General features: G+C 51.5%; 1 protein-coding gene across 3 annotated transcripts; it reads right to left on the bottom strand.

The window, feature by feature from the left end:
• Positions 1-24,997: 24,997 nt before the first annotated feature.
• Positions 24,998-111,668, bottom strand: SMAD6 (SMAD family member 6). 3 transcript variants are annotated; one of them, XM_082383366.1, is made up of 5 exons: positions 110,701-111,668; positions 102,975-103,031; positions 99,147-99,224; positions 28,032-28,198; positions 24,998-25,874 (listed from the first exon to the last, which is right to left on the bottom strand). In XM_082383366.1, exons 1-5 carry the CDS (start codon positions 111,521-111,523, stop codon positions 25,776-25,778), a joined length of 1,224 nt encoding a protein of 407 aa, XP_082239492.1. In that variant the 5' UTR covers positions 111,524-111,668; the 3' UTR covers positions 24,998-25,775. The 3 variants fall into 3 exon arrangements, with proteins under 3 accessions (XP_082239492.1, XP_082239490.1, XP_082239491.1); XM_082383364.1 differs by lacking the exons at positions 24,998-25,874; positions 28,032-28,198 and adding an exon at positions 38,940-39,787; XM_082383365.1 differs by lacking the exons at positions 24,998-25,874; positions 28,032-28,198 and adding an exon at positions 38,940-39,787 and having other exon boundaries at positions 99,159-99,224.
• Between the last annotated feature and the right edge of the window lie 7,101 nt (positions 111,669-118,769).

Here is a 118,769-nt window from a genome sequence, read left to right as displayed (position 1 = left end):
TTCCTTACCTGTTTTAACCATTTTAACAAATGGCAGAATAACTTTCCTTTAACCATGCATCCTATTATATACACGTTCCAGTCCCTTCCCCGTGCAAAGGCGTCCCAGGAGGCATGAAATTCCCACTGCTTCCCGGTAGCGAAAGGGGAGTGTGGGCTTGGGGTGGGCAGTCCTTTGTCCCAACACACGAACAAGCAAAGGGCTTGGGCAGCAGGAAGCCTTGGGCCTGAGAAAGGCCAGCAGGGCCAAAATCTCTAGATGCCCTTCCCTCCTTTTCCTTCTCAGTTGGGCCCACTCAGCTCTGAGGACTTCGGAACAAACACTGAGGATGTCGGAGAGCAAGATGGCGAGAGGGAGGACTCTGACGGGGGCTTAGGGGAACACTGGGCCAGAGAAGGAATTGGGTGGGTGTAGGACTCCACACGTGAAAATGGAGGCAGGACATTTCCAGTGAAGTCATGGCATAAGATGCTGCAGGGCCCAGAGGATGGGACTCGAATAAGTGAGAGGTGCCTATGGCGCTGAGGATTCTGGGAGGCTGCTGCCCGCCTCTGCCACCTCGGTGCTCAAGGTCACGGTCCTCCAGCAAGAGCCACAGGCAAGCAGCCCAGACTCCTCCTCCACCGGGGGCAGTGCTCACCTGCTTCTCCCCTCTTTCCTCAGCACCCAACTTCTGGGGTTCCCTGAACCTCCCCCAAAGAGTGGGTGCTCTATTATAAATCTAAATCATGTAGATTTGTTAAATAGGTTCACATATGCAAGGCACAAACTCAAAAACTCTCACTCCCTCCCCGTCCCCCTAGCCCCCGCTGCCCCCCTCCTGAGGCAACCTTTGCTACTACAAGTATACATGCTTTTTTTCTTACACAAATAGTAAGTAGCTCACTGCATTCACTTATTATTATATCTTGGATTATTCCATACCAATCCAAGTCATTCTTTTGATACCAGCATAGTATTCTATTATATGAACATACCAATGTGTATTTAACTAGTCTCCAAAATGGCAGCAGATTCGTACTGGCACCTAACCCTTTGGCAGTAAACACATGGAGAGTGTCTCCTATGGATCAGGCCCTCGATATGTCCTAGAGACACAGGGGTGGTTGCATCCTGGTCCCTGCGAACTGGAGTTCCCAGGCTCATGGAAGTGACCGATCGACTTGGGCATCGCAGAGTGGGATAACAGCCCAAGGGGAGCCATTCCAGGAAAGCATGCTTCTTCCTTGGGTTGGGAAAGAGGTAGGCCTTTGAGCACATAAGTGGGCTTTCTTTGAAGGGTAAGTTGGATTTTACTGACAGGAAAGGGAAGGGTGGCTTTGTAGGCTAAGGGAACTGTGTGAGCAGATTGGAGGAGGGGGATGGCCCACGTGTGTCTGTAATGAATGAGGGCCCAGGGCGTGTGGGCAGAGGTGGAATGAGGCTGTTTGGAGCATGAGTCTGGGGAAGCCTTGAATATCAGGGAGACGGCTTGTGGCCTGAACCCTGCTGTTCTCCCAGAGCCTCCCCTGTGGTCACCTCCTCTGGGAAAGGGGGCTCAGGGGAGGGGGTGGAAGGAAAAGGAGACAGGGCTGAGGCAGCTCGAGGCCTGGTGGAGTAGTGGCTCGCCAGGATTGAGATCTGCCCTGTGCTGGGCATTCTGTTTGATTCAATTCTGCTACATTTACTTTATCTCTGAACCATTGGAGAGTTAGCTGCAGACATCATTGTATTCTTCCCTAAGTATTTCAGCAAATATCTCTTCAGAATGAGGACATTTCCCTACACTGTCCCTATACAGTGATGACACTTAGGAAATTTAACATTGTCATACTGTTATCTAATGTACTCTCCATATGCAAATTTGTCCAATTGTCTCAATAATGCCCTTCGTAGCCTCCCCATCCTACTCAGGATCCAATCAGGCATCACCTTTTGCATCTCCTTTAACCTAGAATAGTTCTCCAGACCTTTTCTTTCTTCCTTCCTTTCATGCCATTGGCGTTTTTGAAAAGTCCAGGCCAGATGCCTCGCATCATGTCACCCTATTTGATTTGTCTGACGTTTCCTCAAGACTAGATCCAGGGTCAGGGTTTCCAGCAGGAACCTGGGTGCTGTGTGCTTCTCGGGTGGGTTTGCCCCATTACTCGTGGTATTAAATTTCATCACCGGGTGGGGTCCAGCAGGTTTTTCCATTGTAATAAGTTAGGCTCAATGTTCACCTCCACTTCATCTTGTAGATGAACAGCCTGAAGCTCAGAGACATCAAGTGACCTGCACACAGACAGCTAGAACGAGGGAGGGCTCAGATGCGAACTCCATTCTGACTCTTAAACACTGCACTACGCTGCCTCTCCACAAGTAATACATAATAATGATAGAAAAATTAGAAAATACAGAAAAGCTAAAAGAAAAAGGAGAAACCACTGGGATTCCATTACCTGGAGATCACTTTTGTTAAAGTTTTGGGTGTATGTCTTTCTAGATTTCCCCCCGTGTGAATACACACATATCAATATATATTTATTTTCACAAAAATGGGATCATCTTATTGTCCAAGCTGCTGTTTTCATTTAATACAGTACAGCCTGAGTGGGGAAGGCACACGGCCATGTTTATTGTCTGTTCTCTGTTTCACCCCCACCTCAAGGCTGTCCCAGAAGTGACAGAAACTCAACATGGCTTGAAGGACCCACGGAGGGAGAGGACTCAGGGATTAGGCTTGTCTCGAGGGTGGCTCCCAGAACGCTTGGCTACAGGGACCCTAAGGGGATGGCGGGTGGAGGGTCAGCACAGGTGCCAGCCCCACAGCCAAATGCAATGGGCGGCCTGGGTATCTTCCCGCAGCTGGGTCTCTCTCTGGTTACCCAAGGTCAGAACTCAACCCTCTTTATGCTTCCAGCACCTCCTGGACGTCATGAGGGCAAAACCCAGGCCAAGCTGCCACCTGGTGAGGTGGGCGGGTCCCCGCACAGGGTGGGTAGAGAGCCGGGCTCTGGTCTCGGCTCTGCCACTGACAGCAGAGTGACCTTGGACAAGTCACGTTCCTCTGCTTTCCTCATTCATTCACTCCACAACCTGTCTACACACCTGGCCAGGACTGGGCTGGGTGCTGGGGACTCAAGGTGGCGCAGTGACTAAAATCCAGGGGGAAAGAGCTGAGCTGGAGTCAGAAGAGGGTCTAGGTGTGAGGGTCTGAGGCTTGAAACAGCTCAAGGGCTGTTTTAAGAACAAGAATACCAAACTATGAATATAGAATTGGTTACAGAGTCTTGGAAGGGCTGCTGCAAGTGAGGGGCCCTGAGGTTGAAACTGCTTTAGCTTCAGGGTAAATTCACCTCTGGCAAAAGGGACTCCAGAGAGAGGAAAGCCCAGAGGCCACTGGCACCAGCACCTCCACCACTGCCCTTGGTCCCCACTCACCTCCACTCTACCTGGGCCTCTAGTTGGGACAACATGGAATAACAATCATGGGCTGGACCCTGAGCCTTGTCTGCTCTGGGCTTAAACAAGGATGCCTTAAATACACCTGCCCCTCTGTTTGGTGTTAGGGTTTGGTAAATACTTCTGGCCATGTTTAGGATTCTTTCTCACTGCTTTATCAGGAAGGGCTGCCAATCAGCATGCAAACCTTTTCTACTGTCTACTGAGAGAATCACATGGTCTCCCTCCACTATCTGTCAGTGCCGTGAACACTGCTGGTGGAGTTCCCAAGAGCTATCACCTTGGCATCCCTGAAGTAAACTCCTATTGGGTCACGAGGTATTATTCTTTTGATTGACTACAGTGCTAGATTTCTTTTGCTAATATATTGCTTAGAATTCTTTTATCTACATTCACAATGAAACCAGTCCTGAGTTTTCTTTGAGCTGCCCGTCCTATAACGAGAATGACATAGATCTCTGTTCATTTGGAAGGATGTCCGTTATCTACTGATAGATAGATATAGATGGATGGATATAAAACATATCATATGATCCCATTTACTTTGAAAGCTATATATTCATAGAATTCAAATGAGCAAATTTTAAAGATTTTTAACGGGTGGGACAGCTGGTCTTTGTCTCTGTCTCCCCCTGTCTACACACGGCCAGGCCCCTGAGAGTCTCCCCTGAGCCTCCTGGAGCTGCCAGGTCGCCTGGTATTTCTTCCAGGACCCCGTGGCTTCCCACGGCCCAGCCAGTGCTGGGTCTTCTCTCTCTGCCTCCAAGGACAAACAGCTCCCCCGCCCCCCAAGGTTGGGGCAGGGGCCAAGCTTATCCCAGGTGTCAGCTTTGTCCAACACGACTCTTCAGCAGGAGAATCCAGCCAAAGGTTCCAGAATCCTGAGATGGGACCGTGGCAAAATGAGTGTCAGGGAGAACAGAGGAAAGGTCATAGCCACCTGGGCCCTGAAAGGCCTCCTGGAGGGGGTGACTTAGGTTTGGGGTCTGGGGGAGGACCACCTCTGTGGCCCAGAGGTGGGCCTCAAAGCTGTGGCAGGACATGATGTCAGCATCCACAGGCGGCCTGGTCCGGGGGCTCGGCCAGGCCCTGGCTGGGCTCCCCAAGGAGGCCACCTCCAGCCCAGTACTGAAAACTTAAAGCCCAACCAGGTTGGCTCTTTCTCAAGATGTTCAAACCTATTTAAGAAAACAGAGTCGAACAAGCCCAGAGAATCACAGGCTCTGCATGAGGCCCAACAGAATCCCCCAGGCCAGTGACTTTCAAATGCAACCCCCTCCAGCAGGGAGGGTAAGTGCACAGGAAGACTCCTACTCGGCCTCTAGAATCAGCCAGCCCAGACTCATTCCTGTCTGCTGTGTGACTCTGGACACGTTGCTTAGCCTCTCTGGGCCTCAATGTTCTCATCTGCCAAATGGAAATAAGAACAATACCTACCTCACAGAGTCATCATAAGGATTTAATGAAAAATGCAGGTGAAGCAGCTGGCTCAGTGAGTGGCAGCCATAGAAAAACAGGGCTTATTCTGCTTTTCTTCATATTGGTGGGATTATTTGAGTAGAAGCACAAACTCACCTAAACTAGCTACAGCAAGAGAAGGAAGATACTGGCAGGGGGTGAGGGGTGGGATGGGGGCATGGAAGTTGTTGAAAGGAGCCGGGGTGTACCTCCTGGAACCCCAGACCAGCAGACCAGGACCTAGTCGGCCTCAGGAAAGGGTGCAGCCAGGGCTAAGAGCCCTGCGGGTGCCCAGCGGGGCTCCCCCCCTTCTCTTACCTTGCTGCTCTCTGCTGTCTCTTCATCCTCCTCACAGCCTATGGCTCCGTCCACCTCTGCAGCCAGTAGTAGAAAGCACGGCTGTCAACAGCCCCCGGGCCTCTAGATGTGAAGACAGCCAGCCTTAGCTGAAGTCTTTTGGTTCTGATTCCAAATTCTCTGCAGAAGTCAGAGATTGGCTCAGTGTGGTCAGGTGATCCCCACCTGGGGAGAATCAATATGGCAAATCCCGCCGGAAACCTGTGGCCAATAATGATGGGGAGCAGCTCCCGCAAGGGGGCAACACTCAGCAAACAAAACAATAGGCGTCTCTTGCATGTTCCAGACTCTACCCCCCAGTCAGACCCAGGACCCCCATCCCATCTCCATCACAGAAGCAAAGCAAATGGGTACTGCTCTCTTCCAGGCTGGCTGATTTTTACTGGTTTGTTTTAAAAAAAAAAAAAGCCCTCCCTGCCCCCTAATACATACAGAGCAGACATTTGTGATTAGGAATCCAGATCACAAAGCTTCCAGTCTGCAGTTCTGCCTTTTAGTGCTGGTGCTTTGAGTACAGTGTATAAAGACACTTCCTTTGAGCTGGGTGGGCACACCCTCCCCCAGTCTGAAAGAGGCTGCCTGCCACCCACCTGAGCCTCTTTCCACATGGGTTGCCTGCCTAGTCGCTGTGGCGTGTGAGCAGGGAGTCCTCGCAGGGTGAGTGTTCACTTTAGTACTGGGGTTTTCTAGCCACCAGGCCACCACTGCCTGAGTCTCCAGGCTCTTGCAAGATGGCCTGTTAGCAGGGAATGGGCTGCAGGCTCGAGTCTGCATTTGGAGCTCCTGGAGCCAGAGGCTATGAAAGGTTAGGAGGTGAGGGCAGGGGTGCACAGGCGGTCAAGGGCGGCTGCCTGAGAAACCAAGGCCCCAGCTAGGCCCTGGAGGCCAGGCAACCCTGCTTCGTTGAAAGCCCAGGCCCGTGGGAGGCCCTTCTTTCAGAGGTTTCCGCAGTAACTGGCACGGTGCACAGCACCTGAGCTCTCGCACAGGCCTTTCCTATCCATCATTTGGACCCCTCATCATGCCCTTGAGAAGCAGGCGCCACTTTACAGATGAGAAAACCGAGGCTTCAAGTCACCCAGCATGTCCAAGGCAGAACTGGAGTTCCACACCAAGACCTGTGCCGGGTGGATCTCCCACTCTTTGCCTCCAGGCCCAGAAGGGGCTGGGAGTGAGGCCTGTTCCCTTTGCCCGCTTCAGTATCCTGTCCTTTGTGCCTCCCAATCTTCTCCAACAGCACTGACTCCATGGCCCCAGCCCGCCATGACTGACCGGCACATCCGTGTGATGTGACCTGTAGGCACGTGGGCTTTTGTTCCCCGAGAGCTCCCTTCAAGGGCCCCCTTAGTGCCTTAAGAGCCACCTCCTGGCCTTCATTTACATCATTCCCCTGGCCTGGGGGCCCTGGGAATGGGCCCGCCCCTGTCCAGGCCTAGGTCAGAAGGCCGAGGAGAGCTCTGGCCGTTCTCCCTGTGGCCCCTCCACTCACAGCTCTGTTTCCTCAGTGACCATAAGCTCCTCCGGGCATCTCAGTTTCTCCCGCGGACACACTGGGTAGGTGGGAGGTTCCAGAGTAACAGGAGAGCTGGGAGTGGGGCGTGTCTGCCTGACAAGAAGCTGATCTAAAGGCAAGTCCATGGAAGCAGCCACGTTGAAGCAGTGACTGCCTCAGGAGAGAAGGAGTGAAGATTCTCAAAGGCCCTGTGGAGACAGAACCAGCCATGTGCTTCATGTACACAGGCCTCTGCATATACTGTTCCTTCTAGTAGGAATCCTTTCCTATCATCTGTCCTCTGTGTGGCAAACTTGGCCAGTCATGACCTCCAATGTCTGTTCCCCAAGTCTTCCTTAGCAATGGAACCCCCAAGTTTTAGCTAGCTGGGCACATGGCCACCCAAAATAAAGAATATGTTTCTCAGTCTCCCTTGCAGTTAGATTGGCCATCAGACAGAGCCTAGACAATGGCTTCCAAGTGCAGTGTACAACTTTCAGGAGTGTCCTTAAAGAGACATGGTTGCTGGAGCTCCAGCAGCCACCTTGCACCAGGAGGAGAGCATGAGCTAGAGCCCAAGCACATGGAACAAGAAGATAGGAGGAACCTGGGTACCTGTCACCATGGAGCACCCTATGAGCCCTGGGCCTCCCAACACCAGATTTCTACTTGAGTCAGACATAAGCTTCTATCTTGTGTAAACCACTGTTATTTTGTGTTTATGTTTTTCTTCAGAGCCAAGTGTAAACCTAACTGATAAAGCCAGCAAACTCCTTGTCAGTCTTTAAAACCCAGCTCAATTGTCACCTCCCTCAGGAAGACTTCCTAATTCCCATGTAGAAGAAATCCCTCCCAGACTTGACCATGTTCCTATTTTTATTTTTATCCCTCTGTATTACAACTTTCCTGTTTAGGTGTCAGCTATACTTCTCCAGAATACTGAAATATCCAGCTCAGAATCCCTGGAGCCTAGTAATACTTGTAGTAGTGAAACAACAGGTAATATTTATTCAGGGTTTACAATGAGTCAGGCACTATTTTGAGTTTGTGTATATTATCGCATTTAATCCTCATAGGAACTCTATGAGATAGGCATGAGCATTAACCTCATTTTCCAGATGAGAAAACCAAGGCACAGAGAGGGTAAGTTAATTGCCCGAGGTCACACAGCTAGAAAGTGGCAGATCTGGGACTTAAATCTCAGGAGTCTGACCGCAGAGTTCAAGTTCTTAGCTTGTCATTTTTGTCATAGGAGCTCCATTAGCTTGTCATAGGCACGCCTTCAAATGGGATGTGGGGGAACCACACAACTCCCCTCACCTTCCTTAGAAAGAGTAAAACAGGAGGGCTTCCCTGGTGGTGCAGTGGTTGAGAGTCTGCCTGCCAATGCAGGGGACACGGGTTCGAGCCCTGGTCTGGGAGGATCCCACATGCCGTGGAGCAACTAGGCCCGTGAGCCACAGCTACTGAGCCTACGCGTCTGGAGCTTGTGCTCCGCCATAAGAGAGGCCGCAACAGTGAGAGGCCCGCGCACCGCGATGAAGAGTGGCCCCCGCTCGCTGAAACTAGAGGAAGCCCTCGCATAGAAAACGAAGACCCAACACAGCCAAAAAAAAATTAATTAATTAATTAAAATAAATTAAAAAAAAAAAAGAGTAAAACAGGAGTAAACACTCACCATCTGCCTGGGAACCATGGCAACCAGGGTTCAGGGCTCTGGAGGGGGTTAGAGGTCCCTGGGGACTTATAGAACCCAGGCATCCACCGGGCCACCTGTCTCAGTTATCTCTGCTGTGTAACAAACCACCCCATAGCTTCGTGGCTTGAAATAGTGGTGATTTACTATTTCTCACAGTCCGTGGGCCAGCTGGGTGGATCCCCTGCTCCACGAGGAGTCAGCATGGCTGGGTCCAGCTGGGAGCATGGCTGGGCTGAAACATCTACAAGGCCTCCCTCACATGCTTGTGCTGGGGTGCCTCAGCTCCCCTCCACGTGGCCTTTCTTTCCACATGGCTCCCATCACTCTAGTCTGCCCAGGCTGCTGTGCGTGGCAGCTGGCCTCCAAAAGAGAGAGAAAGCAGAAGGCCTAGGCCATTTAAGGCTAGGCCTGGAACTGGCAGAGTCACTTCTGCCATATTCTCTTTGTCAAAGAAAGTCACAGGGCCAGTCGAGATTCAAGGTAAGGGTGGGGTGGGGTGGGGGAGGGGTGGCGGGGGAGGGAGTTGGGGGAACAGGCCTTCCTCTTTCCGGGAGGGGCATCCTATGTGTTCAGGTAGGGAGAAATTCTCGGCAACTGCCTTTGGAGAAAATGTACCATCCTACCTCACAGGATTTCAGGAAAGAGTCCCAGGAGGACATGGCACCTGGACACAAAGACTAGGTCCCATCCTGCCTGGGCTGCATTCTAGCTATGTGACCCTGGGAAGATCACCCCACCTCTCTGAGCCTCTAAGTTTCAGGGATACTGGCCTTCCAGGGCATAGTGAGGATTCAAGGCAGTGAGGGCTAGGAGAGCTCTGAGAGGGGATGGGACTCCCCAGGGTCATGCCCTCAGTACATGGTGACATAGCCTTGGAACCCAGGTTGTCTCAGACTCCAAAGGTCACGGCCTTCCCAGCTGCAAAGGCCTGTCCTAGAGGAGCTTCAAAAATGAATTCCTTGACTTTAATGCTAGAAAAGGCTCTTGTGAGATGGAAGTTCTAATTAACCTTTTTCTAGGGAAGGACTGTTGGGGTTGGTCTGGGATTCCATGCAGAGGATGAGCAAGAGCCCCACTGAGAAGGTCAGAATCAGGCCAGAGAGGTGGGAGTGGGGCACCAGCATGGACCAAACGTGCAGGGCTCGGCACCTGAATAGAGGGGCAAAACAAAACAAGCGTCAACCTCCCTGTCTGAGTCAGAGTTGCTATAACAAAGGATCACAGGGCTTCCCTGGTGGCACAGTGGTTAAGAATCCGCCTGCCAATGCAGGGGACACGGGTTCAAGCCCTGGTCCGGGAAGATCCCACATGCCGCGGAGCAACTAAGCCCGTGCGCCACAACAACCGAGCCTGCGCTCTAAAGCTCGTAAGCCACAACTACTGAGCCCGCGTGCCACAAGTACTGAGCCCGCGTGTCTAGAGCCCGTGCTCCGCAACAAGAGAAGCCACCACAATGAGAAGCCCACGCACCGCAACGAAGAGTAGCCCCTGCTCACTGCAACTAAAGAAAGCCCGCGCGCAGCAACGAAGACCCAACGCAGCCAAAAAATAAAAATAAATAAATAAATGTATTTAAAAATAAAAAAGTATCATAGACGGGGTGACTTAAAAACAACAGAAGTTTACGTCTCACAGTTCTGGAGGGTGGAAGATCAGGGTTCTGGTGACAGCCTTCTTCAGGGTTGCAGGTGGCCTACTTCTCGTTGTGTCCCCACATGGCGAAAAAGAGAGCGAGAGTTCTCCAGGGCCTCTTTTATGAGGCACTAATCCCATACATGAGGGTTTATCCGTCATGACCTAATCACCCCCCCAAGGCTCCACCTCCTAATATGATCACATTGGGGGGTTAGGATTTCAACATATGGATTTTGAGGGGACACAAACATTCAGTCCATTGCACTCCCTCACAGCTTGTCAACCTTCCACAGTTCTCTGTTGCCCACTTAGCATTGCCACGTTGGCATTCAGGGTTTGCCACCATCGGGCTCCTTGACGGAGCAGCCCAGGCTTACTTCCCACGTTGCCCTACATGTACCAGCCACAAACAGCCCTTCCCCAAACACGCCTTGTAGTTGTACACCTCATGCCTGTGCCTGCTTTATTTGCCTGCGACACTTTCTTACTTCTTCAAGATTCAGCTTTGTGTTGCGCTTCTATGACTCATTTCTGACCTTTCAGCTCAGAATTTATTGTTCCTCCCCTGCTTTGTGCAGAGCCCTTAGCACCTGCACCTACAGTCGAACTGGTCGCATACACGTCTGCATCTGTCATTGATTGCCACAGTAATGCTGCATAACAAACAACCTGGAACCTCAGTGGCAAACATTCTCTCAGCTCATGAGTTGGTTCATTCATTTAGCTCAGCTGATCCTAGCTGGGGTCAGCTGCTGACCTACAATGGCCTCGGCTGGGATGATGGGGTGACTTGGCCCAGGGCCACATGTCTTAGTCACTCAGCAAGTTAGCTGTTATGTTCTCATGACCACAGCAGAAGAGAAAGAGCAAAAGAGGAAACTTGCGAGTGCCTTGTCAAGCCTCTGCACCAAGGGGGCTAACATCCTACCGGCCAAAGCAAGTCACAGAGCTGAGCCCAGCATAAAAGATTGGGCAGAACATTCTATCCTGGGTTGGAGGGCATTGTGGAGTTACTGGGTGAAGGATGTGGATACAGGGAGGGGTGAAGAATTATGGAACTATGAATACAATTGATCTTCCACAATTTCCGTCTTTCCTACTAGACTATGCGTTCATTCCTAGAGGGAGGATTTCTCTTCACTGGGCTAAAAATTCTGTCCTAGGTTGATTGGACTTTGGTAGGAGGAGAAGGACCAGGGAACTCAGCTATTCCTATCTGTGACCTTGAGAAAAATATTTGACTCCGGCCAAAGTCTCGGTTTCCTCATTTGTGGAAAAAGGAAGACGGAGGCCTGCCCTCCTAGGGCACAGAATTAGGGGGAACAATTGAGATCTGGGCTCTGCCCAGTTTCCGCTTCTGTAAATGGAGGTAATGATGGCTCCCACCCCACAGGGACGTGGCAAGGATTCAGTGAGTCAATGTCAAGGGATTAGGGCCCTGCCAGGCAGGTAGCAAGTACTAGCCTTCAGGAGGAGTTGGTCTTTGCTACGCACTTGCAATATCCCCTCTCTTCCTTCCTAGCTCCTGTTAAGTGTTGTAACTTTGTACTGATGTGTGCAGCTATTTGTTTAGGGTCTTTCTCCCCCGTGTGGAGTGGGAGCTCCATGAGGGCAGGGACCATGCTCAGTGCTGTATCCCAGTGCAGGACACAGAGCCAGTGCCTTGGAAGTATTTGTGGAATGAGTAGCTGCATGAATGAAGAGCTGGATGAGGAAAGGCACGGTTTGGCAGGGGTAGAAAAGCCTGCATTATCAGGCCTGGGTGGCCTGTTTCAAAGTCCATTACCAAGTCCAATCTCTTTCCTTCCACAAATCTTAGATTTACTGAGAACCTGCCCCACCCACTCCCGCACCCTGTGCCAGGAGTATAGCTTCTCCTAGGAGGTGATCCCTGAGGCGAGCCACCCACTCTGCATTCTGGTTCCTTGGTGCCCTGAAGCATGAGGTCTTCCCTGCACGGTGGAAAGGATCACACAACCAAACCCACTGACCGCTCTCCCTACCCCTCACAATACCCTGCCAGGGAGCTGTCATGACTGCTGTTCCCATTTCACAGAGGAGGAAACTGAGGTTGCTAAGTGACCTAGCAAGTCGGTTCTGTACCACACAGAAAAAGCCAAGTAACCAGCCCGGAGCACCCCAGGTGAGTGGACGCTGAGCAGAACCAAAGCCCGGGGACCCAGTACCCTGCCTGAGCTTCCACCCCTGGAGAGAAAGAACCTCAGGCTGGAAGGGCCGGCAGAGACGGTCTCAGCCCTGGTTTCTGCCCTTAAGAGTCATGACGGCCAAGCATCAGCAGTGTTCAAAGTGCCCATCCCCGACCATCACTCCAGCCAGGAGGTGCTACTCTCAGGCCACCGACTGGCCGCCTCAGCCTGGACCACCACCACCGTCAAGGGGTGTCTCAGTTATTTTTGCCAACCACAGTGCTCATGAGCAGTTATGATGGTCTCGGATTATTTAGAAATGGGAAGTGAGGGTTAATCGATGTCATTTGGGAGTAACACCCACCTGTCTCGATGAGTCTCTGCTTGGACCCTTCGTGCACATCTTAGAGCCCCCCCTGAGGTGAGGCTCAGTATTTCTACTGGGCAGATGAGAATCTCAGGTTGGAGATATTAAATTATTGGCCCAGGGACTTCCCTGGCGATCCAGTGGTTTAAGACTTCACGTTTCCACTGCAGGGGGCCCCGGTTTGACCCCTGGCTGGGGAATTAAGATCCCTGAGTGCGGCGCAGCCAAAAAGAAAAGAAAAAAAATTATTGGCCCAAAGTTACCCAACCAGGCAGTGGTAGAAGCTGGGGTATCTTAACTGGCAGTGACTTTGGAATCATTTCCCACTCATTTGTGTAAACTTAGTTGCTTGGTCTGCCCTGGACGAGGGGGAGGGGGAGGGGGAGGTCATTCCCTTTCAAAGGAATTTTTCTTCCTCAACAATTTGTCTGGCAAACATAAAGCTTTCAAAATATGCAATCACATTGGGGTGGGGGAGATAGAATGATTCCTTGGTGCACGTCCAGCTCTCATTCAGGGTTCAAGTCTCCCCTCTAAGGGGCCCTGGCCTTTGCTCCATCCTCTGGTATCAGGGAGCCCACCACCTCCAAGGTGGCCTGGCCTGGCCAAGCGCGCTGGACTTGCCCTCCCCGGGGCTCCCAGACACCGTCCTAAATGTCCTCCGGAGCCAGCGACCTCCAGCTCGTCTCTCATTTTCTGAGGCCGGTTGCCTCTCTTCTCCCAGGGAGATCATATGTGCTCACGTAATGGAGCTGTGGTTTCCACTCCAGGCTCTGAAGCCAAACTCCACGGAGTTTCAAATATCCCCAAGGCCTTGGAGGAGGAAGGCCGCCGAGCACGGCCCAGGAAGGGGCTGCATCTGATCTGCGTTACCCAGTAGCTGCCACTGCCTCGAGCTCTGTCGGGGACCAGGGCCGGATGGAGAGGGGGGCCCGCAAGAAACGGCTCAGCTCCCTGCCAGCCTCCCCTCCAGCCATCCCAGACTTTCCCTTAGGACCACAGAGCTGAGAAGGCCCTTCCCAACACTGAGGCCAGACGTCCCATTTCGGAGGGTGGGAGCTGAGGTCTGAGGTGGCACAGGCAGCTTCATGGCAGGACCGAGAGGGATTCGGAGCTTCTGATTAAATCAAGAGTTCTTTCCACTGCCCCACGCTAGCTGCTTAACACCTGGCAAGTCCAGGGCAAGGCCTTCTCCCGGGACGGGGACATTGCCCCGCAGCCTCCTCGTCTGACCCTCACGCGGCCTCAAGACGGCACAGACAGGCAGCTACTGGCGGCCAGCCCAGGGGGAAGCAGAAAGGGGCGCTAAGGATTCATGTGACTTTGATGGGAGGTGAGGAAAACACCAGTGCCGCAAGAAGAAGTGATTCACAGGGGCATGAGATCCCCAAGCGGAGAACAGAACAAGGGGTTCTCAAAACACATGCTTTTTGACTTGCAAAAGCTCCCTCCACCCAGGCCATCTTCACAGACTGGGTTCCGCCCACACCGCCTGAGCTCCTGGTCCAGCCTGGTCCTCCCTCCCACCGGGCGCCTGTGTCATCCCACTGGGTTCTCACAACAGTCGCATCTCATAGAGGCGGGAACTGGGGCCTCCCTTCTCTGAGCACGGACCCTCTGCTGGGATGGGGGGGCCTCGCTGCTCATTCCAACTGCTTATCTCCACTTCTGAGGCTGCGCAGGGCACGCGGGGCCTCCCTCCTGGGGTGCACTGGCTCTGCTTCCTGGTGCCCCCCAGAACTTTGTCCTGGGGCTCCACCCAGGGTCCAGCTGGGCGAGGGGCAGAGAGCAGAATGGTGATGACCTGATTTTGTTTGTGTGCTTGTTCTTTGGCCCCTGAGAAGCCTTCAGAACAAAGTTTCACATAAATAAGAAAGAAAAGAGGTGTATTTTTGGAGATGAGTTTTCTCCTACCTCCCCATCCACATGCCAACAACCTAATGATTTAACCTTTTCTAAGTGCAAAAAATTTAAGTTGTGCTAGAAAAATGTCAACAATGCTTATTCTTTTTTTTTTAATATAAACTTATTTATTTTATTTATTTTTGGCTGTGTCGGGTCTTCGTTGCTGTGCGCAGGCTTTCTCTAGTTGTGGCGCACGGGCTTAGTTGCTCCGCGGCATGTGGGACCTTCCAGGGCCAGGGCTCGAACCCGTGTCCCCTGCATTGGCAGGCGGATTCTTAACCACTGTGCCACCAGGGAAGCCCAGTGTTTATTCTTTATCCTCACTTTCTAGCCAAAAAAAAGGAAAGGAAAGAAAGAGGTCCTAGGAAGGAAGGAAGAAAGAGAAAGGAAGAAGGAAGGAGGGAAGGAAGGGAGGGAAGAAAAAACAAATGATAACGTCCCCAGATTCATGAGTGCACAGATTAGAGAATAGGGGATCAGGAAATCTTGACATTACATGGTTCAGATAGCATCTGGGGAACACAGAATGATGTGGGTTTCCTGTTCCACCACAGAATCTTTAAGAAAATGAAGTCCTCAGGGCACACAGCCCAACCTAACGTTAATTCTCTAAACCTTTGGCTGTATATTTAAAATTTGTCCCCATTACACTTCTGAAACAAAATTAGAAATATTGAGAAAATTGGAAAAGTCAATTGCCAATATTCCTACTATCATAAGGCAATTAAACACACATTATACACACACACACACACTCCCATACACAATCATATATGTACAATTCAATATATATCTTTTTTCACTTTGCTGAAGACCAACAGACTCGCATTTAAATCCCAGCTCTGGGCACGTCACTTTAGCCCTCTGTGCCTCGGTTTCCTCATCTATAAAACAAGAAGACTGGTGATCTCGTGGAGAGCATAGGAGACTCACTGGCTCATTGATGATGGCTGTTACTATTGCTGGTGTCCTGGGCTCTGCCTCCCCAGTCTCCCTCGGGAGCTCCAGTGGACCCAGAGAGCTCCCACACCTTTATTTATTCCGTAGCCCCTTAGAGGGTGTGTGTGCTGTACTGGGTGGCAAGGGCACAGAAATGAATGTGACCAGGGTCTGCCCTTGGTCCAGAGCTCAGTCCAGGAAAGGGGGCAGAGATATAAACTGACAGGGGAGAACTTGGGTGACGAGAGTGACGGTGGCCACACAGACCGGTGCTGTGGGGCTGCACAGAAGGTGACAGAGCCGCCGGTTCAGCAGAGGAGAGGGGGTGTGTGCCCGACACATGGTGGGGAACCTCCAGCAGAGGAAACAGCAAAGGCAAAGACCTGGAGGCCCCGGAGAACATGGCCCATCCTGGGATTAGCCAGTCTTCGAGTCTGGCTAGAACAGCAGATGCTGATGAGAAACAAAGCTGCCGGGAGTCTGAGTCTTGAATGACATTTGAAGAGGTTTGGGGTTCATCCTTGCACCAACAAAAATGCTTTCAGCTGCAAGGAGCAGAAAACACTGATGCAACCAGCTTAGCAAATAAGAGATGTAAGCGCTCACGTGTCAAGGAGATGAGAGGAAGGGCATCCTGGGTTAGTTAATTCAGCAGCTCATCCACATCTTCAAGAACCCCATTAATACCTGCCTCTACTCTGCCATCTTCAGTGTGTCAGACTATTCTCAGACTTGTCCCCTTATGGACCTAATGTGGCTGCCATAGTTCCAACATCACATGTAGACACCACAATGTCCAGAGATGGAAGAGGGGCCATTATATGTTCCATGGGTCTCTCTCTCTCTCTTTTACAATCAAGAATCTCCTTCCAGAATTCCCCTAACTTCCCTCCACTTCTAACAGGACAGAAAGCATCCCATGCCTGTCCCTGAATCAATCTCTCGCAGGAGGAGTGGACCATCATAAGTGGCTGAGGCCAGTGAAGAGCCTCCCCTGGAGCAAGCCTCTCCTGAAGCTGCAGTTGTGGGATATGGGGACAGAGGAACAGTGTGGTTGCTCTGCCAGCAAGGGAGAAATGCCGGGGTGGATGTGGACGAGGCAGTGAGTGGTGTCTGCTAAAATCCTAAAAGTGCTGAGGAGGCATTAGTAACCTCTCTGTGCCTCAGTTTCCTCAACTATAAAATGGAAATAATAGTTCCTACCTCATAGGGTTACTTGTGAGGATAAAATCACATGTCCCCTATAAGGCCCTTACAGCAGTGCCTGACACATATTCACCAGTCAATAAATACCAGTCCCTCATCATCGCTAAATTACCATTCTTTCAAATCAAAATTTGCATTCTCCAAGTTCAGTGAGGTCCCAGGATGGAAGAAAATCTAGTAGTGTGACAAGTGGGAGGACTCTTCTTCCCTCTCTGGGCCTCAGTTTCCTCATCTCCAAGGCAAGATGACTGGGCCAAGTGACCTCTGCACCCTGACCATCTCTGGGGTCCATGATCCACTCCAGCCTGTTCATCAGGCCTGGAACGCACTGTGCTTTAGCCACCCTCCAAGCCTCGCTCAGGCTGTGTCCTCAGTTTGGAATGGACTCCCATCTTTGAGACCTTCCTCAAATGCTCCATCTCAGGAACACTTCCCACCCTGTGCCCCTGAATTCAGTTGAGCTAAGCCCGCCTCACATTGTACTCCCACCTGCCAGGAGCTGGTGGCACCTGCTCGCTGAGGGTGGTAAGGTGACGTACCTCCAGGACTAAAGGGGAGCCCAAGTTTGAGGTCTGAGTCTCCCGTGACCAGCAGAGGGTGGTGCACAGATTGTGCACAGGGGTTCAGACTGTGGTCCTTCTCCCTTACTAACACCATGAATGAGCAGGGTAAGTTTATTGAGGTCTTACCTGGAGCCAGGGAGGGTTTAAATCACTTATCATGGGGTGTCTTATTTCATGCTTGTAACATCTACCCATGAAGTAGTTACTAGTATTGTCTTCACTCTACAGATGAAGAGATTAAATGACTGGCCCAAGGTCACATAGCAGGTAAGTGATGGACCTAGGATTGTTCCCCACGTCTGTCAGGCTTCAGAGGCCCTGTTTCCTAAACAAACTTGGTCTCTTGGGAAACAGAACCAAATGCCCATCCCCCAGATATCATTCTTTTCAATTTGTTAAGGTGGGTTATATGGCCCAGTATGTGGTCTATCTTGGTGATGTTCCATGTGAACTTGAGAAGATTGTGTAGTCTGCTGTTGTCAGATGATGTATTCTATAAATTAGATCCGGTTGGTGCTGTTTAGTTCAACTACATCCTTACTGATTTCCTGCCTACTGGATCTGTCCATGAATGACAGAGGGGTGCGGAAGTCTCCAAATATAATAATGGTTTTGGGGCTTCCCTGGTGGTGCAGTGGTTGAGAATCTGCCTGCCAATGCAGGGGACACAGGTTCGAGCCCTGGTCTGGGAAGATCCCACATGCCACGGAGCAACTAGGCCCGTGAGCCACAACTACTGAGCCTGCGCGTCTGGAGCCTGTGCTCCGCAACAAGAGAGGCCGTGATAGTGAGAGGCCCGCGCACCGCGATGAAGACTGGCCCCGCTTGCCGCAACTAGAGAAAGCCCTTGCACAGAAACGAAGACCCAACACAGCCAAAAATAAATAAATAAATTAATTAATTTAAAAAAATTAATAATAATGGTTTTGTCTGTTTCTCCTTGCAGTTCTATCGTTTTTGGCTTCATGTACTTTGATGTTCTCTTGTTAGGTGCATATACATTAAGGATTGTTATACCTTCTTGGAGAATTCATCCTTTTATCATTATGTGATGCTCCACTTTATCCCTGATCATTTTTCTTGTTTTGAAGTCTGCTTTGTCTGAAATTATAGCTTTCTCTGATTAGTGTTAGCATGGTCTATCTTTCCCTATCCCTTTACTTTTAATCTGTTTATTTTTAAAGTGGGCTTCTTGTAGACAAAAGATAATTGAGTCCTGTTTTGTTTTGCCCCTGATAGTCTCTGTTTTTTAACTGGTATATTTATACCATTCATATTTAAGGTAATTACTAATATAGTTGGATTGGATTAATATTTACCATGTTTATAATTGTTTTCTACTTGTTGCATTTGTTTCATTTTTTTAATCTTCCCTTCTTCTCCTACCTTATCTGGTTTTATATATGATTCCATTTTCTCCCTGCTTTTAGCACATCAATTAAATTTCTTTAAAAATTTTTTTAGTTGTTGTCCTAGAGTTTACAATAAACATTTACAACTAATCTAAGTCCACTTTCAATAACTATATTGCTTCATGGTACCTTATAGCAGAGTATTCCCAATTTTTCTCCCCATCCCTTATAACATAGCTGGTATTCATTTCACCTATCCATATACTATAATCACCCAATACTTCTGTTGCTGGTTTTTTGCTATTATTTTTGCTATTTTTAGTTTGAACAGTTGTCTATTAGATCAGTTAAGAATAAGAAAAATAAAAGATTTTATTTTATCTTCATTACTCCTTCTCTGATATTCTTCCTTTGCTTATGTAGATCTCAGTTTCTGACCTACATAATTCTCCTTCTCTTTGAAGAACTTCTTTTAATATACCTTGGAGGGCAGGCCTACTGGTGACAAATTCCCTCAGTTTTTGTTTGAGAAATTTTTACTTCTCTTTCACTTTTGAAGTATAATTTTCCTGGATACAGAATTCTAGGTTGATGGGGTTTTATTTTCTTTCAATACTTTAAAATCTTCACTTCATTCTCTTCTTGTTTGCATGGCTTCTGAAGAGAAGCCCGATGTATCCCTCTGTGGGTAAAGTGTATTTTTCCTCTGGCTTCTTTCAGGATTTTCTCTTTGTCTTTGGTTTTCTGCAGTTTGAACAGGATATGCTTAGGTGTAGATATTTTTATATTTTTGCCTACTTGGTATTCCCTAAGCTTCCTAGATCTATGGTTTGGTGTCTGTCATTAATTTTGGAAAACTACCAACCATTATTACTTCAAATATTTCTTCTGCTTCTTCTTCTCTTTCTTCTCCTTCTGGTATTCCCATTATGCATATGTTACACCTTTTGTAATTGTCCCACAGTTCTTTTTTTTTTTTTTTCCATTCTTTTTTCTCTTTGCATTTCAGTTTTGGAAGTTTCTAATGACATATCTTCATGTTCAGTGATTCTTGCCTTGGCCATGTCCAGTCTACTGATGAGCCCATTAAAGACATTCTTCATTTTAGTACAATGTTTTTTATTTCTCACATTTCCTTTTGATCTTTTCTTAGAGTTTCCATCACTTTATTTACATTCCCCATGTATTCTTGCATGTTATTTACTTTTTCCATTGGAATACTAACCAAAGTTATTTTAAATCCTCTATCTGTTTAATTCCATAAATCTTTGTGATATCTGAGTGTGGTTCTAACACTTGCTTTATCTCTTCAGACAGTTTTTTCTTGTCTTTTAGCATGCCATTTAATGTTTTGTTGAAAGCCAGACATGATATATCAGGTTATGGGTACTGAGGTAAAGAGACTTTTAGTGTGAGGCTTTATGTTAATCTGGCTAGGAGTTGATCTGTGTTTAAGGTTTGCTGTAGCTGTAGGTACCAGAGGCTTCAGTTCCCTAGAATTTCCTTGTTTGTTTGTTTTTTCCTCCCCTGTTATCTTTGGGTTTCCCTAAGAACTCTTTCTTAGAAAGAGCCTGTGTCCTGCAGCTCTTTCAGCTGTAATCCACTGTTATTATACTGAAGACCTGCTGTATTAGCAGTAAGATGTTGGGGAGGGAAAACATTCTATATTCTTATTATTAAATCTCAGATTTTTTAGTGGGTCTGAGTCCCTGGGCTGTGACCTTTAGAAGCATATCTTAGCCCTTATTTTTTCTCCCCTTAAATGAGACAGTATGGTTAAAGAGGGCTGCAGTTGTTTAACTGCCCTTCCTCCAGGTCAGACAAGGCTCTGGTAAAGCAGTTTCTCCGGAGGGATAGGCCTTTGTTATGGAAAAAGCTCTGGGCATATTTCAAAGGTCTATTTTCTCCTGCCCAAAAGAGAGTGGATTTTTCTCTGATCTTTACCATGTGAACCTGGTAGGGTTCCTGGGGGTAGAACTCCTGAATGTATGGTAGGCCTAGGACTGGGCCCCTATTTGATTTTTTGTTTGTTTGTTTTTGTTTTGTCTTTAATATTTATTTATTTTTATTTTTGGCTGCATCGGGTCTTAGTTGTGGCACACGGGTCCTTCATTGCGGTGCACGGGCTTCTCTCTAGTTGTGGTGCACAGGCTAAGTAGTTGCAGCGTATGGGGTCCAGAGCACGTGGGCTCTGTAGTTGTGGCCTGTGGGCTCCAGAGCAAGTGGGCTCTGTAGTTGTGGCTCGCATCCTCAGTAGTTGTTGTGTGCAGGCTTAGTTGCCCCGCAGCATGTGGGATCTTAGTTCCCTGACCAGGGATCGAACCCACGTCCCCTGCATTGGAAGACGGATTCTTAACCACTGGTCCACCAGGGAGGTCCCCCCTATTAGTTTTTAACTTTCAAGCTAGTCCACACTCAGCTTCCAGCAGTTCATCAAAATTACTGTTTAATAATAATGATAATAATAATTTAAAAATAAATAAAAATAAAAAAATAAAGATAATAATAATAAAATAAAAATAATAATAATAAAAAAATAAAGAGGGAGGGAGGAAACTTTGGGAGGTGATGGATATGTTTACAGCATAGATTGTGGTGATGTTTTCATGGATGTATACGTATATGCAAACTCATCAAGTTGTATACATTAAATATGGACAGCTTTTTGTATGTCAATCATACCTCAAAAGAGCAGTTTTAAAAATTACCATTTAATGTAACCGACAAGGACTTAATCTCCAAAACACACAAACAGCTGATACAACTCAACAACAAAAAACCAAACAACCCAATCAAAAAATTGGCAGAAGATCTGAATAGACATTTCTCCAGAGAAGACATACAGATGGCCAACAAACACATGAAAAGATGCTTGACATCACTAATTATTAGAGAAATGCAAATCAAAACTACAAAGAGGTATCACCTCACACCGGTCAGAATGGCCATCATCAAAAAATCTACAAACAATAAATGCTGGGGCTTCCCTGGTGGCGCAGTGGTTGAGAATCTGCCTGCCAATGCAGGGGACGCGGGTTCGAGCCCTCATCTGGGAAGATCCCACATGCCGCGGAGCAACTGGGCCTGTGAGCCACAGCTACTGAGCCTGCGTGTCTGGAGCCTGTGCTCCGCAACAAGAGAGGCCACGATAGTGAGAGGCCCGCGCACCACGATGAAGAGTGGCCCCCACTTGCCGCAACTAGAGAAAGCCCTCGCACAGAAACGAAGACCCAACACAGCCAAAAATAAATAAATTAATTAAGAAAAATAAATAAATAAATAAATATATAAATGCTGGAGAGGGTGTGGAGAAAAGGGAACCCTCCTACACTGTTGGTGGGAATGTAAGTTGGTACAGACACTGTGGAGAATAGTATGGAGGTTCCTTAAAAAACTAAAAATAGAACTACCATATGACTCAGCAATCCCAGTCCTAGGGATATATCTGGAGAAAACCATAATTTGAAAGGGGGCATGCATGCTGATGTTCACTGCAGCACTATTTACAATAGCCAGGACATGGAAGCAACCTAAATGTCCATTGACAGAGGAAGGGATAAAGAAGATGTGGTACATATGTACAATGGAATATTACTTAGCCATAAAAAAGGATGAAATAGGGACTTCCCTTGTGGAGCAGTGGTTAAGAATCCGCCTGCCAGTGCAGGGGACACGGGTTCGAGCCCTGGTTCGGGAAGATCCCACATGCCACGGAGCAATTGGGCCTGTGCGCCACAACTACTGAGCCTGCGCTCTAGAGCCCATGAGCCACAACTACTGAGCCCGTGTGCCACAACTACTGAAGCCCGTGCGCCTAGAGCCCGCGCTCCACAACAAGAGAAGCCACCGCAGTGAGAAGCCCGAGCACCGCAACAAAGAGTAGCCCCCACTCGCCACAACTAGAGAAAAGCCCGTGCGCAGCAACGAAGACCCAAGGCATCCAAAAATAAATAAATAAATAAATAAATAAATAAATGTATTAAAAAAAAATGAAATAATGCCATCTTCAGCAACATGGATGGACCTAGAGATTACCACACTAAGTGAAGTAAGTCAGAGAAAAACAAATACCATATAATATCACTTAATGCGGAATCTAAAATATAACACAAATGAACTTATCTACAAAACAGAAACAGACTCACAGACATAGGGAACAGACTTGTGGTTGCCAAGGGGGAGGGGTTGGGAGAGGGGTGGAGCAGGAGGTTGGGGCCGGCAGATGCACACTATCCATATAGGATGGATAAACAACAAGGTCCCGCTGTGTAGCACAGGGAACTACAATATATTCAATATCCTGTGATAAACCATAAAGGAAAAGAATATTGAAAAAAGCATATGTATATATATGTATAACTGAATCACTTTGCTGTACAGCAGAACTTAACATTGTAAATCAACTGTATTTCAATAAAATTTTAAAAATTAAAAAAAACTAAAAAAAAGAATATGAAAAAGAATATATATACATATATATGTATGGATATAACTGAATCACTTTGCTATATACCAGCAACTAACACAACACTGTAGATCAACTATACTTCAATTAAAAATTTTTTTTTAATTAAAATAATTACAATTTAAGTGTTCCTAACAGTTACTAGCTTTGGTAGCTTTTGCTTTCAGTAAGCTGATCTTAGCTGTGATTCTCTGTATTCACCTGCCTCTCCAGATTTCAGAGTGGCAGTCTGCCCTGGGACCTTAATTCTCTGATGGATCTAAAAGTTGTTGACTTCTGACCTTCTGGATCCCCCTATCTCCTTGAGGGACCAGCTTGAGCTGTAGTGGAGGTGGAAGCATGGGGTCACGTGAAGTGGGTATGGGACTGAGGTCAGGCTGGCCAGGCAGACCCATCAAGCACTAGCTCTGTCCTTCACTAACTGTGACCTTGGGTTGGTCACTGCACTTCTGGGGCCTCAATCCTTTCTGTAAGCTAATAACCGTACTTCCCTGGTACAACTGTGGAGAGGAGGGAAATGCCTGGCACTGAGCCTGGCATATCACGGGTATCATACAAACACATTTCCTTCTTCCCCACCACCGGAGCCCCTGTCACCTTCAGAAGCCAATCCAGTAGCCCTGCCTTGGCACTGACACCTCACAGGTCAGCCCCACCTTTCCTCCATCCCACTCCAGCCCAAGGGCCAGCCAGAGGAGGGAAAGAAGGCAGGCTGAAAGCAAGTAGCTACTGTTCATGGAGTTATGTACCAGGCACTGTTCCTAGTACTTTATGTGTATTCACAGATTTAATCTGCACACACAAAATTGTATGATCTGGGAAAGATTGTTACCCTATTTTACAGAAAAGGAAAATCAAGGCACTGAGAAGTTTACAACAATAATCACAGTAAGTGGCGGAGCCTGGGTTTGAAGCCAGAGTGCACATTCTAGGAAGACAGGGGAAAGGAGTGAAGATCCTCCAACTTGAGAAGAGGGCTCATCAGAGGGAGAGTCCCTCCCACTGTATTATTGATACTTTGGCTGTGGGTTTTAAGGGCTGGAGGCTCCCTCCAGGGTCCTCAGGGGATGCTTGTGCTAACACGGGAGCCGGAGCCCCACAGGAGCTGGGCTGAGGCTGGTGCAGATCCCAGATCCTGTTATCCTGTCCCTCTATGTGGCAGGAAGAGGCTGGGGCACATGCCTGTGTGCCCCACCCCGTGCTTCTTCAACCTGAATGTGCACACAGACCCAGAGGGATCTTATTAAAATGCAGATTTGGATTCAGCAGGTCTGGGGCAGGATCCTAGATGCTGAATTTCTAACAGTCTCCTGGGGAAGTTTGATGCTGCTGTTCCAGGGGCCACATCTGAAGAAACGAGATTCTACAGGACCCTGCATCTCAGGCCCATCTTCTTTCATCATTCTTATTTCTCACACTCCACCTGCCTGATTCCCCCTGTACTCCCAGTTCTGGAGCGAGAGTTCTTCCCACCGCCACCTCTTACGAGGCAGCGCGGCCTCTGAAGGGCATTTATGAAAAAGCTACCCAGGGAAAGGTCAGCCCCGTAAACTAGTTAATCAACTTGGGCCAAATGTGAGTTGGGCCCAGCATCTCCCATCACCTCTGAGGTCCCAGAACACTGGCTTCTGGCTGAAAAGCAGCACTTATGTCACCTGTAAGATGGAGAAATGATGACAACCTGACCTCACAGGGCTGATGTGGGGATTAAATGAGTTAGCACGTGGAAAGCGGTTAGCCTGGAATCTGGCACACAAGAGGCACTCCTTAAGCATTACCTCTTAATTTTGTCAATAAATAACCAGCAAATGTGGGTTTGAAGTTGACTTACCGATAATGAAGTGCAGCGGTCCTCAAACTTGAGTGTGCATCAGAATCACCTGGAGGGCTTGTTAAACCACAGATCTCCGGACTCCACCCCCAAGAGTTTCTGATTTAGTAGGGCTGGGGGGCCTGAGAACCTGCATTTCTTTCTCTTTTTTAAAAAAAAAAAAATTTTTATCTGTTTATTTATTTTTGGCTGTGTTGGGTCTTCATTGCTGCATGCGGGCTTTCTCCAGTTGCTGCGAGCCGGGGCTACTCTTCGTGGTGGTGTGCGGAATTCTCATTGCGGTGGCTTCTCTTGTTGCAGAGCACAGGCTCTAGGTGCGTGGGCTTCAGTAGCTGTGGCTCATGGGCTCTAGAGCGCAGGCTCAGTAGTGGCGCACGGGCTTAGTTGCTCCGCGGCATGCGGGATCTTCCCGGACCAGGGCTCGAACCCGTGTCCCCTGCATAGGCAGGCGTACTCTTAACCACTGCGCCACCAGGGAAGTCCCGAACCTTCATTTCTGACCAGTCCCCAGGTGATGCTGATCCAGGAGCCAATTTTGAGACCCTCTGATCTAGGGGAACTCCTGCCCCTGCCCCATGACGGGAAGCCTAGAGGCCAGGCCAGAGCTGGCAGTGCCAGGGCAGGTCACGCCGAGAGGTAGGAGCTCTCCCGGCAGCCTGGGCTCCAAGGACACCAGAGAGGGGCTCATCTGAGGCCCAAGGCCCCTCCGCAGGCCTCTCCTCCAGGCCCATTCCCTCCTGCCTGGCCCAGCGCCCCGGCCCTCAGAAGGCCCCTCCACCCGGCTTTGTTTGCATTCCTGGAGCCTGCGTCAGCCAGGGCAGCGGGCATGTCTATGCGGGCAGGCCTGGCACAGTCCTGATGGCTGGCCCTACGCTCCAGGCCTCCTGGGCAGGCGCTGCAGTGGCCACGCAGGGCTCACTTAGCGGTCCCAGTGACTCACGCTTCCTCCCAGATTCCGGGAAATGCTTTCCTCCTGTTGCTGCTGCTGCTTTTTTCTTGCTTAATGAGAAGTTCTCTGCAGACTTCCATGGCAACCTCAGGATGGGGAGGCAGGGGGAGAAGGTGGATAAATCCATTCCCAAGAGGGGCCCCAAGAATTCCCATCTCTCTCTCACACTCACACACACACACACACACACACACGCACACACACACACACTCTTGCCAGCCCTGGCCTGAGCCCCCAACCCACCATGGAGCTTTGGTCCAGGAGGGCCAGCCCCAGAAATGCTTGCTTTTATTAAAAAGGAATGGCCTCACAAAGGCACGACTGTAGGAAAGGTTGTAATTTGCCCAAATAAAACTTAATTTGATCCATGAAATAGCTGTGGTTTATTGTGTAATAGATGTGCTATGTGTTTCAATTTAATAGAAGCCAATATAATAAGGGGCCAGCTGGGGCCTCCAGAGGCCAGCCTCTTTCCCACCACGCACAGTAGGGCCACACAGCCCGCCCTGATGGCGGGACCTTCCGCCGGGAGAGGATGGAGAAGGGCTGGCCACAGACTCCTGGCCCAGACCACAGAGGCCTGTGGGAGAGACAGCCCAGGGACAGACGAGTAAGAGTGCTTGAAGACAAAAAAAAAAAAAAAAAAAGGGAAAGAAATAAAAACCACCCTTCCCAAAGCAAGGCTGCGAGTGTGTGAGTCTGAGGAGGGGTTATGAAGGCTGAGTTATTTTCCTGCCCCCTGCTGGAGTGGCAGGGCCCCACCAGGAGCTGTGGGAGAAAGAAGGATGGGTCTGTCACCTGGCATGTGTAGGTGACATGTCTGTCACCTGGCACGTGCATCACCCTCTGGAGATGCCTTCAGGGATGGTCCCTGGGGAGTGGGTAGCTGGCTCGGCCCCCAGAGCCTTCGTGTGCAGGGTCGGGGTGAAGGGGAGAGAGAGCCAGGGGGTAATGGGCTTACTTGGGTATGGTGGAGCCCCCAGAGATGATCCAGTCAGCACGCCCTGCCCCCAGCCCACCCTTGCAGCCCAGAGAGGGTAAATGAGCTGCATAAGCTCAAACAGCCAGGGAGCAGCTCAGCTGGCTCTCGTTCCATAAACCCTTATGACACACTGGTGCTGGGTCTGGGATGGGGACAGGTAGGGTGGGATGCCGGGCCGGTCTTACAGATGCCAGGAATGTTGACCAACTGACAGAAACCGGTAGAGAAGGGAAAGTGGGTAGAAGTAGCGGGATCTCACATTTGTCAGCCGTTCCCTGTGAGCTCGGCATTGCTCTGAGCATGTCATGTGCATTATCTCACTTAATCCTCTTGACAACCCTGTACAGTAAGGTATTGGTGGCCCCATTTTTCAAATGAGGAAATTGAGGCTGGGGTGGCTTGACCAAAATCACAGTTACCCCTGGACCCTCTGCTGCCTTCTGTGGGTGGAGACAGCATCCAATTAGCAGCACCCTCCCACCCCAATTCCCTACTCCTTTCTGGCTCCTGGGCTCTGATCCTGGGTCCAGGTTGCTCCTGATTCATTCTCCCTGGGACTGCTTCCCTAAAAAGACCTTTATTTGGCTCAGTGTGACCTTGGACAAACATCTGAGCCTCAGTTTTCTCATTTGTAAAATAGGAATAATTACACATACCCCACAAACGCCGTTCTGGAGATTAAATGAGATACCATATAAAAAGCACCTAAGCCAGGGCTTGGCGTTCAGCAGATACTCCTTAAATCCATCTATTTCAAACAATTCCCACTGAGAATACCATATGCCAGGTAAGTTTTGGAAATTAGTTTAGGAGGGAGAACCACCTAGCTTTGAATTCCAACTCTGCCATTTACTTGCTGAGTATCTGGACAGGTTATTTCACCTCCCTGAGTCTCAGTTTCACCATCTGTAAATTGGACACAACACTACCTATTTCACAGGATGATGGGATAATTAAATGAGATAATAGATGGTACATAATAGATGGTGCTCAATAAATGATAGTTATTTCGTCATCATCATCATTATTCTCTTCCTAAACTCTCTTCTATGGCATGGCCTCCAGCGTGTAGGAACAACAAGTCTAGTGCAATGCTGCCCCATAATCTGGCTTGAGCTGTGTCCCCTCTCCCCCAAGGACTTCTTAGTCTATCTGTGAACTAAGGTTTCTGCACTGAGGCTCTGAGAACCCTCTGTATCCTGAGCACACCAGAAACAAATCACACATGAATCCAATGACTGAAAGAACGGAAAGCAGTTACCCTGGAAGCAACTGCAGGACATGGTCTTCTGTTCTTCCAAGGAAATGTCCTCTCTTTGCCAAACCCACTGTTGGGCTGAGAAGGGCGGGTCTGTGGGGCATCCGGAGGGATAGGAGCCTTGTTCGTCAGTGTGGGGTTTCCCAGGAACAGTAGCCAGGAGGTCTTCTCTGAAAGTCAAATGAAAGGGGAGATGCACCCCATCACCTCTCTGGGAACTGTGGGCATGCTCCTCTCCTCCCCTCCTGCCCTGGCAGCTCCCACCTGTGCCTGACAGATGGCAGCGAGGCCAGGAAGCCCAGTTAGAAAGCCATGCTGTGGCCTGGTCATCTAAAGCCACAGCGTGAGGCTTATACGAGATTGGAGCCCTTGAGACTGTGACTTACCCAAGGTCACACCAGATTGTGTGTGTGTGTGTGTGTGTGTATGTGTGTCCACATTTCCCATTATGTCTTGTCGAGTTCCCTTAATCTCAGGACCTTGCAGAGGTGCTATAGGGGTCAAGGGAGCCAGTTGAGCCAGTGGAAGTACACTATACAGATGTAAGGGTCATTTACTGTCATTTAATACAGTCAAACTTCAACTAAGCAGAACACTAACAGATAGAAATGTTTAATTAAGACTTAACACCAAATCCCTTTGGTTCAACATTTATAGTGGACAGTCTTTTTTATAATTATAATTTATAATAAAGTTTAATATAATAAAGATAATGCATGCTTATTGTAGAAAATTTGAAAAATGTGAGAAAGTACTAAAAAAAAAAAAAGAATGCAGAAACCACCCCTAAGTCCACAACCCAGAAATATTCACTGGTTATATTTTATATACATGTATATGCATTAATATCACAATATTGATATGTATGTACATAGTCAGTACTTTATATGTGCCAGGGACTGAATTGAGTGCTTACTGCATTATTTATGTGTATATATATGTAAATGAAGTATTTTACATATATGTAGATGTATCACCTGCTTTTTTCCATTTGGCATTTTATCGTAACTTTTCCAAATAATTGAAAATATTCTAAAACATGATAATTTTTCTTTATAAAAATAACACATGCTTATGGTAGGGTAAATAATTCAGAAAAATAGAAAGTGGAAAGAAAAAACTCTCCAAGTGCACCTTGATCTCCCCTCCCATTTTCTCAGGCACAAGTGCCATCAACAATTAAACCTGATTTTTAAAGGCTGCATAACATTTTGTCACATAGATGTGCCATCGTTTCTGTCATTCCTTATTTTTGGACAGTTAGGCTGTTTTAGAAATTTTGCTGCCGTAAAAAATGAGTATTTCTCAGGAAAGATCCCCAGAGGCAGAACTGCTGGAACAGAGGGCATAAACATTTTTAAGCCTTTTGATCCATATTGAGAAACTGATTTCCTGAAAACTGCCCCTGTTTGCAGGCCCTTCAGCATAGAAAGAGAACATTCATCTTATTCATCTCACTTCATCTCAGCCCCATTGAGCACTATTTGTTTTTTATAGTCCTGCCAAGGTGATAAGTGAAAAATAACATCTCGCAGTTTTAATTGAGGTTTTGTTTTCTAATGAGTTTAAACATATTCTTAGTCACTTACTTTTAAACATAAACATAAACTTAGTCACTGTTTATCCTTTTGTTAATTTTCTTTTTGTGTCTGCTGCCCTTTTTTTTTTTTTCTATTGAGGTTCTTAAATTTTTTTCTTTTTGATTTGCAAGTGCTCTTTGCATATGTGTTGTTATTTTAATTATATTTCTGGGATGTTTTGATGTACAGAAATTTCCAATTTTAAGCACACAAATATATATGTCTTTTTCTTTATTATTTCTTCCATTACTGCTGTGCTTAAAGAGACCCTTCCCATCCAGAGATCAAAATCATGAACATTTTATTCTAGCTATTTCATGGTTTCATTGTTTTCACATTTTGCAGTCTCATCCATCTGGAATTTATTCTGCTCTATAGGGTGAGGTGAAAATGGAGCTATTCACTCTCCTCCCCTCCCCCCCTCCTCTATCTCCTTGTTTTCCCCAGCACCACTCTCTAAGCAAATCTTCCTTTCTAGGGGACTCTGTGAAGTGTAGCAGCCCCAGGCACTGGGCCGTCACCACCTGAAGACACACCCAGTCCTCCAGCAATACCTTTAACGTATATACACCAGGCACCAGGGCTCTCTGTCCCCCACTGGGGATACAGAAACCACCATAGCACCGTTACCACCCTCTAGCAGCTCACAAGCTAGAGAGAAAACAGGCCAATCAACAGACAAGGACGGACATCTGGGTGCTGTGTGTCTCAGCAGGCAGGGTTTACCTGGGCCAGGTGAAGGGATGGCTGTTAAGGGATGGGTCCCAGAGGAACCAACAGTGAGCTGGAGCATTGAGAAGTGAACATATTAAAGGACAAAAAAGCACCCAACAAACAGGTGACCCAAGGGGGCCTGGGTGGGAGAAGATGATTCCCACCATGCCATTTGTAACACATGTGTGTATCTCCTAATACATACATTAAACACTCATAAGGTTACTACTCTAAATGATAGGAAAGGAGTTTGACAATTAAGCACTGGAGCCGGTGAAGGGTATCTAGGAAGAGGGAACAGCATAAGCAAAGGCTTGGAGTCACAAATCAGTTTGGCCTATTTAGGGACCATTGTTGGTTCAGCCTCGGGAGGGTGAGGGGACCAAGAAGGGCCTGATACATCCCATAAGGGGCTTGGACTTTGATGGGCAGCCAACAGATGGCTTTAGGCAGAGGAATGACTTGCCAAACTGCATTTTAGGAAGATACATCTGGCCGCAGTGTAGAGAGGGGAACAAAAGGAGCTCCTGGAGGCCTGTGGAGGGACCCATTATGAGGCAGCTGTGGCAATGTCACAGAAAGATTATGATGTGCCAGAGCCATGGTGGTCTGGGGCTGCCCCTTCCAGCCTGGAGTCTGTCCTTGAACAAGTTCAGCCTGTGCCCACCTGGTCTTCAGTCACCATGAGATCCCACCCATGAAGGAGGATTCTGGGACTCCACAGCCCAGGCCCCAGACTCAGCGTGCTTGGCTTCTCTGGGGGTGAAGGTCAAGGATATAAAAACCACGGAGCCCAAAGGCAACCAGAGTCTGAAGCAAGAGCAATCTCAGTCGAACCCTAGCTCTATCCCTTACCTCCCGTGGGACCTTAGGCAAATTATTGAGCTCTTCCTAGCCTCATTCTTCCATATATGTAAAATGGGACAGCCATACCTATAAACAGTGGTAGTGTGAGAGTCCAGTGTGAGTATTCCATTAGACCGTGTATGTAAGGTCCTTACCTGTGGGAGAGGCTCAGTTTATGTCAGTACAACACCACTGCCCTAAAGAAGACAAGTGTTCTAAAACGAGAGCTTAGAAAAGGGCCTGCTTAACCCAAAGGAATGTCCAGGATTTCAGGCACAGGAAAGCAGGTGGCATCACAGCCGACAAACTACAGTTTATAAAAGAACACTGGCCCAGTTTCTGTGTCTGACGAGCCCTTTCCACTCTGCTTTCTTTCCATCCCAGCCCTCTATCAAGCCTTTATTCTCTCCTAAGTCACGTCTCAGACCACGTCAATACTCCCATCAGTACCTCTAGTTTTCCAAACCACTTTCCTGCTCCTGAGTTCATTGGTTCCTTGCAACCACTCTGTCAAAGCAGGCCTTAGACCCATTTCACAGATGAAGAAACTGAGACCATCCCCATATGGGGAGGAGGTGTTAGTGAGCCCCTTGGCTACTCCATGCTCCCCTAGTCTTCTTAGCCTCCCAAGCATGGTGTCCAGAGCCAGGGCACGGGCTGAGAGGCATGAAATGCTATGAGCCAGGGTCTGTGAGGCACATGAAAGAATCCCAGTGCCTTGGATGCGGGAAAGCTAGTGGGCACTGGAACAAGAATCAGATAGATCCAGTAACAACCCAGCACCACCAGTTGGCTGTGTGACCTTTAGGTGATCGCTTGACCTCTCAGAGCTTTTGCTTCTCATCTATAAAACAGGCATCATCCCACAGGCTTGATGGAGAAGGTGGCAAAAATCTCTTGTTCAAAGATGATTTTCAGTGGCTCTGTGTCCCCTCTCTCCCCAGCCATGGCACATTCCAGAAGAGGCTCACCTCAAAGGCCTTTGGCTTCTCCTGGTCACTTGAGAGCCCACCCCTGAAGCCTAGAAACTGTCACAGAAGGTGTTGGATGAAATTGCCTGCTCCCTAGAGGGGCACCCCTGGCATCTCCAGGCTCAGAATCAGACAGAATGGGATCCCAAATATACAAACTGACAATTCCTCAATTTAAAACCTTGCGTGGCTCAAGCTGGTTCTTCTTCCCTGTGAGTCGTGGCAGGGACACCCCTCAGCACACACAGCCAGGGCCTGGCAGAGATCCTGGCTGTGGGCCCGGATGGGGCCAAGTGGTCCCAAGTGTCAGACCTCAACCCCCTGGAGCCCCAGAGTGAGGAGAGCCTAGGAGCCAGCCAAGGCCTGTCACCAAGGCGCCACTCGGCTTTCTGGGGATCTGATGTGGGTTTTGACATGTATTGACATTCTATGTTGGGCAACACAAAGCAGGGGATTCTTAAAGAGTCAGAATAGTTGTCGTCAGGTCCAGACACAGCAACCATCCTCCCTCCATGGGTGGACGAGGAAAGGGAAGAGGGAGCAGGGGTGGGAGTGGGGGTCACCATTGCCAAAGGGTCTGCTTCCAATACACACACTTAGAAAGCACCGATATGCTGCCCATTTTAGACAATTTAAGGAACTTGGCCAACATTCTATGGCCTATGGAGAAGATTTTTTTCCCCTTCTCTACAAAAACTTACGAATAGATGCGTTTCTGTTGAAATGTTAAGGAAAGCACATCTTAGACTGCATGCATGTACGCAGTGTTGTTTATGTGTGCGTTTTTCTAGGCATTCCTAGAGCTCCATTTTGTTCACTGCTCAAAGATGAGAAATAGAAAGTGAAACTGTTACAAATAAACATTTCCAATTAATTTGCTGGTTCAAACAAAACTGACCTCAAAAAGCTGGCAATAAACACAGTATTTTAAAAATTCAACAAATGCTAAATGTGAATACAAGCAGGCCCTATTCTAACTGCTTTACAAATATAAACCCATTTAATTTCATCTTCTTAACTATCCTAGGAGGTGTCCATTCTAACAAATAAGGAAACTGAGGCTCAGAGACCTTAGGTAACTTACCCAAGGTCACTTAGCTGGAGGCAGAGCTGGGCCTAGAGCCCTGGGAGTTGCCTCCAAAGCTTGTGTGCTCAGCAGCCATGGAAAGTCAAGTTCAGAACTGCTGCCATTCATTAGCAGGATTGGGGGTGGGAGTGGGTAGGAACACCAGCTCTGGAACCAGAGAGATCTGGGTGGGAATCCTCCATCTGATACTTCCTAGCTGTGTGACCTTGGGCAACTTACTTAACTCCCCTGAGCCTCATCTATAAAACAGAAATAAGGATTAAATGAGATGATACAAAGTACGTAGTACATAACAAGTCCCTCAGTAAATGATAACTGTTATGATTATTGCTAAACAAAGTAAGGGTTCTGTTACTAGCAATTGTCTCAGCTCCTCTCAGCAGATCTAATAGCAAAGTCCACCCTAAATTTTGGAGTGAGCATCAGGGGCTCGCTAGAGCCCCTGGGCTCCCCCCAAAAAGCACCATCAAGCCATCTGGTTTAGACCTTTCATTTCTGAAGGGAAGTTAAAGCCCAGTAATTGGGGTCTCTCCCAGCATCACTCAGCCAGGTCTCCCACGGTGCCCCTAGGGAGTCCAAGGAGGTCGCATTCAAAACCATCTGTGTCCTCTACTCATCACATGAGCTCCCAGTCTCACAGTCAGAAATTCTAGGCATTTCATCTATACTCCACTAGCCTCGCTGTGACCTGCGTTGAAAACAGCAAGGCTGAGAGGCTGTTCCAGCCTTTATCCCGGCTGACAGTCAGCCTAGACTGGACACCCCCTTCCCCAGCATTCTCCACCAAACCCCCGACCAGGCCAAGGTGACACACAACTTCCCCTGGGTTATCCAGGTTGCCAGAAGTCAGCAAAGGCCTCACGATCCCAGGGTGAAGAATTGTAAAACTTTGCCTCCATATGCCTTTTATTAAAAAGCATAGGGAACACAACAATGAGAATGCACTTAATGCCACAGATCTGCACACTGAAAAATGGTTACAATGACAAATTTTATGTTATGTGTATTTTACCACAATAACACCACCGACAACGAAAGCATAGGGAAGATGAAAAAGTTCTAGGGATGGATGGTGGTGACAGTTGTACAACAATACAAATGTACTTAATGCCACTGAGTTGTACCCTTAAAAATGATTAGACTGGTCAATTTTATGCTATATATATATATATATATATATATATATATATATATATTTTTTTTTTTTTTTTTTTTTTTACCACAGTTAAAAACAAACAAAACCAAAAAATGATCTGTGCCCCTACCCTTCTTGCCTCTCGACTGCTTTGCTCAGGCTGATCCTGTCTTCACAGAAGCCTTTGCAGCATCTCTGAGAGATCAGCTCTGAAAGGAGCCCCAAGTCAAGGGTTTGGCCCCCATTGGCTACTGCCTTGCTGTGTGACCCTGGTCACCACCCTGACCTCTCTGAGCCTCAGTTCTATGACAGTGACGGAACTAGATGTCCTCTAAGGGCCCTCCCAGCTTAGCTGTTCTCTGAGTCTGTGTTCTAAATCATCAAAGGAACACGCCCCCTCCCAAATCAGGAATTCTTGCTACCACATCCCCAGGAGGGTAGAATAAGACTATAGGACCTGGGGCCTGAGGCTAGGGGAAGAGATGAGGGTTCTTAGGGGCCTGTAAGGAGAAGCCAGCTGGGGTTGTCATGGAGACATGTGATACTAATAAACACACCCCCCTCTGGATGACTGCTTGTTCCTTTAGAGTTTATAAAACACACCCACATCTTTTACCTCCATGACCCTTTCATTCCACAAACATCCAGGGAGCCTATCCTCTGTGCCCGGCACTGGGCTGGACCAGGGCCAGTGGGGCCAAAGGGACATAAGACATCTCTGGCTTCTAGGAGACTCCCAGGGAGGAGAGAGGGGACAGCGGCGTGGGCAGATCTTGGATTGGGCAGGAGGGAGCATGGGCAGGCTCTCTGTATCCTGAGAGCACAGGCAGTCACCAGAGAGGTCACTGTCACTCGGAGGACTGACAGATTTGACAGTGACACCCACACTGTCCGATTTGGGTGCAGACCATGACTCTGGGTGAACAGTGGGTTGGAGCGGGTGGGAGAGGGATGGAAGCCCAGCAAGAGGCCACAGCAGCTGTCAGGGGGAGGCCCTGGCGTCCCCAACGAGGGATGTCCCAGTGGGTCACTGACTCTATTCCTGCTGGGGAAACTGAGGTTCACACAGGTCAGCTGATGGCCCAAGGCAACAGCGACTTAGGAGATCTGGATTTGAGTCCTCATACCTGCTGAGAACCCAACCCAAGCTTTCTTCACCAACCTGAGCTACGTTCCAGGCCCCAAGATACTAGGGAGCACTTGCTGACAGCTTAATACTTGGCAGTTGTGAGTGCTTAACAGGCATTAATTCAGTTAATCCTCCTGACAACCCTTGGATGTAAACACTCTTATTGTGTTTTGGGTTTTTTTTTAAGATCTTTTTTTTTTTTGATGTGGACCATTTTTAAAGTCTTTATCGACTTTGTTACAATATTGCTTCTGTTTTTTTATGTTTTGGTTTTTTGGCCGCAAGGCATGTGGGATCTTAGCTCCCTGACCAGGGATCGAACCGCACTCCCTGCTTTGGAAGGCGAAGTCTCAACCACTGGACCGCCAGGGAAGTCCCAAATACTCTTACTGTTATTCCAATGAGGCAACTCAGGCACAGAGAGGTTAAGTATATAACTTGCCTCAGATCACCTATCTGGTAAATAGCAGAGTCTAGATTAGAACGGGCAGCTGCAGCCAGAGGCAGCCGGAACAACGAAGTCCCCTGAAATGTGTGTGTGGGATGGGAGCTTCCAGGACAGGTGGCGGGGGTATGGGGGGCGTTCACAGAGGTGAACAGAGGTGTGTGCATGCCCTTCAGAGCACTGGGGGAATCTATGCCCAGACACACAGGAAGCAGCCAGACCAGGAGTCTTGAGACACCGGTGTTAGGCTCAGCTCCGCCCTGTACTTGCTGTGTGACCTTGGGCTCCTCATAGTCCTCTCTGAGCCTTGGGTTTTCTCACCTGAAGCATGAACACAAGATCTCCAGGCACCCCCTCTCTCCCAGTTGTGCTTCCCTCACTCATAGATCCATATCTCCACAGCCCCTACCCCCAGACATTCCCAGAGACTACGCAGGGAAGGGACTGACATGGGGGTGGGCTGTGAAGCTGAGAGGAAGGAGCTATGGAGGGACTAAGGCCTCTCAAAGAATCTAGTCAATAGAAGGAAATCTATTCCCTCTCCGCCCTCACCCCAGGCCTGGGCTTGGGTTTGGGGGCAGTAAGCCCCACCCCCCTCGCTTCCCAGGGCCTGCAGGGACCAGGCTCCCACGACGCTCTCCAGAGACGGGGCCTTGTTTAGAAAGTGTCTTCTTTGGAGCCTGAGTCACTGGATCCCTGGGTGGTCTGGGGGAAACCACAGAGTTTCTGCCAGCACCACAACCGGGAAAGGGGGAGGACAGCAGGTCCTAGCGCCACTTGTGCCCTCAGCAACGAAGCCTGTTCTGTCTGGGACTTGGTTTCCCTATGTGAACTGAGGGGCTAGAACTGGCGTCTCAGACCCCCACAAAGAAAGGCAGCCACCAGGCCTTCTCCATAACACTCGAGGCCACCCAAGGACCTTAGGGAGGTCCCCAGCCTCAGGACAGGGCAGGCCTTGGAGCAAATTGCTGCAAGGTTGAGGCCCCTGGGCCCCCAGAGTTCAGCCCTTTAGGATCACAGACCGTTCCCAAGGGGCAGGCCCACTCCAGCAAAGCCAATCATAACCAGCACATGAGAGGACACCCAGCCAACATCTGAGACAGAGGTTTGTTCCTTTCCCCCCAGGGAGCTTGGGCAAATGACAGCATTTGTGTAAGCATCCATTCCTCCAACTGGAAAAGGAGAATGGCAGAGAACACCCCCACAGAGGTTCTTGTGAAGACAGGATGCATCAAAGTCACCTCACGAGTAGGAAGGACTCACAAACAGTGAGTTAGTGTCAGTTGTCACTGACTTGAAAAGAAGACAGATACAGTGACTCCTAGCCCATCCTCACACAGCACAGCACAGCTCTGCTCACCGCGCCCCAGGAGGACCAAGGCCTGCATAGTGGGGACAGCAGAAGGAGTAAGGCCTCCCGGGAAGCTTGGGTCTGAGGTTGGCAGAGTGGAGTGAAAGGGTCTGGGCTGGCTGGCCTGGGTATGGGGACAGAATTAGCAGGGGTGGGGAAGGAGTCCACTGGCATTTAACTTTGGGAAACCAAGTGAAATAGCGTAGTTCTTGGAGGATGTGGTGGCCATGATTGCCACCTCCTGGCAGTCACACTCCTGTGTGGTCCCCCCACCCCTACCCCCCAACACACTGTAGCAAGAATGGTTTGTGTGATCAACAGAATATGGCAGAAGTGATGGCAGGATGCTTTTGAGATAAGGTTAGGAAAGACAGCAGCTTCACACTTGGTCTCCCTCTTTTGGATCAGTTGCCACGTCATGAGTAGTCCAATGGAGAGGCCTACGTGGCCAGGAACTGAGGCCTCCAGCCAACAGCCACGTGAGCGAGCTTGGAAGTGGGTCCTCCAGCCCCAGTTAAGCCTCAGATGACTACAGCCCTGGCAGACAGCTTGATTGCAGCCTCACGAGACCCTGAACCAGATCCACCCAGCTAAACTGCTCCTGCATTCCTGAACACAGAAACTGTGTGATAATAAATGTGAGTTGTTTCAAGCTGCCAAGTTTTAGGATCATTTATTACGCAGCAACAGATAACACACAGGACTTCTCAGAGCGTTTAATAGGCTAATGTAAATCTCCAAGAAAGAAGATATACAATGTAACATTCCCCTAAGTTATTTGGCCAAGAAGGCCTTCTTTTTTTGAGTTTTCTCAAGAGAGGAAACTGATTTAATTGATATGGCTCTGGTTAACTTCTAACCTTGATCTGTCTCATGCGCTAGTCATTTACCCTTCCAGAACCTTAACTTTTCCCTTTTATAGAGTAGAAAGAAACCACCTGCCTTTGCATCAATCATGACTACAGTTCCAGATGGCCAGGTTCTGAGCTACTTGGTGGGGGGATGGGAGGGTAGCTTATCTAGGTCTTAAAAGGAGTTTCACCCTGGGGCTCAGGTGGCTTCTGTGAGGTGGTAGGTGGGTTCAAGACCCACCATCTCAGTCTTTCTTCCACAGGCCATTTCCCCAAAGTGGTGAGAATTAATGTTTTCTAGCTTGCAGACAGCTCAGAGATGAGAGGCATGGACCCAAGTCTTCCCCATCAGGCTGAGAATTCCTCTAGGCCAGAGCATGAGCCTCCCCCACAGACGGGAAGAGCTTACCTAGGATGGATGGCCCATGTACTCTCCCTCCTCCCCCTGAATCCTGTGGACACACTACAGCCATGGGTGGGAAGCAACAACAGAACCTTCTCTGGCCTTAAGAATAAACATACGTCCTTCCTCCCTTTTCAATGTAATTCCCTCTACTCTAACCGGTAAAAGATGGAAATCAAGTTTCGGGATGCCTGATGGGTCAGAAACCCACAGAAGCCCTGCATGTTCCTCTTTGTTAAAAAGAAGACAGTTTAAAAAAAAAAAAAAAAACTATAATGCGAATACTTTATTATCAACGAGTGACTGCTATTAGCTTTTTGTCTGGGCATTAATATTTCAAAAACCATACACCAAACCCAGGCTCTTCCACCTAGCTCTGCTGTATCATTTTCTTTAAAAAAAAAACAAACAACAACAACAACAACAAAAAACCATAAAGAAGAGGAAGGAGGAGAAGAAAGAAAATATATCTGTATTATAAGCCAAAGTGCGTCTTTCTTGTTTTGTCCATATACACACATTGCACCATACATAAATAATTACATTGTAAAAATGACTCCATAATTACAAGTATAATATATATTTCCATATAATATATAAAACTTTATATTAAATCTAGGTAGATGATATCTGGGGGGAGGGGTCGTCCGTGGGGGCTGTGTCTCTGGGCACGGGGCCCCCGTTGGCGGGGCGGGTGGCGGGCCGCTATCTGTGGTTGTTGAGGAGGATCTCAAGCCAGCAGGGGCAGGAGGTGATGAACTGCCGGGAGTAGCAGGGACCCCAGCCCTTGGCGAAGCTGATGCGGACGCTGTTGGGGTCGTAGGGGCCGTCGGCGGCGTCGGGCTCGGGCCCGTGCTGGAGCAGGCCGGAGCGCTCGAAGTCAAACACCTTGATGGAGTAGCCGGGGGGCACCTTGCGGACCACCAGGGCGCGGCCGCCGGGCGCGTCCAGCGTGGGGGAGTTGACGAAGATGGGGTGCTCGCCGCGGTTGTAGGCCCACACGCCGTCCGGCTCCTTGCTGAGCAGGATGCCGAAGCCGATCTTGCTGCGCGTGCGCCGCACCGACTCGCTGCGCTGCTCCAGGTTGAGCTGGCCCAGGCAGAAGCCGCTGCCCTGAGGTAGGTCGTAGAAGATGCTGACGGCCTGGTCATACACCGCGTAGAGGCGGCCCACCCGTGTCCGGTGCTCCCAGTAGGCCACGCTGCACCAGTGGCTCGGCTTGGTGGCATCCGGAGACATGCTGGCGTCTGCGGGGCAAGCACAGGGCACGCGGGTGTTATTCCAGGGCAGCGGAAGTGGCACTGCCGCCTGGCCGGTGGGGTTTGAGGGGGGTCTCTGGCGCCCAACAGACATGGGGAGCACTACTGCGGGCCAGGCCGTCCTCAGATTTAACCCACAGCAGGACCTCACCGTCCACCCCACCCCCAGACACACACGAAGGCAAGGCACCTACTGTGCCAGGTGCCCGTGGCTACCCAAACACGAACCACACCCGGCTCCTGCCTATAGAGTTTTACAAGCCAGCAGGAGAGGGACACACACCCACACACCCAAGGGAGGGACTGAATGGCGAGCACCTACGTTGTTCCGGGTGCCGTGCTCTGCACTCCTCGCTCTGCACGTGACTCACGGGGTCCTCCCTTAACCGTGAGGAGCCACCTTCTCATTTTACAGATGAGCATCCGAGCCTTGGCAGCCGCCAGCAGCCTGCCCGAGGCCACTCAGCTGGCGAGGGGCACCACCGGGATTTGAACCCGGTCAGTCCAGGCCTCAACCTGAACAGAGCGGGGTGAAGCTATCAGAGGGCATAAACCGCCCCTCAGAGGGGACTCAGGCATAGGAAGGCGTGGTGCGGTGGGCATTGTGGCCCCCAGGATCTCTTCCGGCCCAGAATCGGAATCGCGGCTGCCCGACGGCGCACAGCCTCAGCCTGGAGCGTCACGCAGGGTCTCCCAGTAACCCCCACCCCCGGCCCCTCAAGTTGGCTCTCTGGGCAGGAAGTGCAGCTTTTCACCAGAACTGTAGCCGCCTCTGGTGAGACGGAGAAGCAGAGGGTCTCTAAGTGCAAAAGGGAATCGCTCCTCAAGGGCTCGTTTGCCAGCGGCTCCTCTCCGGGCCTCAGTTTCCCCATAGGCGGCAAAGGGGTGGCCTGGATGATGGCTGGGATCCCTCCTCACTCCAGCTTGGGGCATCTCTACGTGTCCGCGTGAATTTAACAGTTTTCTGAGACCAGGCCTAATACCAGGTATAGGCAAGGGACCCATCTTGAAGGGCAGCCCCCTCCTCACTGCGCTCGGGTGTGGCCGGCTTCTCAGATGCTGAAGCGTTTTGACATCTGGTCTCTCCTTCGAGCTCAGGGCTCTGACAAGCAGGTGGGCACCCGTGACTGCCCGGTGGGGTTATGTGTTTCCACACAGGCCCCTGGCTGCGGTTTTTGCAGAGGGAGAAGGTCTGCTGGAGGCCTGATGAGGACACACTGAGGCCCTTTATGGCTCGGCTTCTCCAAAAGAAACAGATCAAAGTCCAATCAAACCTGAGGGAGAAAGCACTGCCAACAACTTCACTCAGGAGCCTGGGTGAGGTCACTTCTGTCTGCCTTCAGCCCAGCCCCGCCTAGAAGCCCCAGAGCAGCTGGGTGACGGGGCTCCTGACATTCTCTTATGTGCTGGGAGGCCCACCTAGCAGGAAAATGTCCACCTGAGGGGCCGCCTGTGGGCTGCCTGCTCTGCTGTGGCCTGGGGCTGGGCACAGTCCCAAAGGGCATGCCCCTTGCCCTCATCGATCCATCCGTCCAGCACGGGTCTGAGAGTTTCCAAGAGCCAGGAGAGCAGCACCATCCCAGCCTGGCCGTGAAACTCCAACACCGACCTTCTCACCGAGCAACAAGAACTCCATTAGTGCACTAGGCACAGAGAGGCGGGGAAGCAAAGAAGCTATGCCTGGAGAATGTCGGGTGACAAGACAGACAACAGGCATCCCTGAGTGCCTTCCACGAGCCAGGCGCCTTCTTCGCAACGGCCTTGGTTGCACCTGTTATCACCCCAGTTCACAGGTGTGGTAACTGAGGCCCAGGGAGGTGCCATAACCGGTCAAGGGCACACACCAGTGAGTGCTGGAGCCAGCATCAGTGCCAGGCCACACTCCCGAGGGGAGCTCTTCTCCATACTCCGGGCAGACACCCTCCAAAACCCATGCACCAAGCAAATGCCCCCCTTCTCGAAACCTCACCCCGTCTGTAACCATGACTGCTCTCGTGGTCTGTGAGTCCTAGAGGTGCTCACCCACAAGCCGGTGAGTCACTGCCCGACCCAGAAACGAAAGGTCTTCATTCCCTGAAGACTCACCCAGTCCCACTGAGTGAGGGAGTACTGCCATCCCCTCTACAGATAAGCTCAGAGAGGGCCACCCTAGTCATAAAGTGGCAGCTCTGCCCCAGGAGGGAGCCACTCTGTTGCAAAAGACAAAGAAACAGTTTAACAGTCAGGGAGTGGGGGTAATGGGATTGAGGGGGAGTGGGGTAATTGCTCCTAAAAGGCTTTCCATTCAAGGCCAAGTGGGCCTTCCTGTCCCCCTCCTCTCAGTACCTCCCACCCCAGCCGAGCCAAATGCGCCCTCACCTTCCACCCCCATCTCATCAACACCTGTGTCCCTGGCCTTGCCCCAGTCAGCGCTCCTCGCAGGGGGATGGGACCCTGTGAGTGGGGATGAACCCCACCCCCTCACCGCCCCGCCCCAGAGCTGCCCTAGGGTCCAGCCTGCCCCATCCGTGGCGCTCAGGGACACTGCCTGGGCCAGGCCTCACTTTCCGCAGCCTCTTTGCTTGAGCAGACTGGGTAACAACTCATCAGGCCTGGGCTCCAGGTCTTCCAAATTCCAGGGGATGGACTGCCGCCTCTGAGAAGCCCTCTCTGACCTCTCCCTCCTGTGCGCCTAGAGCCTTAAATGCAGTCCCTCCCTTGGCCTGAGCAGATGTCTGTGCCCCTGGCTGGCCTCAACTCTCAAGGAGGAAGGGGTGGGTCTTAGTCCTTTCTGCATCTGTCCCAAGTCTGCATGTATCCCCAGGGTGCTCTTGGAACACCTGCAAGGGAAGAAGGAAGGAAATAAAACAGATCCCAAGTGTTGGCACACTGCCCTCACCCCTACCCCCGCCCCCCGGAATCCTGCCCAGCAGGTGGGGCCAATGCCCTCAGGCCCAAGGGGGTGCTGGGCAAGGACTAGGGTCTCAGGTCTGATCCTGAGACAGCAGGCCGGCAGGTGAGCCCATCACCATGCTTGGGGCCTCCCCATCCCCACCTAGCTCTTAGGGTCTCTGGGCTCCAGAGCTGGAGGGTTCCCCCCCACATCATCTCATCCAGGGAGCCCCGATGCTTTGGGCTTTCATAAACCAATACACTGTTTAATGGAGGAGTTGGGAATGTCATAAGGTTACCACGGTTTTACTTTGTCACATACAGACTTATTAAAAACCCCAAGACCATCTACTATCACTAGCACAAAAGAAAGTAATTTGATACTCACAAAATAGGTAGGACCTAAATCAGAAAATTTTAAATTAACACATTTAGATTATAAGAAATTTTCTTATTTCTTTCACCATGGGCCAATGAAAACTTAGTCCTGAGGCTGGCCTGCGGGAACCATCAATTGAGTCCAATGTCCTTGTGCCTACAAGATGGCACCTCCGGGGGTATCGGGTGACTTGCCTAAGGACACACAGCAGTGGGTGGCAGAAGTGGGACCAGAACTAGAGACCCCAGATTCTAACCTAATGCTTGTCACATGATCCAAAAGGTTTCCTAGTGAGACAGACCTAAGCTCTCACCACTGACTGGATATGTGGCCATGAACAAGCCACTGAATGTCCCCAAGGCTCAGTCTCCCCATTTGTAAAACGGACTTATTCATAACTGAGCGCCTCATTTACACAGTCCATCTTTGGATTTTCTGGCAACTCTGGCAGCAGATCAATTGGGAGCAGAAAGAAGCAGCTGTCTGTCTATCCGTCCCAGCGCTGGCCTAACCCTTCCAAGGCCAGGGCTCCTTAGGGGTGTCGCGGGTCACGACCCAGAGTCACCAGCATGGGAAGTTACAATAGGACAATGGACGGCAATGCCCTTTGCAAGCGGTAAAGCACTTAACAAATGTTAAGGTTTAGCTCCCAGCCCGGTACCTGAGATGCAAGGAGATGCTCAGTAAGCGAAGGAACGAAGGGTGAAGCAACGAATAACTGAACGCGGGGGACACAGATGAGTGCTCCTGGAGTCCTATTTACACACACACACACACGTGTATTCCGATCTCACGCTGTGTGTTCAGAACAAGCTGACCTGCCCTCTGCGAGAAGGCAGGCACCCCCAAACCCAGGGTCACCTCCCCACTCCTCACAGACACAGAGCCCCACCTGACCCACCACACCTCTCGTCTGCGGCCTGGGCTGCCACTCAGGCCGCGAGGGGACAGTCTCTTGCAGAAGATCCTTTGCTTCTCGTGGCTCCAGGGCTGTGGTCCCGCCATCAGCCTAATTAGGAACCAGCTCCTTAATTGCAAATAAATACCGCGGAGTCAGACCCGAGTGAACAACATCAAAGATGACCGCGCTCTGACCGAAACTCCTGCTCGCTACCCCCTGCTCAAGGCCTGGCCTAGTTCCCAGCCAGACTCTGGGTCCCAGCTGGAAGGGTTCCAGGGGGAGGGGGAGAGGCGAGGCGCGGTCTGGCGCGATGTCTGGGGCAGATCTGGCGGAGCGGCACCAGGCCGGGGGTCAGGCGGCCTGCAGCCCGGTGTCCAGCCTCCTGGCCCTGATCAGGCAGGCCATCTCCCTTCTCCTGGCCTCAGTCTTCCCTTCTGAACAATGAGCTCTACATTTCTGTGATTTCATGCATGTTCACAGCAGCTCTACTCGTAATCACCCAAACTAGGAAAGCAGCTCAGATGTCCATCAACAGGAGCATGGATGTTATGGACTAGATGTTTGCGTGTGCCCCCCCGCCCCAAATTCACGTTGGAAATCTTAACCCCCAATGTGACAGCATTAGAAGGTAGGGTCTTTGGGAAGTGATTAGGTCATGAACGGGATTAGTGCCCTTTAAAAGAGACCCCGGAGAGCTCCCTCATTCCACCCTGTGAGGACATAGCAAGAATACAGCCATTTAGGAACCAGGAAATGGCTCTCACTAGACACCAGATCTACCAGCCCCTTGATCTTGGACTTCCCAGACTCCAGAACTGTGAGAAATAAATATGCATTATTTAAGCCACCAATTTATGGTACCGTTATTATAGCAGCCCAAACAGACTATGATAATGGACAGGCAAAAATAAGGCTCATCCATACAGTGGAATACGACACACCAATAAAAACGAACAAACTACTGAAACACACCACAATGTGGGTGAATCTCAGATGCATCCGGCTGAGTGAAAGAAGCCAGACACAGAAGACGTGTTGTTTGTTTCCATTGATATGAAATTCTTGAGTAGATAAAACTAACCTACAATGACAGAAATCAGAACAGGGATTACTTCTGGGGAGTGGGGATGAGGGAACTTTCTTGGGTGCTGGAAATGTTTGATATCTTGATTGGTACAGTGGGAACCTGGGTGTACACATTGTCAAAAATCATAACCTATGCACTAGAGAGCTGTGCATTTCATTGTACGTATGGTGCCTTGAAAGAATTACAACGAAGATAGTGGAAATGTGCTGCTAGGCCAGCCCTCTGTGGCCATCCTGGAGTGGTCCCAGCAGGGCTCCCAGGTGGCCCAAGGGACAAGCCCTGTGTTTCCAGGCTGGACAGGGGCGGCCTGGCCGCCCAGTGGCACCCACATTCCTGCCACCAGAGGGTGGTGATGCCTGCGGCGGGCAGGAGGAGACTGGCCTGACAGTAGGTCCTCTCCCCTGCACTGAAGCCGGCCCCTCCGATGGCTGGCGTTCCTTCCTCTTGGCCCCTCTGCCCAGCAAGGGTGCTTCGAGCCCAACGTGTAATTCTGTCGGGGTGCTGGGGCACCAAGGGGGCCAACTGCGTCTGGGGGAGGCAGGGAGAGCTGAAATCCCAAGAAAGCCTTTAACTTCTTCGAATCAGCAGTTTTTTGTCAAAACAAAGGGCAGGAACGTTCCCGTGTGCTCCCCCGTGGGCCGCACGCTCCAAAAGCCTGAGCACACGCAATGCAGCTTGTTTTCCTTGTGATTCCCCCCTTTCCACTGGGCCAGACCGCCTTGGACTCACCCATCCTGGGAGGCAAACCAGAGACATGCCCAGATTAAAGTCTACGATCCCTTAGACTAAGGAAGCTGGATGTGGAGGCTCAGAGCATTCGCAGGAAGCTGGACCCTGAGTCCCCCGGTCTCCAGGGCCTGGCTGGGCCGCTCATGCTCCTCCGTGTTCAAAGCTTTTGCTGCTGCTGCACACCTCCTTGGGCCTTAGCAGCCTCCCTGCCTCTCCTGGGGCTGGCCCAGCCACACCTCAATGAGCGATGAAACATGGGAAGACCCCATCGAGAGCTGGGAAGGGAGACTCAGAGACTCAGAGAAGTTAAGTGACTTGCCCAGGGTCACCCAGCAAGTTGGTGGCAGAGCCAGAGAGGAGCCTAGGGCTGGCTTTTCCAATCCCCTTTGCACAGGGCCCCACTGGGGCCTCCTACCCTTCTGGAAAACTCCTTTCTTCTGTCCCATGTCATGCCTGTGGCTTTAAGTTCCCATCCAACCAGCAGCTTTTTCATCTGAGGCTCCCAGGCCTGGGAGTAATTACGTGGCCCTGCATCTGGTTAACCTAACACCCCTTTAAAAGCCTTGTTTGCCCATTAGATAAGTAGTTTTTGTTATCAAACTAAAGAGGGAAAAAGAAGTTTCCACTTAACCTTCCTTTGTCATTTTAAGCTACAGAAATGGCTTCAGGTTTTGCAACAAGTCCAGAGATACAGCATTAATTAGAAGCTCTTTTTTTTTTTTTCTTTGTTAAGGGAGGGGGAGACCAGTCCTTTATCCACTGGGATCCGGCAGTAAAAGCAGAGAAGGAATGTGCACAGGGCCATGTTAATGGTCAACAGCTTAGAACAAGCCTCTCCGCTGAACGCTTTCCAAAAGCAGGGCCCAGCTGACAGGAGTTTCCTCTTATTCGCTCCCACCCGCCCCTCCCCACCCCCACCTCAGCTCCAGCACCTTTGGCCCCTGGAGGAAGCCAGGCTTCCAAGAGGAAGTTCCTAATCGGTCATTACATCACGGGCGGTCTAGCCACCGCCACTGCCTGCACGGGGTCCACCTTGGGGGCTCTTTCAGCCGCTGGTCTCTGGGGCCAAGGACTGTGCTTTGCCACCACTTTCCAGAGAGTCGACCAGCCGCTCTGCTCTGTGTGTGTGTGCGCGTGTTGTGTGTGGTGCAAAAGAATGACAGCAAGGGGAGGAGGGAGGCCAGGAAATGCGTGATCCATGTGGCCAAAATTCATGATTCTGCAGATGCAAAACCTGAGGCCCAAAGAGGGAAGGGAACTTGCCAAGGTTACAGGGAAAATTCGCAATACAGTGGCTAGGACCAGTTGGGTGTCTCCTGCACAGGGCCCAGAAGCCAAGCTGCCTGCATGTGAATCTCAGCTCTGCCACTCAATAGTGGTGAAATCTTGGGTAAGTGACTTCACCCCCTGGGCCTCAGTTTCCTAATCTGTAAAATGGGGATGCAATCAGAAGTTACTGCCTCGGGCTGCTGGGATTAATTTCAAGTGCATTGAATAATGCCTGGTTCAAAATAAGCACTCCATAAGTAACAGCTATTATTTTTCACTAGTATTATTACCACCATCTTATCTCTATATGTTATTTGTATAAATTATTTAATAGATTGATTCAGCCTGTATAGTTCATAAGGATATTCATATTAGGTGATAATAATACCTGCAATGTGCCAATGGAATTGAGAATCAAGGGGAAATAAGAGGAGGAGTACTAGTAGTAGTAGTAATAATAACAATAAAATAAGCCAGCCAGTAGTAGTAGTAGTAATAATAGTAATGATGATGATTTACCAGCCAACATTTAATGAACCTTTACCAAATGCCAAGCGGAGTATGAAGCAGTATCTCAACATACTGTTAATCCTCTCAGTAATTCCCATTTTAAGATGCAGCTGAGGCCTGAATGTCAGGTAGTGTGTCCACAGTCCTCAGCTAGGAAGTTGCAAAGCTGGGATTCAAGCTCACATCTATCTAGAGACAGGGGACTTTGCATTACTCTCTCATGGTTGCAACCCATGGGCTGCAAACCTCCAGAGGCCTGCCGGGTAATGGCACAGGGGCTGTGCTGTAATAACCCACCCGTGTCCACTCCAAGCTGGCACGTGGAGACTCTATAAAGACTGGATGTTAAAAGTGGCCCTTGGATGTGGCAATGTGGGCACCCCACCACACGCTGCCCACCTTCTGCGAAGACTGGAGGTTTTCAGAAACCATGCCATATAACAGCTATCTATGGTCCCCTATGCAGCCCTGCAAACACATACACTTTTTTGGTTTTTAAGTACAGTTTCTCCCATGCACTCCCACCACCCCTCCTCAACACAACGAGCATTTTCTAAATGCACTGCAATGACGAAGGGTGACCTTGGGAAAGGGCTGCTGACCTTGGCTGAGAAACTGGAGTGTGGGAGCTGCCGGGTGCTCTGTGCTCTGCACCAGGAAGCAGAATCACCTCCATTCTCAGAGGACAGACCCCAGGGACAGAGGCCACGCAGCAATGCAGCACAGGAACCCTGACTGACGGCCTCTGAGCCCAGCTCCACCCTGCTGTGCCCTTCGTGCTGCCTCATCTGCTCTTTTGGGGAGTCCATGGAACCCCCGCCCTGAGGGGTTTAGAGGGATGTGAGTATAAGGATAGTGTAGTCAGTGGCCGCCCAGCTGAGTCGTAACTGGCCTTCTCTAGAGAGAGGCCTGCTGGGCCCAGCAGGAAGGCCTTTCTTCTGCCCTTGGCGCCCTGACCCCAGCCTGCTCGGCCCCAGGTCTCTGGTTGAACAAAGTGGCGGCCTGGGCTGAGGTGGGTAAGGTTTCCATTCATCTATCTTGTGCAGTAGTCAAACAGATCCTGAAAAGACGAACTCCTCTTGCAACCCTGACATAAAACAAGCTTTCACCTGGGCCCTAATACACACAGGCCTGCTCAGAGTCTCCTCCACAGGTAGTTTCCCTGGCACCTACCAGGACCTATGACTTCTATCAGCATCCTTCTCGCCCTGCCTCCCTGGCAAGATTGTTCCAGGTTCCCCGGGCCCAGTGGGCAGTGGCTTTTCTCCCCAGACCTCGGTGCTCTGTGGTCCAAGCTCCCTTCTTAAAAACACTCTGCAGGCAGCTCCAGCTTCTGAGAGCCACACTGAGGCGGCCATCAGATCACTCTCCATCAGAGCTGAGCATTCAGACTCTACCCCAGAAACACTGGTGTGCCGGCCTTGCCTGGCCCTATGCTCCTAAAGGAAAGCCCAACACCCTAAGCCAGAAAAGACAAGGTCCAAGGAGGCAGGGCAGGGGAACCACTCAGACTTCTAACAGGGAACCAAGTCTGGGTGGGAGAATTCTGGTTCCCTGTGCCCTGGAGGGAAGGACGGTGAAAAGCATCTGTCTGCGAGGGGAGGGGAGAGCCGGCGATAAGCGGCTTATAAAATCAGCCCCACATTTTCCAGAAGGAACCAGTTTCTGCGGCAAAAGCCTCTGAACTTTGCTCCCATTCCAGGTCTTCTTTTGTTTTATCACAAAGTCAGACTCTGAGTGTGTTTGTTTGTTTTCTTAGCCAGAGACCCCCTGGGATGGGAAAGCCTGGCTTTTCATATTGCCCCTGGAAAGATTCTAAAAACACACTGTGCACGATAATGAAGCTGGGTACCTCAGTCCCCAGGAAAGAGAATGCGGTTGTGAGAAGGGAAGGGGCCCCCCAGTCCTCCCTGGCTGCGGGTCTGCCCTGCCGATGGCCGAACTCCTGAATTCACACAAGAACCAGGCCCCTGGTTGCTCTTCCGGGTTCCTGTCTTGGCGGAGTGTGGGTTTTCCCACCTTAGGCTTCAAGTGCCAAAGTTCACTGACTCAGCCCAACCTTGACTTCCCTGTTGAAGAAAATCGGCCCTTTGGGGGTTCAGATGGGGACAGCCTGGGCGTGTGTCAGAGGTGCGTTGGGGGCCGCAATCTGTGGCAGTTGGCGGTGTGCTTCAAGGAAGCCCATTTGGGGGTACTTTCCTGCCCTGCAGGCTACCAGAGCTGGGGGAATTCAGGACACCTCCATTTCTCTTCTATTTCCCAAATACAATTTGAGTTTTATTGGCAAACCTCCTGCCTTAAACTTCTACTTGGACCCAATGTAAAGCCATAAAAGCAAAGTACCTTAAAACTGCCCTCAATCAGCCTGTCTCAGCAGCTCTGCGGGGCAGGAACCTGCCCTGGTGCAGAAACATCCCAGGGGGTAATCAGGGGAGGCACCCCTGCTACTGGGATCCCTTAGTTCCCGGTGCTTTGAACACCCCACTCTGTGTGTACTTTGTCCATCCCACTCTCTCTTGATCTGGAAGACTCCCTGAGACCACAGGCAGCAGAGAGGTGAACTAGTGCAGATCTTAACAGCTGGGTTACTGTGGGCAGGTGACCACGTCTCTGAGGGCCGGGACCAGCTACAGAATTTGGGGGGCCCAGTGCAAAGTGAAAATGCAGGGCTCCTTGTTCAAAAAGTATTCAGAATTTCAGTGGCGAAAGCATAGCCTTAAACTGAGCTGAGGCCCCTTCTGAGCACAGGCCCTGAGTGGGGCACACACTGGACACCCATGAAGCCAGCATAACAACTCACTCAAAGGGGTCAAGGGCGGGGGGCAGGTTCATGACGGGCCTAACAACGGTAACTGGCACTTGATGAACATGAGTTTCCTCCTCCCTTCCCCAAAGTTTGTCAGACTCTTACTCAACCATCAAGACCCCGATGTCACCTCCTTTGAAAAGTCTTACTCAGTCCCTGGGTCTGAACTGCACGGCCCCCCTCCTCCATGACACTCTTTGATGCCATCATCAGGAGGGCGTGTGTCTCCACCGCACCCACCTGCAAGCTGGCTGGCCTGGCATGAGGCGTCACTCATCTCTGCCCCTCCTCCCCTGAGACCTGGCACCCTGCCACCGGACCAGGGCACTGTCAACAATGGGCGCTGAATGGAATTTCACATCCAAGAGCTGGGAGGGCACTTGGGAAATCATCGGGTTTTCCCCAGGTCTGAAAAAAATGCAGCAGCTGTACCGTTCCCATTGAACAGATGACACCACTGAGGCTCAGAAGCCAGGACACTGAGCGGGGGAGGGAGAAGCAGCATCCCTACTTGCTGATCCTCATGATGCAGCCCCACCAATGGAATGCCAGATGAGCTCGCTATGTGCCACACTTGTTTCAGTGGCTCAAAAAAAAAAAATCGCCTAAAGCCTACAGTTGTCTGGCAATGGGGGTGGATTTAATTTCTCAGACTTGCTAAGTCTATGAGGGTGAATGGAACAGGGAGCATAGCTGTCAATGGAACAGCCAAAGAATAGGATGGGGAGCTGGTTTTCGTATTTGCAAAGCTCTCAAAAATAAGCCTCATCTAACACCAGCCTGGTGTCGTTTACCAACGAGCCAGTATCGTGTGACCTTTGCAAGTCGAATACACCTCCCTTATTTACATTAAAGATGCACTTTGGGATAAACACCCCCAAATTAAAGTCCCCGGGTGGGGGCATTCAAATTAAATCCTTGCATTAAATCCTTCCCTTAAAAATATCCTTTCGTAACACAAAGGTATATGATCCACACCTCTTCAGTGAACACAGGGTCCTACATACTGGATTTTCTTAAAGTGAGGGTTCCCTGGATCACACACATTTCTGGAACAAACAAGAGTGCTTTATAATAAGCAAAAAGCTAATATTGACTGGAGAGACCATTAAGCCCCCATTAAATACTAATACCTGCTGTAAAGAGCACAGTAACATGAGTTTTAAAGGTTCCCTGCAAAAATGCTGCAAGATGACCTAGGGCTTGGCAGAAGCTCGCCCCTGCAAGCCGGCCTCCTGTCTGTGGTTGTGCCACTGAGTGAAACTGAAGCAGCTGAAGCTGCTCGGCACCATCTGTGCCCAAGCTCCAAGCTGCCTGCAAAGGGACGGCTTGTTTGATGCGGGGCTAGAGGTGCAGAGAAGGGAGCACGCCAGCCGGTCCGTCCATCACATCAAGCCAGCGGGTGGACACAGCCCCACAGCCTTGCGCCCCATGCCTCAGCCCCAAGTCCAGGACCCGTTTCCAAAGCAGAAGGAGGCCAAGCTTGGTTCTCACAGCCCCACAGCCTTGCGCCCCATGCCTCAGCCCCAAGTCCAGGACCCGTTTCCAAAGCAGAAGGAGGCCAAGCTTGGTTCTCACAGCCCCTGTAGCCCAAGCCGAGAAGGTGGCTCTACCCCCATTGATAGTGATGGTGGAATACTGTTTCTAACTGTGGAGGGTTTTCCAATTCTCCAAGCCCATTCAAGCCCATTTTAGGTTATGGAATATAAAGCTCAGACAGAATGGGTGACTGCCCACAGGGGGTTAACGAGGAAGGAGGACCAGGGCTCATCCACGTCTTCGGAGGCCAAAGGTGCTCCTTCCACTGTCCGCGCAGTGCCCCACCCCCGCTCACCCCCGGCCAGGCATCTTGGGAAAATGAGTCACCAGCTCAGTAACAGTTTCTCAGAGTAATTCTTTAGTCTGTGTCCAGGTACACATGGGCACACGCTGCACGACTCAAGTCAATGCAGCAATAATGTGAGCGCAACTGTCACAACTGTCAACCGTGCTTCTGTTTGGTCTGCTATTCCCAAGGCTAACTTTTCAGCCAAGAGGGGCAACAAGGCTTGTTTGCCATGATCCAATTCATAATCCTTAATTGTCTTCTAGGAAAGACAAGGGGACCAGGGAGACCTATGGACAGAACCCAACCGATGGCAATGTCCAAGTGCCTTCTAGAACTGCCTGCTCCTCCTGAGGGCTGTTTGCAGCCACAGGGACCTGTGTGATAAGGGGAGGAAGGAGTGCCTTTCCTGAATCATGGGGAAGCCTGAAGGGGCTCTTGGGGAAGGGAACTGAATAATCGTGTCTACCTTAGCAAGCAGCACACACCTGGCACACATGGGGTCAGCAAACATTAGCAGAGCTTTACTAAGTAATGATCCTGCCATCGCTGGGTCGCTACTGAGGCGTCTCCCGTCAGCCTATGGGAATCTGGCTGCTATTGGCCACTGTCCATCCACATACCCCGTCTCATTTAACCCTGAGAACAATCCTAGGAGGTGGGTAGAATCTTACAGAGAAGGAAATGGAGGTTAAGTCCCCTGCCCAAGGTCACAAAGCCAATTAGCTAGAATTTGAACCCAGGGGAGCCAGACTCCACACCCACTCTTCCTTCCATCCCTCTTTGCAGAGTGTGACCCAAGGGGCACTCAATTTCTAGCCTATACTAGTTCCACCAGATAGTGCAGTCTCTCTCCCGGCCATCTCCTCCACTTGAGACCTGTACCTCCTCCGCCGCAGCTGGTGCCTGCCCCACTGCGCCCCGCCCCCGGCCCCCCGCACCTCTACTGCCTCCCTTCCCCGTGGGCACAAATGGCCCTGCAGGCCACCAATGTCTGCTTTCCTGGAGCACATGCCCAAGTTGGGCCCACTAAGGAGGACCTGAAGTAATTCAGCCCATAAATCATGGCCATTGTGAATTTCCCTTTTCGCCACAGGCCAAGTCAAACTCTTCCTTCCCCCACTGTAGTTAACCACTCTTGGTTCACTGTATCTCTCGCGGCTGGCTCTGCCTGGCCGGGGGCCAGCACTCAATTATTAATTAATCTGGGAGGCGCAGGTTGCATTCTTGGCCACCTAACCACTTCCTCCTCGGTCAGGAACTCACAGGCCAGGCCCTTTTAGTTACATCAAGCGTCTCACAACATCCCAGCCCTATCTTGTGGCCATAGCTGCCAAGAAAGGACGCTTAAAACCAGAGTTAAAAATAACAGCAGAAAACCCAAACACCCAGAAGTCCCCTTTCCCAACTCCATCCCACAGCGCCAGCCCTACCTGTGTGCAAAAGCAAAGCGTGCCTCAGTTGCTCAGGTGTGAAATGGGACCACATCCCCTCCCATAACACGCAAGCCGCTGCGTGTGTGTGTGTGGGGGGGGGGGGGGGGAAGGGGGTAGCTGGGGAGTCCTCCCCTCTGAGAATTCTCACTAGCCAGAAAGAGAGACACCAAGACTTAAAACGAAGCTAAGAGGCAATTCAGAGGCTGGGCAGGGGAAGGTGCTGCCGCTGACTTCACCTGCTCGCTTTATCCTCACTGGATGAAGAAAACTGATAGGCAGCTGGGTGAGCAGAGGGCAGGAGAGGCTACAGCCGAGTTCAGGTTTATTCAAGTGGTTCAGGCGACTTTGGGCGTGAGGAAGAGGATGGAAGTGTGAGCCTCTCTTTGTCTGGGTCAAGTCTTTGGGAGGTCTTTGCATGGACAAACACCCCATGAAATGTGGGGATCAAACAGAGCAAGGTGACCAACCCTGGTGTGAAAGGTAGCCCCCTGTGACAGTGAGGCCCAATTATGAAATCAGACCACGGCTCTCCTGAGATCAGTGCCGAAGCCTTGGGCCAAGTGGGACCGTGAATTCCTGATTAGAAGTAATGCTGAAGGGTTGACGCCAATGCTACTGGGATGAACGTCAAAGGTAAGCTGTAAGACCGGTGAAAGACAAACACGATAGAGGGACACAACATATCAGGTCATAAAAAGGGATAAACATCTGTTGTTGCTGGAAATTGCTGTCAAGTATCCTTTGGTCACCTCCTCTTCTCCATCCCCCACTGGCCCCATACACACCCCACAGTATGTCAACCTCACCCGCAGTGTCCCAGTCAAGCTCTGGGGACTCAATCCCTTAGGGTGTAGTCTAGGAAAGCTCTTTGAAATCTCATGCTTTCTACTCCATGACATGTCTGCTTCCGATCAGATAAGACAAACGATTTGTCCCCCAAGCCTTCCTATAACATTGACATTCTGGGGAGGAAGGGACACTTTTGGCTTCCCTTACCCTGAGCACTGAGGCTCTTGGTTAAAGCATGCAAGATAAATTATCATGCACATACATAAAGTACCATTCATTAGGACCCATAAATCCAGAGTTTGTAATAATTCCGAAAGCAGCTGGGTTGAAGTTGAAAAAAAAAAGTTTTGATAAACAAATGCAAAATATAAATAAGGTTCAGGAGAACTGTTTATCCTACTAGCACTGTATAAACAACTGGCATACCAATTACAAATCACTCTTATCTGTGCGCTAAAGCAGATCTCCGAATGACCTCTAACGGGAAACATTATCCGGTCAGCATCACCGTCTATGGTATTCGAACATCACAAAATTTGCTTTCTAGACAGTAACCTTTCCAATCAGCCACCGTCCAATCGCCTGAATTGGCGAGTCCCTGAGTGGTCAGTGTTCCCTTTCTGTGCAACTGGAAAGGAGGCCACTTGGGCAACTGTACCTCCAGCACCCCCAGGTCCCTCAGCAGCCGTCCAGGAAGGAGAGGTAGCCCTTGGCTCCCGTAGGCCAACATGCCACCCAGTTATTTCCGTGCCCATCTGAAAGAAGCAGCGTTTCCTAGGGCATATGGCCAGGGGACCCAGCCAACTGGGGCGTTTCCACGTGAGAGAGGGTGGGGAGGGGCCCCACCCGGGAGGGGCCCCACCCCATGTGGAAACCCCTCAGGCGTCAACTGCAGTAGGGGAACTTGGGATGTTTACAGCCTCCTTGGTGATGTCTAATGAGCCAGGCCCCATGTTTTCTCCCTGGGAGGAAGCACATTTCACCTCCGGGGGCGGGCTGGGGTGTCACTGATGTTTTCTGAGAAGCAGGCAAGGTGAGGGGACCGCAGATTCAGCGCAGGGAGTCTGGGATGGCAGGAAGAGGCACGGGCAAGGCCGGGAAGCCGTCAAGCTGAGAGGGTGTGTTGGCCCTGGCCCGGGAGGACAGACTGTGAGGCCCCAGAGAGGCGGGCAGAGGGCCAAGCTGGAAATACCGGGGGCTGCTCCAGCTCGAGGAGATGGCCCTGCCAAGTCGGGGAGGCGGCACTGTCAGGCGAAAGGCAGATTCCGGCCAGGCGGGTCCGCAAGGCCACTGAGTCAGGAGCAGCCGCCTGTGTCTCTGGGCACGTGGGGGCTGGAGCTGTGCCAAGGAGACCCAGAGCCGCCAGCCTCCCCGGGTACCCCTGTCCCGGCGCTACCCCGGAGCCCGCCCGCCTGCGGAGCCCAGAGGAAGGCAGAGCCCCTCCGAGTGGCACTGACCTCAGGCTCAGCCTCGAGGTCGGAAGATGGTCCTTCTCCCTGCACCTTCCACCTCCTAGTTCCAGAGCTGCCCAGCAGAGCCCCACTCCCACCCCGAGACCACCGCTCTGCGGCTCCTGCCCTCTGCGCATTCCAGACATCCTCTGGATCACCAAGACCCTGTGGTACCCACTGGGTGATGGAGCCCGCCTCAGAGGTGCTCCCTAGGCTAGCAGGGGCCTCTGCTATGCCCTGTGGGGAAGACTCATCTTGTGTCTTGTGGGGCAGGAAAGCCAGGTGTGCTGGCGGACGCTTTTTCTCCCTCTCCCTACCAATTCCTTTGCACCCCCCTCCTTGGGCTTCACATACTGCTATCAGGTAAGACCAACAAAAATACGAAGGCTGGGACCTGCCATACGCATGCCTCTGCCCCCAGATGGACGTCCCGACACAGACACCATGGGTTCTGTAGTTGACCCGCAGGTTGACCAGAAGGATCTTCACCCATATGTTTGGAATCTGGGCATCCACTTGGTTTAACCCTCTCCTTCCTCATGGCCTTCACCGTAAAACAGGCAGACCGACTCACTTACTTATAAAGACCCACTAAAGAACCACATCCTAGTAGGTCACTCACGCCAGTCTGACCATCTCTACCTTCCCAAGGTGCCCCTCCTGACCGCTCCCACCCAGCCACGAGAGCTGCCATGCCCAGGCCTGGAACATGTAGGGCCCCACCCTGAAACCCTGAAAGCAAATTCCCTGAGGGGAAAGAGTGGGAAGGATGTTTTCAAGAACCACTCATTGTGGGTTTGGGGTCCAGCCAACAGAAGTGCCACGGAGAGGCAAGAGCAGCATTTGCTTACGAGGTAGGGCTCCTCTCTCACGCTCACTGAATGCCTACTGTGTGTGAGGGTGCACCAATCCGGACTCCCTGGAAGAAGGAATAATCAATTCTGCGGCAAGGGGCGTGCTGGAGGCTGGAGGGAGGAGAGAGTAACGGCGATGTCAAAGGAAATCAGAGAGAGGCTCTTGTTTCTGTAAACATCGCTCCTTCTGGTCAATTCCAAGCTATTTAGTGGGCTACACACACATGTTTTTTCCCTCAAACCAAAAGAGCCCTCCCTAAGACTCCAGTCTGAGGGCAATAAAAGAAACAGCATAAACATTCTTTGCAGCTGGCCCCCAGGAGGTGAGCACTAGCCCGGGCGTGTAAACTAACTGCAAGCCTGCAGAAAAAGTCCCACTCCCTGTGAGTTCTGAGGGGCATTTCCCTGCTCCCAATTCAAAATGGAACCTGTCACTTGGGAAATCCACCCACCGCCCTGGTGGGTCATGTGAATGTCTGAGAGTTGAGGGTGGGGGAGGCCATACCAGTCTTGGATTGGTGGAAACTCGGAAAATTATAGGGTGCTCTGGAACATACTGTCTAACAGCAAAAGCATGCTCATTTCAAAGAGACACTTGGAGGAAGTAGGGGAATCTAAAGGATTCTTGGGGAGCTGCTCATTGTCAGCGTTAGAACTTATTCAGCCCAACCTCCTCCCTTTACAGAAGAGGAAACTGAGGCTCAGAGAGCAGCAATCACTTGCTGGAGGTTAGGCAGCAGCAGAGCCGGGCCTCACAGCTAGCGCTCTTGTCTTTGAGAAATGACTTGGTTCTATCAATACCACTGGGCACAAGGAACAAATACTCCTGATGAGTCTGGCCAACATGAATTATTTTTGCAAAAGGGTCTGTTTGTTTGTTCTTGTGAGTTGCAGGGAGAGAGTCCTTCCTCGCATGGCTGTCAGAACAACTCCCCGCCTCTGCCTGAGAAGTGACCCGCCCCGGCTGGCCGGCACCACCACAGACTCTCAGGCAAAGGATGTGCGTTGCAAAAATGGGGCAAAGTTTCCTATTCTGAAGATAACATTGTAAGACACAGGAAGTCTCCGAGCAGAGCCTGAGTTTCCAGAAGGTCTCTGCACACCCATTCGCAACCACTTCCATTGTACAGGGTTCCTAGAGATTCGAGGCTGGGGGATGGGGCGGGGGGGACAGTGCTGGGAAGGGGCAGCAGCTGTGACTCAGGTAAGAGCCCAGAGAGGGCTCTGCAGGCTCACTGGGCCTCCCTGCAACGCAGACCCCTCTCCGAAGGCCGGCTTCTTCAACCGAAAAACAAAAGGGTTAAAAGAGCCAGTGTTTCCCCTGCTTTGGGCCCTTCTGTCCAGATTCCCAGGCCCCGCCCCTGGAGATTCTGATTCATGGGTCCTGGGTGGAGCCCAGGAATCTATGTTTTTCACAAGATTTAAGAGGCCTCTTTTCTGGCTGATATGTCACTATCCCACGAGCAGAGGGTTCAGAAGCCTGGCACAGTAGGGAGAGAGCTGGCTTCCCCGAGGGAGGGATGACAGGGGAAGGAAGGAGACCAAACCAAATTGACTTCCTAGCATTACACGGACGTGGCGGTCCCAGCGCCAGGCCGGGAGACCAGCAGGGAAGGCGACACTCTGGAGCCACCGCGGATGGCCCTGACTCAGTGCACCTGGGCGTGTCTGAGGACAGGCCCTTGGGACAGCGTGCACCTCCTCCTGGGATCCAGCATCAAGGGCCTCGGCTCAAATCCCAGCTCTGCCACTTCCTAGCTGTGTATCAGGGACGAATGGCCTTAGTCTCTCTGGGCCTTGGGTTCCCCATATGTGAAATGGGATCAAGAGCAGCCAGGACAAAGAATCGTGGGACAGGGAATGACGGTGCTAGGAACTGACATGTTCTGCCAGCTCACCATGTGCCAGGCACCTATTTCTCACAACAACCCTGGCGTGTAAATATTATTAAGTGCCCGTTTGATGGACAAGGAGGAAACTGAGGCCTCCTGACCCCTCCAAGGTCACCCACTGGTAAGGGGTGGTGCTGGGATTCACAAACAGGCAGTCCAACCTCTGCTCCCGGGGGGCGTGCAGCAGGCAAGGAGGCGCTCTCTCCACAGATGCCCCCTTCCACGCACAAGCACTGCCCAGAGCCCTCATAGGGCACAACGCTGGTCTCCTGGGGGGCCAGGGGACCAGGCACACCTCTGCCCTCGGAGCTCCAAGCCAGGGGAAGAGAGGACACGACCACCAGGAACATCGTAAATGAGGGGCAGTGAGGCAAAGAAGGTCGGGCCACCAAATCCTCCTAGGGAAGGAGGATGCTGAGTGGTACCCCGGAGGGGTGGAAGGGGTGGGGAGGACGGCCAGGCGCTCCAGGGCTGAGGGATGGCCTGGGCGAAGGCACACGGGCAGAAGTCAAGGCGAAAGCAGTCTCCTAAGGCCAGATCACAGAACACGGAAGGGCTCGTGGAGAAAAGAGAGTCTATAGGGGTTGGCTAGGGCTGAGCACCTGGGGTGTGTTGTGGGCATGGATAGCCACGGGAAGGTGGTGGGCAAGGAGGGTCACGGCCTGACTGGTTCTCCACTGTTTCATGGGCACACATCCCTACACCCCACAGACCACTAGCTCATTCAGGGTGGGGACCCCGCCTACAACTGGGTGTGATTAATACTGAGAGACAGGTGGACTTTATAAGTGGGAACTCTAGGACTACAAGAAGCACCCAATGCTGAAGATGCAGAGCTTTTTTTCACCTCATCTTGATCTGTCCAGCCCGTTTAGAGACAAGACAGACCACTCTAGTTTAAAAAATCCAAGGGGTGAACAGGGACCTGGCATGGTACAATGGGACAAGCACCTGTAAATACACAAATACACATATTGCAACATATTTGCAGTGTTGTCCATAAAATTCTGTCTACTGGATCTGTCAGCTTCTGAAAGCACTGTGTTTTTAAGTCCCATTCTCCTGGGGGTTTGTCAAGTTCCCTTTTTATTTCTATCTGTCTTTTCATTTAGAGATTTCAAAGCTATGTTGTTAGGTATATAAAGATCCTTGATTATTATATCTCCCTGAGATATAATAATTTATCTTTGATCTATGTCAGGCGTCAGCAAACGCCAAATGTGGCCCGCCACTTGTTCTGGGCACTACAGTTTTACTGCAACACAATCACAGGCATTGTGTTATATGTTGTCTGTGTATGCCACAATGGCAGAGTTGAGCAGTGGGACAAAGACCGAACAGCCTGCAAAGCCGAAAATATTTATCTGGCCCTTTACGGAAAAGTCTGCCAACCCTTGATCTTTGTAAAATTTGCCTCTTTGTTCCTTCTAATGCCCTTTTGTCTGGAATTATATTACCTCATATTAATACTGCTGCACTTACTTTCTCTCTGTTTAGCACTGACTTAGTGTATCTTTCCCCACCAGTTCTCTTCAGTTTCAACCTTCCTATATGATTTTGTTTAGATGTGTCTCTTCTGAAAATCCAGCATGTAGCCGGGTTTATAAAGACAGTCTGAGAGCTTTTGTGAAGTTTACTGTCACCAGCGTTCGGACTTGCCGTCATTAAAAAATAACCTACTCTGTTTCGTTGCTGTTTTCATATTGCTTGGCTTAAGAGTAGTTAACTGGACTTCCCTGGTGGTCCAGTGGTTAAGAATCCACCTGCCAATGCAGGGGACATGGGTTTGATCCCTGGTCCGGGAAGATCCCACATGCCGCGGAGCAACTCAGCCCGTGCACCACAACTACTGAGCCCGTGCTCTAGAGCCCACGAGCCACAACTACTGAGCCCACGCACAGCAACTACTGAAGCTCGCGCACTCTGGGGCCCGCATGCTACAACTACTGAGCCTGAGTGCTGTAACTACTGAAGCCCACGTGCCTAGAGCCCGTGCTCCGCAACAAGAGAAGCCACCGCAGTGAGAAGCCCGCACACCGCAACGAAGAGTAGCCCCCGCTTGCCGCAACTAGAGAAAGCCCGTGCGCAGCAACGAGGACCCAGCACGGCAAAAAAAAAAAAAAAAAAAAAGAGTAGTTAACTCTCAGGAGGAAAGTGCGATGGGGAAGAAAGGGAGACTTCTGCTTTACCAGTATATTTCGAATGTTATATAAAGAGACTATAACTATATTGACTGTGTGATGACATGCTACTTTGTATTTAGTAATAAAACGGAGAGTGCTAAGGAACCAAGGGTCATGACTATAGAAGGATCCATGTAATGAATTCTTCAGGCAACAAAAGTTCCAGTCACACTTCCCTCCCACCACCTCCACCCGCAGACATACACAAAGACAACAACTTTATGTAAACGGGGTTTGTATAATGTGGAGTAGGCTTCAAGGAGGGTCCCTGGCCCTCTCCGTCAGTTTAACCAGAAACCAGTCCCTCAGAGCCATGGGAAACTGCTCCTTGAGGTCACCCGGCCTGCCAAGGTGGCCGTCCCTCCCTCCCTGGCTCCAGCCCGGTCATCTCCACGTCTGCAGAGGGCCCGATCCCCAGTGCCCGGGCCCATCGCGTTCCGCCCGCCCTCGGCTCTGTTGTCCTGCCAGCACTTCCTTCGCAGCTCAGTGGACATTCCAGCATCCAGGGCGTGTGTGCGGAATGCAGTGATCGGGGAAGGCCCAGCCCAGCGCCCTCCAGCACTGGGGGCACGGGGTCGCCCCCACCCGACCCCGTGCTCCCAGCTGGCCCTACCTCCAGAATTTCCTTTAGCCCCCTCCAGCAAGCTCCAGAACACTAGAGCCAGGCGAACCCTCCAAGAGACTGGGGGCGAGGCCCTGAAAGGGGCGGGGATCAAGATGCACCAGCCCCCAACCTGGGGACTCGGGCAAAGACCCATCCTCAGGGGGCTGGACCCTACATCGGGAGCCACCAGGAGTGATGCCCCGGATTCAGACTCTGCCCCTGGCAAGTCCCGTGCCAGTCTGGGCCTCTGCCTGCTCTCTCCTGACTCCATGGGAGTCCCTGTCATTAAAGAAAGGGTGGCTGGAGGAGGTCCCCCATCGAAGGGAAGGAGTGTGTCCTGCTATGTCTGACCCGGATCCTGGTACCCACAGACACCAGGTTCACTCGCATGTCACACCTCTCCTCCCGTGTCCTCCCATAGGGACCAGAGTTGGCAGTGTGTGAGGATGTTATAAAAGCATTCCCTGAACACCTGCTGGGCTTCAGGCCAGAACTTCTCACACCAACCTCCTCCATTAAATTCTGACAACAGTAGAGGAGATGAGGACTCTCACCTACACCGTACAGACGGGGAAACTGAGGCTCGGGGAGAGGAAGCAATTTACCCAGGTCACGGCAGACAGTCAAGCAGCAGAAGCCCTTCCCCACAACTCCAAGTCTCAGAACTCTTGGTGGGGTTTTTCTCCACTAGCCACAGTGCCTCAGGGAGACATGAAGCAGAACTTCCCTCCCAGCACATGAAGGTCAAGCCCAAAGCTCCTGGGGCTGGGGTGGTGGTGGTGGGTCTCTTCCTAGGGAGAAGAATCAGCCAAAATAGCCACAAGGCAAGAACCCCCTGCTCCCCACTCTCACCTCTGTCCAGAGAACCCAGCTGATGCCTCAAGTCACTATGCTCCTAATTTGCTGTGTGACTTTAGGCAAGTCACTTCCCCACTCTGAGCCTCCATTCCCTCAAAACAAGGGGGTTGGACTATAAGAAACTCTGATGTCCCTTCAGTCCAATTCCATCCATTACTAAACCTGATTGAGCCTCCTCTGGAAGAATCTGTTGTGTGTGGGACCCCTCCCCTTTGTGGGTATGTGGGATGGAGGGGAGGGCAAACAAAGCAATGGAAAACAAGTATTTTCAAGGATGGGATGCTGGCATGGCAGCGCCGGTGGAGTTGCTGAACTAGAATCCTGAAACCGTTAAAAATAGGAAAAGAAACGGTACAGTTCACATATTTTGCAAAGCTAAGTTAAATCAACATCTGCAAAAAATATCCCCGTTAAACGGAATAGCAGGATTTCATTAAGTAAATTGCAAGTTGGCAAAAATTCTGAAAGAAAGGGGAAAAGCCACGGGCTGGCCTGTAATTTAAACCTTATTTTAACTGTGACAGCATGACTGCAAAGGGCTCCATTTCCAAACGAAAGGAAAAAAATAAAATAAAGCCTAAAAAAAAAAATTTTTTTTTTTTTTTTTTGGAAAAAAGGGCCTCCTGCACACCCAGGCATGCCCCTCCCCCTAGCTTCCAAGGACCCACAATATTTTCAGTAATTATAACATTACCTAGTTTTCCCATGGATATAACAAACGAGGGACAGAGAGAAGGGGGAGGTGTGGGGAAGAGGGAGGAAAAAGTGAGCACACAGACAAAGTCACCATTGTCACCTCTAATTAGGTTTTTTTTACCAAAATGGCTTGAAGCACAGAACTCTGGGAATCTTTTCCTTCCTCCAGGAGGCCTTTCTGTTTAACCCCACTGTGGGTTCCCCTGGCTGGGAGCCCCACGCAGAGGTGGAGGCCAAGCCCAGCCCTGCCCAGGGAGGGGGAGATTACCACCCGGACCCCACTGCGATGGCCCTGCCACTCACCCGGCCCCTCCTCACCTTGGGCAGACTCCGCCTGCCCCGAGCCTCAGTTTCTCATCCCTAAAATGGGGTGGTAACAGCAGCTGCCCTGCCCAGGCTAGTGCTGGGAGATCAGTGGTGAGCACCTTGTAAGCCACAGAGTACCCACAAAGCCCAGGGACATGCTATGGGCTCTTCCACCTGGAGCCCAGATAGGGCCATTTCTACAGGTAAGCAGAAGGCTGCAATGGCAATTTCATGGCCCTGGGGCATCATCCAAGGATGACCTTAGCACAATAATATTCTCATCACAAGAGACTTGAGCCAGAAGAAATCATCTACTTGGTTCTTAACATTTGTTTTCTTATTTAGCAATGGAATACCCACTGCCCTTTCCCCCCCCATATAGAATCTTACTGTTAATCCCAGGATCTAAAATAGTAAAGGTACAGCTACTCCATTCCTCATGCTTTGGAGCAGTACCTGAAAAAGTTTGAAAAGCACAGATCCAAGCTGTCTCCTCTCCTCTCCTGGTACAAAAAGGGGAGCTGAGGCTCAGCAACAGTCAGTGACCATGGTTTGTTATTTCACGGAGGGTGGGGCCTCTGGGAAGTGTGGCCCTGCAGGCATGCTGACGAGGCCTATGAATCCGTGAGGGCGTGCTTGGGACCTTCCTGTGAGCAAACAAATTCCTGACAGCTTCCCAGCCTGGTGGTGACTCCTCAACATGAAGGTCACCCTCAGAGCTGGGCCATGACCTCCACAGTCCTAAGGAGTTTTTGAAGAGTAAGGACAGTGCTGGAACCAACAGAGACAGCCCCTTTCTGAACACATTTGATTGGCTGCCGGAGCTTCCAGAAAATCCAAAGACTACGCACTGAATGAATGTGCAGTCCTTATAGGCCCAGAGAGGGAAAGGGACTTGCCTAAGGTCACACAGCAGGCAAACAGCAGAGGGGGGACTCGGGACAAGAACAAAGCAGCTTCCCTGGTGGCGCAGTGGTTGAGAATCTGCCTGCCAATGCAGGGGACACGGGTTCGAGCCCTGGTCTGGGAAGATCCCACATGCTGCAGAGCAACTAGGCCCGTGAGCCACAACTACTGAGCCTGCACGACTGGAGCCTGTGCTCCTCAACAAGAGAGGCCCACGCGCCGCGATGAAGAGTGGCCCCCGCTCGCCGCAACTAGAGAAAGCCCTCACACAGAAACAAAGACCCAACACAGCCAAATATAAATAAATTTAAAAAAAAAAAACAAAAAAAAAACAAAGCAGCTTATCCCTAGCTCCAAGTGAAGTCTTACCTCTTTGATGAGGTGAGACACACTGCACCCCCAAACCACAGAGCTCCCCCTTCCCTCCCCTAGCTCCTCACTGCTGCTCAGAAGGCAGCCATTAGGCTCATCTTGTCCTTTGCGCCCTCTTGTCTTAAATGGACTTTTTTTTTTTTTTTTAATGAGATCATTTTTTTTTAACATGAGTTTTTTTTAATTGAAGTATAGTTGATTTACAATGTTTCAGGTGTACAGCAAAGTGACTCATATATATACACATACTCTTTTTCAGATTCTTTTCCATTATAGGTTATTACAAGGTATTGAATATACTTCCCTGTGCTATACATTAGGTCATGGTTGTTTATCTGTTTTACATATAGTAGTGTGTATCTGTTAATCCCAAATTCCCAATTTATCCCTCTCCACCCCTTCACCTTTGGTAACCATAAATTGAGTCTACTGTTGTTTTATAAATAAGTGCATTTGTATCATTAAATGGACTTTTAACCCCTGTGCTGTTACCTTAAGTTCACATGTGCCTTTTCTCTAAGCCTCAGTGAACCCACCTATAAAATGGGGATTATAATGAACTATATTCCTCCTACCCCCGATGGTTATAAGGATTATGGGAGACACTCAATTAAAATGCCCAACTCTGTGCTGAACAGCCAGTAGGCACTTACTCTGCGCAACCCTATAATGCCTAGCACAAAAGGTACCTACCTGGTAACACCATCACTGACGGACAGAAAATAAAACGGGCACATGCATTTACTGAGCTCATACCAAGTACCACCGGTTGTACTTCACACGAGGGTTTGGGTGAACTGTGTGTGTGTCTGTGCACCAGTGGAAGATAGGAAAGAAGTGAGTATGAACCCCTGCATATTGCAAACTGCAGCCAAGTCTTCCAGCAGTGCAATGAGCCAACTCCCCAGGCAGTGTCACCTGGAGCCGGGCAAACTCTGACCTTTTTGCAAGTGTGAGTTTGAGTGCGACCCCTGCCTTGATTTAAAGAGAGCACAAGCAAGAGGCCACTCTGTAAGAGTGACTGAGCGAGTCCGGAGAACACAAGAGTCAGATGGAGAGAGAGGAGGGATGAGAAATGCCCCCTTGTCTCCCAGGACCAGATAACAGTATCGCCCATTCATGGAGCACTTCCTACATGCCTGTTATTAACTCAGGCCCCTGAGGTAGGGCTCCCATTATCCCCACTCTTACAGAGGAGGACAAATGAGCCCGTGACCACCCACGGTGAGCATGGTGGGGCTGACATCTGACCCCAGAGCTTCAGTCCCCAAGCGCCCCACACGCTGCCTTTCAGGCCCTCTGATGGTGAAGGCAGGCAGCGCCAGGAAGCTGGGTGAGGAAATGGAGCCTCAGCGTCACCTGGCTGGGACTCTTCCCCTCAGCAAGACGCGTCCCCACAAATCTCCAAAAGACTAACGAAACCCTTGCAGCAAGAGGAGAAAAAAATTCTAAGTTTCCTTCTCAAGTTCATGAGGCTCTTTGGGGCGGGGGGCCTGAGTTGTGTCAGGCGAGAAGCACATACTGGATCCCATGAGCCATCCTATCACGGCGGAGGGCTGCAGGGTCCACCACAGTCACTCCCCACCAGGGATCACCAGGAGGTCTGGCCCAGCCCCTAATGCAGTGTGACTTTGAGCAAGTCACTTCCCTTCTCGGAGCCTCGGCTACCCCATCTGCGCAATGAAATCTTGAGCTGAGTGACCCCTGATGTTTCACACCCACGAGGAAGGATCCTTAAAAAAGGCCACCCAGAGAGCTGGGAGGGGGGCAGGCATGCGGAGGCCACTGTGGCCATATTTGCTTGCCCCTGATGGAGGTCGGAGGCCTCCTGAGCGAGCTGAGGCAGGAGGAGGACAGAAGTGGAGAGATGGTGCCCGAGGGGCAGTGCTGAGGCATCTGGGAGCAGGGAGGAACCCTGGGGGCTCCTTGGAGACGCCTGACTCACAGAAGGCCCAACTGTGCCCAGATCCCGCAGCTGGGATGATACATGGGCAGGCTGGGGGATGAAACTGCTGGCACTGAGGTGGGCAGTGGCAACGCCACTCCCAGCCTGGGCACATTGTCTTACAGGACCACTCAGCCTCAGCACCTTTTGCAGATCTCAGATCCTGAAGTGATAGGAAAGTCTGATTGGGCCTCGGGGCCTTTGTGGCAGTGACATGGGAGACATGGGAGGCTTCGGAGAGGTGGAAGGAAGACGAGGGGCTTTAAAACCTGCTTCATGTGGCCCCAAATAAGCTACCCCCCCTCTCTGGCACCCAATGACTTCATCTGCCAAATGAAAATAATTAAACAACCTTTCCAGGGCGGCCTGTTGTGAGAATTCAACAAGACAATACATGTAAAGCTCAGTGCATGTGGTGCATGTTTGGCAAATGCTACTGTCATCCCCCTGCACCTTCTCCCTGGAGTGTCCCTCACTGTCCCCTGCCAGGGCTAAAGGTCACCTCCTCCATGAAGCCTTCCCACACTTGCCTAGGCAACCCCCACTGGGATCCCAGAGCGATCTGTTCACATCTTTATAAAAAAGATTTCTGTATGTAATTTTTAAATTAGGTGTCTGCTTCCATCAAACTGTGAGCATTGAGGGAAGAGGCTAGAGCTGACAGGGTGATGTGACCATCTAGCTTTGGGAAAGAACTCAAAGCGCAGAGGTGATGTGACTCCCTGTAGTGACACAGCAAGCCAAGCCAGAAGTGGCCTTGAAGCCCAGCCTTCCAGGCACCAGCCCGGGGCTCTCTCCCAGAAGCCCTCCGCCCCAAAATGTCTATGGTCTGTCAGAAGGCAGGGAGGGCACCTCACAGTCAAGACTTCCGACACTGCCCCTGGCCGTCCTGACCCACTAAAATCTGTGTATGGCTGAAAGATCACTGCCCTGGGGATCTCAAGACCCCAGTAAGCTTCCCAAGCCTCAGTTACTGCAGCTTGAAAATGGGCAATGCCTGTTTGCCCCTCAATGGGTTGCCTAAGGAGCAAGTGAAAAGCTGGGTTGTAAGTTGCTTTTTTTAAAAAAGGCACTATTAAATGTAAGGGATATTTATTATGTTTATAAGCAACTATAATAAAACATACTTTACATAGCAGCTTCCTACGGAAGGAGTAGGAAGAAAGCATGCCAGCCATCTGAGACCTGGCTGCAGTATGGTCGTCAAGAAGTCACTGTGACTCGGGGAAGTCACTGGTGTCTCTGGGACCGTTTCCTCTTCCCAACAAAACAAAGGTTTGGGCTGGCTGACCGCCAAAGCCCCTCTGGCACTAATAACCTGCTCCATGCCCAGCACGATCAAGGTGCTGAGGATGCAGCATGCACAAATCAGGGGCTCGAGTCCCAGGGAGCCTTGAATATCTTGATGCCAAGACTTGCTCGAGACAGGTGAGTGCAGCCAGAGCACGTGGCCGGCCTATCTCCTCCCCGCTCCCAGGCTGGCGTTGTGATTTGCTTTGACCTCGACACACACCTGTCATGTCAGGAAAACGGTGTGGCCCAGGGGGCTCAGGAGTCCCGGGTTTGGTCTTAGTTCTTAGGAGCCTCAGTTTCCTATTGTGAGAGAGGCAGTGACAGAACCCTTTCCGCCGGCCACCACACAGTGTGTTGGAAGGGCTGCAGAAAGGCACGTGCTAACAGCCTGTGAGGGATGCAAGTAGGAGTGACCTTTTCTTGAGTATCTTTGTGCCAGGCAGCAGGCTGAACACTGTACTTGGGTACCATTTAAGGCTCACGGTAAGTGGGCAAGGTGGGTTCAGTGGCTTCCCCAAGGCCATAGGGTTCCGACTGGCCCTGTCTTCTGATTCTGGAGTAAGATGGTCTGAGCCCTCTATGCAGAGCTACAATCACCACTGTCACCCGATCACCACCATCATCCTCCGACCCCCCGCAGAACAGAACTCAACAAGGTGTAGAGCACTTTCACCCAGAGAACCTCAAGCACAGGGCCTGTCTCAACACTTCCTCTCCAAAGGGCAGGGGGCTTGTCGGGCTCTCCCTTGCTGAGAACAAACTTCGGCCGAGGGCGGGATCTTGGGGCCCCCGGTGGTCTGACACATGGAGGGTGTCCAACAAACACTGCTGGTGTTCTGCCCACGTCCCCTCAGCCTGCACCAGCTCAGGGCATGACCCAGCTTCTAAATGCCAGCACCTGCTCTTGTCCCAGGACGTGCCTGAGAGGTTGCTGGGGCCTTACTCTGCTTGAGAGCTGGAAGCACCAGGAATGAACACCCCAGGAGTGGCGGATTGGTGCCCCGGCTCCCTCGCCCTCGGCTGGGATAACTGTGAGGTGAGCTTCACATTGTTTCCCAAAGTCCCTGGCAGGATTCTGCTCCTACCCACAGAGGTAACTGGCTTCATATAACACTCCCTGCCCTGGCCTCCCCACCCCCCGTCCCTTCTCCACACTCCACTGCTGTTTCCTGGGTCAACCCCCTGCCCCAATAAACCATGCAATTGAATTTCTTCTGTCTCAGGGTCTGCTCTGGGAACCCCCAAACTAAGAAAACCTTGCCTTGGCCCCAAACAAATCGTAGCTACAGTAGCTGTTCCCAGGCCCAAGTTCCTAGAGAGAAGGGAAGTTCTGTGGGAACCAGAGCTGGGTCTCCTCTGCTTTGTGCCCCTACAGGAGGCCCCAGGCCGAGCTGCGGGGAGGTGCCCATAAATAGAGCGAAATGAACATGAGATGGCTCATTCACTGGGGTCATCACATGGAACACTCGTCCTTGTCCAGAGAAGGCCCCAGTCTAGCTGGGAAATAAGACATAAAACAGTTTGTGAAGCTGTTCACACAAAAAGAAGAATGTGGTACCAGGGGGTTTTCCTAGGTGTCTAGATAAAGGTCATGAGTCTTACTGAGAGCTGACTTACCCAAGGTCACGTGGCTCTTCTGTCTTAGTGTGAAAACAGATTACAAGCTCCTCAAGGGCAGGGTTGAGAGAAGCCCTCTGTGTCCCGGCCACGGCAGCTCAGAGCGTGCCCTGGACGAGGCAGGGAATCAGTAAAGGGCCACTGGTTAATCTTTACGGAAAGAACAGGCGCCCCGGCCGCAGTGAACATTTGAGGAAGTACCCGTATGTGTGTCCCATGTGTACACATTAACCTTGAATGACAGCACCCAGCCAAGTCCGGAAGATGTGCTGCAGACCCATGGCCTCCCCTCACTCTCTTGGATGCCAAACCCAATCTGTCAGCAGGCCCTGGCCGGTTCTGCTGTCCCGGCATCTCAGAACCACTGTCCACACACACAGACTGGACTCCAGGACTCGGCCTGGGGCCAGGCCTCCTCGGGCAGGTATCAGCCCAGCCCACCTCCCACAATTAAAATCGTGGTCTCTAGACCCAAGAGGATTGAGTGAGGCAGCGTTCAGCAGGCATGGTCCCAAGAGGTGCCCAGTGGTCACTGCGTCCCTGTCCTCTGGTTTCCTAGACCCGGAAGGGCCCTCAGGAGCTTCTATTCCAGGAATTTTTAACCAGGAAGGCACGAAGTGAGCAGCTGGGGAGCCCGCTGAATCAGACTGGCCATCAGGCACGTGTACTGTGACAAAGACCTCCAATCAGAGGCTCTAATCCAAGCCCCTCATTAAACAGAGGGGAAACTGAGTCTCCAGGAGGGGCAGTGACTGACCCAGGGCTCCAAAGCTAAGACCAAGTCCCGGCAAGTAAAGCTTTTGGAAAAGCACATCCCACACAGGCCTCTCCCTATAGCTTTGCAAGGAAACTCCTGTCCTGTCTCCTTTTCCCGATGATCTTGGGCAAGAGTGAGTTAGGGTGCAGCAGAGAAGCGGAAAAACCTGGGGAGGGGGTGGGAGCGTGACCCCCTCCCCCAAGGAGCCTTGCCATCTAATGAAGCAAAGAGAAAGATTCAGGTGGCAGTTCAAACGCTTGCGTTTTAAAGATGAAAGTATGCGATTCAATTAAATGTTTAAGTAGTGTTTTCTCATACTAAATCACTGAATCGTTGGTGCATTCCTTGAATTTCTCAGGGCACTGTTCATTTTTATTTATTGTTGTAACCCAATGCCCTTAGCTGCGTGAATGGTGCTATTCGAAGGAAACTTGTTTTGCAACGGGGAAAGTTGTCCCAGGTCTCTTAAAAGGTTCATTATGTGCCTGGTAACTCCGTTCTATTAATAATCCCGGACTGTATAGGCAGGGCTTACTTTCCATTTAGCATTATATTTTCCATAATTCTGTAAACAGCTCCTCCACACAAACCCTTTTGATATTCAATTCCTCCCTGTTTTTTTCCCTAACCACTCTTCTCTCTGGGCCTACTCCTTATGAAAAGAAAAGAAAAAAAAAGATGGAAAGAAAGAAATCACCAAGCACACATATTTTTTCAATTAGGCCATGCTTGGTGCCAAAATATATGGATCCCACTAATAGCCATAAGTAATCTTAAGGTCTTTTCCCCAAATATTTTGATTATTTTACAAATCCCCCAAGGAATGTGCTCTTAGGGTGATTTATGGAGCCCAGGCAGGATTCATGATTCGGGCAGGGGGCGGCTGGCTGCAGCGGGGCAAGTTAGGATATGGGGGCGGCTGTGTGTGCCCCCCCTAAACACCGCCTTGTGGGAGGGGAGAGGTGGGGGGGGGGGACCAAGGGGCTCTCAGGGGGAAACTTCAGGCCATCTCTGCAGGGGTGAGAAGGGTGAGTTGGTGGCTCCTACCCGGGACAGGTGGCTGCGATCTGCCCCCTGGGGAAATGGTGGCTGGAGCAGAAGTGGCCTCCACAGACGTCCCCCATGTCTGGTGATCCCCAGGTCACCTGTGTTTGCCGTGCATTCCCAGGTGGGGTGTTTTGTTCAACCTCTATCAAATTTACGCTGCTCACTTTTCAACTTTCACTAAGTATACATGACTACGGGGGAAAACCATGGTGGCAAGGGAAAGCTAATCTGGAATTAAGTACTACGGTATCTGAATAATCTTCAGGTGAAGAAGCCATGCTGGCGGACAGATGAGGAGGTACCATTGGCCCAGTGGGCTCTGTCAACAGCATCTCCAGCCCCCGACCATGAAACCTCTCTACTCAAGGGACAGCCAAGAAGATGGGGCCAGGGACCCTCAAAGACCAGCTGGGATGGGCAGGCTGGGTTCCCCACGGGGGCGCTGAGGAGTCTGGCCAGAACTTCCCACTGACCAAAGGGGCCCAAATCAAGGACGAGCTTGTTAGCAGGGACAGATGAGGCTCTCAAGTGAAGGGCAGGTATGGTGGCAAGGGTCAGGCCTTGGCAGCCAGAAGCGCAGGGCCCATCCACACCCTGACAGCAAACTGTGCAACTCCTGCCAAGCCTCAGTCTCCCCACCTGCCACGTGGAGCTAAGAAGTTCTATCTTCCTGGCTGGATCCTCTCGTGCAAGATCTACTGGATCAATTGGGTTGTTCTTTGTAAGTGGAAAATCTGGCCAGAAGGAATTTTGTATTAGGCCTGTTATACAAATGACATAATAAACATCCAACTGCACAGCATTCCCCGAAAGTAGCTTAAATACCCCTTTCCCTTCCTTACGCATTAAAACGAAATTAACCCTACAAAGCCAATGTCTTTGCATTCTGAGATCATCCTCCCAACTCTGGAGAATTCAGTTCTTCACACTGAAGTCTGACTCCAAAGTCCCATGAAGCCACACTGGGGGGACTTGCTGGATTCACTAGCGGGTCATCGTAACTGTTCACATCTGGAAGTGAGCCCTCTCTGCACCGCCTCCGTCAGCTACCGTCAAACTGAACCTCGTCCTTGGCTGGCCACCTGAGCAGTTTAATTATCACGCCCACCAAGGGCATGAAATCAGCCACAGCCAGAAGTGGCCGAGCCTCAGTTTGACAAAACTCAAGACATAAAAGCCTGGCAGTCGCTGTCTCAGCCTCCCACACAGCCAGAGGGTGTCCCCAAATGACGTTTTCCCTGAACGAGCGGATGACTTTTCATAAGCAGGTACGCGCAGATCCCAACCCCCAGCCACCCACCGCCAACACCAGGAACCCCCCACCCCAGCACAAGTCCAGAGAGGAACTTGGAGCCTCTGTGTCAGCAGCAGGAACAATAGGCTGAAGTCAGGGTCCTTGAGGATGTGGAACAAAGAGCTGGCTCGCCGGGAAGGGAGACCTTTAACTTCCAGAAATCACACACGTCCCATCCCACACGTTGTCCCACGACCAGGAGAGAGCCCCAGGGTCATGTGGCCTTTGGAAGATCCCAGGTTTGTTGGGGCCAGAAAACCCCCAGGCTTGCAAACACGTAATAGGACAAGAGTCATTACAGTTGCACAGCTGCTGAGGTCCCTGTCTCTCTGCATGTGCCCTGAAACCTTCACCTGTCTGAGGCCCCAGAGGGTGTGGGCAGAGGCTGGCGAGACCGGTGCCAGCCTGCCCTATCTCCCCCCACCTCCAGCACCTCCAGCTGATTCACCGGGAGCCTCGGCCTCTTATCAGGGCCCGCCAGCCAGGCACCAGCACACATCCCCACTGGCTGCACCTTCCGCCTGGAGCACGCCTTTGTCTCTGGCTCCAAACTGGCTGCAGGAAGTGGGGCGCAAGGGAGGGGCAGGGGTGCCACAAGGCCCCGGAGGCACTGCAAGGGGCCTCCCCACCTGATGTCACATGATCCTCACCTAGAGAAGCAGAGGTGGAAAAGAACTCAAGAGACCGCCCACTCACGCTGTATATGAGCAAGCTGAGGTCAGAGAGGGAATGAGACTTGTCCAACGTCACACAGCAAGCTGGAGGCAGAGGCTGGGCTGGAGTCCCAGCTTTGCCAGCCTGACTCTCTGTCCTGTGCTAGGCCGCTGACAGGCCATGTGCCCTGAGCAAGGGGCTTCGCTTTTCTTAGTGTCCTCACCAACAAAATGGATTCAGCACTCAGACCTTGAAGATTCAAGTCCAAGATGGGAAAGTGTTTTGCCAAAATAAAAGTGCCCTCCTGGAGTAGGAAGCCCTTCTCTTAGCCTGAGTAAAGGGGAAGTTTAGGGAAAGGAGTGGAGGGGAACAGAACAGGAGGGAAAAGGGAGTCACCAAAAGCTATTTTATCACGGGGGCCCAGGAAGGGAGATGAGAGGTGGGGAGGGGATGGGGGAGTCAAGTTGAGGGGCAGAGGGCATGCCAGCCTGGGTGCTGCAAGAGGGGCCTCCTGGGTCAGTGGTGGGGCTGGACGGCCTGGGGCTGAAGCTCCGGACTTGAAAAGCAGGATGTTTGGCTGGGGCCTCTCCTCTCCAAATAAACAATCCACAACCTTATTCAAAACAGAGGGGCACACTGGGGAAGGGCCTGGTCACCTTATTTCCATATCCCCTCCCCAGGGGCGTGCCACCAGCTACCTAGAGGGCCCTGCGGACCGGTGGGGTGGGAGGCAGCAGCACGGACCAGGGTTGGGCAGCAGCTGCCATCCATCCAGAGGTTACCTGGGGACCCCCCATCTTGCTGGACGTGTGAGGCAAGAGTCTTGCCAACTGACACCCTCCTCGCCCCCATCCTGACCACGGGCACCCAGATTCCTGGCCTGAGAGCCAGAAGGGGGCCCGGAGAACAGTCTAGTCCCTTAAGAAACTGAGGCTCAGTCAGTGAGGCAACTGCCCCCAGTCACACAGGATCGGGGGCATGAAACTGGCACCCAGACTCCCTGTCCGGCACTTTCCAGCACCTACGAGAGAGGTGGGGGATGGACGGCTCATCCGTTTTCTTGTGGAGATCTGGACCAATCCTCCACCATATTCTTGGATTCGCTTGTCCCCTGGAGCCTTGGTTCACCCCGCCGGTGTTTATAGAGAAGGGGCATGGTTCTAGGCTCGGGGTGTAGCCAGCTGTGAACAAGACTCAAACCCTACTTCAAAGAGCTCATATCAGCTTCCGCTGGTAACAAGCTGCTTTTTGTTATTCAACAAACATTCACCGTAGGTCTAGTCCACGTGAGCCCCGAACCAGACGCCAAGGGCGGCCAAGGCACTGCAGCCCCACCCTTAGCCTGAACTTGTCACACGCCCTGCGCTCACGCTCCTGTGGCCTTTCAGGTGGTCATCATCTTCTCCATCCAGGTGGATGGGAAGCCACCTGAGACACGGACCAGGTCTCGGCTCTCTTCTCTGCTCCCAAATGGCCCGGCCAGAGGCAGGCCACAGAGCATCCACTCAAAAACTGGGAGTGGACTATTTACCAAATGCCTCCCTTCCTCTGGCAGGAAGTCGCTCCCAGCACGGTGGTTTTTTTTTTTTTTTTTCCAACTCTTTCTGGGCTCGTGGTTTGGAAATAGCAAAGGGTTGTGAGTTACAAGATCCGGGCCCTCTCCTCCACCGCTGCTGGGAGAGAAAACGGATACAGCCTTTCCGAAGAGCTCTCTGACCTTAAATGTGCATGGCCTTTGACCTAGCAGTCCCACTTCTAGGAATTTATCCTAAGGAAATACCCAGTGATGCGCACAAAGACGTATGTACAAGGACGCTTACCAGGAGGCAATGTTCCTGAAATTAAAAAAAAAAAAATCACTGCAACAACCTAAATGTCCAGGCCCCGGGAGATTGGTAAGTAAATATGGCACATCCATGAAATGGAATGCTAAGCAGACATTAAAAAGCACTCTGAATATATGCTAATTAAGCAACTGTTCTCAATATTGCTAAGAGCAAAACAGAGCACTACAAACAGCTATATATACTTTTAATAACTCCCTTCTTTTCATTTGGCAGTATGTATATATCTATATATTCAGCAGATTTCTACTTCCCATTTTTTGCTAAGACAGAGGATGACATGAAAAATAATATTCCAAGCTAGTTAAATAATAATAATAATTTCCTTTCAGGGTGGTAGAGTTAAGGGTAATTTGTTTTTCCTTAGTGCTTTTCTTGTTTTCTAAACGTTCTGCGTTAATCATGTATTACTTTAAAAAAGGAAGAAAGAGGAAATGCTATTGGGGTGGGGCTTGGGCCATCTAATGTCTGTAGGAGCCTCCTCTGCCCATCTAACAAGGACATCAGTGACATTGATAGCTAGAAAGACAATACCTGCACAGGTGTCGTACATCCTCCCCATTCCACACTCACAAAAGCCCTTTCAGGTAGATACCCACTTTACAGATGCAGAAACTGACTCCATGCCAGCCCAGAGGCCTCTGCTCACCAAGCCCCACCGCCAGCCACCCCAAGAGAACGCAGCCCACGTCAACCTTGTGGGATTGGCTGGGAGTGGGGGGTTGGGTGGGAAGCTGGGAAAAACCTGCGCCACCACAGAGCCACCAACGCTTCTAAGAAAGCAAACTCTCAGCTGCTACATTCTCACTGCACACTGCAGAGGACTCTCAGAATCCCACAGGAATAGGCCCTGCAGGGTCTCTATAGCTGGTGGGTGCATCCATCCATTCGCTCAGCCTTCTCTGGGCAGCTGCCACAGCCAAGGCAGGAGTGACTCATGGAAGGGCAGGGCATGGTTATGTCCCGATGTGGAAACTGAGGCCCACAGAAGGAAAAGTCACACAGTCAGGGTGTGGCCTACCACATGCTGACCGTGGAGGGGCAGCCGCCCTGGAATGCAGGACTTCCAAGTGTGGGGGCTCCAGGGAAAAGAATTTCAGCGCTGAGGACTCAGGCAAGAACTCAGTAAACGCACCCACCCAAGGCCAGAAGCAGAGCCAGGTCTCAGGCCAGAGCCGAGTGGGCAGCCCAGAGGAAAGGCCATGTCCACCGACCCACTGGGCTTCCTTAAGTAAGGCTGGGGCTCCGGAAGGGGCACCAACGGTGGACAGGGTCAGAAATGCCTGGCACGACCTGAGAACCACCAGCTGCATCAAGGAGGGGGCACAGAGCCCACCAGTCACTCCTTCCCCCGGGGGAAGGGTCAACCAGCAAGAGCATCATGGCCAAGTCCCATTCTTGGGACTAACAATTACTGCCCAAAGGGCTGGCTGGACACCCCGTGGGGCGCTGAGACCGCAGACATTGGAGCTGCAGAGGACCCTGTGCAGGATCCTTTCCTGTCTGACTGTCCCACACAGAGTTCACAGGGCAAAGGCATCCACCATCTCCCCACCTGGACCCAAAGGAACCAGAAGGCCAGAGGAGATGGAGATTTTTTTTTTTATTATTGTTATTTTTTAAATACGAATTATTTCCAGCCGGAAGGCAGAGGGGTGAGGGCCATTGGAGGCCTCCGGCCGCCGGCACCCAGCCAGCCTTGTAAATGTCTGGCAGCTGGAGGGAGACTCAGCTCATTGCTATCAAAATGAGCTCGTTACTGCTAATTTCCCTGGCTCACCAACGGATGTATCCAGTGTGTTCCTGAATCTCCAAAGACGTTTCCTAAGCCACCCTCAGGGGATCTGCCAAGAGTCATGGAGTGTAGGCGGAATTTCAGGGTGGCCTCAGTTTCCCCAACCAAAGTGTGGGCAGAAGAAAAGGGAACAAAGGTAGTTCATTCAACTGTAGCCGAGTCAACCACAGTCGAGGTCAACCACTCCCCGCTGGGCTGCTCACTCCTGCGGGTTCGTGGGGAGACAGCAGGACAGTACAACCTCAAGGTGTCACTCAAAACAACCCCACCACTTATCAAGCCCCCAGCAGGCCCCCGGACAATACCAGGTACCTGGCGTATGTGATCTCTTTCCATTTACACAACAACAAGGCAAACAGGACCTTATTACCACTCGTGTTTACAGATGAAGAAACCAGGACTCAGAGAGGTTAAGGAACTTGCCCCAAAGTACACAGCTAGTGAATACTAAGGCCTCCTCTAAAGCCAGTACTTTGTGAAGCAAGCAAGAAAAGAGACCAAGGGACTTCCCTGGTGGTCCAGTGGTTAAAACTCTGCGCTTCCACTGCAGGGGGCACAGGTTCGATCCCTGGTCAGGGAACTAAGATCCCACGTGCTGCGCGGTGCATCCAAAAAAAAAAAAAGAGGGCAGACGTGGCAGGGGCGATGGCCACCCTGTAAGCACACACAATCTAGGCAGGATGTGCAAAGTATCCTCCTTCCTGGGAGTTGACAGGGGAGGGCAAACACCCATTGGCCACCCCAAGCTGGGGTGGCCTGAGAAGGCTTCCATTAAGGTGACCTGGGAGAGCCACGCTATTTGTGCTCAGGGCTGCCGAAGCTCAAAGGAGGGGGTGGTCAGCACCACCCACTCAGAGTGTCCACCTCCCCGGGCCAGGCTCAGGCAGGAAGCAACACAGCCCAGAGGAGCGGTGGGCTAAGGAGCAAGAGCCCTCCACATGCGTGGGGCTCATCTTCCCACCTGGGAGGCCAGGTGTCCAGCTTACGATCGAGTGAATCAGCCCTGGGAGATCCATAGGCTGGAATAGAAAGCAGCCATCAAAAACAATGTTTACGAAAAGTATTAACCACCGCAGGGAAATATTTACTAATGCTGAAGAGGGAAAGGCAGGATACAAAGTTGTATTTTTTTAACAGAAAAACAATTTAAACAGAATAAGCCAAAATGTTCCCAGTGGTTATCTCTGGCGGGGGAGGATTACCTCTTTGCGCTTTCCACATTTTCCATTAATGAGCCATATGCTTCTTTGAAAAACAAAAGCAAATGGGTGTGTTTTAAGTGAACCCAAACAACATCACTGCTGACCCCCAACCTCCTGTCCCCCATCCCTCTGTGCAGAGGATGAGGGAGCTGCTCTGGTAGACAGACAGGCCTGGCTGAGGCTCTCTCCTCCTGGAGGCCCTGGGAGTGAGAATCCGAGCCCTGGGAAGATGGACACATCATGCCGCATGTTCCCCGGCCACCTCTAGTGTCCGGAAGGCTGCCGGGTTGAGCAATCCACACCGGGGTTCTGTGTGCAGCTAGGCGAGGGCCTCAGCTCCCCCCACAGGTGATACAGGACCAAGAGAGAGATGCCTGCGAGTGCAATGCATAGACTCAAAGATGCTGCATGAATAGTCCCGGCGTGCACTGTCCACGAGCTTCCTCAAACAAGTGCGTGCCCCACAAGCTGCTCAAGTGCCTGGGCTACTCCTTCTACATCTCAGCCCCTCCACCTGAACCTGTTCTCTGGTCCCAGACGGAGCCAGCACCCTCAACCCACCCTACCCCTTGGAGGGGAAAATGGCAGAACTGCTCCCTGGAGAAAGCAGGGTTGTTCACAAACATTTGGAAGCCTTGCGTGGGGGGAGTGTGCAACACTGGAAAAGTGGTTCTAAGATGACATTAGGTAAGAAGGGCAGAAAGGAAAATGTTCTCTTTGCCACTGCACCGAGACGGCGTGAAAATATACCCGGGAGACAAGACACTGAAGGACAGAGGGGAAACGGAGCATGGCAATTGTGTGAGGGTGATTTTTTTTTCTATTTCTGAACTTCCTGGATTATCGTGAGGCTCGTTTTCATGCACCGCCACCCCCAATTTTCATGGGGATGACATGAACAGATATATTTATGAGTGGTTCGTATGCACCATCACCCAGTGTCCCATTCGGAGCCTGAGACCAGCAATGTCCGCCCTGCCACACACGTTCATCTGTGCCCTCACCACTCTCTTTTGCCCACCTCCCTTGGATCCTTGGTCCTATCTGTCCCACAAGAAAGAGAGCGCCCTAAGGGCCAGTGGCTGTTTTATTTATATGTGTCCCCAGCCAGTAATGTGAAAATAGCCTCTCAGTGTGTATTTTCAACAGAATTTAACACATGGCTTTAAAAAACCATTCTCCTTTTGCGAGACAAAGGGATGGGGATGGTAGCATAACAATGTGAATGTATTTGATGCCACTGAATGGGACACTTAAAAATGGTTAAAATGGGGGCTTCCCTGGTGGCGCAGTGGTTGAGAATCTGCCTGCCAATGCAGGGGACACGGGTTCGAGCCCTGGTCTGGGAAGATCCCACATGCCGCGGAGCAACTGGGCCCGTGAGCCACAACTACTGAGCCTGAGCGTCTGGAGCCTGTGCTCCGCAACAAGAGAGGCCGCGATAGTGAGAGGCCCGCGCACCGCGATGAAGAATGGCCCCCACTTGCCGCAACTGGAGAAAGCCCTCACACAGAAACGAAGACCCAACACAGCCAAAAATAAAAATAATAAATAAATAATAAAAAAATTAAAAAAAAAAAAGGTTAAAATGGTAAATTTTCTATTCCATGTATTTTGCAACAATTTCTTTTTTTAAGCCATTCTTTTAATGCCAGAAGAGCAAGTGCCTTAGGGCTCCCTCTCCTAAGTGGGGTCCTGGCTTCCCCCTCCACCTCCCCAGCTCCTCAGGCCCCTTCGGGGCCACAGCCCATCTCAAAAGTGGGGAGGCTGCGCTCCTCACTTCCGTGTTTATCCAGAGTGGAGTTCTGGGAAGCGAAGGCTCAGCCCAGGCTGGCTGGGGCCTGGCTCCAAGGCTCCAGGTTTGCCATAGGGGCCTTTTTCCACCTACCCAGGTCCAGGGCTGGCACTGAGCAACTTCCTGGCTCGCTTGCATTTTTTTTTTTCCCCCCTCCTTCAGGTCATTTAAACCTGTTTACCTTTGGGCTACGTGGGGCCCAGGCTCCAGGCAAACAAACTTAGGTACCAGCCAAGAAGAGGAGGGGCAGGAAAGGGGGACCCTCCAAAGGGACAACAGGGTAAGGAAGAAAGATGGAACCCTACTCCCTCTACAAAATCCTTCCTTCTCCCTTCAATTCAATACCCATTTACCAAGTTCTTCCCCATGCCAGGCACTACCCTCGGACATGGAGAAGTACCGAGCTAGCAGTGAAAGGGACCAGAAGACCCCTCATTCATCCCTGCTAAGACGTGAACTGCTATCACTGAGTCTGTGCCATGAGTCGATGAAGGATGGGATGACCAGTTCTGCCATGGTGGCCAGGGCAGGCTCCAGAGAGGAAGTGACATGAGTTGGACCTTTGCAAGGAATCGGAGGAGCTGGCCAGGTGGACAAAAACAGCCTGGCAGTGCATTCCAAGTGGAGGGAGCAGCAAAGGCTTGGAGGCTGTGAAAGCGCCTAGCGTGCTGGTAGTTTGGGGTAGGGCCTGTGTGCCAGGATGAACTTCCGCCTGCAAGTGGCAGGGAGCCGTGGGAGGATGCTGAATTGGGGAGGTGATGAATGGGGGCCCAGACTCCCTGCCTCACCCCAGTACATTCCTGGGCCCCAGCCAGGGCAGGGACCCTGGGTACTTTCCAGGTACCAGACCAAGGTTCCCTCTTGGTCTCGTGTATTCCTTTTCCGCATTCGTGAATGATGAAAGCGGTGCGGCCCAGGCGTCAATATTTTTCAAAGCTGCCCTGATTGATTCTAACCAGGCTCTGCTGTCAGGCAAGACCTTTCTGAGGCCCTAGCAAGATACTGCCTCCAAAAACCTTTTGTTAGTGCTGTACCCATCCGGGATGAAAAATGTAAGCTTTGGCGTCTGCCCCACTTGAGTATGAATCTTAGCTCCACCACTTACAAGATATGTGCCTAGGTAGGATTGTCAGGTAAAATAACAATACAAGGTACCCACTTAAAATCTGAATTTCAGATAAACCACGAATAACTTTTAGTATAATTATGTCCCAAATCAACTCCTCCATTTGCACCAGGGAAATAACCCAGGTAAAAGAAAGCGGTGATATGCTTAGCATAAACCCAGCACTTGCTGGGTGAAAGTTACCCTTTTCTTCCTTTCTTCTCAGAACCTTGTCTCAGTAGAGATCCTTTTCCCATTATGAAAAATTTCAAGCATACAACAAAAGTAGAAAGAATAGTAACAATAAACTCCTATATACCCATGGAGTGGATGGTGTTACATGCCCCTCCCAGGTCCCCTTTGTCCCCGGCTACTGGGAGGTTTGGGCTGCTAATGGTTCACAGGTGCCCCTTACTGGGAGAATTGTCCTGGTCAGGCGATTATAGTCCCCCCTCCCAGTGTGTGTGTGTGCATGCGTGTATGCGTGTGTGTGTGTGTGTGAGCGTGCACGCCCACCCACAGCCAATGAGTAACTGACACGGAAACAAAAGGCTGACCCCTTGCCTCAAGGTGTGACCAACTCTGGGGTGCAGTTCCCGCTCCAGAGCTCCCCGTGGACCAGGCTGAGGCTGGACTCCAGCTAAGCCCACATCCTTGCTGCCCCATTTTGCTTCCCTCACTCCCTTCTCCCGAGTACAAGCCCCCCAATAAGCTGCATGTGTCCAAATCCCCATCTCAGGCTCTGTTTCTCAGACCCCCCCCAACCTAAGCTAACTCTCACTCAGATTCAACAATTATTAAGTTGCTACATTTAGCCCCTTTTACTTATTTGCTTGTTTGTTTTGGCTAAAGTACCTCCTATCATTTCCCCCTACATCCTTCATTATGCATCTCTAAAAAAATGTGAGCAGTTAAGGTTCTGACTTCCTTCCCTGATTTCCCTCCCAAAGGGGAAGGCCCTTGTGGGGGAAAGAGTCATAACTCCCAGCAGTGCCAAGGGACAGAGACCAGAGGCCAACCAGGCGGGCACCAGGCCATCTACTCTGGCTCCAGCCCAGCCCTGGACTATGGCATGGATTTGGTGGCCAGCAGACCATGGTCACCCCAGGTCCCACCTCTTTTGTGTGGATCAAGAGCTCTGGGACAGTGTCCCAGCATCCTCTTGGGGATGCTGCCAGGGTTTAAGCATCTCTCTATTCTTAAAGAAGGGGATGGCATGGAAAAGCCAACCCAGCCATGGCCATCTGCTGGCCAAAGCCCCTACCTGCCCTTCTGCCTGGACCCTGGGCAGTCCCACCAACCGGGAGGCACAGCGGCAAGGGTCCACACACTCTGCCATGCCAAGGAGTCTGCTGTGCAGGAGGCAGCACGGATGGGGGGAAAGGCACACCAGGGTTTGTTTTTTTTTTTTAACTGTGGTAAAATACACTTAATAAAAGTTAACCATTTTAACCATTTTTAAACATACAATTCAGTGGCATTAAGAACACTCACAATGCTGTGCAGCCAACACCACTATCTAGTTCTAGATCTTCTCCGTCACCCCAACGGAAACCTTGTGCCCATTAGCAGCCCCTCGCCTCACACCAGCTTCTGAGTTCAGAGAAAACTTGGGTTCGAGTCACAGCTCCTTCACTCGCTCCCTGTGTGACCCTGGCAGGTAAGTTCTGAAACCTCTCTGAGCCTCAGTTTCTTCATCTGTAAAAATGGGACGAGAATGCAAGAGAGGTGCCATGAAAATCAAAGCTGATGGGGATAAGGTGCTGATCTGCTCCCAGCACTGTTACATCCAGGCCAGGCTGGGGCCTCCATGGCCGAGGATGCTCTTCCCCTCCATTGTCCTCTCCTCCCTGCTTGTACCCTTTAGGTTCCTGGGCTGTGTGCAGTGACGAAGGGAAGGAGGCTGCTTTCCTCTCCCAGAGGCAGGGCAACTGGAACGAGTACTCACGGGCTCCAGTGTTTTCCCTTCGCCATGCCCGGACCCGGTTCCAAACCAAAGAGTTACAAAGGCCTTTAAAATTGCACACTCAGGGCGAGGTCAGCCAAAACCCGCATTTCCAAGCACGGTGCTTTTAAACGTTGAAAACAGCCAAACGTGAACTGGCCCCTTGTGAGGGTCACAGCTCCCAGCGGCCTCTTGGTGGCTGGCACTGACAGCTGCCTCGCCAGCCTCTCCCTCCTTCCCGAAGGTGGAGTCACCTCCCCGTCACCACACTGGGCTGTCTTTCCCTGTCCAAATCAGGGATGAGGGCCTGGGTCTGGGAAGAGGAGACCTGTCCTCTCATCAGCTACTGGGCAACCCCAGGCAAGTCCCCTGCCCTCTCCGTTCTGCAAAATCAGGAGAGGGTTCCCTGAGGTAAGGACTCAGCTCTCTTGCCAATCTCCCACCCTGTGGTTTCTGTGAACAGCAGGCTCAGAGCTGGAAAGGATCTCACCAGGTCATCCGATCCAGCTGTCTCCACTGCCTGCCATTTTACAGACAGGAAGCTGACACCCGAAGTCGGAGGCAACTCGCCCAAAATGTCACATCTGTCTTGGTAGGATAAATTCACACTTGACTACCTCAGGGAACGTCATGGGGGCAGAGGTGACGCTGCTGAGAGTCCAGGAGAAAAAAATTCTCCACTTTGCAACTCTTCCTCTGAAACACGGCACCCAGCACCAAGTACCAAAGCCATTCCAATCCTATGCACACCAGGTCAATATATAAAAGTTAACTGTATTTCTAGACACTAGTAATGAATAACTGGAAAATGTTTTACAATTTATAACAGTACCAAGAAACGTGAACTACGTTGGTATAAATTTAACAATCATGTGCATGATCCGTATTCCGAAAACGATAAAACACCAATGAGACAAATCAAATACCCAAATACATGGAGAGATATACCCTATTCATTGACTGGAAGACAATATGTTCAAGATGTCAATTCTGCCCAAACTGATCTATAGATTCGATGCAATCCCAATCAAAATCCCAGCAGGATTTTGTAGAAATCCACAGCTGATTCTAAAATTAATATGGAAATGCAAATGCTTGGAATAGCCAAAACAACTCTAAAAAAAAGAATGAAGTTGGAGGACTCATGCTACCCAATTTCAAAACTTACTATGAAGCTACAATAATTTAGACAGTGCAGTATTGGTAAAAGGATAGACAATGAAACAGAACAGGGTCCAGAAAGAGAACACACATAAATGATCGACTGGTTTTTGACAAAGGGGCCAACATAATTTGGGTAAAGAGAAAGGGCAGTCTTTTCAACAAATGTTACTAGAACAATTGTACCTCCACAGGCGAAAAAAAAAAAAAGGAAAGAAAAAAGAAACTAGACCCTTATCCCACACCTTGATCAAAAATTAACTCAACATGGGCTATAAACCTAAATGTAAAACCAAAAACTATAAAACTTTTAGAAGAAAACATAGAAGAAAATCTTCGTTACCTTAGGTCTGGCAGGTTCTTCATATGGCACAAAAACATGAAAAGAAACAAATGACTGACTGGACTTCAGCAAAAATAAAAACTTCTGTTCTTCAAAAGACTCCATTATGAAAAGGAAAAGACACGCCACAGACTGGGAGAAAACATTTACAAAACACATATCTTTTAAAGGATTTATAACCAATATATAAAGAACTCTCAAAACTCAATATAAAAGCAATCAACCCAATATAAAAAAATGTGCAAAGATCTGAACAGATTCTTCACCACAGATACAGATGGCAAATAAGCACTTGAAAAGAAGTTCAACATCACTAGTCATTAGGAAAATGTGAATTAAAACCACAATGAGACACCACTACACATCTATTAGAATAACTCAAAAACAAACTGACCATACCAAGGGCTGGTGAGGATGTGGAGTGACTGGAACTCCCATACGCTGCTGGTGAGATGGCTAAATGGCACAAACTTTGGAAAACAGCTTGGCAATTTTTTATAAAGTTAAATATACCTTCAGCCCTACACCCAATAATCCCACTCCTGTATTTACTCAAGTGAATTGAAAACTTATGTTCGCACAAAAACCTGAACACAAATGTTTATAGCCAAAAACACTGGAAATAACCCAAATGTCCATCCATGCGACACCATGAATGAATCTCAAAGCATTATTCTGAGTTAAAGAAAAAGGTACAAAAGGCTACTTGCTACATGATTCCATTTGTAGGATGTTCTGGAAAAGGCAAAACTAGAGCGAGAGAAAACACATGGGTGGTTGCCAGCAGCTGGGGAATGGGGTAAGGGCTGACCACAAAGGGGCACCAAGGAACTTTTGGGGGGTGATGGAAATGTTCTGTATCTTGATTATGTAATAATGTTACATAACTGTCATAATTCACACGATAGTCTGCTTTCAAACAGTTTTACTGTATGTAAACTGTATCTTAAAAAACCAAACCGCATGCAGTCTCACGAGGGTTCGTCTTGTTTCTCCAACCAGTCAGATAAATGTGGGGGTAATTCTGGCCCAGAGAGGTAAAGTAACTTGTCCAGGGACACAAGCTCTGCAGTCAGGTGGATGTGTGTTCAGACCTCAGCTCTGTCACTTATTAGCTTGTTGCTCCTGGGCAAATTGCTTCTCCCATCTGAGCCTCAGTTTTCTCATCTGAAAAATGAGGGCAAGTAATAATAGAACCTACCTTATTGGGACTGAATGAGCTTAAGGAATAAAAACACACGTTTTGCAGTACTCAAATTTTAGCCATTACTATTACTTCTCCTACTGCTATTGTTATTATTATTGTCAAAGAGCAAGGACTGAGTTGCAGGGAATGACTTCAATCCATGTCATCCTGCATGAGGTGGGCGATGCCAGGCACCAGGACCACCAGTTTCCCTAAGGGGCAGAGGCAGGCCCAGGCCCTGCCCAGAAGGCATTCACAGTCTGGCTGGGGACAGCAGACAGACTCAGTGCAAAATCAACCCACAGCAAGAGAGTGGTGTACAGATGAAAACTACTCAAAGTTCAGAAAAGAGAGAAGCCACTCTGGACTACGTAATCCCTGAAGGCTTCCTGGAAAAGGAAGGATTTTACTGAGCCTTAAAGGACAAACCAGATATAATTAAATCAAAGGAGAGGCGCCATCAGGAAGGGGAAGAACCAGAAAATCCCTCTACCCCGAACTTCTCCCCCACCCATCCCTGGCAAAAGGCATTTCCTCCCAAGGACCAGCCCTGGGCCAAGGGGAGGTACAGGCATGACAGCAGAAAGTCCGGGTATCATGCGTCAGCTGGGCACCCACATGTGTCCCCACATCTGGGCCAAAGGGTCCGATGAAGGACTGCTCTGGGATGCTGGGCTTTCACTTTCTCCCCACTTTTTTCCAGGGACCTGAATTTGGGTTTGTCTGGGGAGTGTTTGCTTTAGCCCAAGTGTTTTTCCCCCCGCAGCCCAGGTCCGCTCCCTCCCTGCCCCTCCTTGCCCGTGTCTGGAGCTCAGGGCCACGGGGCGCCTTTGATGCGCGCCCCTCTCCAGACTTCAATGTTGCTGTGTTCACGGCCCCTTTAATAAGTTATTTCCGTGGAAAACCCTGGTAACTCGGTCATGAATCAAGCCTATAAACACCTCCAACCCATCAAAGCACCCAAGTAAGGGAGGGGGCGAGCAGGGGAGGAAAATCTCTTACAGTAACTCACACACTGCTCCCTCAGAAAGGCCCGGCTGCCCGGCTGTCAGGGGCCCTGCAGTGGCCAAGCCAGCCACTGAAAAAGCGACATGTCCCCCAACCCTCCAGCCCAGGGATCCAAAGCCCCCAAGGACACTGCCCGTCTGTGTGTCCCCGGACGAGGCAAAAGGCCCGACCCAGCGCCCACAAGATTTACAGCCCGGAGAGGCAGACCCGACCGGCTGCTCCCGGGGTACAGGAATGTAATGTTTTGGCTACTGGTGAAAGGCCCAGTTTATTGGAAACACACTTCTTTTCCAATGTTTGGTTTCCTTTCACTCTTTTCTCCTTTTTGTTTTCCCAGAGTGCAGTGCCCAGGGTCTTCAGAAAGGATATGGACCTAGAATCCTGCCTGGGGGGAAGCGGGGAGGTGGGGAATGGGACCTGAAGTCAGATGTCTGAGTGGTGGGCTGAGCACCACCTCCATGTGGGCAGAGGCTTGGACACAGAGAGTGGGGAGACCCCAGGTCTGGACCGGGCTCTGCCACCTGGGAGCTGTGGGGCCCAGGACCAGCACTGTCCCTCTCTGGTCTCATCTGTAATATGGGTGGGATGAACCAAAACCCCCTTAAGAGTGTTTCTGTCATGGTGTTGGACAACAGTCTGGTAAAGCATGGGATAAAGCTGACCACATGTTTGATGGAGAGCCCAGCAATGCCACTCCCAGGTATATACCCAAGAGAAGCATCTCCTTATGTCCACAGAAAGGCTTGTCCAAGAATATTTATTAGTAACATCATCAGTAGGAGCCAGAAACTGGGAACTGCCCAAGTGCCCATCAGGAGTAAAATGGATACATTAGCCTAGGAGAACCATGGTTGTGCCCATAGAGTATTACCTGGCAATGAATGCATGACCATAGATGTTTATGCCAATTATATCTCAATAAAAAAAGAAAAAAGGAAAAGGAAGAGCCCTCAGTGTATGCTTCTGTTTACACCAACTCCAGAAAGAGGAAAACTAGTCAACAGTGTTCCAAGTCAAGATGGAGTCATGCAAACCTATTCTCTAAAGCAACAGTCAATCCACCTAGCAATCAAAAGTATTTCTGGGATGTACAGCTGGGGCCCACCATCGAGAAAAGTGTGGCCTTCCTTGAAGCGGCATTCAAGGCCTTCCCCTTGGGCCTCACTTCTTACTGCCCTGCCAGGATTGCGCCCCTTCCCAGAGCAAGCATCATCACATGACCTTGTCTTTGCCCAGCATGTCCCTGGGCCTGGGGTGCCCTTTCGCCTCCTGGTGACACACCCCCTGCCTCCTGACCCAGCTCCCCTCCCAGAATGCCCTGCAGCCACCCTGGAAAGCGGCTGTCTCCCAGCCCGCACTGTGCACTTAGGAAACAGCATTTTCCCTGCCTCTCTAGGAAGCGTTTTTTCCCCCAATCTTCCCAGTTAGATTCTAAGTTTCTTGGGAAGGACCTTCCTTGGGTATCCGCTTCACACAATCCTATCCCTCATGCTAATGCGTGGTTACCAATTCACTTAATAACCACTTACAGAAAATTAAATTGCTACCTATGGTACATGTGGGATCTCCATGGCGTCCATGAGGTGCTGCCCAGCCCACCTGCCAGAAGTGGAGTGAGGCAAGGCTGCAAAAGGGAGGCTGAGTGATAGTTTTTTTTAATTAATTAATTTATTTTTGATTGTGTCGGGTCTTCGTTGCTGTGTGCAGGCTTTCTCTAGTTGCGGCGAGCGGGGGCTACTCTTCGCTGCGGTGCGTGGGCTTCTCACTGAGGTGGCTTCCCTTGTTGTGGTGCACAGACTCTAGGCGCACGGGCTTCAATAGTTGTGGCACGTGGGCTCAGTAGTTGTGGCTTAAGGGCTCTAGAGCGCAGACTCAGTAGTTGTGGCGCACGGGCTTAGTTGCTCCGCGGCACGTGGGATCTTCCCGGATCAGGGCTTGAACCCGTGTCCCCTGCATTGGCAGGTGGATTCTTAATCACTGAGCCACCAGGGAAGCCCGAGGCTAAGTGATTTAAATCACAGGTCTGTCTGGCTCCAAGACAGACCTTGGGCTGGCTCCAAGACAGACCTTGGCTTCTTGGGCTTTTCACCCTTGCCCTCTTGAGTTCACGAGCATCCCCTGTCATTCATATTCCTCACTCCACATCCTACTCCAAGGTCTAGAAGCAGACCTGGGCAGGGCTAAGTGGCTTATTTTTTTTAGTAAAGCTGTTCAGACCCAAGGGAGGCATCAGGGCAAGGAGAAGGACTCAGGGCTCAGGTGGGGCTGTCCCCCGCTTTCCTGAGCAACCACAGAGAGCCCACTTTCCTGCACAAGATGAAAACGGCAATCTTCTCATGGAGGCACTGGTCAGACGCTTGCCTTTAGCTGAGTGTCTCAGAGCATCACTTTAACCACCTCCCAGACTCAGTTTTCTTACCTGAAAACTGGAGGTCACAACTCCCACTTCACCAGGCTGTGTTGAGTAGGCACCTGGTAACTTTCAGAGGGAGGGTCAGACGTGACCTCACTGGTGCTCTCCCACTGCTAACCCCCAGAACACGAGTGGTAGCTGATGGGACTAGAGCCGGGCAGCCAACAAATGGATCCAGCTGCTTTAAGATGCCAGGCACGCCCATCGCAGAAGTGATCAAGTTAAGGCTCCTGCCTTGAGGAGAAGATGGCCCAGATGCTCTAGATCCCTTCTAGGTCCATTTGGATCTGCGTTCTTAGCCCTGGTTGCACATTAGAATCACCCGGGGAATTTTTAAAACCCTGATGCCCAGTCTCTCCCCAACTATTTCTAGAGTGGGGCCTGAGCTTTTTAAAAACTCTTCAGGGGACTCTAATGTGCAAAGAGGGTTGAGAACCAATGAGTGAGACCAACTGACCCATTTTACAGATAAAGAAGCCGAGTGGAAGCAGGTTGAGACCACCAAGAGATGTGGGACAGAGCCAGGACTGGGACCCGGGTCTCCTGGGCCCCCGGGCCAGCTGTGTCACTAACTTTCAACTCAAAGGAAGCCCCCAGGGCTCTGTCTGGCTTTGCCCTGTGAGGAAGAGGGCAGGGAGCTAAGACAAGGCTGGGCAGCCAGGTTGGAGGAGATGGGGTCTGTCTCCCCAAGCACCTGGACCCTCTCCTGCCCTCCTCGGCTTCTCTCCCAGGTCAAACAGCAGCAGAGGTCCCAGAAACAAGGTTCCCCCGCAAACCAAATAGGGTCTCCTTGGACTCGAGACAGACAACACGAGCTGAGGGTCCAGGGATGTGGAGAAGCAACAGCCACTCTGTGAAATCTGTTCCGTTTTGTTTTAAACTCTTTGCGGGGTGGGGGGCCTTCTGTGAATCACAAAACAATCCCAGCATCTACCGCATGCCAGGCCCTGAGCTGGGTGCTAGGTGGGGATGACCCAGGCCCTGCCCTCACAGCCAAGCCCCCCAAACCCCATTCCCAACGTCTGCCCTCTGAGAGCAGCCTTGTCTTGGAAACACCGTCCCCTCTTTTGCTGTAACCCTGCGGGTAGCTCTGGGAGTGACCCTGCACAGCCCTCGGCTCAGCAGGGCAGAACCTGACCAGAGCAGATGTGCAGCTTGCGGAAGACCACACGGCTGCTGAGCGGAAGGCTGGGACCTAACACGGGGCTGGGGAGCGTGTCCCCTCAGTGCCGGACCTAAGGCGGTGGACAGGAGGGCCGGGGGATGTGGGTAGAATGTGGGGGGGGGACACAACCTGGGACTTGCTGGGCACACACACCCTGACACGAACAGCCTGCTGGGTGCCCCATTTCACCCCAAGGGGCTGGAGCTGGAGCCAGAGAAGCTGCACTCCGCCCCCATCCCTCTCCCAACACACCCCACTCACCACGTCTGCCCCAGCAAAGCCTCCTCCCCCAACTTCGCTGCTTCCCCGGGCTGCTCCCGGCTCTGCCCCTTCCCTTCCCGATTTCAGGCTGTGTGACTGGGTGACGGAGGCCACCTCCCCACCTTCTCCCCGCACCTGGTACAGAAGGCCTGGCAGCCCAGCTCCTCCCTGCTCTGTCCAGAGCTGGCGCTACCCTGGACGACTCAGAGTAAAACGGCTTCCAGGCTCCTATCTCTGAGTTTCCCCCTCTCCTTTTAAAGATCAATTAAAGCCTCGGCAATGATTCACCTTGCAGTCTGGGACAGTGCCTTTGATGTCTGCTCCAGACATGAGACCTCTGTTTTTCCAGAGGCTTCTACCACGGGGTGAGGGTAGCGTCCCTCCCTCGGGCCAGGGCGGCCCCTGCTTTGCAGAGGTGCCAGCCCCCCAGGCCTTACCCTCTCAGGCCCTGACTCGGGGGCGGGGGTGGAGGGAGGAGGGGAGGGCATAGGGGAAGGGCCCCTGAACACCAGGAATTCTTTCCACAAAGGACAACTGGAAAAGCGATGCATCTCCGCTTCCCTTGGCAGCCAAGGGCCACGGAGGGAGAATGTTTAATATAAAAACATCTGACAAAGTACCTTCGGGATATATTTTCTGCATCAAAGAAGGAGCTCTTGGCAACAGGTGCTCTACCCTGACAAGGAAACTTTCGAGCGCAGCTCCCAATTGTTACAGACACCCGGGGAAAGCGTGCCAGTGGGGACAGGAGGAGGGCGAGCCATGGGGCCCGGCAGACAGATGGTTGTGATTAGGCTGGATGCAACCAAGTGCATTTTCTGGAATTTCAGGTCTCCTCAGAAAACCTGCCGGTTCCCCTGGTGATGTAGGCCACCCGAGGCAGAGTGAGGGGTAGGGGACATCTGCCTCCAGCTCAGAGGCACACAGCCCTGGACGGGCACAGGGCTCCCCCTCGGCCCAGCAGCTTCCACTCAGAAGCCCATCCACCCACCATCTCACTGATTTACTCATGTATTCATCCAGCAACCATCCGACGAGCAGAGTCTCTCTAGGACCCGGTGACAGTTGTTCATGCCGAATCTCGGGTACCCAGGAACACAAAAGCCCCAGAAGAGCAAGAACCATTGGAGTACTGTATCTTCCAGGGGGCAGAGAGGGCACCTCGCCAGACCCTGGGGAACCCAACAGGGGCCAGACTGCCTGGGTCTGATCCCAGTTTCACTGCTTTCTAGCTGGGAGGCCTTAGGAAGTTACTTAAACTCTCTGAGCCACAGTTACTTCTCCTTTAATTTGGCTAATAGAAGTGGCTACTTCATAGAGTTGTTGGGAGGATTCATAAATCTGATTATTAAATGTGTTATCATCTGTCTTTATTTTTGTGTGTTCTCTCTCTTTTCTAGATCTCTTTGTCTCAGGCAAAAATCCATTCATTCATTCATTTATCCCACGATGACCTCCGGCTATTGGCTAGGCCCTGTGCTGGATGCTAGGCAAGGTCCAGAGCCCCTTCAGTATCCCAGAGGTCCTCTGGGCCCAGTACCCACTACCTCTCGGTTCCAGTCCATTCCTCCAGATTTAGGACAACATCTCTGGATTCATCTTACCCTATTCCCCATCTCTCACGTATTAACCGTCTAGCCACAAATAAACTCACAACACACAGTGCTATTTGCATACCTCTCTGTTTCTGCACAAGCTATTCATTCCTTCTATCTGACAGGCCATCTATATCCTGTTGGCCTCCTGGTGAACTCCTAGTCATCCTACAAAACCCAACTCAGAATCACTTTCTCCTTGAAGCTTTCCCTGAACACCTCATTCCCACCCCAACAGAGTCCCCTGCTCTTGTTTCTGTGCTGGTGCTAAGGCTTGCCCACATCTCCACAGCACTCAGCAAAATCATTCACCATTCTTTGCTTGTTGTCTACCTCTCCTCCTAGACTATCAGCTCCCAAAGGGGAAGGTCCTGGCTTTCTTCACTTTGTAGCAGCTGCACTGGCATGCAGTAGGCTCTTAATACATGTTCAGTACACTGACTTGTCACCCCAAAGCCTACGGTCAGGAAACACACCAGCCCTGGGATCCTTTGTCAGGGACCCCGGAGGATGCAAAAGCTATGTGATCTCTGGTGAATCAGTCGTCTTCTCTGGGCCTTGGATTTGCCATGGGTCAAGTGTACTCTCACTCTAGTCCCCAAGTTTTCATACTCTGGGACCAGGGCTGCTGGGGTAGGGGGCAGTACACCAACCGCCCTCCCTCTGCATGGCCTTGTGCCAGGCAGTAGTTTGGCTTTGAGACAATGATGAGAAGCTAAGATGCTGCAGGCCAGAAGCCCCAGCTCTCTGTACAACCCCTCAAGGCCTAGGAGCTGGTACCCTCTGCCTGGAACACATCAGCATCAAGGGGCCCCTGAGATCAGTGGCCCAATGGCCCCAATGTACAGCTGAGCAAACTGAGACTAGGGAGTGAGGAGCTTGCCTGAGGTCACACCATAAGGTAAAGGGCAAGGCCAAGCCTGGAACCCACGTAGGTGCACTGCTCACCACCCTACGTGCTTCTTGGCAAACCAAGTTGGCCAGGCCTCCTCCACAAATGCCTGGTCCTCTCTATTCCTGCCCTTGACCCCCTCACCACCTCTCCTCCAGCTCCAAACAACCAGCCCAGGAAGAACAGGTCCCCCTGTGAGATACCTGGGAGGTTTTAGGGAGGGAAGAAGGTTGTTTTTTTTTTCTTTTGTTGATCAAAGCTAAAACAAAAACAAAAACACATGGCAGAGATAGGATGCAAGGAACCAGAGGTGAGTGTGCCCTCTCCCCACCCCCGCCTCAAGAGGAGGCAAGGAGTCTGGGGCCATTTCGGAATTGGAAATGGTAAGCTGGTCCCAAGAGCCCAGCGTCAGTCCTGCAACCCATCCACAAATTTCCAAGCTGGAGCCTGACTCAGGGGGTAGGCAGAGCAGGAGTGGGCCACACCCAGGGCCACTTCTTAACCCATGGGGACCTATCTAGGTTCAAGGCGAGTAATGTCAGGGCACCATCTGCCCCAAACTCCAGGTAAAACGTCCTTCCTGCTCTCCAAAGCCAAATGGAACCCTCTTTTCAGCTAAAACTCAACCCCCCTGCCCTCCCACTCTCTCTTCTAAACCACTCACTCAACACGTGGCACCCCTAGACCCACAGGCTCTGAGCACTGTCACATGTTGGGACTGAGCACAGTCATGTGACAGCAACGTTATCCGGGACCTGCCTGTCACCCAGGTGCGATCAGTTGGTAAAAATTCACCAAGCTGGACACTTACCTGTGTACTCTGTATATTATAGCACAAAGTTTTTTTAAAAAAATATTACACAGGCCTTGGCCTCCTCATGCCTCATCTCCCACTAACGTCAGGTACTTTGCTTCCCAACCCCTCTACCCTCCTTTGGTTTCTCAATATCAGGCTGTTTTCACACTTCCAGGCCTCTGCACTTGATATTCCTTCTACCTGGACTGCATCTCCCACCCCCCAAACCTTGCCTCTTTGGTAGATTCCTATTCATTCTATAATACCCAACTTGGATATCACCTCCTCCAGGGAGTCTTCCTGGGTCACCTCCCCACCATACCAAGAGTCAGTTACTAAGCCCTTCTTTCTCTTTACTGCCTCTTATTCCACTTCTCATTATTACTATTTGTGTCTTCACCTGTCTGTGAGTACCTTGAGGGCAGAGATGATGTAATTTTTATCTCTGTGCTTCCAGCCCAAGCACAGTGCCTGGCACACCATAATGGCCACACCTACCACATGTGTGCCAAGCCTTGGCTGATTCACTTGGCATCATCTCATTTCACCCTCACCATAAGGTGACACGTTGTTATTTTCATCCTCATTTTACAGGTGAGAAAACCAAGGGTGGGAGTGGTTAAGCAGCTGCCCCAAAGCCCCACAACTAGGAAATGGCAGTGCTGGGACTTGAACCCAGGGCCCAATGGAGCGCAGCCCATGCTCGTCAGCCCACCTTGCTAGAGAGGCTCAGCACACACTGACGGAGCTGAATTGAGGACCTCGGAGAATGAGGAGCTCTAGGGTCGTTTTGGACCAGGGCCTCTGAGGCGAGCAAGCTTGGGCCCTAGAATCGGGAAGCAGCAGGAAATGATACTGCGCTAACTCACTCCTCTCCTGGCTTCTGTGAGCACTGACACACATCAGACAGCACTGACCACAAAGGGGAACCTCCTCAGGGACCACTGAGAGGAAAGGTGGCAGGTGGGTGGGCTGCATGGACCCATCTAGGTTATAGCCTGGCTCCACCTGCTATGCTTGCTGTGTGGCCCTCAGCCGCTCTCCTAACCTCTCTGAGCCTCTGTTCCCAAACTCTGCCAATCTACAGAATGCACGAATCCTGGAGAATGATCTGTGCCCTTGAGGAGCTTAGCGTTTGGCTGGTGGAGGAAAGATACCCACATCCAGCTGAGCCCCCAACTCTCCACACTGTCCTGAATAGCTCCTTTTCTTCCCAGGCCTTTTCTTCAAAGTGAGGGGCTCGCCCTCACTGACACTCTAAAGAAACCAGCATGCTCCAAGGACTGAGATACGGGTACACACAACCAAGGTCAGACAAAGGGACTGTCTGGTCCCCATGACAGGCAGCTTACACCATGTCTTGCATACAGTGGGTGCTTAATAAAGCACTTGAATGGTTATCCAACAGGCACTAGAATAGGATATTAGAGGGGAGTTACTGGTTCCTACAGAAGCCCGCCCAGTGCTCCACCCTCCAGCCCCACAGCACTGGAGTCTGGCAGGCCTGGCTTCTAAATGCAGCCCATCACCTCAGGCCCTGGTCAACTCCCAGAGCTCACTCAGCACCCAGCACTGAGCCTGGCCTAGCTCCTCCTACCTCATCCAGGGCAAAAGGCTCCTTGTGTCACGTTCATTCTGTTCTTCTAGCCTGGAGCCAAGAGAACCCAGCCCTCAGAGAGGTCATTCCCATGTGGCCCTTCATCCTGCAATTTCTTTGAATTATCGCATATCTTGCCTTTAATTTGTCAAGAAGAGTTGCCCACCAGCCACTCACACCTTAGTATGAATTTAACCAGCTAATCTTGCTTTCCTCCGCAAACTAAATAAAAATAAAGGGAATGGGAGGGGGGGTGGAGATGTTGCAGAGAGGAAGAGGATGCCCCTTAGACAGTCAAGGGGCAGCAGTTAGGCAAGGAAACCAGAGCGTCAAGGACCTGAAGTGAAGGCACCCCAAAAAGGGACTTCTAGGCTTTCAATTTTCCAAATCCCACTTAAGACTCCAGGTGTAAGGGTCTTTACTTAGTGGAAGCTCCATGTTCTGGCCCCCTACTGGGTGATCTTGGTGAAGTCACTTGCCCCCGTGAGCTTCAGTTTTCTTGTCTGTTTAGTGGGGATCACGTATCGACATTTGGAGCTGACGTAGAGATCAGATGAGAGGGTGTCAAGCATTCAGCAGAAGGCTGAAACAAGACAGTCTCCTGTCCTGCTGCCCCTCACCCTGCCCACCGATGCAGCCTCGACTGCCCTGGCTGTGACTAAGCCTCAAAATCCCCCCCTTTCCCCTAAAGTGACCTCAGCAACAGGACGGGAAAGTGAAGCAGAGACCTTGGCGCTGGATAAAAATAGCCAGCCTCAGGTCGGGTGCCGGGATTGTCATTGTGCAAGACAAACAAGGGCAGCCTCCGTCCCAGAGCTGCAGACACCCTGCTCCAGCAACACCCATCCCAAGACGCTGAGAGAGGCCAGGCTCTCAGGGACAGCGCTGCCCACCCCCACAGGATGCAGGGAGACAGAGGGGGCTGGGGGTGGTCTCCGGGTGGTCGGCAAGGTTCACCCGGTGGGGACACGGAGGAGCACAGAGCCCTGTGCCTCTTGCCAGGCCCCAGCCCTGTCCCTGGTACTGCAATCAGGACAGGCTGTCCCTGGCCTCCTTTTGATCACTCCACCTTGCCCGGTGTGGCTCAGGGAGGAGGATGGGATCCTTGCTGTGGAAGGCTGTGCAGTCACACCGCTCAGTCTCCCTTCCCAAGCCTGCCACTTACAGTTTGGGAATTTGGGCAGCTGGCCTGGCCATGAGCCTGTTTCCTCACCTCTGAAACAGGGGGAATCAAATGTGTCTCACTGGGTTGTGATAAGGAGTCAGCGAGATGAAGAATGACCAGCAGTTAGCAAAGTGCTAAGTAGTGAATGTCAACGTTAAATAAATAAATGTCAGCATCAGCATCCTTACCACCTGTCCTTGAGCATCAAACGCCTGGTCTGTCCCAACGCATTCTACCTGCCTGTGCTCCTCACCTTTCTGACCTCACCTCCCGCCCTGCCTCCCATCTTTGCAGGATGAGTCTTGCTTCACCATCCACTGAGACCCCTCTGGGCCTTCTTCTCACCCTGCAGGGCCTCCCTCCCTGAGCCTGTCCTCCAAGGTGACAGCCACCCACAGCCCCAGCTCTACACGCATCCAGGAGGCAGGGGCAGGGCCAACTCATCGGTCCTGGGATCCCCACGGTACAAGTAAGCTAGAAAAGCTGAACTGTGAGCCCGCAGAGTGGGAGGAGACCCACGCCATCCCTGGGAGGGGCCTGGATGACCACAATGGGGAAGGCCTACCGAGACCACCTGCAACCCAGACCAATCAACCCCCAAAAGGAAATCCCAAACTTCCTCCCCAGTTCCTTCGGTCCCTTAGGATCCCAAGGCAATGGATGCCAGATTTTCTCATGAGAGCCATGCAATCCTCATCCACGGTAAAGAGCGTCACATCAGGGCCTTCTCACCAGTCAGTACCAAAGGTCGCTCTGGGATAGCTGGGTGGGAACCCCAAACACAGGCCCACTGGGCCCCAAAGGCAGCCCAACCTAATGGCCTCAGGGTCTCCGGAGACCTTCCAGCCTCCAGAGGGTGCTCTCTCCTGGGAACCGGATGTATGGAGGAGCCTCCCGCAGGCGCTCTGGGGTCTGTTCCTTCTAGCCTGAGTCACACACCAGGCCAGCTCTGGGATGACAGAGATCAAAAGAGATCACGTCTGAGAACATACCATGAACCTGTAAGGCACCTCCACACACGGCAGTTTCCGCCAGTCACAATGAGGGGATGGGATGATGAAAAACTACCCGTCTGTCCATACAACCAACGCCAGTGCCATCCATCTAAATTAAATACACTCTGACGGTTGGCAGGGACATGGAATCATGCATTCAGAAATACTTTTAAGCCTCTTGCCTCAAAATTATATGTGGCTTCCAACCACATAGGCACAGAGGAAGAAGAATGGATTAAAACGTCCACTTCTTGTGTTCATCTGGTTAGGTCTTTCAGGGAAAGACGTTTTAACAAGTAGGGCCAAAAGGCAGGGATGAAGACAAAGTGTCCCAACTAGAGGGGCCACCAGAGACCAGAAGGCAAGTGGGACCCAGAAGACCTAGACCCCAGTACCAGCTGCGCCATAAGCTCCACTGTACCCCTGGGCAAGTCACTTCCTGCTCTGGTTTCTAGTTTCTCTATCTTCGAAACAGACGTACTCTTGTGATCTCCCACGGCTGTGATGGAACATGGAACGGATGGGGAAGGGCTCGGGACACGGGAACTGGACAGGCAGCCCTGAGCAGCCAACACTGTGACACCCGTAGAGTCGTGGGGAGAGTACGGCAGGAATGACAGAACTTCGTGCAAAATAAGTTCACTGGAGGTACATCCAGCCCTTGCAGAGAAGTGGGGGACAGAACAGTGGTCAGAAGCACAGTGACATAGTGGCAAATGGCTCTGCTCCTACGTGATCCTGGGCAAGTCACTTTACTGCTGTTCTGAGATGATGATTCTAAAGGGGCCCGAGTATAGGATGTGGCCCAAAGTAAACACTCAATAGATAGCTACAATGACTGTTGTTGCCATTATGACAGGGTGTGGGGTCTGGGGAGGACAGCTCAGATGCAGGCAAACAGAGGCCTTCTCAAAGAGATCCAGTCATGCCTGCTGGAGAAGCATCTCCTGCCCGAGGGGCTGTCACCCAACGCAGCACAGAGCCAGGCCACAAGCCCCAGCTGTCCTCACAGCACACCCTACCCACCATGCTCCCAAAGGGCCCCATAGACCTCGGCACTTGAGCCCCTCCTGGCCCTCGAAGCCCCCAGGTCACCACCGACATGTCATCTCTCAAGGAAAGCTTGATTTAGGTATTCCCCAGAATGTGAGGGTCCCTATGGCCAAGTCTTAAATGTGGAAAGTAGGGGAGGCTCCAAACCAGGGTTCTCTCTGCTTCCTAGCCCAGCACCCAGTGCTCAGGGAGAGACACGGAAACCACCAGCCTCTGGAAAACTCCTCGCTTGCTGGACTCTCCCCCATGATCGTTCTACCCACTCCATTTCCCCCTCTTCTGACCCTGCGCATCGGTCCTTCCCCAGAGCAGGGACAGAAGGAGAAACCCAAGAAGACAAATGTAAACAAACACGTCCATTTTGCTGCCTCTCAGCAGCTTGGGGAGAGGATCCCTTGCAAAATCAGGATGGAGAGCTGGGCTGGGTTTTTATCATGTCCACAAGAGAAAATTGGTTAGAGCATGGATCGCCAGGCACTTGAAAAGTTCTCATCCTTAGGCCTCATTCATACAGATTGTTCTTAACCCCAAGAACACCAGTGATGAAAACACTGGCAGTCTTCTCCTCGAGGGGTGGGAGGCCCAGGGAAAAGAAAAGGAGGGGGGACATCAACAAGACCTCCGTCAGGCCCCTGCCACTGGTCCCCCTCCTGTAAAGTTCAACACAATGGCAACATGCAGGGAAAAAAGAAATGCCAACCTGAGAATTCACCTGGAGCCGTGATGAGGGAGTTGGTGGCCTCCGTTTCAGTGTAAGACAATGTGGAATCAGACAGATCTACAGGAGGAAAGAGAAAGAGAACTTAAGTTGGCTGTGGGGTGTTGCTCTCTTCTTTCTCAAGCGTGTGTGTGTGCGTGCGTGCGCGTGTGCGCGCGCACACACACACACACACACACACACACGTGGGCATGCAAGCGCTTGCAAAGGGCAGCATGTCCCTCACAACTTTCTTCTGCCACTCCCCGTCCCACGATCGCAGGAGACCAGGCCAGCCAGCCCTGGAACTCTTCTGGAAAATGCTGACTGCTGCAGCCCTGGCACCTGAAAAAGTTTCAATTGCTCTGGCCACAGAAATAACCCAAGTTCAGGGGACCGAGCAAGTAGTAACTTGGAGCCTTCTTGGGTAAGGTTAAATTAAGCCCCTAAACAATTCATAGCTGCTGTACTTAATTACAACCATTAAAATTCTTGAAGTTGTTCCTTCTTGCTTCCTTCCTTCCTTCCTTCCTCCCTCTGGAGCTGGGGAAACTCTGTTTTAACAAGTTACCAGCCATCCTCACTCTGTCCCGCTTACACCCCTCTAATTAAGGGCTCAAGCGTTTGCTCCCAGATTAACTTTTTTCTCTCTCCCCTCCCCCACCCTCACATCCAAACCCACTCCCAGAGCAACTTTCAATGTCTAGACTATTTTTTTCTTTTCCTTTTTTTTTAAAGGCGTTCATTGTTGTTTAAATAGTTTTAAGTACCTCACATGGCGTGCGCTATTTGTTTTCCCCTGTCTGCAGTGCACTTAGATGGGGAAGGGAAATTCTTTTGCACGTTTTCTCTTGAACGCTGAGCTATTAGCGGGACAAGCTGATGCCTTGGGGGGCAGGCCGACTTGGAAAGTTTTTCCTGGGCCTCTGCCTCTGCTACCAGCAACGGGGTGTTGTCCCCGTTAAGGGACAGGTCTGTCCAGGAGTTGGAAGGCATGTTCTTTCTGTGAGGCTTGTGGTATCTTTCATCTTCTCACCCAGCACAACCCAGATGCGGCTCGGCTGGTCCCACCTGGCTCAGGAAAGCCACTCCACGCTGGGGAATCCTGGCACAAAAACCGTTAGCCTAGGCCCTAGCTAGCTAGAATTCCACTCGATCCTGTAGGCATTTTTTCCTTCTACCACGTGGCTTGGGGAGCGGGAAGATGAAACGTTAAACAATTTGGCTTTTTTTTTTTTTTTTCCTTCTCGTTTCCCACTTGCCAGATGCTGACTGGGTGTTCTGGGTTTTATTTTGTTTTTTTGGTTTCATGTGATCACAGTGGCTCAGAAGTGAACTGACTTTTTTGTTTATGAAAAACTAACAATGCAAGGAAAAGAAAATAATACAAAAAATAACTCGGACTATTTATCGGGGCCTGAAAAAGTTATCTGCTGGTCAAATGTGTTTGGAGGAAAATAGGGACAGATGGAAAAATCTCTTTAAAAGATAATAACCTCAATGCCTAAGTGGGAACCTCTTTGCTTTTCAGACCTAATCTTCCCAAAGTGTTCAGGCCCCAAGTCTTGCTGCCACTTACTGTTCGAAGTAGCAACACCCCAGGCTGAACCCGGGTTCTTAGTGAACCACTGTGGACCCAACACAGACAGACAGCCTTATGAACGTTCCAGGAGTGGGCGTGATGGGTGTTTTCCATCCTTCGCAGCTGTTAAGTCCCTGCCATGCGCTCTCCAAACCTTCACATCTAGTGCTTCTAGTGAGGGAGGCCCCACGAGGCTGTTGTAGAAAAAGAACACTCCCAACCTTGGTCACTGCTCGAGCCCCAAGGAGGAACCCCATCGGGAAGCTGGAGCCCCAGGTTCGAGTCCTACCTCCACTCTTACTCAGCAAAATCAGGGGTTCACCAGCTTTGCCTGCAGAGGGCCCCGTAGTGAATATTTTCAGCTTTGTGAGCCCTACAATCTCCATTGCAACTATCCACCTCTGCTGCTGTCCTGTGGAAGCGGCCACAGACAATACAGCTGGGTTCCAGCAGAACTTTGTTATGGACTCTGAAATTTGAATTTCATATAGTTTTCACATGTCACAAAAGACATGCTTCTGCTTTTGGTGGTTTTCTTTTTCTTAGCCATTTTAAAAAGTAAAAACCATTCTTAGCTCAAAAGCCACACAAAAACAAATGGTGGGCTGTCATTTTCAGACCCTTGAGCTGTATGACCACCAGCAAGTGTCACTTCCTCTTTCTCCGTCGCAGTTGTCCCATTTGTAAAATAACCGGGACACCTGCTGATTTCCAAATGGTCACTTTGCCCCGCTGGATGGAGTCCTGATTTTTGTGGCTTTATCACCAGCTGACCCACGATTCCTTGGGGCAATGATCCTTGACATTCAAGCTCAGGTGCTACATTTACTAAGAATGTTTGCGGGTTTTCCTTTTCCTCTACTAGAATGAGGGATCTTCTAAGCGACTAGTGCAATTATGTTAACTTAAAAAATGCTGAGACGGGCCTGGGAGGGAAGGATGGGGAACCGCTGAGCTGAACAGGGGCTGCTCTGGGTTTCCGCCTCAGCCCCACTGCTCATCAGCTGGGCGGTTGTCCCTGACCCTCAGCCTGATTCCTTGTCTACCAAGTGACAGGGTCCCACCAGATGACCGCTCCAGTTCCCCGGAGAACTAAAAGAAGCTCCTCCATCCACGGGATGACCGTACTTCAGGAAAAACAACGAGGAAGTTGCCATCGTTAAGCCACTGACTCGTACACCGTCATGGGACAGCCTCTGTCCTCCTAGACTGAGGAGGACAAACTCCTGAAGGGACCCGGTGGGCACTCCTGTCTCCAGAGGGGGGCCTGGAAGGAAAACTGGACTGGATGCCTGAGAGTTTATGACACTTAGAAGTGACCTCCCAGATGATGCTGACACACGCTACCGGGAAGAGGCCTTTACCAAAAACAAAACAAAACCCGCTTTTTGTGGTCACTGGTGGAACGTGTCAGCATCACTGCCACGCCATCTGACTTTTAAAGCTCGAGTCCCACGGCAGCTACCCACGGTAGTCCCACGGTCTCAAAGTCACTCTCCCGGTACTATTCAGGCCATACTCACCCCACCACTGGGATTCTCCACTGGAGGAACCGGGAGGGCCAGGAAATGAGCCATTTCTACTTTTAAAACCACATGCATCTACCCCAGCATACAGGCTGCTCATTTAGCCCCAAGGCTTTACAGAAAACACGTTCTACCTCTGAATGGGCTCTGCCAACAATGACACTACCACTGAGGGGCACCCTCCATGCCAGGGGCTTGGTGTACCAAGACACTTGCTTTCTAAACGTTCCAGCTGTTGTTTCTGCCCAGGTGAACTTCTTGGCTTAAAAGAGGGGGGGAAACATATAGCTCCTCTCAACAGTGACTTCGTGCTCAGCCTATCTGTCATAGTGCTAATTAATACACACCAAAGGAGAACCATGTAAGGCTGGGAGGGAAGGAGAGGAAAAGAGACAGAAACATCAACCCACCAGCATCAACAAGATGCTGAAGCTGAAACCCATTCGTCTCCCACAGGCCCATGGTTAAAGGTCACAGAGAGGTTAATGATGAGCGAGGAATTTCAAGACGTAAATAGCCTGCTGCAAAGGCACTGCAAAGGCTGGGTCAGCTCTGGCCCAACTGGGGGTGTGTTTGTAAAACTTCACCCACCCCATTTCAAAGGCCACCAGGCTGGTGATCCCTCCCTCCCCTCCATCTCTGGCCCTTCAGCACTGAGGCAGGGCCCTGTGGGAGCCTGGGAAGGAGGCACCTCCCCAAAGGTCAGAAGGAGGACACACTTACCCAGTGGCTTGTACTCGTCGCGAGGAGACAGCCGAGAGTAGGGGGGTGGCGGTGATTCTGGAAGACAGGAGACAACGTGTCACTGCTGGGATGGGAGAGTTCACACATGGTGGTTCTACATGCTTTTGATTATTGATTTCCTCAAATAATAAACCCAGCTCCCAGGAACCCAGCACCTCTGCTGCCCCAGTCCCCTGGAACAGCACTGCCCAACAGGGAAAGCCACAAACTTGGGGTACAGACCTGGGCTCAATCCCTGCTCTGTCACCTTTGGCTGTGTGACCTCAGGCAAGTTACCTCACCTCTCTGAGCCTGTTTCCTCAGCTCTAAAATGGGGACAATAATCACAGAGACCTCCCAGGTTTGCCAGGAGGGCAAAAGGAAATAATGTATGTAAAATGCTCAGTACAGCTCTTGGTACTGCAGAAAAATACCTCCACAAAGAGTAACTATTATTATTATAATGAGAGAAACAGGGGTACAGGGAAAGTCAGAGCTAAGGTGGCCTGTTAAAATACAGGATGCTCGGTTAAAGTTGAATTTTGGATATACATGGCATAAGCTTTTAGCATAAGTATGTCCCTTGCAATATCTGGGACATACTTATACTAAAATATTATGTGTTGTTTACCTGAAATTCAATTTAACAGGGCACTCTGTAATTTTCTTTGCTAAGTTTGGCAACTCTAGTCAGAACTGACTGACTGCAGAGGCCCACATAGACATAGGAGCTCCCTTTCAAACAAACTACATTAGAGCAAATGACCTTCAGGGCAAGGAGGAGGACATGATTGGTTGGAACCCAGGAAGCCAAACCCAGCTCCCCATATGGGAGACCTTAAACCAGTCACTGCCAGCTCTTGGCCTCAGTCTCCCCCCCTCTGTAAAGAGAAGGGGTGGAACACACAATCTCCATGGCCTTGCAGCTCAGACCCTCTGCGATTCTTTATTGTCTATGGTATTTTTCTTTGGGTTTCCTTTCATTTGCCTAAAATACTTGTCCTTAAAAACATATACTTTGTCTTCAGAAGAATTCCTTAGCCTCTTGCTTTCTGGGAAGTAACAATTTGCTTAACTAAGTAACAATTTGCAGGAATGAAATGACCCTTCATTTTCCTTAAATGAAACTAAAGGCCATCAAATTGCAAACTAAAACAAACTCTCAGTGGCAGTAAAGTGGTAATAACTATTATTAGGCAGGTATCAGGAATGACACAAGGGATAATAAGTGTTTTTCACAATTATAATAAGGCACAATTAGTCGCAGGAGCAGGCAGCTTCACCTCTTCCCCACCCCGGCTTTTCCAGCTAGAAAGGACTTCAACAAAGTGAAGGCGCTGCAGTCTAAACACAGGGAATCTTTTGTGGACTGGAATTAGGGAGAAGGAAAATGAATCATGGATTAGCCACTGGGAGCGAAGCAAACATTTGCTGAATGTGTACCCTCTGTCTCTCTCTGTGCTGGGACCTTTCAATTTCATACACTGTATTTTATTCTTTTGGACCTTAGGTACAGAGTGGTTAATCACGCTCATTGGGTACCTACTTTCATTTCCTCCTTTCTTAAAAATAAATAAGATGACCATTACCATTCCCATTTCACAGATGAGAAGACTGACTTGCCCATTGTTCCCCAGCCAATCATGGTGGAGCTGGGATTTGAATCCAGGCCTGACTCTGCTCTACACCCCAATCAGACAGGCAGTCAAGAGGCATCCTGTCTTCCACCCCTTCATCCCAGCTGGGTCTGGTACATCATATGCACAGAAAGTGTTCAGTAAACAGATATGGACAAAGACAATGGTGACAAGGATAATGGTAAAGTTGGGGGCATCAGTGGACAAAGGTGTGGAGAAAGAGGACCTATGGGGCCAAAAGGGTGACCCAAAGGAGACCTCAAACAAGACTCAAGGAGGGGGGCTATTTGCCTTCAGTAGGAGCCCCCTTATCCACCAGTCTTGGAGGGGCTAGACACCAGACTCTCAGGACAAGAGGCGAAATACAGGTAGGGCTAGCGCTCCACAGGGAAAGAGAATTGAAGCCAGTGCTCCCACTGTACAGAGGAGAAGACTGAGGCCTGAAGAGTAGAAGTGACTCCTTGAGGGCCAGACAGGGAGCTGGTGTAGAGGCAGAACCGGAGGTCAGGTCTCCTGACCCCCAGCCTCATGTCCTTTCCACTACCCCACTAACTTATCAGAAGGTCTGCAACTCCTGTGTCCGGGTTCCTCTTGCAAACATCTAATTGGCTGAGGCCCAGGCCACACATGGTAGGGAGTTCTGGACATCTGCCCCCAGATCTGTCCCCCAAAGTGAAACCTGGCAGCAATGGGCTGTGGAAGCTGGAGTCAAGCCACTGTAATCAACCCCAGCATCTCTGCCTGGGGCTGCTTACCTGGGACCCGTAAAGGGGCGGGGGGGGGGGAGCTCATGAAGATCCCCCTCACAGGAGCCACCTGGGCCTTGAGTGACACCCACCACCCATGCCCACACCTGGGCTGGGGGCTCTAATGCATGAGTGAGACAGAAAGCAAATCTACAGACTTGGGACATCAGACACACCAGCCAGTGAGGAACTGCAAAGCTTTCAGGAGGGACTTTACCAGCACCCACACCCTGCTTTGTTCCAACAAAACGATCTGCACAGAGATTGGAAGCACATCACTAACTTCCATCCTAGGCAAGTAAAAAAGAGACTGCACCCCAAGACACGGGGATTTAGAATGTCAGAGGTCCCCCCCAACTCAATTTCTTATTTTAACTGATGGGGCAAGTGGGGTGGAGGCAGGTAAAGGGCCCACCCAAGACCACACAGGAAGGCAAGAGATGTTATTCTACTTCAGCTGAACAAAGGGGGGAGGCCAGTTCAGGACCAACATCAAGTTACTTTAAAAAAAAAAAAAGTTATCATTCACATACCCTAAGATCTACTCTTTTAAAATATACAATTCAGTGGTTCTTAGTACATTCAGAGTTGTGAGACCAATACCACCATCTAATTACAGAATATTTTCCTCACCCCAAAAGGAACCCTGCCCCATTCACAGTCAGTCCCTATTCCCCCAACTCCCAAACCTCAGGAAACCACAAATCTACTGTCTATCCTCGTGGGCTTGCCTACTCTGGACGTTTCACACAAATGGATTCCTGTAACAGAAGCCCTTTTGCGTCTGCCTTCTTTCACTTAGCATACTGGTTTCCAGGCTCTTCCATGCTGTCGCTTCTATCGTACTTCATTCTTGTTTATGGCTGAATGATATTCCACTGGGTGGCTATATCACCCATTTTGTTTATCCATCTGTCAGCCAATGGACATTCGGACTGTTTCCACCTTTTGGCTCTCAGGAATAACGCTGCTATGAACAATACTGAGGAACCTTTAACTGGCACCTCGGCCTCACTCCAACACATCCACGCTCCCTCCACAGATCTGGGAGGATGGAGCCCCAGGACATGAACTCAGGTGGGACAAAACGTCAGAAGAGAAAGTGTAGGCTGCCTCCAGGCCCTCTGTCCACCCTCTCGTCTTAGAAGCTATCTTAGTACTTAGAAAAGTTGTGTTGATTTCTAAATAAGAACTTACGTGCTCTAAACTTTAAGGGGAGAACTCTTAGAGCCCTGCAGGCCCCTCAGAAAGAAATGATCATGGGCAGGAGGGAGGGAGAGAAAGAGAGATCAGAAACTCCAGCCCCCTCAGACAGTCAGCCTCAGGCATCAACTTCAGGAATCTCCTCCAACTTCCTTCAGAAGTGAGAGCAGTCAGCCAGGGGCCGAGTGTACCAGAAGGCTAGCGCTCAGCCCAATGCAGCTCAGCTTAGCAGAGACGAGGCTCTGGTTAGCCCCCAGGGAGTACTTACCCTTTCGGGATCTAGACCCTAATTCTAAAGCCAAAAGAGTTCACAGCCTCTCCCACTGCCCGGTAACGTTTCAGTTGAAGACATTACCTTCCACCCCGATCTGCGCAGCCTAGCATCTTGCTTAGGAAAGGTCCATGTGCCTCCCTGGGCCTCCCAGTTTTCACCCTCCCAAGGGGTGCCCTCCTGGGTGCCTGTCCCCTCCAGCCCCAGGACCTGAAGGCTCAACCCCGAGCACCAGGGTGGGAGACGCAGAAGAGAAGCTCCTGGCGCTTTAAGGCCGGCAGAGCCTAATTGCCCAGATTCCCCCGGCAGCCAGATAAACAGCGCGGCAGGCTGGCGCCAGCAAGAGGCAAACTGCACATTATCACCCCTTCCTCACCTCCAAGGAGGAGCTCGGAGGAGCAGGGCGGGCAGGGCCGAGGGGCCGCCAGAGGGGCGGGGCGGGGGCTTGGAAGCCCAACTTGAAATTGATCTCATTTCAAAGGGATAATGCCAGGCCAAATAAAAGGAAAACTTTCTAGCCCATTCTAATTCCTATAGTCCTGGCCTGGGAACCCTGTGTTTTCCTAGGCGGCCTCCTCCAGTCATTTAGAAGTTCTCTCTCGCTCTCTCTTTCCCTGGCGCAATTTGGATAATAGTAATTTACTGAATATAATTACAGAAAAAAAAAAAAAGTGGTGAAGCAAAGAGCAGGAGATTTATTCCAAAGTTAATGGATACTTTCGGGAGAAAGAAGCTCTATAAACACAGGTTAGAACTGTGATTAAAGTATTTCTCCACATTTCCGTCCACATAGGCACCAAGCTCAGCGAACTGGCTTTTCCAGGGACAGAAAGATACACCAGAGGGAGGGAAAGCTAGGGCCTGACTCCCACGGGAGCGGGAAGCCCAGGGCAGAGCTGGGCAACACAGGACCCCACTTTCTAAGACAAGCATGGGGGAGAGGGCAGCCCTGTGTCACCTGGAATCTTCCCAGCAGACCCTCAGAGATTCTGTTCACCACTCCCTCGCTTTACAGATGAAAAAAGAGGCCCAAAGAGGGGAATTGGCCCCAATGCCCCAAAGCAAGTTGAAAGATGGAGCAGGGTTTGCTCTGAGCAGCAGGGGGCCGCACTGCCCAGAAAGGGGCCGTCTCACTAGGGATCCCTGTGGGGGCCAGTGGGGCACTGGGGGGCCGGTGGGTGTCCCTCAGTTGGCCCGCTGCGTGTTCCAGCGTACTCTCTATGGGTGTACCTGCCCCAGTGCCCCAGCCCTCTCCCGCAGAGCCCTGGAAGGAGCCGTCTCCTTATCAGGACGCGCACGGCTGAGCTCCAGCTATGCACCCGCCCAGCTCCGGGAGACAGGCTGGCGGCCAGGAGGCGGCGGTGGGGTGGACAGCAAAGGGCTCCCCCAGTTCTCAGTCCTGGCGGCCCAAGCCATCAGGCAGGGGATGGAGCAAGAGGGTCAGCCTGGTGCCTACCGGAAACTCTTCCCAGACCACCAGTCCTCCCAATGGCCCCCGGGGCGGCTTGAATGGGGTGTGGAGGGCGGGGCTTGGGCTAATGAAGTAGCAGGAGAACAGGCACAGTCCCTGCAACAGCGCCTCCTTCCGGGAGGAGGAGAGCAGTCAAGTGCCAGTGCTTAGTCTGGAATTTGAGGTGGAGAACATTTCTAGAGCCACCCCCACTGACCCACAGGGAGACTAAGAGGAGAGGTTACTCCTCCAAGGTCAAGTTGTCGATAGATACCGGCAGGGCAGAGCCTAGGACCAGGTCTACGGGTCAGAACCATACCACTGCAGTTTGCCCGTTAACTTAAAACTGCTCAAGGCTACCAAACTCAAACCAAGACCCAAGCTGACTTATCCAAGGAGTACGGGCAGGGTGGGTCCTGCCTGTCTCCAGTTTTCTTTTCCCCACCCCTTCCCACCCTCACACCTGAGCTTGCCTGGTACCCTGACTCTCGGTGGGCCCTCTCCTCCTCCCCCTCGACACCCACCTCCCCTTACCCATCCATCCTCCAAGGCCCCGCTCCAGGTTAGAGCTCTGAGGCTCCTAAAGGTGCTCCTGTTACATGCACACCCCACAGTGCTCTGAGAGTTCAGACCCTCTGGCCTGGCCCTGCTTCCCCCTAAAATATTATGTGTTGCTCCCTCTGTCCCAACTCTCCCCGCGCCGCAACCCGAAGATTCTGTTTCTTAAGGGCATGGATCCTACTCATATTTCCACTCTCCCCACTACAGCACCCAGCATGGTGCCTGGCACAGAGTAAGTGCTCAACAAATACTCGCTAGCAGACTGATGTGGTGAGAGAGAAAATGCCCAACGGGGCCTTCTAAAAGAGCAGAGGGGCCCCCACCAATTCTCTCCCCCTGAAAACGGGACCAGGGACAGGGCAACCACAAACAGGGCCCTCCTCCTCAGAGGCAGGGAGGAGCCAGGGTGGAAGAGGGGAGAAAGCCACTTCCAGGGAAAGCTGTCAGAAGAGGAACAAGGAGCACAGAAAGCCCGCAGAGGGCCACAGGTCAGCGACTGCCCAAAGCCCCCTGAGAATCAGGCTTGGAGTGACCATGCGGGGCGCAGGGCAGCCAGATCAATGCTGCCTCTCCCCACCCCAGCCCCCATCAGTGCTCTCTCTTCAGGAACCACCACTGAGGCACCGTCCTTCCCCTCCGGCCACCACCCCAGACACCAACAAGACACCTGGGACAAATCCATGCTTCTAGCCCCACCCTCCCCTTCCAAGCGGGGAGTCAGGAGACCAGTGTGATCTGACCCTCTTAAATGCCCCCAGGCTGGGTGCTGCCTCTCTCCAGAGGGGCCAGGCCAGAGGAACTCAGAGCCTGCCCAGGCCCAACAGTCTATAACCCTCTGAGAGTCCCATCCCTGCAGAACCCCCAGTGCCACCTAAGATGCATACACCCAGAAGATGCTACAGGCTAAAAATGTGTGATCTCTGCAGTGCAAGGGAAGGAGGCGGGGTGGGGGTGGGGGGTGAGGATGCAAGCTTCTGGCCTGCCTGGAGTCTCCTTCTGTCCTCACCTCTGCTACAGCACCCAGGGCCTGCTCAGGTAAGCAGGACTGGGTAGATGGTGTGTGCAGAAAAAACCCAAGAAGAGGACAAAGAAAGGGAGCAGTTCTCAAAAGTACTAAAATATCCAGCTTCCTTCCCTACCTAGACACCTCCAGGACCCTCAGCTCTCTAGAAAAGCTGGACACAGGATTGAGAATGATGATGGCAGAAGGCCCTGGCATTTGACACCCAAGGGATGCTGGCAACAATCAAGAGGCAAGAGAGCAAGAGAGTGGTCTCCATTCTGAGAAGGGTTACCCCGCAAAACCTTTGCTCCAAAGTATAGACAGGAACAAGTGGGACAGTTTACAAACACTTTGGACTCTAGCCATGAATTGTCTACACCAATTTCACAACTTACATCTACCTGGATACGACAAACCATAATATACCGTAGGTATAGGCATATGCACACAAATGCTACAGGCCCGGGCACGGACTGGGGGTCAGTGGGCTTGGTGGGGGGGGGGGTGGCGCTCAAGTCTTTGGCCTCTCCTAGACCTGCCCTCCTCTTCCACCGTCTGTTAAACCGGAGCCTGCCTCAGGTCCCTGAAGCTGCACAGAGAAAACTCCAACGCGCACCCTTCTGAGTTTGCCGGAGCCTTAAGATGAAGTTGCCATTTGATGTGTGCGCCCACATCCCCACTCCCCAGCTTTCCTGCCAGCGTGAGGCGCCTCCACCGGGAGCTCCCACGCTCCAGGGGCACCCGGGAGAGCACCCGCAGCTCCGCCCGCCCGCCAGAGGTGTCAAGGAGAGACAGGAGGCCGCGGAAAGGGGCGGGAGGGGAACCCCGAGGGCCCGCCGGGCGCGGCGCGCTCACCTGGCCCGCAGAGCCGGCTGAAGTGGTAGGGGTTGCAGCACACGGTGGGGCCGTCGGCGGCGGCGGCGAAGCTGTGGCAGCCGCACAGGGGCTTGAGCTCCACGGCGTGCTGCAGGTCGGGCCAGCGGAAGAGGCGGCCGAGCAGCAGCTGCGGCGGCGCGGGCTGGCCGCCCAGGCGGAGGTCGGCGCGCGGCACCAGCACGCAGCCGCCCGGCACGCCGCCGCGGGACTCCACCGCCTCCAGCAGCGTGTCCAGCGAGCGCTCCTTGAGCCGCTTCAGCAGCGAGTACGTGACCGTCTTGAGCTCCTGCTCGAGCAGCAGCAGCCGCGAGCGAGCTTCGCGACTCCGCCCGCCGCCCGCCGGCTCCAGGGCAGCCCCGGCCAGGGGGTCGCCGGCGTCCCGGGGCGCGCCGGCGGCGTCCCGCTCCGAGAAGAGACAGCAGGTCACCGTCTCGCAGTCACTTTCGGGCAGCCAGCCCCGGCCTCCCGGCTCCGCCACGTGAAGCGGGGAGCCCCCAGAGCCGGCCCCCGGCTCCGACATGGGCCTCGGGGGGCCCCCTGCGCGCCGGCGCCTCCCAGCGCCCTGGGCGCCTCGCTGTCCCACCGCGTCCCGGGGCCGCCTCAGGGCTACCGGGCGGACTTCGGGGCGGCCGCAGCCTCCGCCTTCTCGTGCCCGCGGGGCCGGCTCAGCTCGGCTGCCCACGCTCCCATCCTCGTCGCCGCCGCCGCCGCCGCCGCCGCCGCCGCTGCCTTCCTCCCGGTCGGGGACCACACGACTTCGCCAAAGTCGCCGCACCAGCCCCGAGCGTTTGGACCTGAACATACGATATCCTTTGGCGCCGGGGGTGGGGGGGAGGCGGTCTCCGGTTACCGGGGGTCCGTTTCCTCAGCGAGGCGCCGGCTGCGCGGGCCGCAGCCCCACATGAAGCTCTGCCGCCGGGCGCCGTGCAGACCGCGCACAGCCTGTCGTCGAAGGGGCGCCGCAGGGCTGCAACATGAGGGAGCTCGCCAGGGCGGGACGGCGGGGAACGCGCGCACGCCGAGCCGCAGTCCGCGCTCGGCCCGCGACTACATGGACCCCGGCGCCCGGGCAGCTCAGCAACTCCAGCCCCGGCGCTTTAGAGGGACTGAAGGCTGCGCGCCGCCAGCAAGACCCCGCATGGGCCGGAGAGCCTTCAAAAGTTACGCGGCTGGTCCATGAGCACAAAGCGCTCGCGCCGAACCCCCCAAATGTGTCTGGGAAGCCCTGCCTTTAAAACCCAAGCACTTCACTACATGGGCTTTTCCTGCAGGATCCGAAAGGCAGGCTTGTTGATACCCTCGGCTTCCTTCTTACTCCCTGCAGAAAGAAAAAGAAAAAAAGGAAAGAAAGAAAAAGAAACCCCAAACAAAACCAAAATCCCTGGAATTGCATGCACGAAAAGCCAACTCCGTCTCAGGTCCCAGGCGCTAGATGCACTTGGAGCGAATTTCTCCTGAACGCGGGTGTCAACACATGAGTGGAAACTGTAAAAATCCCAAAGAGCTGCTGGGAATCCTTAATTAAAAATGCAATCCACCGAGGCAGAGGTCGTAGCCCGCCCCACGCTGCGCTCGGACGCCCCGGACGCTGCGGCTGCAGAGGTCGCCCCCCTCCCCCCTCCACAAAAAGTGCCTCCCGGTGGCCCCGCGGTCCCGGCGAGGTCTGGCGAGGCAGCGCCCGGCGGCTCTTTCTCTCGGCTCGTCTCCCTCGCTCGCTCCCCCGCTCGGCTCTCTCTTTTTTGTTCTCCTCAAACGCACACTGAGGGCCCCCGGAGGAGCGCCGCGGAGTCATTGGCTGCCTCCCATCATATGCCAGTCTAGACACTTTGGCGGCTCCGCGGCGCTGATTGTTGCGCAAACAAGGTTTCAAGTTTCTTAACTCTTAAAGGAGAACACGTCCCATTGCAGGGCCCGAGGCTCCGAGGGGCCGGCTCCCGGGGCGGGCCGAGCCCCGGCCCCCGCCCCACGCTTGCCCCAGCCCCCCCGCCCCGGGCCTGACAGCGCCCACGGCCTGCTCTCTAGCTCGCGTGCGCCGTGGGCACGGATGCGAGCGCGCGCTCGCACACACACACACACACACACACACGCGGTTACACAAACCACGGGCGGGCTGCTCGAGGGCTCGGCGGACCCACTAAGACTCGGACGCAAACGGGGCGCTTTGCCTTTCCCTGGCTTGTGCACAAACTTACAAACACGCATTGCACTTTAGAATTGGTACAAACCCCCATCCCAGGGAAGGCTAATAAAAATGGGTGTGCGTGTATGCTTGCCTGGCTTGCGTCTCTTGGGAGCAGGGGGCGGCTGATTTGTTGGAGTAGCGGGATCTAGCGTGATAGCACGAGGCTTCCACACCCCCTGCGCAAAGTCAGGGGTTGGCCGCCGGGCCAACCGGGGGGCGTGGAATGCCTCGCGCAGCGGGACTCTAGGCTTGCTCGAGGTAGGGGAGTTGCAGAGGGTGGGGTAGAGGTAGGGAAGGTCTTCTCTAGGGCTCCTCTCGGTCGCCAAGTCTCCTTACCTCGGAGCTAGGCGGGCCGCCAGCCGTCCCGGGGCTGGGCGACTCCTCCACCCCCTTCCCTTCCCCAGTTTATTCTCTGCACCACGGAGAGGGATGTGGGTAGGGTTCGTGATTTCCCCAGCGACGTTTCATCATGGCAATGGGGGTGGGTTGGGGGGCCGGGTCCCGCCTGATCCGGGGCGAGCTGGTGGGAGCGCGGCGGCAGCAGCGGGCCGCCCGGCGAGGGAAGGGTTAAGGCCGCTCCTGCCCCTGGAGCCGGCGCGGCGGGGTACCTCCTCGGGCGCTCTCGCTAGTCCGAGGGTGGCAAAAGTTCAAGCTTGTAAAGTCGGGATTGGCCCCGCGCGGAGGGAAAAAAGGCCTGGTCCCCCCTCCCACCCCGGGCGCGGCGCCGATTGGCCGGGCCACTGAGCGGGCACCGCCCTCTCCCCGGCGCGCGGCGGCCCCGCCCCCGGCGTGGTGTCCCGCCCCTTTCCGGGCAAGAACCAGACCCGCACTGAATGAAAGAAATTCCGCTACTCTCATTGGCCCGGGGCTGGACGCCATTCCCCCCACCGAGGCCGAGGGGTTTGCGGGCGCGCGGGTCTCCCTCGGGAGTTCCCACGTGTGGGCCTGGCCTTGTGAGCGTGCTGCGGTGCTAGTCCCCTGGCGGGCCCGAGTTGTGTGTGCGCCGGGGGAAGGCCGGTGTTTGCAGGAAGGACTTAGAACCCTTTGCTGAGCTTTACCTGGAGCCAGGTACTGTTCGCTCCGCGCCCTCTGGGAGAGGCGGTTACTCTCGCGAATGGAGGGCCGGACTTAGAAGCTTCCCAGCCCTCATCCCCTTCTTCTTTGGCCCAATCAAAATAGCTGTCTTGGCCTCCGTCTGAGAAACGGAGATGATGATGCCTGCCCTGCGTTCTTCACAGAACCTTGAAGATCCTAGGAGACAGTGCCTTTTAAGTGCACAAATCGTAAGCAAACAGGGTGAATTTTCACAAGTGAACAAAACACCTGTGTAAGCAACATCTAGAGGACAACGGATCTTGTGGCCCCTTTTCAGTCACTGCTGACCCCTGGGGAAATGAATGCGTCTTAAAATGCAAGGAGAAACTTAATGTGAGGTAGTGTTTTCTTTCATCAGGGTATCTGCTGGTTTGGCTGTGGATTACAATAATAGCTTGTGCTTACTATGGGCAAGGCCATGTTCCAAGCAAGCATTACAAAGATTTTAGTCATTCTCACAACAATCCTGATAGTACTATTACCTCCATTTCACAGATGAGGAAACTGAGGAAGAGGAACTTATTTAATTTGCCATTGAAATGAAGATAGTCTTGAAACTGCTAAGATACTAAAACCAGAGAGGCATAAACCAGTATGTGCTCTCACGCCAACAGCTAGAAAGTGGTGTGGGTCTGTGTTGCCAGAGCACACCCTTCAGGACAGTGCTTTCCAAAATGTGGTCCATTGGACCTGCTGAATCAAAGTGTTGTGGGGTGAGACCCCAGACTCCATATAACAACACTTTTGGGGGTAGGCATGGTTATTAACCACTAATTTACATTAAAGGACACTGAGGCACAAAGACCTTAAGTAACTTGCGCAAGCTTGTAGTTAGTGGCAGAGGTTGGATTTGAACCCAGCCAATTTGGCCGGGGGAAGAGGTATGTGTGTGTGAGGGGAAGCAAAAGGAAAAGGATAGCAGGTGGATGGATTACCCCTCAGGGCTTCCACAAATGCTCAGCACCCCTGGAGGCAAATCTGTGAACTGTGACTCCTTCCCCCCTCCATTCCCCCATACCTCCCTGAGGTACCAGGGCATCCCTTTCTGCAGGGTTCCTGGTGGAACACCCTGAGGGATGTCAGGCCTGTGCTTGGGGCCTCAGGCCAAGGAGAGACTGAAGTAGGAACCTTCCTGGGGAGGGCTGCCTTCTTCCCTGGGCAGTAATTTGGACAAAGTTTGCCTTCTTCTGTGCTCACCCAGAGATGTGGCATTGAGGGTGGGGTGCCATTAGGTTCCAGCTGGATGACACCTGAAGAGCATGGAAACCAGAGTCTAGTAGGCCTGAGTTCAGTACTGACCCTACTTAACCTCCCTCGCCTCTATAAGCCTCGGGGTTCTCATCTGTAAAATGGGAATAGGAATCATGCTACAGTTGGTTACCAAAGTTAAATGACATGAGGTCCCGGAGTCATCCCTCATTCCAGGAAGACCAAGTCTCAATGGAGATAGTATCAGGAAGAGCAGGATGGTGACAGCCAGTCCCACTGTCCTTGGATTCCAGGGCCCATCCAGCCTAGCGCCTGCCTGTGTTGTGACCACTAGAGGGTGTGTGTGGCAGTGCCCAGAGGGCAGGGCCTCAGAACTTCAGCCTAGGGCACCCTCCTAAACTGCCCCTCTGGAGAACAAGCTCAAATTCCCTGAGGGTGCAGGAAAGGAGAAAGGTAGGGTCCCAGCTGCTGCTCCTCAGGTCTCTGCAGCCCGGTTATTCACAAAGTAACTCACAAAGAAAGAACTCTAACCCCTGAGATTTAAATCTGCCCCCTCCCCATTATTCTAATATTCCCCCAAAGTACCCTGTGTTTTCTCACAGTTCATAAACCCATGCTACCCCGTGTCCATTCTCCTCTGCCTCTGGAATGTAAGCCCCACGTGGTTAGAGATGGTGAAACTGTCAGGCACAGGCCACCCACAGACCCACTGAGGGAGTCAGAAACAGGCCATTTGATGCCACTCTGTCTGTACCATCAAAGAAGCTAATTCACACAAGACAGCACCTGCCCCATTTCTTCTCCCCAGTCCCTAGCATAACACCTGTCACATAGCAGGCACTTAATATTTGTGACATGATTGGATTAAAACCCCTCACTTCACCAAGTTCCATGCTCATCATCATCCCATACCAAACACTTATATGCACTCTCATCAAATCCCCCCAACAGCATAATGAGGAAGTTCTTATTCTTAAAAAATCCATTTTTTTAGAGAAGGAAACAGAGAGGTTAAGTAATTTGTCTTTGGTCACACAGCCAACAAGTGGCAAAGATGGGACCTTAACCCCGGGCTGCTTGAGTTGAATGTTCATCTTCTGAATATCTGGCCCTAGAAAAGAAAACATGGTCTTTTGCCTTTGGGATGTTTCCACATTAGCTGGGAATTCACAAGGCATGAAACAGCAGAAATAATACAAGGCAGAGCTTGCTTCTTGGTGGTGGGAAGAGGCAGGCTCTAGGGGCCACTGCTTATAAACAGAGGCATTACAGAGGGAGTCTGGGCCACCTCTTGCTATGGTGAGATGAACTGGCAGGGAGACTGACTCATCCTAGCCCACTTCACGGAAAACTAATGGATAAACCAAGGCTTCACTTATCAACTCTCAGGAGAAAAACTATAGGCCCAACTGGCTAAGTGGTATTGTCTGCCCCTTTAGAAGGTAAATCTAATTGGCCAACATGGTCCCAAATGGGGAAGCTGGGGTACCCTTTGGTGGTAGACAACCTTTCTGAGACTTTGATGAATGCTTTGGACCCTTTCTCTCTTGAAAAATGCACATGTGCACGAATGGAACTTTGTATTCACCCACATGACATGTACTCATCGAGCTCCTGTTGGGTGCCAAGCCATGTTCTAGGTGCTAGGGATCCTGCAGTAAGCAAAACACAAAAATTCCCGAGCTCAAGGAGTCTAGTGGGAGGACAGACAGACCATAAACAAAATAATCAGGTATCCAGCATCTTGGAAGATAAAGATGCCAAGGTTAAAAATAGAACAGAGAAGAGGAGACAGAAATGCCAGGAGAGGGTAGATGTGGTTCAGAGAAAGTGGTCAGGGAATGCTTCTCTGGGAAGGTGACATTTGAGCAAGGTCTTGATGGTGAAGGGAACCTCTCTGACACTATCTGGGGGAAGAATGTTCCAGGCTCAGAGAACAGCAAGTGCAAGGGTCCTGAGGTGGTAGCATGCCTGGCATGTCCCAGGACCATCAAAGAGGTGATGAGATGGGAGAAATACTGGGGGGAGGGGGCGTGCAGATTATAGGGTCACACAGGCCATTGGTGGGTCTTTGGCTTGTCCTCTGAGCTGGGAGCCCCCTGGAGGTTCTGAGAGGGGGAGGGACATATCTGCCTTCTGTTTTAACTGGCTCCCCCTAGTTGCCATATGGAAAACAGACTGCAGGGACAGGGCGGGGAGCGGGGCCTGGTGGGAGACTGTTGCAGTGGCCCAGGAGAGGCCATGCTGGCGTGGGGAGAAGAGGTCAGGTCCTGGACATATTGAAGATAGAACCAGCATGACTTGCATTACATATTTGAGAGTGCGAAAGAACATCTGAACAGTGTAGACATGTTATTGACGCTTATTTACTTAATTTTTAAAATCAGTTCACCACTTTTATTTAGCCTTGTCATAAGCAGTAATAGCCGTGGAGTCACAGATGTGCTAGTTATATTTATCACTTTTAAATAAATACATAAAATAGGAAGTTTATCTGTGTATCACCTGAAATTATCCTAATATCCACCTGGATACATGCAATGTTGGGAACACCAGTTTAACCAGTACCTAACCTCACCCACTTTTAGGCTTTTTTTGTTTGTTTGCTTTTTCCTACACTCTCACAGAGACAAGGATTTTTCCTGGTCCTGTCTATAATTATGGGACCTATTACCATAGCCCCTATGAATCAAATGCCGATTTTACTATTGCCACTCCAGGCAGCCTGTGCTTGGGTAGCACAGAGTAATGGTTCTTAACCATCACTTTATTGAACCAAACAGACCTTGGTGCAAATCCTGTTCAGCTACCTCTTAGCTGTGTGACCTTGGGCAACTTCCTTAATTTCCTACAACAACCCCCAATAGGGGCCTATTATTATTCCCAGGTTATGGGGAGCCTGAGACTTAACTGGTAATAATAATATTGGGAGATTGTTTTGAAGATTCAAATGCTTAGCCCAGCGTCTGGCACCTAATAAGTGCTCAGTAAATGGGAGCTATTATTAGTGAAATAAGCAAGGAGTTAGTTGTTACCAGGTTAAGCCACTCAACTAACAACCAACTATTTAACCTCAGGGAGACTCAGTTTCCTCATCAATAAAATGGACCTGCTTGGGGACCTGCCTGGCGGTCCGGTGGTTAAGACTGCGCTTCCAATGCAGGGGGTGTGAGTTCAATCCCTGGTTTGGGAACTAAGATCCCACATGCTGCACGGCCAAAATTTTAAAAATAAATAAACAAATAATTTAAAAATTAAAAAAAAAAGGACCTGCTCGACCGTGGTGGGAGTTAAATGAGTAAGGTCCTGGCACACTGTAGGACTCAGCAGCTCCAGAGAATCAAGGGAAACTTCCCTTCTCAATGCTATTGGTCACACCCCTCGGGCTGCACTTAACCCTCCACTATCTAAATAGACTAAATAGCTCAAAGCAGAATAGGGCAGGGAGGCGGGCCAGGGCAGATTCTAGAACCAGGAAAGGAGGGTGATTTGCCCAAGATCACAGTGCCGCTTGGAGGGAGCCGGAAGTTGATCTGAGGTTTTCCAGCTCCCAGGGCTCTTT

This window comes from Balaenoptera borealis (assembly GCF_965194805.1).
Source record: "Balaenoptera borealis genome assembly, chromosome: 3".
NCBI classification, from domain to species: domain Eukaryota; kingdom Metazoa; phylum Chordata; class Mammalia; order Artiodactyla; family Balaenopteridae; genus Balaenoptera; species Balaenoptera borealis.
Note: the sequence above shows the minus strand (reverse complement) of the source record. Positions and strands in the feature narration are given on the sequence as shown.

What these genes read in the sequence shown, in the direction of transcription:
- SMAD6 (XM_082383364.1), bottom strand. Translation starts at nt 111,523, where the DNA reads ATGTTCAGGTCCAAACGCTCGGGGCTGGTGCGGCGACTTTGGCGAAGT. An exon ending in CAGCCGGCTCTGCGGGCCAG is followed by an intron (nt 103,032 to 110,700) that starts GTGAGCGCGCCG and finishes CCTGTCTTCCAG; the next exon opens with AATCACCGCCACCCCCCTAC. An exon ending in GGCTCCAGGTGAATTCTCAG is followed by an intron (nt 39,788 to 99,146) that starts GTTGGCATTTCT and finishes CTTGCCCCGCAG; the next exon opens with ACGCCAGCATGTCTCCGGAT.